Source organism: Taudactylus pleione, unplaced genomic scaffold (assembly GCF_031769625.1).
Source record: "Taudactylus pleione unplaced genomic scaffold, aTauple2 ptg002371l, whole genome shotgun sequence".
NCBI lineage: Eukaryota > Metazoa > Chordata > Amphibia > Anura > Myobatrachidae > Taudactylus > Taudactylus pleione.
Genome location: NW_028286759.1, coordinates 1 through 111,799, shown reverse-complemented (window position 1 = coordinate 111,799; position 111,799 = coordinate 1). Strand labels below are relative to the sequence as shown.

The window sequence follows — 111,799 nt, the reverse complement described above, 5'->3', positions numbered from 1 at the left end:
GTCTCCCGGGATCCCAACTTCGGCATCCTGAGTCTTGTCGGGATTTTGGCGCCGGTGTTGTCTCGGCGTTCGGGATTCTGATACCGGGGTTCCGGTAGACGGCACTGCCACGATTACACTTGGAAGTGCAGCCGCCAACTTGATGTCAGGAACCGTACTCACTTCTGTGGTATCGCGGAGAGTGCTGCTGGCGGGCCCTCGGCTTGATGGTGGTCTCAGGTTGGGAGATCCGGCAGCGTTCACACTGGCTTTGGACACTGAATACGGTCATGGCGGCTCCTATCCAACTAGATGTGTCACTGAGGGGTCCTCCGTGTGCTGGTGGTCTCAGGGGGCTCGGGGTTGGGCATTGCCATGTTGGTCCTGGTCAGGTGTCCACTATGTCTCCAATGGGCATCCAGGTCAGCGGCTACCTGACGTCATCAGCCAATCCCTGCAACAGTCGGTATAAAGCCTTGCTCCTGTCAGCATTCAGTGCGTAAGCTTTGTTACTAATACATGCATCTGGTTCCAGCTCCCATGCTAAGGTTGCACCTGTCATTCTAACGACTCCGGCTCCTGTGTATTCATCCAAGTTTGGGTCACTCCGTCTCCAGTATTATTTTCAATGTCTGGCACCAGTGTGTTCTCCAAGTCTGGTCCTACTGCAGCACCAGTATTATCACTAAGCCTGATCTCCTTCCATCTCTGGTATTTTCTCCAACTCAAGGTCCACCCTGGTCCCTAGTACAGTCCCATCTGTCCTCTACCTGCAAATCTGGCCTCAGTCCAGCCCAGTGTCTATTATTAGTACCATTCTTGGTTCTGACTATTATGGTATAATCTACGTTATATCGCCCTGCTGCTTATATTCCATCTATGAGGAGGACTTATATACGACCCTCTTTACTGCAAACCTTCTGTACCATCATTGAGCAGGTAAATACAAACAAATATAAAACCCAGGCGCTTAGGAGTTGATAGATTCTCTTCAGTCTCAATGTGGCTGTATGAGGTAGTCACCCTCATAATATATATATATATATATATATATATATATAACCACAGTCACAGAGGCTGGAGGTAATAATTGTTGTACTAAAGTCAAGTTTTAAAAAGATGCATAAACATTTATTTATAAATCAATCATATTAACAGTGTCAACAAGTGACCTCAAGTAAAACAATAATAATAACAACCTTAACAATATTAATAATGAACATGTAGCATGAAATGTATAATCCCTGGATATGGCCCAATATTAGATTCTCTCCTTTCTCCAGATATTGAAAGAGTAGTCTTTTAAGATAGTCACTAATTAATAGTGAGGCTAATTAGCCTATACAATTGGATATGTGCAAAGAGTTCTTTTAATAGGTATAATACCTGTAAAACTCCTGTCCCTTATTGCCTGAGTGTATAACAGAGACCACTGGAAATACACACCTTGTGCCTGGATGTTTAAACGCTCAACCCGACCAGCGCGGAGCGTCTGTCATAGGTGGTTGTCCGTTAGTATTCTGGGGTCGCAGATGATGAAGTCCCCGCTCGGTGCCACTCACAGCTCCAGCTGTATTGGTTCTGGGAGAAGGACCTAGGTGTTAGCCTGCGGCCGAATTGAAAGTCCTGTCTTGTGCTCCGTATACCTCCAGGCAGTGCAGCAATGAGGTAGGGTCCGTTTCCCCAGCTGGCTTCCGAGTGAGCCCTTGCTCGTTGGTGGGGATGATGTTTGCTACTCCCTGGGAGATGGTTGAGCCGGGTGCTGCCGGCAGAAATCCACAGGTCTTTAGAGTTGCAGACAGGAGTTGAGTTGAGCCGTATCCACGGGATTTTTAGCATAGAATAACACCTACGCGTTTCAACGTCTCAAGGACATTTTTCAAGGTGGATACAATGTAATCATGTCCAGATACTTAAATAGCATTCTAAATGAGCTACATTCAATCCAGCTGTTAATTAAAATATTTGATTTTGAGTACAACCATTTAAAATACGGATGAGAGATTCAAACAGGAGGGAGTATAGACTGCATAAATCAAGTCTATGCAGAAATTGTACTTAATGTTTAATTTGTAAATTGGAATGTGATAAAACACTATCTCAATAAAAACGTTTTTTAGATGTTTATTTTCAATAGACAGCTCACATTAAAATAATCTTATATGTCACGGTCTGCTTTATGTTTCTTAGTGGACTAGCGTATACTAGTCAAAAGAAGTTAATAAATGAATAAATCAGTCTAGGAGTGTACACACATACATATATATGCATCTTTTTAAAACTTGACTTGAGTACAACAATTATTACCTCCAGCCTCTGCGACTGTGGTTTTTCTATATATATATAACAGAAGACTGCAGCGCCAATTGTGTACAAGTCCCTTTATATAGTGTTTTCTCAAATGTGTGTCTTTTATCTCACACTAAAAAGTTTTTTGAAACTGTTATCGTGCACCCCCAAAAACACATGAGTGTCAGCTCAACCAGCAGAATAATGTAACAGTGGTAATCTGTTACATATACAAACAATCAAAAAATACAAGAGCTGGCATAGAGCACCTCCTGTGCTTATGTAACTTATTATAAAATAAACCTAATACCAAAAACGTTTGTAAAAGTGATTTTGTGCAATTAAAGTGCTAATACAAGGATAGCAGTGTTTAAACTACCATCATCCTCAAATACATATAAACATTAGTATGTGATCTTTAGAATAAAAACAGTCTGTACAACTAAACTGCCAATGCAAAGATCCTTCAAGAATTAGTAAATAAATTAATGGCAATAATATTACAACAGTGCATGAAATAAATTAAGGTGCAAATTAATGAAAGTGCAAAAAATTCATTTTAAAAATGCATAAATTATTTTTAATCAGACACAACAATAATATCCTCCCACATGAAGGATAAAACACATAAAACCATGAACAAAAATATGTATATATATATATATAAAAATAGCTGTGAGTTTATCAGAATAAATAAGGATAAAAAATCGTCGCTTATCTGATAAAAATGGCAAGTTCATAAATGGGAAGAGAATAGGAGCCACCAACGCGTTACGTCCGTATCCTGGACTTCTTCAAGGGATATTCTGGCTCCTGTGGCGTATCCAATATTTATACCCCTTCTAATGAGGACAAACAAGGATTGATAGGTCTCCTTTATGACATCACTTCCGGTTTTCTTATTGATACATGCCCATTAGAACGGAATAATTGCTTATATTTATAATAGACTGTTTCCTTTATTAATGCATTATTGAATTGGAAGTCCGTTTCTTAAGTATAAGTTATTTAGTAGTATATCGCTCCTTTTGACAGCCACTTCCGCCCTTACTTTCCATACACCACAGTATTTCCGCCCTCCTCTAAGTATGTGGTGTGAATAGTTTGTTACGTCACTTCCGCCTCCGCTATCTCCGTCCTCGTTGAGCGCTGTGCAACCTCCTTCGTTCTTCCGGATAGGCTAATAGGTCCACTCGTTCCCCGATTACGTGCATGTCGCGTCCTGCGTCACTACTTCCCCGGACATCTCCAGTTTTAACTTTCACCAACTGGCGGCATCCATCTTGGTACTCCAAGTGGTGTCTCTGCTCACGGCCATCTTGTAGCTCCCGTGAATTCTGTTTTCACTGCCATCTTTGTACTCCCATATATAACGTGATTTCTATAATCCTGGAAGTAGCAATTGGGTTATTTTTTCCTATATAATACAATGGAGACACTGTTAGTATAAATATATATTGCTAACCATATATTGGGCAATATATGAAATAGATTTGTTAAAAGGTCACAGTTTCCCACATCTGCTCCAAATCTGAATCAAATTTCTAAAATCTCTACATATGAATATCACGTGTATTATTGTGTAATAAATAATATAAATAAATGTGGATAATTATAAAATCCTAAATTCACATTATGTGAACTAGTTCAATACATACTGTGAATTTAATGTGAATTTATAATTATTATTGCCATTAATTTATTTACTGATTCTTGAAGGATCTTTGCATTGGCACTTTAGTTGTACAGACTGTTTTTATTCTAAAGATCACATACTAATAAGTTTATATGTATTTGAGGATGATGGTAGTTTAAACACTGCTATCCTTGTATTAGCACTTTAATTGCACAAAATCACTTTTACAAACGTTTTTGGTATTAGGTTTATTTTATAATAAGTTACATAAGCACAGGAGGCGCTCTATGCCAGCTCTTGTATTTTTATATATATATATATATATATATATATATATATATATATATAAAATCAGAAAACCCAGCACTCACCATGTTTAAACACTCACAGTGATGTATAAATAAATAATGGGGATTTGGTTCGTGGATATATATATCTCTGAGCAGATACCTGAGCTGCTACTGAGAAATACAGATTCCCCAGTCCTGACACTGGACAGGTACTAACAGATTTATTGAGCAGTGATACAGCGCACTCGGGGGCAATAATGAAATTGTTATAAATAATAGACTTGAACTACAAGTCCCAGTAATCTTGCACATATGTAAACGGATATTTGGAAACTAAAATGGTCACAAGATATATAAGGCAGACTTATTGGTGGATAGCGGAATGGAGTGAGCCATGGGGAGTAGAGCACAGAGGCAGGATAGGAGGCACAGAATAAATGCACTGATAAGCTGTGTGGGAAAAGAAAGGCTGCGGATGCAGGGCTGTGTAGGAGTAGTGAGGTATGAGGCACACGTACTGATGGACTGCAAGGCTGCACAGGCATAGCAATATTTACACTATGACACTTCTGTACTTTATAGTGGGACAGAGTGTAACTTGCAGGATCAGAGCATCAGGTGCTGGGTATATATATGGGCACCAGTGTGTACAATTTATATGTAATAATTACACTATGACACACCTGTAATGGATAGCAGCACCGTGTACATTATCAGGACAGCGTGTAACTTGCAGGCTCAGAGCAGCAGGTGCTGGGTATATATACGAGCACCAGTGTGTACAATGTATATGTAGCCATAGCTTGTTCTAGAGGTAAGACCTCTGCATTGCTGCAGGTACAGTTCTCCTGGATATTGCTCATCTTACCTACAAGCCTGGAGGCAGCCGTATTATTCTCACATTTCTGCTGTAATTTTATATAAACACCGGTCTGATATATTACAGCACATGTTATAGCTGTATTATCACCACACGTTGCTGTCATATTACAGAGTAAATTCCAGCACAAATGATTATAATAAAGCTGTAATCCCTGCTCTATGTATAACGAAGCATAAAATGTCAGGTGATGAGTTTTATATTGTGCCTTGGAGCATCTTGAGTTTATCCATTTGATGGTGATTTAAGGTCATTTGATAAGTCTTTATTGGAAAATTAAATTTATGTGGCATCAGTCATATATTTATTTTATTCTCAGCAGATGGAGGTAACAGCAGGAATATCTTGAAGGAAAATCTATATTTATCTCCAGATTGTGAAATAGAAGATAATGACATCAAAGAAGATTCTCCAAGAGAAAACCCTGTTACCCCAATTATACATCCAGTACCTCACAGTGCAGATGTATCACCTCCTGCTTATAATGAGGAATGTTCTCCTGGTACCTCTATCGCAGCTCTTAGAGTAGATAAAGTATTTCCCTCTTCTATAGATGACAAATGTTTTACACAGAATACAAAGCCTATTACCAATCAGCCAGCTAAGGCAGGTGATAGGCCATTTCCATGTTCTGAGTGTGAGAAATGTTTTAAATATAAATCACATCTTGTTACACATCAGAGAAGTCACACAGGTGAGAAACTATTTTCATGTTCCGAATGTGGGAAATGTTTTACAAACAAATCACAGCTTATTAGACATCTGAGAAGTCACACAGGTGAGAAACCTTTTCCATGTTCTGAGTGTGGAAAATGTTATACCCGGAAATTACAACTTGGTGTACATCAGAGAAGTCACACAGGTGAGAAACCATTTGCATGCTCTGAGTGTGAGAAATGTTTTATAGGGAAATCACAGCTTGTTATACATCAGAGAAGTCACACAGGTGAGAAACCATTTTCATGTTCCGAATGTGGGAAATGTTTTACAAACAAATCACAGCTTATTAGACATCTGAGAAGTCACACATGTGAGAAGCCATTTCCATGCTTTGAGTGTGGGAAATGTTTTACAAACAAATCACAGCTTATTAGACATCTGAGAAGTCACACAGGTGAGAAACCATTTCCATGTTCTGAGTGTGGGAAATATTTTACATACAAATCAAAACTAATTATACATGAGAGAGTTCACACTGGTGAGAAACCATTTCCATGCACTGAGTGTGGGAAATGTTTTACATATAAAATTGATCTTGTTAGACATCAGAGAAGTCACACAGATGAGAAACCATTTTCGTGTTCTGAGTGTGGGAAATGTTTTATAGGGAAATCACATCTTGTTATACATCAAAGAACTCACACAGGTGAGAAACCATTTCCATGTTCTGAGTGTGGGAAATGTTTTTCACAAAAATCAAATCTTGTTAAACATCAGAGAAGTCACACAGGTGAGAAACCATTTCCATGTTCTGAGTGTGGGAAATGTTTTACACAAAAATCACAACTTGTTAAACATCAGAGAACTCACACAGGTGAGAAACCATTTCCATGTTCTGAGTGTGGAGTAAGTTTTAAACAGAAATCAGATCTTGTTTCACATGAGAGATGTCATACAGGTGAGAAACCATTTCCATGTTCTGAGTGTGGGAAATGTTTCCAACAAAAATCAGATCTTGTTAAACATCAGAGAACTCACACAGGTGAGAAACCATTTCCATGTTCTGAGTGTGGAGTAAGTTTTAAACAGAAATCAGATCTTGTTTCACATGAGAGATGTCATACAGGTGAGAAACCATTTCCATGTTCTGTGTGTGGGAAATGTTTTTCACTAAAATCAAATCTTGTTGCACATCAGAGAAGTCACACAGGTGAGAAACCATATCCATGTTCTGAGTGTGGGAAATGTTTTACACAGAAATCAAATCTTATTACACATCAGAGACATCACACAGGTGAGAAACCATTTCCATGTTCTGAGTGTGGAATAAGTTTTACACAAAAATCAGATCTTGTTGCTCATCAGAGACGTCATACAGGTGAGAAACCATTTCCATGTTCTGAGTGTGGGAAATGTTTTTCACAAAAATCAAATCTTGTTAAACATCAGAGAAGTCACATAGGTAAGAAACCATTTCCATGATCTGAGTGTGGGAAATGTTTTTTGCAAAAATCATATCTTGTTAAACATCACAGACATTACTCAGATTAGTTATTCTCATGATCTGATTGTTAGAAATGACAAAACTAATCTCATTAAACCATTAATTGTATCCTTGAGTTATTTAGTAACTGCAGTCTTTATAGCAATTTGGTATTGGATCACCTTAAAGGTATAAAAGTGTGTAGGAAGTCATGAGGAACAGTGGCTAAGGCGGTAACAATGCTGTCATCTAATAATAGATCATAAGGTCTGAGACCTGACAGACCAGTTCCTGCCACCCACCTCATCCCCTCCATGTAATACCTATTATATGCTGCAGGGAAGCCAGGTGCCCAGAGCAATGGGATGATATAAACAGTTATATCAGATTAATTTGCTAGAGAAAGAAATAAAAGCTGTCACCATCAGGACACAACAGTGAGGAGAGAGGACTGTCCTTTATGTGGGTGTCCCTGGTGCTCCAGGTGGTGTCCCCAGTATATGTATCTTTTATTTTAAATAAACTACTTTTTGTCTACTTCTCTTAACTGAGATTAGAGGATGATGCTGTTAAGATCTATTTATGTAACAAAATTGTGCAGTATGTACTAATACAATATACCTGCTACATTGTAATATGGATTTCCATGTACAAAATGCCAGACGAACATCTACTTTCCACTATTGGGATTTGAGGGAATGTCATATGCTAATTAACTAAGGGAAGTATAAAAGCTTTTATTTTTATTCAGTATACCTGTGTTTGAGTTAATGAATAGACCGATATACCTAACACAAATTATACTGTTTCCAGACAGAATTACTGCCCTCAGAGCCACTCTATAGCCAAGCGTGAACATTGAGATTGAAGCTGGGCATATACTTACAGTCCTTTAGAGGAACACCACAGCTGGACACAGAAATGGCTGGATACAGCTCTCATTAATATTAACCCAGAGGTCTGTATTTAACATACAGGAGTTATTTGATGAGATACCAACCAGATTGATTGTTATAACAAACATTAAACTGGACACATTAGAGCGATCATATGTAATAATAAGATATAATTACCTTGGGAAGTTACAATCCATCTTTATCTAGAAGTGAGATCCAGTGAGCATATTATTCAGTGCCTATATTTTTATATATATGCTTATTGTGATTTAATATATATTTTTTGTTGAGTGTAAAAAGATTTTTTCAATGTTTTTCTTGCGTCTTGATCATTATTGGTTGTGCCATGCCTAGTACTTGTGTAGTTAATAGGTGGAATTAATTAGCGCAAAACCTTGTTTCTTCTTCTGGTTCCATAGGGCTCCACAGGGAGACATTGGGGGGAAGGGAAGTGTAGATGGTGGATGAAGACCGGACACCAGTTAAGCTTTTGGACTCTCAGAATGCTAAAGTCCTTCCCTCCTATACCCTGAGGCAAATCAGTTTGCCAGGTGTCCGGCAGGAGCTGGATCACATCTATAACGGTGGGCTGCATAATGCAACCCAAGCTTTTAATTTTATTTTTTACTTTTTTTCTACAATGAGCAAGCAGCACTAGACGTCTGTGCTGCCGCTCCATCACCCCTCAGCAGCGACTCAGCAGGGCTCCCGGGGACCGTGCTAGCGGACCCTGCGGGTGGACCCCAGGCTGCAGCCAAAACTTCAGGGGACAGAAGCGGTAACCCGCATTTCAGCACTTACCTCCATCTGAGGGGACAGGCCGGAGGCGCTGAGTGTGGACAACAGTGTATCTGGAACTCAACGGCACCACCAGGGTACATATTGGAGTGGGAGTCCAGCATCCCAGTGGTTAATAATCAGCCAGGGGATGTCAGCTCACCCTTCATGTGGCCCCTCAACTTGCCGCCCTGAGCTGTTCATCCTCCTATGCCCCCTCAGATCCCTGGCATCCATTTTCTTCAGGCACAGCCACAGCTGTTTCGAAGAGAAAAATAACTTTTTGGGGCACTCAAATACAAATATTGATAAACTTAAAACGTAGCTTTTATTTTATCTTTATCAATATTTGTCTTTGAGTGTTCCCAAACAGAGTTCTTTTTCTCTTCGAAACCAATTTCCCATGTCTATATATTCAGGGGAGCACCTCCACGCCTGTTATTTGTGATACTCTGACTAGGGTATAATTCTGAAAAATTGTGGATAATTATACACTGTTTTATATCATCTATACTGTTTCTATGATCCTGTGCTCAAAATATATTCCCCGACTTCCCTTTTCTAGTTTGTGACAGCCACAGCTGTCTCTGGGAACGCTGGGCCTGGTCCCCTCATACCTCTCCTAAGAGCCAGGTTATGTAGCACTAAAGCCTACCTGATACTGCGGTCTGAGTAGCTGATTGTAGTGCCCTTTGCAGTTATATTGATTTCTGCATTGTATGTGACTTATGCTAGCGCTGTCTGTGTATTCTCACTGTTCTGTCAGCTTATACCTTTCCCTTTTGTCTCACTATAAACCCTAACATCTGTGTATAGAGGGTCCACTGTACTTCACATCTACTTGTATTTGTGAAGGCTGTCACATACTGGGTTATTGCACTCTGCTCAGGGCCATATTCTGTGCTGTGTTCCCCTGCAGGTGTATCTAAACTAAGGCAGGGACACTGTACTACATATACACTTGTATTTGTGAAAAGCTGTCACATACTTAGTGGTTGCATGCTACTCAGTGCCATATTGTGTGCTATACTATCCTGCAGCTACATCTAGCAAAGGCAAGGGTAGCAAGAAATTTGCTGCACCTACAGTATACTGCTCTCATGCAAATCCTGTACAGCAGGCTTAACTCAGGAGGATTTAATTCAGGATGGGCTATGTGCAACGTGTTATAACATACCAGGCCAATCAGCCCCTGCCCAGGAACCCCCTGGGCTTCCTTCTCACAGGTGTTAGCTACTATAGCAGACCGCCTCAGCCTTGGCAGTAATTCCCCCTATGGGGTTGCCACAACATGTCAGGCGATACAAGTGCCTCCTATGCCTCCTCCATGGGTAGACATACTCTAACTCTACAGAGTCTAGCGGCTACCTCCATGCCCTTTCAAAATATGTTGCAATGTGAGAAGCCCCTACCCATTAAAACTACTAAAGGTGCCTACACTCATAGCGATGTACTCACGATCTGACATTGTGTACAATTTCCCCTGAACTCTTCCCTGGAGCTCCCCGGCAGTTGTGGTCACGATTAGGTAAAAAAAGCTGCCAATTTGACACATGATCTATCATGAATCGTGTCAGAATTCTAAATCGGGAGATCGTGCACGATAAATCATGAGTTTACCAAACAACATACAAGGATCTTCACGATTGGTGGGAAATTATCAGTATAAAGTGTTTGGTCACCCAAGCTGGGGTCAAGGTGATCCAGGAGAGGGCCCAGCAAAGTAGGAGAGCATGCTGGACCAAAGAGTGGCTACTGCAAAGGGATACTCGCTCTCACATGTCCCTGCTGATGGAGATCAAGGAGTACAACCCGGACGACTACCGCAACTACGTGCGCATGGATGACGCTACTTTCCAGGAGTTGCTGAGTATGGTGACCCCCCACATCTGGAGGCAGGACACAAAGTGTCGGAGGGAAATCCCTGCTAAAGAGAGGCTGGTGGCTACCCTGAGGTACCTGGCTACAGGAAGGTCACTGGAAAACCTGAAGTTTGGGAGACTCATCTCACCTCAGTCCTTGGGCATCATCATCCCGGAGACCTGCAAGGCTATCGATAAAGTGCTGCAGTACCAGTAATGCAAGGTACAGAAAAAAAAAACACTAGACATTTGTTTCTTGTGAAAGAAAAAAGTTGTTTTTTTGTTTTTTGAAAACTATATAATTGTAGAGAAGTTATTGGAACAAATGGGGCGCAAATCTAATAATAGCTCCAAAAAATTCTACCTCGTCTTGCCCAAATACAAGAAAATTAGACATATACAGTTTGAAATATAGATAGTGTTCTTAGAGCGCTTATAACATAAATAATATATACTCATAAAAGTCCTTTATAGCTTGTCACTTCTTAGGACGTTTCCTCTTCAGACAATGCGTATACATAAAATAGAAGGGACAAAAAGCACATCTGTGTAGAATTGTTTCCAAAGTTCATATATATTTTCATACACAAAAACTCTTGTGGAAGATGAATTTTTCTCTATGATTTTCTAAGATATAGCGACGTACCACACTCACATATAGTCAATATGGTAGAAATCCTAAAAAGAAATATTTTTCTTAAAACTTCTCACAGTGTAAAACTTCAACATAAGGCCAGAGAAAAAGGTTAGATGTACGCTACCCACTTCAAATACAGTAGAGAAAAATATATAAAGGTATCTTCCAATAAAATTGCACCCAACTCACTTGTAACAAGTGCAAATAAAGCACATCAAGGTTTCTTTCATCCAAAGATCCTCAGTGTGTATCCAATATAAGCCAGCAACTGATTTTCAGAATTTATTATAAATACACAAATAACACACAAGGTCAAAAATAAAAACATAAAATATATGCACACAGTCCAAAGTGAGGGGAGAAATCACATTATCCAGGTACAGCTGTTATCAAGGATATAGTTTCAAAAAGAACTGTCCGGAACAGCCTCCAAAAATATACCCAAGTACCTTACTGGAAGTGCGATATTTCACTGCCCCCAATGTCCTAATGGTGCAGTAGGCCTCTCACAACTAATGCGTTTCGATCTGTAATCTTTCTCAAGGTCCAATGAGAGGTGCACCCTACCTGTCTTTTATACTGGAGCCAATTTACATTACTCTGGTCACATGATCCAACCGGATGTCACATCGATCCCATTATCTGGTGAATTAGAATGTTTTCAAACTAATTAAATATAGTGTATGAAGGGGCGTGGCCTGGAGTAGCTAGGAATAGGCAGCATCTTCTCTGCTCTCCCGCTGAAATCCTGATAAAATATCCTGTATTTGGTTCTCTTCACTCCAGATTGCCTCCTACTGTGGGGTAATCTCTCCTGCCTGCTTTGTGCTTCGTGGGAGACTCTCTGCAAGATATATTATGACATTATCCTCAGTTATCGTTGAAGCCGGGCCTTCCTCTATACCCTGTCCTGGTGATTCTGTTCCGACTCCCACAACTACCTACTGGAGTGGGTTTAGCTTACTGGATTTATACTTACCTCCGGCAGTGTCTCCTGAAGTTCTGCTGCCACATCCTGCTGCTGATTTCTCCGTGGTCGCAAATTGCTAGCTCCGGTGTTTGGGGTGCCTGAGACGAGGTCCGTTGCCATTTTGTTGCTGGGATCCTTCTGGCTGCCTTCTCAGTGTCCTTGTGGTGCTGATGCTTCTTAGTATGCAGACTGGATGATCATCACACTTGTCTCTCTTCACACTGGTAACTTCCTGCCTAACGCCTTCTATCTCCTGATATTTACTTTCCTGGACTTAAACCTGTTGGTTTGGTACATTTTGTGGAAGACTTCCTCACCCATCACCTCAGCTGTGATCAGCTAATTGTTTTCCAAATATTCTGCTATTTGATATCCTGGACTTATCCTTGATTTATGCTCCACACATATATATGTATATATTGGATATATCCGAGCTCGCTCACTTCAAAGATGGACAGTTCTTTGTATCAGATCCTTCGGGCAATTGAAATATCTACTCAGAATATTCTCAGTAAATCAAGTTATAGATGGACACCATGACTTCCTGTTCTGCTCCTTCGCTGATATCTGATGGGGCTGAGATGGCTGTGCCTAAATCTCTTGTTCCTGCTGTTCTCATATCCTCTCCAAAAGAGGATATTCTGGACTTATTTTTTCCACTGGCTGTGGACCTGCCTGTATTTGTCAACTATTTTGAGGCTGGGGGTGTTGGGCTTACAATGGTTTGCCACAAAATTCTGCTTCTATTTATATTAGATGTTTTGAGATTCCAAGATTTTAAACTCAAATATTTTACTTGTTTTTCTATTTGTTTCCGAGTAGGATGGGACAGGTCAATTTTTCTGTTTTTATTTTGGCAAGAGGTTGAGGCCTGGCCAGACTAATTTTATAGTTTATATAATCCTGATTGTTGTACATTTGAATGTGCGGTTTCAAGTAATTTGTATGGAGGGAGCTCAATAATTATTTTCTTTAAAACGGGAGAGCTGAGTTGACCTAGCTTAAGGTCATTAATTTATAGCCCTGGTTATTTACATTGTTTTAATATCCTGTATTAGGGATGGATGGAGGGGGGGTAGTTTCTTAGGTAGCTAGTACAGATTTGGGGGGTGGCATGTTTTGGGGATCCAAGTGTGTCTGGGTTGGGGTTAGGTCATACAGGGTGGGGGATAATTGGGTGGTTTGTTTTGGGTTTATCATTTATTTTGGTAGATGGGGTTTATTTTCTTTTTATATATTTTGTATTATATAGTGTGGTTATTTTCCATGTCCCCCTTTTTTTTACGCTGGTTCAAGTTGCAGGTATCTGGATAGCGCCTTCGGGTACCTGTTCTATTCAATTATTTGTTGGAGATTGCATTTATATCCTGTTTGCTCATATATATTCTTCAACATGTTGTTTTTGATATATGCTATTATCAGTGCTGCATATCTGTATTTTTTCATTTCTCATTGTCTACCACATTTTTTGGGGGTATTTTTGTTATGTTCGTTTCTATTTTCTTAAAATCAATAAAAAAATACTGAATTTAAATATAGTGTATGAAGATCCCCTCTAAAGGAGCTATATGCGCCAACCCTGGGAACAGTGGTTTGGCACACAGCACCAAGGGAGATCCAATGTGATTATCTTGCGCCTCACCAGAAGTGTGTCACATACTGGAACTTCCGAGATCGCGTTCAATTCCAGTGGAACGCAAGCTGGAAGTCTAATTACTGTTGCTGGTATGTCACATACAGGAAGTTCCAAAATGTGTTCCAATCTCCTGGAACGCATATTTAGGATTAAGTGCTGATAGTTCCGCAAATAAGCTATTCGGTCATGATTGGAGGGGTTTTAAATGTATATATTTTGTGTGTTCCAGTTTCACATACCCAAGTATTAATGGTTGAATCCGCAGGTAAACTACTTGGGCATATTTTTTTTTAATGTAGATGTGTATATCAATAAATGCACTATGTACTAATAATTAAAATACATTATAATAAATACAGTATAAAAAAACTGTGTATGTATATATATATATATATATATATTTATAAAAAACATAGTGGTGATTTTCCAAATAGATATCACATCGTCACCTGTCCCTTATAGGATAAAATCAACATACTAAAATTTTAATGTAAAAACCACTTTAGCTCGAAATCGGCATTTAAACCCCCTGGTATTAGCGTGTCAAGGTTAAAGGTCCACCTCATTTCGGCTCTAGCGAGATTACCCTCTAAATCTCTATCCTTCCAATTGGACTTTATATTCTGGATACCTGTTCAAACTGGCATCTGACCCATCATATAACATACAGCAGCCTACCTATAGGGAGTGATAAAATTTGGTGGTAGGTATTATCTTTTTATTATTGTTGCCTGTACTATCACCAAATTTTATCAATCAATTGAACAGGCCAATACACACATGGCACAAGTACAGATTATGGCCCCAGCTTCCATCAATTTGTACTTATGCCATGTGTGTTGTGACTTTGTCCAATCACCGTCATCACCACCATATAGCATACAGCACCTATTGGGAGTGATAAAATTTGATGATAGTACAGGCAACAATAATACAAAAAAAAATACCTAATAGTTATGAATAACGGGGCAAATCATCCTCTGCCTCCAGCAAAGTAGTATAAATAGTCTGGCTTGTGGGTGGGGTACTGGGTGGGGGAGTAACCTCCAACTGGGCTGAGGGGGCCTCACATAGGCAGTTGGGACAGGTGAATACAGAAGTGGGTCTGCAATGTAAGTTGACTCATGTCAATTACTATTTAGTGACCTTATTAATAGCTCATACATGAGCCTATGGAAATTTTCTTTGTTGGGTCATCCATTTTACGCATTCTACTGTTGATATGTGCTGTGAAAGTATCAATATCATCCGGCTGTTTCTGAAGGATGCGTTCTGCTTGCTGCAGAAATATGTCCTCCTGCTCTGTGTACTGATGTTGCTTTTTCCCATGTTTTTTTCATTTTTCGTTGGGAAGGTGCGGAACATGATGGGGGGGTTAGAATGGTTGTTGGCACTGGGGAAGAAGTTTCCACTTCGCTGTCCCCGATCAAACTTAGGTCCGGCGTGGAGGACATATCAGGTTCGTGGGTGGGAGTCTATATAGGAAAACAACTTTTTCTAGTTTCCAAACATCATGGAGGAGTGGAGGAGCATCGCTGAAGATTTTGAACAATGTTGGAATTTCCCTAACTGCAGAGGAGCCATCGATGGAAAACACATACGCATCAACCACCTGCCCACACCGGATCATATTACTACAACTATAAAGGCTTCTTCAGCATCGTTCTCATGGCAGTGGTGAACGCCAACTACGAATTTATGTTTGTAGATGTTGGCAAGAATGGGCGTGCTTCGGATGGTGGGTCCTTCAAACAAACGGCATTCTACCAGAGACTCACCAACAAAACCCTCAACTTGCCATCACTGTACGAGACACAGCGCAGCCTAAATTATGTTTTCATTGCAGACGAGGCTTTTGCTTTACATGAACATGTGATGAAGCCATTTGCACAGAGGGGCCTGACCAGACAGAAGAGGATCTACAACTATCGTCTATCCTGTGCACGACACACTGTGGAAAATGCATTTGGAATACTCAGCAACCGGTTCTACATTTTCCATGCCACCATAAACTTACGTGTGGACAAGATAGACTGGGTCGTGATGGCGTGCTGTGTGCTGCATAACTTTCTGTGAAGAAAGACTACACAATGAGGACCAGTCACAGCTAGACCAGAAGATGTAGGACATCCGGAAGAGATTGCCCAGTTTACATCAGTGATTTCACCTCCAATTCAAACAACATCAACTGCACATGCAAAAAAAGAGAGGGAGGAGTATATGGCCTATTTCAACTGAACAAGTGCGGTGCTATGGCAGGACTGTCTGTGAACTAACTGACTACAGTGGACATTTGGGATTATTTAAAAAAAAAAAAGTTTTGGTGTATGAACAAAATCTCCTTAGATGGTCCACTCACTTCTGCCGCCTCCTCTTCTCCCTCTGGCTCGGCCATCAGGACGACAGATGGGCATTGTGGCTCCTGTTCACTGATGAAGCTTATCAAGTTATAGTACCACAGCATTGGATGATGCACGTCATCGGTGCCTGCTCCGGACCTTTTTGATTCGGCCATTTTTTCTTCTTGATGTACACCGTACACAAGTTTTGGATTTTCAGACGGACTGTTTTGAGGGTAGCATCCGCAATAAACTTTTTGGTGTACTCCAAAAACACCTCCAAAGCTGCCAATTTTTGAGACTTATTATGGTATTGTCTACAGCTTATCCGCCATAGACATTCTTTGGACTGTAGGATTTTGAGGAATCCAGTCACTGACTCTCGCTCATAATCCATAGACATTCCTAGGAAGAAGAAAAATATGGACATATAGATTTTTAGCTATAATTGGAAATTATTTTGTGATTTTTAATGTTAATGTTAAATGTTTTAATATGTTTATTTTTTACAGAATTTTAATATTTGTTATTGTATTGTAATATGTTTTTTTTACAGGAATGTAATGTGCTTTTATTTGTATTGTTATGTTTTGTTTTTTTATTGAAGCACGACACAATGATACAAGTGTAATAGAGACATATCAAAGAGTAAGCATGGGTACAAAATTGGTATTACAAGTGAGTGATGTGCATACGATATCACATAGAGAAAACAAGGATGTATCCATGCGATACAAAGGCAACACATGAAGCACATAGTAACTGTATAGAACATAATAGAGTTAATGACTAGAACCACAGTGTAGACAGTAAAGTACTAAATTGTCGCCTCAACCACTTATCTTAATTTTTCTATCCAAACAAATGTGACTATCTCTGGAGTGGTGTTAGGATCTGCGCTTAGCAGATAATTTTTTAATTGCCATTGAGACACTGCAATTAATCCTGTCTGTGTGCTGATCACATGTGTTCAGTAATTAACTGTCTGCCTGTGTGCAGTATCAGCTGCTCACTAATTTATTTGCCAGTGTGCATAGGCCAGCTGCTCATTGGTCTGTCATTAGGGAGGCTTACAAGGCTTTCTCTGATTGGCCTTTGTATCTGTTATATTCCAGCCAGTCCTGCAATCCTTGCCGGTGATAGAGTATCTTGTGCTTCCGGTTGTTCCAGTCTCCTGATTCTCAGTCGAGTTCCTGTGCCAGTTCACTGTGTTTGTTTGCTGCAGTTTGTACCATCCAGGCAGCGCAGTCTGCATTCCACCTGCTCGTGTCGCTTGTGTCATCTATGCGGCACGGTGTGCTTCCTCCTCCTGAAGCACCAGTCTAGCCCGGCAGCTTGTGTCAACCTGGCGACATAGGCCACAACTTAGCATTCCTAGTGCGCAATCCTGTGCATCGTCTCGTGTCATCCCGGCGGCATCGGTAACAACTTTGTGTTCCCACTGCACAAACCAGCGCACCATCGCCAGTGTCATCCTGGTGGGACTGGTAGCTACTCAGCATTCTATGTGTACAAATCCGTGCACCATCACCAGTGTCATCCCGGCGACATTGGTAGCAGCACTATGTCTAAGACCCATCAGCCCAAAGGCTGCTTCTAACCCTGGGGTCCCAGGTCACAACGTGCCATGGCAAACCAGCCCTCAAGGCTGCTTCACCAGCCCAAAGGCTGCATCTTGATCCAGGCCCTCAGGCCACCAGTCAAGGCAAACCAGCCCTCAAGGCTGCTTTACCAGCCCAAAGGCTGCATCTTGCTCCTGGCCCTCAAGGCTGCTTCAACAGCCCATTGGCTGCATCACACCTTTGGTCCATTGGCCGCCACTACCTACATCTAAATCGGCCCCAAAGGCTGCTCCAACACCCCAAAGGTTAGCTCTCACCTCTAGCCTTTCGGCTACCACCAATTCATGCAAATCAGCCCTCAAGGCTGTTTACACCAGGTCTAACCAAGACTAACCCTCAGTCTTTAACATTATCGCCGGCCATACAAACTAGAGGTTAGTCATGAAACCCGGACTCAATCCAGCACAAATTCTGGCAGCCCAGATTCAAGTCCTAACCCAGGAGGTCCAGGAACTTTCCCTCAACATTGAAGAGAAACGGACAGCACCCATTCGTGCCATGGGTCTTGAGCCCAAACTCAATCTGCCTGACCATTTTTCTGGAACTCACAAGGACTTTGTTAACTTTAGAGAGAGTTGCAAACCTTATTTTAAGCTTAGGCCTCTAACCTCGGGATCTGAAGTCCAACGTGTAGGCATTATCATTTCCCTCCTGCAGGGGGACCCACAGACTTGGGCATTCGGTCTTCCTCCCAGTTCTGTGGTCCTTCAGACCGTAGACTCCTTTTTCGCTGCCCTCAGACTGCTTTACGATGACCCAGACAAAGCAGCTTTGGCAGAGGCTAGCCTCCGGTCTCTGAGACAGGACAGCTGGGCAGTGGAAGATTATTGTCCTGTGTACTGGAAGTGGGCTGTGGATTCTAGGTGGAATGATCCTGCACTGTGGAGTCAGTTCTGATCGGGGTTGTCAGACCAGATCAAGGAGAAAATAATGACATACAGATACAGTACATCCTATAGCAAGCAAATAGCTAACTTACTCCTCCATAAATAGAGAAATGACAGACCAAACCGAGCGTGTCAGCATACAATCCACCCAGCACACACCACAGGACGCCAAACTGTGACGTCTCACCGTATCCCAGTGCATTCCCTTGAGGCACGCACGCCGTTACCTGGCAACACATGACTCCAGGTCGAGAGCCTTCAAGAAATGTATGGTGGTCCATCATTCAACTTTTAGAGCGGCTGTTGCTAACCAGACCAGCGACCAGCCAGTGGCAAAACATTTAGATTTTTCTGCTTTTTTGTCTACTATAGATATTGTTGTGGTATTTATAGTTGTGGGATTTGATTATTTTTTTTTATAATTTTTTTTGTATTTTTTACTCTTTGTCTCTTATTTTGTTTGTTTATTATTATCATCATCTTGGCTTTTATTCTTTGGTTAGATATGTCTAGATTAGGTTGAAATTTCTTGGGTGATTGGCATTGTTTTATTTACTTATGTTTTTTGTATTATAATTTTTTCATTATTATTTTTTAATATTTTTTTTCAATATGTTTCTATTCATTAAGGTTTATCTAATTTGTTTATTCATTTTTCTTTTTGGGTTTCTCCCTTCCCTTTAACTATGGTTTATTATACACTTACGGGGGGGTTGTTTCTTTGTTTGTATGTTTCCGTTTTTCATCTTGGCCTATTTTTTTGTTCCATCTAACTCTTGCTTTTAGTCTGTATTATTTTATTTCTAGCTGGTTGTTTGGGGTTCTTATACTGTAGCTTTCTACACTTGTATATCTCTTACAGCATGATTGGTTCACAGGCTCCCGGCCGCATAATATAGCCCCTCATGGGCATCTAATGATATACACCACAAAACATGTGGTGCATGTGACAACTTGACGTATAGGGATATATTTGCCACTGTGCAGGTGTCGAAAAGAACCCCCCGTGTTCGATACCTGCAAGTTACACAGTTTATGCACCTGTAACAACCCAGTCTCTTTGTGGTAGGTCGCAGTCTGTACTGATCAAAGTTGATGATGTCAGTCCAAACCACCAGGTCCCTAATGTTCCTGCCCCAGCAATAACATGCTATGGGAACTTTGTTCTTAAATGATTTCAAGTCTTTATCTGTAGACACTATAGGCCATATTGCTCTAGTAGCCTTTTGTACAATAGGGCTGCTTGCCCCGATCACTTGATCTTGTTTATTTTTAGATTTAGGTTTAATATCTTTTAAAAAGTGCTTCTCTAGGTAATTGAAGAACCTTATTCTTACGTTGCTGGAGAAGATCTTCCGGATATCCACGTATAGTGAATTTCTGTATCATCTCATTAAGTTGTTTTTCAAGTAGCGATCTGTTATTATTGATCCTGGTCACACGTAACATCTGTGAGCAGGGAAGACCGGACTTCAATGCTTCAGGATGAAAACTAGAGTATCACGATAATGTCCGTGTCCTTCTGGAACACTGTAGTCTGTAATCCGTGCTTACTCATAGTAATCCTCACATCATGATATACAATCTCCTTATAGTTCTGTATGTAAATTTGATGGGTCCCCCTAGTTGGTTAATAGTCTCAATGTGTTGATGTAGTATTTCTGCATTGCCTGTCCACAAAATGAGGTCATCAATATAACAAAAGGATATGCCAATTAATTTCTGTATAATCAAAAAAACTATTTTTTTTCTCCTGTGAAAACAAAAATATTTGCATAGGTTGGTGCGACATTCGAACCCATGGCGCATCCGGCCTCTTGCAAATAAAACTTGCCATCAAATAAAAAATCATTTTGATGCAATAGCAAAGATATTAGTTTTATAATAAAGCTAGGTCCCGGGCCCACATAGGGAGAGTTGTCAATAATAATTTCCTGTACTGCTTTCAACCCCGCTTCATGGGGAATGGAGGTGCACAAGTTGCGTACATCAAGGGTACACAGCAGAGTATTGTTAGGCAGGGTTCCCAGGTGTTGCAATTCAACCAAAAGGGAAGTCGTATCCTTAAGGTAAGTCTTTAGTGACACACGGCTGCAACAAAATATCTAAACATTGTGAAATGGGTTGGAAAATTGAACCATGGGCAGAAACAATCGGCCGACCTGGTGGGCTAGTCGCACTCTTGTGTATCTTTGGGATGGTGTATAATAAAGGAACGTACAAAAAAGCGCTCTGTGGTATTGGAGTCTAATGTCTGAGTGCCAGTTGGGAAGTGTAATGAGACAGTATAACTAACAATTGTGTTAATATGTAATGGGTCTTAAAGACACGCTGGTAGGCGAAAACTTTAGGCTGGGTGTTCAGGACCAAAGTCCTTAAACGGGGATAGTCTGATTATGAAGTGAAGCTTCCTGGTGCCATAATTGTATAGCTATAGTATAATCTTGATACCAAACTGGTGGGCAAAAACTTGGGGCTGGATGTTCAGGGCTAACAAGCCCCAGATGATATATTGCCCAAATAGACAGGATTTTTAGAACTGCTATCAAGAGGTAGACCACAGCTCCCGTGGGCAAAAACTGTAGGCAGGATATTCACATAACATAGTACCTTGTAATGTTTAAACCAGGTAGGCAAAAACTGTGGGCAGGTGGTTCCAACCACAGAGCATTTTCTTTTTTGTACATTTGTTGAAGGAATTTGGGATATTTCCTGAAAGAGCAGCTAGTGGTTCAACATCTTGTCTTCCCCCCCTATGAGCGCCGACTGCTGTTATCTGTTCTTGATTTATAATAAAGGAACAACAGGGTATTCCTGACCAAGTGCCTCCATGATTCGTTTGGTAATGATACCATCTGTGACAGCCTGTTGTAACACATTGTCAATTTCCAGTTTGAACGACATGGTGGGATCTCTCATTAATTTACTGTATGTAACTCCATCATTAGGCCGATTCATGATATCAGACCTATAAATCAGACACAATCTGTATGACAATCGCTCTGCCCTTGTCAGCAGGGTGGATAACTATGTCATCATTTTTACTATATATTTTATATACACACACACAGAGATATATATATATATATATATATATATACACACACACACACACACACACACACACACATAAATAAAGAGGTAAAAAAAATCACATTCTCAGGTCTGGACTATTTTGTGAACCCGGGGTGGATGCAGGAGTACATACAGGAACGGGTTTGCAGTACTGAAATGCAGCAGGTTTATTCGGATTATTAATATTCATGAAATGGTAGTAAACAAGTAACTGGCAGTAAATAAACAAGTCCGAGTGATGTGAGGCAGAAAACATGTCCTGGCAGAAGAGCAAAGTCCAAATAGTGAGGCTGAGAATCAATGACAGGGAGAGAAGCAGAGAGTCCAATGGAGGAGTAACTGAGGAACAGAAGTCTGTATACCGGAGTGGGCTCTGAGTCCGGAGAGCTGACAAAGTCACAACAGTGAGGTAAGTATCGGGGTATGGCAGGGTAGATGCGGGTATTCGGGAACAGCCTGAGGTGGAGACAGATCAGGAAACGAGTCACAGCTGGAACTGCAATAACAGGAGCTAAGGAGCACAGAGAACTCTCACACAGCTATGCCGTGTATACGTTGCACTGGCAACTAGAGGGTGTGCTGACAACCCTTAAGTACCATGGGAAGGTGCATGATTGGTTGCTGAGAGTTCACACCAGATGCTCTGACCTAATTGGCCCATTTATGTCACATGTCCAAAACCAAGATGGCGGCACCCAGCAGTGCCCATCCATGCACACCTCACGCCAACCTCCAGACACCAGCATCCCCACCGGTAGGACCGCGCCAAAGCACCCGTACAGGCAGAGACCGCGACTCACCAGATAAAAAACAGCTCTGACCGTGACACACATAAGTGAAGTCATACAGGAGCAGGTGAGGGGGTTCTTCTATCTGAAAGACCACAGAAATATCAGGTGATAGCGTTCAGTTCGATTGATTAAATCATTTGGGTGGAGGGAATTCAGTTAGAACATCCAGATTTCCTCCTGAAGGTACAGATGAAATCTGTCACCACCCCTGAGAGTCTTCATATTGAACCTATACAATTTTATTGCATCTTTATCAAGCCCTATATGAATTATTTATTGTTGTTTAGATTTCCCAAGCGCTGCACATCCCTCCTCTTTTTATATCAATGACACACATCCCAATTATCTGCGGAAAAAAAAATGAAGATGTTAAAATACTGACCGAAGTGTTGCCATAATCTTGTTTTGTTACAGCTCATAGAAATGCTTTTCTCCTGTGCGACAGCTGATGTCTACCAAGGTGCGATTTCCGTGTAAAACATTTCCCACACTCAGAGCATGGAAATGGCCTCTCACCTGTGTGAATTTTCTCATGTCTAATGAGATCTGATTTCTGTGTAAAACATTTCCCACACTCAGAACATGGAAATGGTTTCTCACCTGTGTGATATCTCTGATGTCTAACACAATGTGATTTCTCCTTAAAGCATTTCCCACACTCAGAACATGAAAATGGTTTCTCCCCTGTGTGACTTCTCTGATGTGTAACAAGATGTGATTTGTGTGTAAAACATTTCCCACACTCTGAACAAGGAAATATTTTATCAGGTGTATGAGCTGCACTATGTGTAACAAAAGCGGAGGTATCAGAAGAACATTGGTTACAATTAGAGAGATAACATGATATAGCTGCACTGTGAGGTACTGGATGTATATTTAGCATAACAGGATTATCTCCTGGAAATTTCTGTGTGATGTCATCTTCTATTTTAATATCTGTAGACAAGATGAGATCTCCCTCCAAGTCATTCCTGCTTGTGCGTCCATCTGCTGGAAATACAATAACTGTATTATTACTCACAGTTCTTTATATAGCACAGAGACACTGAGAAGCACTTTATATAGCACAGACACACTGAGTGGCACTTTATATAGCACAGACACACTGAGCGGCACTTTATATAGCACAGACACACTGAGTGGCACTTTATATAGCACAGACACACTGAGAGGCACTTTATATAGCACAGACACACTGAGAGGCACTTTATATAGCACAGACACACCGAGAAGCACTTTATATAGCGCAGACACACCGAGAGGCACTTTATATAGCGCAGACACACCGAGCGGCACTTTATATAGCACAGACACACCGAGCAGCACTTTATATAGCACAGATATACCGAGCGGCACTTTATACAGCACAGACATACCGAGCGGCACTTTATACAGCACAGACATACCGAGCGGCACTTTATACAGCACAGACATACAGTTCACAGTTCTTTATATAGCACAGAGACACTGAGAAGCACTTTATATAGCACAGACACACTGAGTGGCACTTTATATAGCACAGACACACTGAGCGGCACTTTATATAGCACAGACACACTGAGTGGCACTTTATATAGCACAGACACACTGAGAGGCACTTTATATAGCACAGACACACTGAGAGGCACTTTATATAGCACAGACACACCGAGAAGCACTTTATATAGCGCAGACACACCGAGAGGCACTTTATATAGCGCAGACACACCGAGCGGCACTTTATATAGCACAGACACACCGAGCAGCACTTTATACAGCACAGATATACCGAGCGGCACTTTATACAGCACAGACATACCGAGCGGCACTTTATACAGCACAGACATACCGAGCGGCACTTTATACAGCACAGACATACCGAGCGCCACTTTATACAGCACAGACATACCGAGCGCCACTTTATACAGCACAGACATACCGAGCGCCACTTTATACAGCACAGACATACCAAGCGCCACTTTATATAGCACAGACATACCGAGCGCCACTTTATACAGCACAGACATACCAAGCGCCACTTTATATAGCACAGACATACCGAGCGGCACTTTATATAGCACATGTAATGTTCTGGTTTAGTTGTGGACCCGGGGTGGTGACAGGAGCAAACACAGAAGCAGATTAAATAAAAAGGTAGAATTTTTAATGAGTGGCTTAGAAGATATGGGAATGGCAAAAGCAAAAGTCCAGGTTTAGCACTAAAGTGCACTTGATTACTGTAGTGAGGGTAATGGTAGAATGTCCAGATAGTGGCAGATAAGAACAGTCCAGGTATGTAGGTTAGTGAACTGAAATAAACACAGGCAGAGGTGATGGGTCCAGCTGGGAGTGAAATAGAGGCAGGGTGTAGGGTGTCAGTAGGCTCAGGCACTCAGGCAGGGGAAAAGGCAGTGGAGGATGCAGGGTAGTCCAGTGGGTTATTTGGAGCGGACAAGTAGGCTGGCAGATAGCGTATACACAGGAACAAGAGATGAGCACAGAGAACTCCCTCTCAGCTAGGCTGAGATACACGTTGCACTGGCAATGAAGGAAGGCTCTGGACCTTCCTAAATACCCCGTGCCGTGCTATGACTGGCTGGAGGGAAAACATGAGTCACCAGGATTGGGCAGTTGAATCACATGGTCAGAAGGCAAGATGGCGGCGCCCATGCCAAACGGCACAGAAACACCGCCAGGCCTCACCACGTGACAATGTGCCCGCACAGAACCACGCGCAGCCAAAGCCTCTCGCCAAACACCAGCGCCACCACCAGACACCCCCCGCCATAGTGACCTCACAGGTAATACCCACCGACCACCATGCCGAGACCCTCCTGGCCGTGACAGCACAGACATACTGAGCAACACTTTATATAGCACAGACACACTGAGAAGCATATTATTTAGCAGACACTGAGTAGCACTTTATATAGCACAGACACACTGAGCAGCACTTTATATAGCAGACATACCGAGAAGCACGTTGTATAGCACAGACATACCGAGAAGCACGTTATATAGCACAGACATACCGAGAAGCACGTTGTATAGCACAGACATACCGAGAAGCACGTTATATAGCACAGACATACCGAGAAGCACGTTGTATAGCACAGACACACCGAGAAGCACGTTGTATAGCACAGACACACCGAGAAGCACGTTATACAGCACAGACACACCGAGAAGCACTTTATATAGCACAAACAACCGAGAAGCACGTTATATAGCACAGACACACCGAGCAGCACTTTATATAGCACAGACACACTGAGAAGCACTTTATATAGCACAGACACACTGAGAAGCACTTTATATAGCACAGACATACTGAGAAACACTTTATATAGCACAGACACACTGAGAAGCACGTTATATAGAACAGACACACCGAGCAGCACTTTATATAGCACAGACACACTGAGAAGCACTTTATATAGCACAGACATACTGAGAAGCACTTTATATAGCACAGACATACCGAGAAGCACTTTATATAGCACAGACATACCGAGAAGCACTTTATATAGCACAGACACACTGAGCAGCACTTTACGGAGAATATTTAGCCATTCACATCAGTCCATGCCCCAGTGGAACTTACAATCTATATTCCCTACCACATGGAGACACATATACACACACACACACTAGGGTTAATTTTTGTGTCAGAAGCCAACCTACCACTATGGCCCGTATTCAATTAGTTTCGCATTCGCAATACTTTTTCCGCATGCAATACTTTTCGCCGACTACGCGTGTTTTGGCTGTGGAAACTTTTCGTGCGCGCCTCCACTATTCGCCTTATTCAATTCCAAAGGACGAGAAAAAACGAGACCTGTCGAAACTTAAACATGCGAAAAGTACTGTAAAAAAATGGAGAAATGAGCCTGACACCCCCCAAAAGATGCACTAACATTGGGGATCACTATAGATGTCCCCGATTAGCCCTAATGGAGTAATTTGGGGCACTTAACTTGTGACAATTGCTTCCAATTAGCGCCTGAGCACAAGTGATGAAGTATAACATTTAACTTTTATTTTTTGAGAAGATAAGTAGTCCTGTCAAATTTGGGGTACATGAAAATGGGTACTAGCATGGTTTAAAGTCGCTAAAGTGAAGTTTTCAAAAACAAAAAAGCGCACCCTCAACAAGCACCTGCAATCAAAAGCTCACCTCACCTACACTTGCAGACCCCCAAAAAACTATTTTGCTAGTTTTGAAGTTTGTACCTCGACTTTGTACTTTTTCACACCCATTTTCAAAGTCATTTTTTGGGGTGTCTCACTTTTTTTTTTACGCAGTTATCCTTTTTGGGGCTGACCCCAAGGGCCCAGAGTGGTTTCCCCACCTTTGCACCCCAAAATAAAAATTCTGCACTTTTTTCCGCCTGCTATTCATAGGCTAATCTTTTTCGCCTATTACATTACGTATTCGGGAATGCAAAAACAAGTTTCAATTGAATACGGCGGAAAGTTTTCGCCTGGCGAAATGACGTCATCCGCTATACTTTTCCGCAGTTTCAGACTTTTCGCACCTAATTGAATACGGGCCTATGGTTTTTAAAGGGTTGGAGGAAACACATACAAACTCCACAGAGATGGCACCTTGGGTTAGAATTAAACTCATGACTTCAGTGTGGAGAGATAGCAATGCTAACCACTACACCACTATGTTACTATTATGAAGAAGTATATTTGTTTAATTTGCAGGTACAAACTACAACCACATTATTACATTTACAAATATACAGACTACAGCCGTGGCCAAATGTTATGAGAATGACACAAGTTTTGGTTTTCACAAAGTTTGGTGCTTCAGTGTTTTTAGCCCTTTCTGTGAGATGTTACTATGGTATACTGTCAGATGTTACTATAGTATACTGTCATGTTACTATGTTCTACTGTCAGATGTTACTATGGTCTACTGTCAGATGTTACTATGGTCTACTGTCAGATGTTACTATGGTATACTGTCAGATGTTACTATGGTATACTGTCATGTTACTATGGTATACTGTCATGTTACTATGTTCTACTGTCAGATGTTACTATGGTATACTGTCATGTTACTATAGTATACTGTCAGATGTTACTATGGTCTACTGTCAGATGTTACTATGGTCTACTGTCAGATGTTACTATGGTCTACTGTCAGATGTTACTATGGTATACTGTCAGATGTTACTATGGTCTACTGTCAGATGTTACTATGGTATACTGTCATGTTACTATGGTCTACTGTCAGATGTTACTATGGTATACCGGTATACTGTCAGATGTTACTATGGTATACTGTCAGATGTTACTATGGTCTACTGAAGTAAAATTACAAGCATTTCATAAGTGTCAAAGGCTTTTATTGACAATTACATTAAGTTTATGCAAAGAGTCAATATTTGCAGTGTTGATCCTTCTTTTTCAAGACCTCTGCAATTCGCCCTGGCATGCTGTCACTCAACTTCTAGGCCACATACTGACTGATGGCTGCCCATTCTTGCCTAATCAATGCTTGGAGTTTGTCAGAATTTGTGGGTTTTTGTTTGTCCACCCGCCTCTTGAGGACTGACCACAAGTTCTCAATGGGATTAATGTTTGAAGAGTTTCCTGGCCAAGTACCCAAAATTTTGATGTTTTATTCCCTGAACCACTTAGTTATCACTTTTGCCTTATAGCAAGGTGCTCCATTGTTCTGGAAAAGGCATTGTTCGTCAATAAACTGTTCATGGATGGTTGGGAGAAGTTGCTCTTGGAGGATGTTTTGGTACCATTCTTTACTCATGGCTGTGTTCATAGGCAAAAATGTGAGTGAGCCCACTCCCTTGGCTGAGAAGCAATCCCACACATGAATGGTCTCAGGATGCTTTACTGTTAGCACGACACTGGACTGAAGCAGTATGATTTACTGCCGGACCCATGCCCAGCGGTTGGAATCCTGACAGCGGCATCCCAGCAGAGGAGGAAATCCTGATCGTCAAAGGTAAATATATACTAACCTATTTCTACCCCCTAACCCTCCCTTAGGGGTGCTTAACCCTAACCTTCCCCCCAGTGCGTAAACCTAACCCCCCCCCCTTCCCCACCGCCTGAACCCAAGTCCCCCGGGGAGTTGCCTAACCCTAAGTCCCCCCGGGGGTGCCTAATGCTAACCCCCCCTTCCCCTAGCCTAAACCTAACCTCCCGGGAGGGGGGTGCCTAACCCTAAGTCCCCCCTGGGAACCCTAAACCTAGCCCTCCCCCAATGCGGCTATCCACGCTCGGCGTCCGGCGTCCCTTCATTCGGGATGACGGGCGTCGAGCTCCCGGCGTATGTCTAATGACAGGCGTCGGCATATCGACGCCTGTCTTTAGATCCTTGCCATGATATGATATGATAGTCGGGAAGCCGGTTGTCGGGATTAGGTCCGCCGGCTTCCCGACTGCATACCCACAGGACTGATGGTAGGGCTCACCTTTCCTTCTCCTGACAAGCATTTTTCCAGATGCCTCAAACAATCTGAAAGGGGATTCATCAAAGAAAATAACTTTACCCCAGTCCTCAGCAGTCCAATCCCTTACTTTTTGCAGAATATTAGTCTGTCCCTGATGTTTTTCCTGGAGAGAAGTGGCTTCTTTGCTGCCCTTCTTGACACCAGGCCATCCTCCAAAAGTCTTCATCCTGTGTCATGCCAACAGCAAAGCATCCTGAGACTATTCATGTGTGGGTTTGCTTCTCAGTCAAGGGAGTGGGATCACTCACAATGCTTGTCATTTTACTTCAGTATACCTGTTAGGCTCTGCAGTTTCCAGCCTGAGGCACGGCATTAATTACTGCCTGTCTGTGTGTGCAGCATCAAGTGCACATTGATTGATTCTTCTGTCTGAACACAGCCCAGGTGCTCAATAATCTGTCATTATGGATACCTGCTCTGGTTGGGCCCTGTTTCTGTAAATTCCAGCCAGACCTTCACTCAATGCCGGTGATAGAGTTTTTCGTACTTCTGGTTCCCAGTCTCCTGCGTGTCAGTCGAGCTCCTGAGTCAGTCTACCTGTATTTCATGTGTGCCGTTTATTCCATCCAGGCGGCACACTTACATCTCGTCCACGCGTGCTGCTTGTACCATCTGGGCAGGACGGAGCGCTTCCTACCCCAGAAGCATCTGTCACCATTCGGTGCCAGTACCATCCCGGCGGCACCGGTAGCTACTCTGCGTTCCAGGTGCGCAATCTAGCACACAGTCGCCAGTGTCATCCCGGCGGCACTGGTAGCAGCTTTGCGTTCTTGTTGCATACCTCACCTGAGTCTAATCAGCCCAAAGGCTGCAACGGTCCTGGGCCCCAGGTCACAATCAGCCCTCAAGGTTACTCCCACAGCCCAAAGGCTGCTAAACACCATTATTATAACACCTATAAAGGCCACAACCAGGCCTCTAGGCTGCTCCAACAGCCCAAAGGCTGCATCTCACCTCCGCGCCTCTGGCCACAATGAGCCAAAGCTCGCCAGCCCCAAGGCTGCCTCCCAAAGCCCAAAAAACCTGTACCACCTCCGTAAGCCTCGTGGCCACAATTAGTCCGTGCAAAATCCACCCTCAAGACTGGCACTATTTCTGACCAGACTACAATCAGTTTCTAACAATACCATAATAACATCTGACAATAAGGGCCAAAAACATTGAAGCAGCAAACTTTGCCAAAACCAATACTGGTGTCATTCTCAACTTTTGGCCATGGCTGTACAAATAAGACTCTAAATGAACAGATAAAATATTTGCTTATAAAGTCACAATCACATTAACAGCATATTTCAAACATGAAGATGGCACATATCTCACCCAAATACAGACTTTGCTGGGTAACGTTCCCTAGCCATCATCACAGAGCAGGAAGCCTCATTAGCCAGTGACAGTGGTTCACCACAATATCCATCTAGACCGCCCTCACACATAAACATGGGAAACTTGTAGACTACCAACAACTGCTGATTCCACGCTACACAAAGTTCTCCAGGTGGATATATATGTAGCAAAAGCAGCTCTATATGGTCCTCTGGTCATCCTCAGGGAGAGTAGCCCCACCAAAGTCATGCTACTAAATTAGGGTAATGAGTCACTGTATAATAAGAGATATGGTAAGAACTTACCCTTGTTATCTCTATTTCTACGAAGTCCATAGGGTTCCACAGGATACCTTGGGGTATAGGCGATGACGTCAGACATCGGGCACCACAGAGTTAATTTTCAGCCTCCCATGGTGCACTGGGGTCCCTCTCCTATACCCCACCCCCTAGCCAGGGCAAGCCAGGTTATGTGACAAAAGCCATAGGCCGGAGAAGGAGGAGAAGAAAGTCTGGAACAATCAAGAATTACATTCTCACCAAAAGGAGACGGAAAAACCGGTGACCAGAGCAAAGCCCATCTGCAGTACAGGTGCGACAGGGCGGGAGTCCTGTGGAAGCCTATGGACTTCGTAGAAATAGAGATAACAAGGGTAAGTTCTTACCATCTCTCTTATTTTCTACTGGAGGGTCCATAGGGTTTCCACAGGATACCTTGGGGATATCCCAAAGCAGTGTCCTTTAAGGGCGGGGATGCTCCTGTGCTGGAAGGAGAATCCGCCGTCCGAAGGGAGCATCCTGAGAGGCAAAGGTATAAAAAGCATAATACCTCACAAAAGGTATGGACAGAAGACCACGTGGCTGCCTTGCAAAGCTGAACAGCATAGTCACCATGGTGAGTTGCCCATGAAGGACCCACAGACAGAGTAGAATGAGCTCTAACAGAGGATGGTACAGAAAAGCCTTCATGAATGTATGCCTCTGAAATCGCCATGCGAATCCATCCTGCCAAAGATTGCTTAGTGGCAGGCCAACCCTTCTTATGGAAACTATAGAGGAGAAACAGAGAGTCTGATTTCCTAAATGAACTGGTACGGTCAACATAAATCCGTAAAGCCTGTATCACATCCAAGGAGGACTCACCAGCAGAGAGGTCTGGGGAATTAAAGGCCGGTACTATGATTTCCTCATTGATGTGGAAACTAGATACCACCTTAGGTAGGAACCCAGGGCGAGTGCGAAGCACTGCCCTGTCCCTATGGAAAATCAGAAAGGGAGGGCGACATGAGAGAGCCCCCAAATCTGACACCCTTCTGGCCGAAGCAATGGCCAGAAGAAACACAGTTTTAGCTGTAAGCCATTTTAAATCCACTGAGCCCAGTGGTTCAAATGGCGGTCCTTGAAGAGCCCTCAGGACAACAGTCAGAGTCCAAGGAGCCACAGGTGGAACAAAGGGAGGGTGTATGCAAAGTACACCTTGCATAAAGGTGCGGACATAAGGAAGTGTAGCAACCCTACGCTGAAACCACACTGAGAGGGCAGAAACCTGCACCTTCAGGGAAGCAAGGCGAAGACCGTGATCTAAGCCCGCCTGTAGGAAAGCCAAAACCCTGGATATCCTAAAAACCTGAGGATCATAGCCTCTAGGGCGACACCATTCAAAGAAAGTATGCCACACTCGGTGGTAAATTCTTGCAGAAGCCGGCTTCCGAGCTCTGAGCATGGTGTTAACTACAGAGCTGGAAAAACCCTGGACCTCAAGAGGGCAGTCTCAACAGCCACGCCGTCAAAGACAGACGACCCAGGTCCGGGTGATGGCAAGGACCTTGGGATAACAGGTCCGGACGTAGAGGCAACAGCATCGGAGCGTCTATGGATAGACTCCGGAAGTCTGAGTACCAGTGCCGTCTGGGACACGCTGGAGCTATCAGCAGGAGCGTGCCGCCTTCTTGCTTGAATTTGTGAATCACGTGAGGAAGAAGGGAGAATGGAGGTATGCAAACTGTAAGGTCCACCGGTCTGGCAGAGTGTCTACCACCAGAAGTGCCTCTGTGTCTCTTGTTCTTGACCCGTACACAGGAAACTAGTTGTGTCGGAAGACCATGAGGTCTATCTCTGGAAGGCCCCACTTGTTCACCAGTAGCTGAAACACCTCCTGGTGGAGAGACCACTCTCCTGGATGCATGTCTTGACAGCTGGGAAAGTCTGCTTCCCAGTTGAAAGACTCCTTTTATGAGCACTGCCAAGATGGCAGGGAGATTGCATTCCGCCCATGCTAGCATGCGGGACACCTCTGTCAGGGCCGCCTGACTGCAGATTCCTCCTTGGCGATTTATGCAAGCCACTGTGGTGGCGTTGTCTGACTGCACCTGCACGGGTTTTCCGTGGATGACATGTCTTGCTTATTGGAGAGCCTTGAATACTGCCCTTAGTTCCAAGATGTTTATTAGAAGTGCAGATTCTGTTGGCGTCCACCTTCCCTGAAAGTAGTGTGGACCCGTCACTGCTCTCCAGTCTCAGAGACTGGCGTCCGTCATCAGAAGGACCCAGTCCGCAATCCAAAAGGGACGGCCCCTGTTCAGGTGAGCAGTCTGCAGCCACCAGGCTAGGGACAGACGTTCCTCCGGGGAAAGCACAATTGTCTGTGTCTTTATCCGATTGGGCAACCCATTCCATCTGGAGAGGATCAACCTCTGCAGAGGTCTGGAGTGGAACTGGGCATATTCCACCATGTCGAACATCGACACCATGGAGCCCAGTAACCTCATTGCTGAGTGCACAGACTGCGGAGGCAACTGCGTATCCTTGCCTGTAATGCAGATATCTAGTCTTCTGTCACAAAGATCCTCTGGTATTGGGAGTCCAACAGGGCTCCGAGATGGAGCATCCTCTGTGAGGGAACCAAGGAGGACTTCTTCCCGTTTATCAGCCAGCCATGATTCTGCCGCACAGATATTGTCAGTTGCAGATGGTGCTGAAGGATTTCTGGAGACCCTGCTAACAACAGGAGGTCATGCAGATAGGGCAACAGGCGGACCCCCTGCATCCGCAGGTGGGCTGCCATGACCGCCATGACTTTGGTAAATACTCGAGGCGCAGTGGCCAGACCAAAGGGCAGTGCTTGAAACTGAAAATGGCGGTTTAGCACCGCAAACCTGAGGAATTGCTGGTGCGCCAAAACAATAGGGACATGCAGGTAGGCATCCTGAATGTCCATGGACACCATGAAATCCCCAGGTTCCATTGCCAATATAATGGAACAGAGGGTCTGCATCCAGAACAGAGGAACCCTCAAAGACTTGTTTAGGGACTTGAGGCTGAGGATGGGCCGGTAAGACCCATTGGGTTTCTGTACCAGAAAGAGATTCGAGTAATATCCCGTTCCCTGCTGGGATAACAGAACAGGCACTATAACTCCAGCCTGCAGCATAGAGTGCAGCATTTTCTGGGGTTCCAGGGCCTTGACCTGATCTGATGGAAGGCCTGTAGTGAAACAACCTTTGCCGAAAAGGAAAGGGCGTACCCCCGAGAGACCACTTCTCTGACCCAAGTGTCCACGGTAGTCAGATACCAGCACTGGGCGAACTGAAGATGCCGGCCTCCCACTTTGGGGTCCCCCAAGGGGAGGCCCGTCCAACCAGGCTGAAGGCTTATCGTCAAACTTGGGAGTAGGATGTCTTGTACTCCAAGCCTGCTTCTTTGGCTTGGCAGATTTCCTGGTTGCTGACTGCCTAAAAATGGACTGCACTTTGGACTTACCCTGGGCCCTATAGGGCCGAAAGGACGAAGCACCAGACACTGATGGGACCGTAGCCGATGGCAGACACGCAGACTTAGCTGCTGCCAGAGTAGCCACAATTTTGTCCAGATCAGGGTAAAAGGACCTGTCCATTAAAGGGCAAGCATTCCAAACCCTTTTTGGAATTTGCATCTGCTTTCCAAAAGCACAACCATAGGGTGCTGCAAGCTGCCATGGCTGCCGAGACTCTGGAAGCGAGGAGACCTATGTCCAGGGCTGCCGCATTAATATACATGGCTGAGTCTCTGAGATTGCCCACCAACTCTGCTTGTTCAGTCGACGAGTCAGAGTCCAGAGACAATTCCAAGCTATCAGCCCAGCGCTCCATGGCTCTGGCTACCAAGCACATGGCCATAGCCGGTCTGGACGCCCCTCCAGCAAGGGAATAAATGGATTTTAGGCATATTTCAACCATACAATCCGTGGCATCCTTTAAGGAGGACACGGAGGGCATGGGTAATGTAGCACTCCTCACTAGGCGTGTCACATGAGAATCCACCTGTGGAGGAGTTTCCCACTTGGAAAAAATAATTATCCTCAAAGAAGTATGCAACCGCCAAACGTTTCTGAGGCTGGAATCTGCTACCCGGATTTCTCCACGCCTCCTCTAAATGATCCACCAACTGACCAGATCGAGGAATACAGTGGCATAACCTTTAATACCCTTAAAGAAGGCATATTTAGTTTTGGCCATGGGGGGATCGTCATCTTCAACAACCAAGACCACACGGACTGCCCGTATAATGCCTGGTATATATATTTTAGGCAGACTTAGACCGCCTACTTAGTACGAAGGGGCTCCTGGTCTGAAAGGTCAAAAATGTAAAAGTCATCAGATGTCATGTCATCCTCATCATGCAGAACATTCTGAGACACTACAGGCCGCTTAGCAGGCCACAATGATGACTCCCCCTGTAACACGTCCGTTAGGTGCTGCACCCTATTGGACAGTGAACTCACCCACGCAGGCTCCTGCGAGGCTTGGGGGGGCGAGCTGTATGGGTGAGGACACTACCGACTGCTGTGATAACCCCATTTGGGGCAACGCAGGGGGTGTGGCCAGCTGACCCACAAGGGTTGTAAGTGCCTTAGCAAAACAAGCCCAGGGTGGTTCCTGCACAGGCGCAGTGACAGTAATCGGGCGTGATATCAGAAAACATGCCCTGCATAAACCCTAAGTGGTTACAGCACCCTCCACTATTTTTACATTACATGTGGTACACTTTAGCAGTAGGGAAAAATCACGTTCACTCTCAGACATGATGAGTGCAACGGAGGGTATGTGACCCCCCACAAATAAATGCTTTTATAGTGAGACAATAACTACCCTGCAGCACCGGACCGCAAGGGCTTGTAGCAGAGAAAGGACAGGGATAGTAAAATGGCTGACAGAGTGAAAGTACAGGCAGACAGCGCTAGCAGTAAGTCACATACAATGCAGAAATAACTCCCTGCACTACTAACACTGTAATCAACTACACAGACACAGAGCCTGGTAGGAAACAGTGCTGCATACTCTGACCTTAGCTCGAAAGAGAGGTATGCGGGGGCACCCGGACCACACAGCCACCAGCTTCAGCGTCCAGCAGCGCTTGCACATCTGAATAAAATGGCCGCCGAGGTGCAGAGAGGAGGCGATCCCGGGGAGGAACGCTGAACACTGCCTGCCAAACCGCTGTGGAGAGGCACTGTGCAGTGGGGGAGCCGTCGGCTGTCAGACAGGGAAGGCGCACTCCCCTGGCATACTATTAACCCCTGGAGTGTATCCTCAACGCCGCAGCCCGCTGTCCCTGGTGGTCTAGTGGAAGCGCAGGATCAGTACCTGGCTCCACGTGCATGCCTGTCCCCAGGAAGCCCCCTGCCTGGAGACAAGACTGTGTTATTGGCAGGAACCCTCCGTGGGACCCCGCCGCTTACCTGCCCCCCTTGAATCCGGCCACAGTCCAGGTTATCCGGGGTCACCGCTAGCTGTGACCTCAGATACCTACCAGCATCCCCGGATCAGTACCGGCGTTCTGGACCGGCGGGGTGTAGGAGCGACAGCATGGACATCAGTACTGACTGTCCATGCTCTACAGCTCATCTTGTACAGCCACAGCTGCCTTGAAGAAATTTTCAGGGGCCATTACAGCCCCCCTCTGTTATGGTGATCCGACTTCTGGCCGGGCACCTACAAAACTGGCTTGCCCTGGCTAGGAGGCGGGGTATAGGAGAGGGACCCCAGTGCATCCTGGGAGGCTGAAAATTAACTCTGTGGTCACCTATACCCCAAGGTATCCTGTGGATACCCTATGGACCCTGAAGTAGAAATAACCGCAGAGAGGGAAGGAGAGTGATAGGACAGAGCAACACAGAATTATGGCGGTACAGAGCGGGGGAGGCAGCAGGACAGAGTAGGGGAATGGTGCAGGGCACAGAGCGGAGGAGGCAGCAGCATAGGGTAGGGGAATGGTGCAGGGCACAGAGCAGGGGAGGCAGCAGGACAGGGTAGGGGAATGGTGCAGGGCACAGAGCGGAGGAGGCAGCAGCACAGGATAGGGGAATGGTGCAGGGCACAGAGCAGGGGAGGCAGCAGGACAGGGTAGGGGAATGGTGCAGGGCACAGAGCGGGGGAGGCAGCAGGACAGGGTAGGGGAATGGCGCAGGGTACAGATGTGCAAAAGCAGAATGAGGAAGTAGGGAGAAGGACAGAGCAGGATACAGAGACAGGTCAGCAGATAAAACGCAAAAGTACAGATCATCCAAGCACAGAGACTGGAGGAAGCCATTGTGATATGACGGGAGTGTGATTATAGCTCTGTGTGTGTGTAAGAAGGTCGAGTTTGTGTGACATTTGCATTGTCTAATATAGAGTATATTTGGGCAAGTAACACACAGTGACATGATGTGAGGAGGAGAGCAGGAGTATAATAGGGGCTGATGGCTCCTGATGTATGACATACACCAGAGAGTGTGAGGAGGAGACTGGTCAGATCTCTGGGCTGGTAACACACAGTGACATGATGTGAGGAGAGCAGGAGTATAATAGGGGCTGATGGATCCTGACTCCCCCACTTGTTAGATAAATTTCTCTCATTAGTCTGTACGGACAGAGGAGGATGTATAATAAGAACGTGTTGTAGTGACTGAACAAGGAGAATATATGACTCTTTTCTGTAATGTGTTTATTACTCACCTGTGCTGATATCTGTAGGGATTTCCTCCTCCTTACACTGCTGATCACCCCTCATATACGTCTCTTCTTCTCCCTCTATATAGTCTGCCTTTATATCAGTCACATACGTCTCTTCTTCTCCCTCTATATCGTCTGCCTTTATATCAGTCACATACGTCTCTTCTTCTCCCTCTATATCTTCTGCCTTCATATCAGTCACATATGTCTCTTTTTCTTCTATATAATTTATCTTAATATTAGTCAGATCTTCACCCTAATTAAATAATAAAAATTGCATAATGTCTGATGTTACTACTTGAAATTACACAGTATAATATCAGTGTATAAGACACTCACATCTTCTCTATAGATCACACAGAGAAAGTCACTTTGGTATATTGGTGTTGGGCATGGGTACCCGGCGGTCGGGATGCCACCACTGGTCAGAATACAGACAGCGGCATCTTGACAGTGAGAATCCCGAATCCCTTAAAGTAAGTATCCCAATCCTCCCTACTCGGTGCCTAAATCTAACTTCCCCCTCCCGCATCCTAAACCAGACCCTCCTCCCTTAGTGCCTAACCCTCCCCTAACTGCCGATACTTACCTTCGGGATGCCGGTGGTCGGGATACTGTTGTCGGGATTTCGATGCCGATATTTAGACAGTCGGCATCCCGCACACCAGGATGCTGACTACATCCCATTGTTTAGATCATAAATCCCATCTACCTGATTTTTCTGTGGGGTCCTGTGATTCTCCTCTGTACAATCCTGGGAATAATGAGGACGGGGACATCTCTCTGGGGTATTTCTGTTACTGGGTCCATCTGTAGGAGACACACAGTGACTGAGTACATTGTATATATGTGATTATCAGGTGATGTGTATATATAGGGGGCTCCCATACCTGCTCTCCCCTGTATAATAAATGACAGTCTTTTCTTACCCAGTGATGTGAGGGGCCGGTGATTCTCCATCATTACGTCCTTGCACAAAGCCCTGTGTTCCTCTATATACTCCCCCTCCTGCATGGAGACATAGACAGTGACATCCTGACACCTTATAGGAACCTGACACACACAATGATAGTCATCACCCAGACACATCCCCTGGTGTTACTGTATAATGTCCCATTCCCAGCAGTCACCTCTCCAATCATCACCCAGATACATCCCCTGATGTTACTGTATAATGTCCCATTCCCAGCAGTCACCTCTCCAGTCATCACCCAGACACATCCTCTGGTGTTACTGTATAATGTCCCATTCCCAGCAGTCACCTCTCCAGTCCTCACCCAGACACATCCCCTGGTGTTACTGTATAATGTCCCATTCCCAGCAGTCACCTCTCCAGTCATCACCCAGACACATCCCCTGGTGTTACTGTATACTGTCCCATTCCCAGCAGTCACCTCTCCAGTCCTCACCCAGACACATCCCCTGGTGTTACTGTATAATGCCCCATTCCCAGCAGTCACCTCTCCAATCATCACCCAGATACATCCCCTGATGTTACTGTATAATGTCCCATTCCCAGCAGTCACCTCTCCAGTCATCACCCAGACACATCCCCTGGTGTTACTGTATAATGTCCCATTCCCAGCAGTCACCTCTCCAGTCATCACCCAGACACATCCTCTGGTGTTACTGTATAATGTCCCATTCCCAGCAGTCACCTCTCCAGTCATCACCCAGACACACCCCCTGGTGTTACTGTATAATGTCCCATTCCCAGCAGTCACCTCTCCAGTCATCACCCAGACACATCCCCTGGTGTTACTGTATAATGTCCCATTCCCAGCAGTCACCTCTCCAGTCATCACCCAGACACATCCTCTGGTGTTACTGTATAATGTCCCATTCCCAGCAGTCACCTCTCCAGTCCTCACCCAGACACATCCCCTGGTGTTACTGTATAATGTCCCATTCCCAGCAGTCACCTCTCCAGTCCTCACCCAGACACATCCCCTGGTGTTACTGTATAATGTCCCATTCCCAGCAGTCACCTCTCCAGTCCTCACCCAGACACATCCCCTGGTGTTACTGTATAATGTCCCATTCCCAGCAGTCACCTCTCCAGTCATCACCCAGACACATCCCCTGGTGTTACTGTATAATGTCCCATTCCCAGCAGTCGCCTCTCCAGTCAGAAGCTGAATTTTCTTGTTGGTGAGTTCCAGGATCTTCTGGTCATTGTGTCTCTCATGTATCAGTGAGTGAGGTGGAGGCACCGTGATGGGGCTCTGGGTCCTGCTCAGTCCTCCTGACACATGGGGATGACTGCTGGGTGTCTCACAGTCACCGGATGTCTTCTTCACTACTGTGTAACCCTGTGTTTTAAGGGAGACATCAATGAGAAAAATCTTTTAATTTGGATTTGTAAGTTTAAGGGGTTAATTATGCAAAAATCTATTAACAGAACCAGTAGTCCATATGTAACAGGAAAGTGGAGTGTATCAAGTGCTTATCACTACTGCAGGACCAGGCTTCTACAGTTAGTTTATTGTTCTGTGTCCTCTGTATGTGGGCAGCCTGAGAATATAAATAGCATAGTGCAAACAGCAATATCACTCTATGGTATTGGCTGGGAAACCACAGAGCACTCAGTAAAGCTACAGGAGTAATAATAATAATAATAATTAGATGTATTATTTATTTGAATAAATTATATATGTGATGTCACTGTGACACTCCCAGATCCTCTCACCTCCCCAGTCATGTCCCTGTATTATTACTATAGATATAAGTGATGTCACTGTGACACTACCAGATCCCCTCACCTCCCCAGTCATGTCTCTGTATTATTACTATAGATATAAGTGATGTCACTGTGACACTCCCAGATCCTCTCACCTCCCCAGTCATGTCCCTGTATTATTACTATAGATATAAGTGATGTCACTGTGACACTACCAGATCCCCTCACCTCCCCAGTCATGTTTCTGTATTATTACTATAGATATAAGTGATGTCACTGTGACACTCCCAGATCCCCTCACCTCCCCAGTCATGTCCCTGTATTATTACTATAGGTATAAGTGATGTCACTGTGACACTCCCAGATCCCCTCACCTCCCCAGTCATGTCCCTGTATTATTACTATAGATATAAGTGATGTCACTGTGACACTACCAGATCCCCTCACCTCCCCAGTCATGTTTCTGTATTATTACTATAGATATAAGTGATGTCACTGTGACACTCCCAGATCCCCTCACCTCCCCAGTCATGTCCCTGTGTTATTACTATAGATATAAGTGATGTCACTGTGACACTCCCAGATCCCTTCACCTCCCCAGTCATGTCCCTGTATTATTACTATAGATATAAGTGATGTCACTGTGACACTCCCAGATCCTCTCACCTCCCCAGTCATGTCCCTGTATTATTACTATAGATATAAGTGATGTCACTGTGACACTCCCAGATCCCCTCACCTCCCCAGTCATGTCCCTGTATTATTACTATAGAGAATGATGTCACTGTGACACTCCCAGATCCCCTCACCTCCCCAGTCATGTCCCTGTGTTATTACTATAGATATAAGTGATGTCACTGTGACACTCCCAGATCCCTTCACCTCCCCAGTCATGTCCCTGTATTATTACTATAGATATAAGTGATGTCACTGTGACACTCCCAGATCCCCTCACCTCCCCAGTCATGTCCCTGTATTATTACTATAGGTATAAGTGATGTCACTGTGACACTCCCAGATCCCCTCACCTCCCCAGTCATGTCCCTGTATTATTACTATAGAGAATTATGTCACTGTGACACTCCCAGATCCCCCTCACCTCCCCAGTCATGTCCCTGTATTATTACTATAGGTATAAGTGATGTCACTGTGACACTCCCAGATCCCCTCACCTCCCCAGTCATGTCCCTGTATTATTACTATAGAGAATGATGTCACTGTGACACTCCCAGATCCCCCTCACCTCCCCAGTCATGTCCCTGTGTTATTACTATAGATATAAGTGATGTCACTGTGACACTCCCAGATCCCTTCACCTCCCCAGTCATGTCCCTGTATTATTACTATAGATATAAGTGATGTCACTGTGACACTCCCAGATCCTCTCACCTCCCCAGTCATGTCCCTGTATTATTACTATAGATATAAGTGATGTCACTGTGACACTCCCAGATCCCCTCACCTCCCCAGTCATGTCCCTGTATTATTACTATAGAGAATGATGTCACTGTGACACTCCCAGATCCCCTCACCTCCCCAGTCATGTCCCTGTGTTATTACTATAGATATAAGTGATGTCACTGTGACACCCCCAGATCCCCTCACCTCCCCAGTCATGTCCCTGTATTATTACTATAGATATAAGTGATGTCACTGTGACACTCCCAGATCCTCTCACCTCCCCAGTCAGCAGGTAGATGATCTCCAGGGTGAGATTTAGTATCCTCTCAGTTATGTGACTTTTGTCCATGTCCAACCTCAGTGATCAGCAACACGTCTCACCGTCACGTAACTTCTAGTAAAGATTCTCTAGTTCCTCACGTTTCTAAAAGTAAATATAATTATAATAAATATCAGAGTACATGTAACATATTCATTCAGGAAACACTGAGTAACTATTAAGCCCTCCTCTTTCCTGAGCCATATCACTCACTGATCACTATACACAGGTCACACTAATATCACACACCTGATACACACTGATCATTACACACAGGTCACACTAATATCACACACCTGATACACACTGATCACTATACACAGGACACACACCTCGAACACAATTATCATTATATACAGGTCACACAAATATCAGACACCTGATACACACTGATCACTATACACAGGTCACACACTGATCACTATACACAGGTCACCCTGATATCACACACCTGATACACACTAATCATCACTATACACAGGTCACACACCTGATAACCAGTAATTACTACACATAGTATAATATACACAAGTACACAACACCATATGACAAGATATTTCCCCAGGCCAGACCCCTCACAGCCCACCCACCTTTTCCTCCTCATTCCACCCTCAGGTCATTCTCCCCAGTAACCTAGGCTAAAGTCTCTGCCCCCATCATCTTACCCTACTTCTCTGCTCCCCCTCCCCATTATACACCCTCCGATAGCGCACCACATCTCCCAGCCCAGCCTCTCTCCCCCACTACTGCCCTATTCCTCTGTCTCCTAATATCTGGGCGACTTGTGTACAATCACCCATATTATTTTCTCTGCTCCCACATCTGCAATAATTACTGAGTGTCAGCAGTGTTGTACAGTCTGTGACTCCGCAGCTGTAGTGGGACCATAAGTCCCAGCATGCCATGTCATGCTGGAATACACAGTAAGGATGTACGTTACATGTGTGACAATCCTGCCGGCCATGTTTATGTAGCACAGGGGAGAGGCTGAAGAATTTATTGAAGGATAATCAGTTACTCACTGAGGATCTAGAACAGTGTTTCCTATCTCCAGTCACCAGGGATTCCTAACAGGGCATGTTTTCCATATCTCCATACTGGAGCCTTCATTACTGACTGACAATCTAAATGATCCACAGGTTAGCGATAATTATCTAACAGGTGATTCTGAGGAGACCTGGAAAACATGCACTGTCATGGATCCCTGAGGATTGCAGCTGGGAAACACTGGCACCCTACACACATGACAGTGAGAAAAAGTGCTGGGAGCAGAGGGAGCTCCATACAGGTTGGTGATAATTAGAGGAATGAAAAGAAAGCTAAGAAATCCTCAGACAGGTGAGGAGTCAGCAGGGCCTATTACAGAGGACGTCTGTGCATCTTATACATCACCCGGTGTACACTATGGTGTCTCTCTGTGTATTCTGTCACTTCCACACTAATAACCACCTACTGACGGTACTAACCGCCAGCTACAGCTGATACATCCTGTATGGGGGGGTCTGAGTGCACCGGTCACCTCCCTTTCTCTATAGTCTGCTACCCACCGAGCAGTGACTGCTCCAGCTGTATTATAGTAACACCAGGGTCTGCTCCACCTGTATTATATGTAACACCAGGGTCTGCTCCACCTGTATTATATGTAACACCAGGGTCTGCTCCACCTGTATTATATGTAACACCAGGGTCTGCTCCACCTGTATTATATGTAACACTAATAACCACCTACTGAGGGTACTGACCGCCAGCTACAGCTGATACGTTCTGTATGGGGGGGTCTGAGTGCTCCGGACACCTCCCTTTCTCTATAGTCTGTTACCCACCGAGCAGTGACTACTCCAGCTGTATTATATGTAACACCAGGGTCTACTCCAGCTGTACTATATGCAGGGTTGCATAAAAATGGGATTTTAAAAAATAAAATAAAAAAATAAATAAAAAAATCGGATTTATTTGATTTAAATAAGATTTTTGGGATTTAAATAGGATTTCTTTAAGTAAACTGTTTAATTTTAGATGTTTACACCTTGTTTTAGTAATACATGAACAATTTTTGAAGTGAGAAAAGTAACAAATTGAACACAGTAATAGAATAAATACACACTAAACAGTTGCATCAAGAAGTACAATTAGGCTGAATTTCATGGAATCAGTTGTGTGAGTCTGAGTAAAACATAAACATGTCTTTGTCCACGTCCTCACGTTTGTCCTCAACAGAAAAGGCTCTTACCATGGAACCAGATTAGCTGCTTTTTCATTTCCCAATCTGTTGCGCGTTTGGAATTGTACAAAACCGTACGTTGAAAAAATCCTTTCAATTCCTGCACTTGATGAAACTGAGGTGACCATCTGCTTCATAGGATTTACTACAGAAGTGTCTAACTGAGGTGACCATCTGCTTCATAGGATTTACTACAGAAGTGTCTAACTGAGGTGACCATCTGCTTCATAGGATTTACTACAGAAGTGTCTAACTGAGGTGACATCTGCTTCATAGGATTTACTACAGAAGTGTCTAACTGAGGTGACCATCTGCTTCATAGGATTTACTACAGAAGTGTCTAACTGAGGTGACCATCTGCTTCATAGGATTTACTACAGAAGTGTCTAACTGAGGTGACCATCTGCTTCATAGGATTTACTACAGAAGTGTCTAACTGAGGTGACCATCTGCTTCATAGGATTTACTACAGAAGTGTCTAACTGCGGTGACCATCTGCTTCATAGGATTTACTACAGAAGTGTCTAACTGCGGTGACCATCTGCTTCATAGGATTTACTACAGAAGTGTCTAACTGAGGTGACCATCTGCTTCATAGGATTTACTACAGAAGTGTCTAACTGAGGTGACCATCTGCTTCATAGGATTTACTACAGAAGTGTCTAACTGAGGTGACCATCTGCTTCATAGGATTTACTACAGAAGTGTCTAACTGAGGTGACCATCTGCTTCATAGGATTTACTACAGAAGTGTCTAACTGAGGTGACCATCTGCTTCATAGGATTTACTACAGAAGTGTCTAACTGCGGTGACCATCTGCTTCATAGGATTTACTACAGAAGTGTCTAACTGAGGTGACCATCTGCTTCATAGGATTTACTACAGAAGTGTCTAACTGAGGTGACCATCTGCTTCATAGGATTTACTACAGAAGTGTCTAACTGAGGTGACCATCTGCTTCATAGGATTTACTACAGAAGTGTCTAACTGAGGTGACCATCTGCTTCATAGGATTTACTACAGAAGTGTCTAACTGAGGTGACCATCTGCTTCATAGGATTTACTACAGAAGTGTCTAACTGAGGTGACCTTCTGCTTCATAGGATTTACTACAGAAGTGTCTAACTGAGGTGACCTTCTGCTTCATAGGATTTACTACAGAAGTGTCTAACTAAGGTGACCATCTGCTTCATAGGATTTACTACAGAAGTGTCTAACTGAGGTGACATCTGCTTCATAGGATTTACTACAGAAGTGTCTAACTGCGGTGACCATCTGCTTCAGAGGATTTACTACAGAAGTGTCTAACTAAGGTGACCATCTGCTTCAGAGGATTTACTACAGAAGTGTCTAACTGAGGTGACATCTGCTTCAGAGGATTTACTACAGAAGTGTCTAACTGAGGTGACCATCTGCTTCAGAGGATTTAGTACAGAAGTGTCTAACTGACGTGGAGCTGCGTAGGACATCCACCAGGCTAGAGGAGATACTTGGTGTCCACTTCAAACATGTATGGTGCAAATGGTTTCATGGATGCACGAAAGTTGATGATGACCGGCATAATCTGATGATTAATGGCATGAGCAAACTCTATAGCAGTCTCAAATTCAGCAGAACTAAGCTTTGTTTCCCCTGTACCGAGGATCAGATAGATGGGATTATTCTATGTATGTTACATGTGACTGCATCATGTCAGATATATTATTCCATGTGTGTTACATGTGAATGCACCATGTCAGATAAATGTGATTACTCTATGTATGTTACATGTGAATGCATCATGTCAGATATATTATTCCATATGTGTTACATGTGAATGCACCATGTCAGATAGATGGGATTATTCTATGTATGTTACATGTGAATGCACCATGTCAGATATATGGGATTATTCTATGTATGTTACATGTGAATGCATCATGTCAGATATATTATTCCATATGTGTTACATGTGAATGCACCATGTCAGATAGATGGGATTATTCTATGTATGTTACATGTGAATGCACCATGTCAGATATATGGGATTATTCTGGGTGTAGCAGGTATTACCGCCAGCCGCATGGGGGGGGTGCCTAACCCTAACTCACCCCGGGAGCCCTAAAACCTAACCACACACACTGAAACCCTCCCCCGCGGCTGTCCGCGCCCGGTGTACCTTCGTTCGGTATGCCGGACGTCGGTCTTCCGGCATCTGGTTAATGACAGGCGTCTAGTTTTCGAAGCCTGTCATTAGTATAACGCCGGGATTAGAGAGTCTGGAAGCCGTGGGTCGGCATTTAGACCGTCGGCTTCCAGACTACATCCCAATTATTCTATGTATGTTACATAAGAGTGCACCATGTCAGATATATGTGATTATTCTATGTATGTTACATAAGAGTGCACCATGTCAGATATATGTGATTATTCTATGTATGTTACATAAGAGTGCACCATGTCAGATATATGGAATTATCCTATGTATGTTACATGTGACTGCACCACGTCAGATATATGGTATAATTCTATGTATGTTACATGTGAATGCACCATGTCAGATATATGGGATTATCCTATGTATGTTACATGTGACTGCACCACGTCAGATATATGGTATAATTCTATGTATGTTACACGTGAATGCACCATGTCAGATATATGGGATTATTCTATGTATGTTACACGTGAATGGACCATGTCAGATATATGGGATTATTCTATGTATGTTACACGTGAATGCACCATGTCAGATATATGGGATTATCCTATGTATGTTACATGTGACTGCACCACGTCAGATATATGGTATAATTCTATGTATGTTACACGTGAATGCACCATGTCAGATATATGGTATAATTCTATGTATGTTACACGTGAATGCACCATGTCAGATATATGGGATTATCCTATGTATGTTACATGTGACTGCACCATGTCAGATATATGGGATTATTCTATGTATGTTACACGTGAATGGACCATGTCAGATATATGGGATTATTCTATGTATGTTACACGTGAATGGACCATGTCAGATATATGGGATTATTCTATGGGCGGAATTCAATAGTTTACGCGGTCCGGATCTCCCGTCTAAAGTGACAGGAGATCGCGGGCTGCTATTCAATTGTTGCCATTTTTCGCGCTAATCGCGCCCAAAGTCGTCGAGTTTAGCCGCGTAAAGCAGCTACCCCCGACCAAATTGCTGGGCGTGACCGCGAAAAGTGATGTTTGGACGCCCAAACAGGTCACTTTTCGCACAGTTCAGCTCTCACCCCCCTGGGGCTGCGAGCTGAAATGGAGCGCTGACAGTTGATCGCGCCCGACAGGAGCAGCAATTAAAGAGCTCCGCCGGGCGCGATGGGGGCTGGAAACAAATGAATTCTGCCCTATGTATGTTACATGTGACACCATGTCAGATATATGGGATTATTCTAAGTATGTTACATGTGACACCATGTCAGATATATGGGATTATTCTAAGGGTATGCAATCGGGAAGCCGGCAGCCTTAATACTGGCAGCCGGCTTCCCGAATGTCATATCCTGGCGAGGGTGAAATGCCGGGCGTTTAGATGTAGACGCCCGGCATTTCCCCGTTGCCGGGGGACCGGCGCCCGGCATCCCGATCGTAGTGATGCCGGGCGCCGCGAGCGGACAGCCGCGGGGGGGGGGCGGGGGGGGGTTAGTGTAAGGTTTAGGCCACCCAGGGGGGACTTAGGGTTAGGCACCCCCCAGGGAGGGTTAGGCTAGGGGGAGGGAGGGTTAGGCACCCCCCCGGGGGACTTAGGTTTAGGCAGCGGGGAAGGGGGTGGCTAGGGTTAGGCACTTAGAGGGGAGGTTAGGGTTAGGCACCCCTAAGGAGGGTTAGGGTTAGGGGGGTTAGGTTAGAGAATACTTATCTATCCACGATCGAGATTTCCAGCGCTGTCGGGCTGCCGCTGCCGGGAATCGAACTTTCATACCGATTCCATTCTAAGAGGGGTATTCAATATGAAACATAAACTTCGCTGTCGAAGTTTACGTTTCATATCGGAGATTTTACCTGGGATAAAGTATCGGGCGCGCGCCCGCTTATCCCCGTATTCAATATGAAACTAACGAAAACGGGAGCCTCCGAAGTGGGATTTGCGTAAAGTTACAAATTTTTCTTTAAAAAAATTGTAGGATCCCCCTAAAGTTGTAAAAACACTATGGATCCCCCCGTTTTAGCCTGCAAATATAAGTCGGGGATTTAAACAGCTGTGGCAGGTGCTTTTTTCCCGACATTCAAGAAGTGATGCAGAAGAGCACTTAGGTTATTTTTTTCGTTTTTTTAAGTTGTTCCATCAAATTTGGGGTACATGAAAATGGGTACTAGCATATTTTGATGTCACTAAAGTAAGTTTTTAAAACTTCTGCATTTGTGCACCTGCCGCTATAAATCTATTCTAGAATACACCTGCCGCTAATAATCTATTCTAGAATACACCTGCCGCTAATAATCTATTCTAGAATACACCTGCCGCTAATAATCTATTCTAGAATACACCTGCCGCTAATAATCTATTCTAGAATACACCTGCCGCTAATAATCTATTCTAGAATACACCTGCCGCTAATAATCTATTCTAGAATACACCTGCCGCTAATAATCTATTCTAGAATACACCTGCCGCTAATAATCTATTCTAGAATACACCTGCCGCTATAAATCTATTCTAGAATACACCTGCCGCTATAAATCTATTCTAGAATACACCTGCCGCTAATAATCTATTCTAGAATACACCTGCCGCTAATAATCTATTCTAGAATACACCTGCCGCTAATAATCTATTCTAGAATACACCTGCCGCTAATAATCTATTCTAGAATACACCTGCCGCTAATAATCTATTCTAGAATACACCTGCCGCTAATAATCTATTCTAGAATACACCTGCCGCTAATAATCTATTCTAGAATACACCTGCCGCTATAAATCTATTCTAGAATACACCTGCCGCTAATAATCTATTCTAGAATACACCTGCCGCTAATAATCTATTCTAGAATACACCTGCCGCTAATAATCTATTCTAGAATACACCTGCCGCTAATAATCTATTCTAGAAAACACCTGCCGCTAATAATCTATTCTAGAATACACCTGTCGCTATAAATCTATTCTAGAATACACCTGCCGCTAATAATCTATTCTAGAATACACCTGCCGCTAATAATCTATTCTAGAATACACCTGCCGCTATAAATCTATTCTAGAATACACCTGCCGCTATAAATCTATTCTAGAATACACCTGCAGCTAATAATCTATTCTAGAATACACCTGCCGCTAACAATCTATTCTAGAATACACCTGCCGCTAACAATCTATTCTAGAATACACCTGCCGCTAACAATCTATTCTAGAATACACCTGCCGCTAACAATCTATTCTAGAATACACCTGCCGCTAATAATCTATTCTAGAATACACCTGCCGCTAATAATCTATTCTAGAATACACCTGCCGCTAATAATCTATTCTAGAATACACCTACCGCTAATAATCTATTCTAGAATACACCTGCCGCTAATAATCTATTCTAGAATACACCTGCCGCTAATAATCTATTCTAGAATACACCTGCCGCTAATAATCTATTCTAGAATACACCTGCCGCTAATAATCTATTCTAGAATACACCTGCCGCTAATAATCTATTCTAGAATACACCTGCCGCTAATAATCTATTCTAGAATACACCTGCCGCTAATAATCTATTCTAGAATACACCTGCCGCTAATAATCTATTCTAGAATACACCTGCCGCTAATAATCTATTCTAGAATACACCTGCCGCTATAAATCTATTCTAGAATACACCTGCCGCTAATAATCTATTCTAGAATACACCTGCCGCTAATAATCTATTCTAGAATACACCTGCCGCTAATAATCTATTCTAGAATACACCTGCCGCTAATAATCTATTCTAGAATACACCTGCCGCTAATAATCTATTCTAGAATACACCTGCCGCTAATAATCTATTCTAGAATACACCTGCCGCTAATAATCTATTCTAGAATACACCTGCCGCTAATAATCTATTCTAGAATACACCTGCCACTAATAATCTATTCTAGAATACACCTGCCACTAATAATCTATTCTAGAAAACATCTGCCGCATCCTTACAGAATAGCCCTGAACCTATTTCCCTATTGTTAAACAATTTTTTTCCCATTTTTTTTTTCCACCCCAATTTTTAACTCAATTTTTTGGGGTGTCCCTATTTTTTTTTTTAAAACTTTTTTTTGACACAGTTATTTTTTAAATGTCATTCCCAGGGGTGCAGGCTATTTTTTTTAAGCCTGCACCCCTAAACCCCAATTCTGCACTTTTTTTCTACACCTATTCAATGGTGAAAAGTTATCCCCGTTTTTTATCAAAGACTTTTCGAACCTGCGAAAAGTCTTTGAAATTGAATACGGTGTAAAACTAAAACCTGCGATAATGACGTCATAGGTGCGATATTAAGGCAAAAACTGAGTTATCGCACCCATATTGAATTCCCCTATAAGTATGTTACATGTGAATGCACCAGGTCATATATGAGCACTTAGATAGGTCAGACAATAACATATTATCAGGTGATGGCCGACGCTGTATTATAAAGAGGAAATCTTCCTCCTCACACTTATTGTGAAATATATATATATGAGAAGGTAGCACTCATTGATAATAGGCAAGGGGGTGCACGGTCCTTAACAAAACATAAACCACTAACACTTCCTGAAGCAGCAAAGTGTAAAAACCAGCACTCACGTTTGGTAGGTAGAAATGTTCCTTTATTCACATAGTGATAAGCAGCAGCCCGACGTCCTTTACCGCTGTAACTGCCCCTGAGGAAAACGGACATTACAGGTGTAAATGTAAGTATATATATTCCCCATACCTCTGAGCACTGGGCCATGATGTATGTGTCTGACCATAAATGATACAGATAATCACTATATACGTCTCCCATCACACATAGCGTTCCCACTAGGCTGTTTTAGCGGGGCGCGGCGCCCTGCCTTCCTTCTGGAGGGCAAAAAGCACCCTGCCCTCCAGGAGGAGGGCAAAAAGCGCCCTGCCCTCACAGCCTGCGGGAGCCATTCTCACCCGCGGGACGCAGTGTCCCGCGGGTGGAGAAATATGCGGTGACCCGGTCACCGCCAGGGAATAGACGCTGGGCGCATGCGCCCGGCATCTATTCTCCCTGTCTGCAGGGCTTGGGGGCTGCCCGGCGTGTCCGTAAGTGCCGGGCACGCCCTCAAGAGTGACGAAAAGGGGACGCGTCTTATAGACACGCCCCCTTCTCGGTCGTGCGCGCGCGTGCATGCCCTCTCTAGCTCCGGCGCCCTGCCTCCCGCCGGAGCTAGAAGGAACACTACACACAGCTGGTCAGTGCTGAGGGGTTATTGGCCCTGGTTAGACCAGGCTTTATATATTAACTTTCTGTTACATTCTGTGTATTTGCTGAATTAGGCCCGGATTCAGAGCCGGACGCTCTGACAGAGCGCTCGCTCTGAATCAAGGCCGGGCTATTTTTGTTTTAGAACGGCCTCCTGGCCGCTCACATAGCTGTGGGTGACCACCCACAGCTATAGCGAGCGGCCAGGAAGATGGTCGCGATGGTCAAGACCATCGGGCTTGCGACAAGACCCCTGTGGTAGGGTCTCGTTGCCGCAAGCCCCAGAGAGATTTTGGCTCTAACAGAGCCGAAATCTCTCCCACAGACATCACTCATGATGTTAGTGGGGCCGCCCCCAAACGGAGGCGTTCACATAGGAACGCCTCCGTTTGGGCAGCCACTCCCCCGGCACGCCCCCTTTGGTAGCGATTGCCCGTCGCTATCCGGATGGTGCGCTCTGGGCCACCATCGACCTGGTTGCGAGCGCTTGCGACCGGGTCTGAATCAGGCCTTTATTGCACTATACAGTTAACACCTCGGTCATTTCTTACTGACACTATTACAGGTTACGCTTTATTAGTAGGGTGAGTGCCCCCAAATATAGAGAACTTCCTATTTCTTTTGATATCACCTGTATAATGATAATGCAGCACCAAAGTCTACTCCAGCTGAATATTAGTAACAAAAAGTTCTACTCCACCTGTATTATACCAACACTGCTGTCTGCTCCACTTGTATAATAATGCAACACCAGAGTCTGCTCTACCTAAATTATAGCAACACTTGGGTCTGCTCCATCTGTATAAAGAAAATGCAGCACCAGAGGCTGTTCCAGCTGTACTTTTATAACAAAAGGATCTGCTCCACCTGTATTATACCAACACTGGCGTCTGCTCTACCTGTATAATGATAATGCTACCCCAGAAGGATCTACTCCACCTGTATCATATAAACACTGAGGTCTGCTCCACCTGTATGATAATAATAAGGCACCAGATTCTGCTTCTCAAGTATGATAATAAAAAATACCATTACCTGCTGCCAGACACAACAATGGCCGATTTCTGCCTCTTCCCGCTGAGACCCGGAAACTGCAGATACACAAGAAGTAACGCCCCTATAGATAGCCACGCCCCTCCCCTCCTCCGTGTAACTATGGCTCCTGTCTGCCCCGCCCCTAATATCATAGTGACCGCCCTCCTCTCATTCCCCTCAGTGCGGTGATTGGCAGCAGCCAGTAGCCAATCAGACGGCACAAAGTAGGAAGGACGTCCTATAACTAGCAGCCACCTGCACCTGCCGCTCACATCTTCATCACTAGAGTAACAGCTGTACAGTGTAATGGTGTCCTCATGTACGGTGACCGGCGGCCATGTTCTTATAGTCTCCCAATCACAGAGCAGGGGGGGGCGGGGCCACAGGGGCTTTAGCTACCATTTTGTCATAGATATTCCTGATACAGCCGGAGCCAGGTAACGTGTCCTGTATATATTATATTATTATTATATAGGGGAGAGGGGACCGTACAGTGATATATGAGGGGGAATAACACAGCTCCCAGCACACACTGATATGTGATATTATTATTATATAGGGGAGAGGGGACTGTACAGTGATATATGAGGGGGAATAACACAGCTCCCAGCACACACTGATATGTGGTATTATTATATAGGGGAGAGTGGACTGTACAGTGATATATGAGGGGGAATAACACAGCTCCCAGCACACACTGATATGTGGTATTATTATTATTATATAGGGGAGAGGGGACTGTACAGTGATATATGAGGGGGAATAACACAGCTCCCAGCACACACTGATATGTGGCATTATTATTATATAGGGGGGAGGGGACCGTACAGTGATATATGAGGGGGAATAACACAGCTCCCAGCACACACTGATATGTGGTATTATTATTATATAGGGGGGAGGGGACTGTACAGTGATATATGAGGGGGAATAACACAGCTCCCAGCACACACTGATATGTGGCATTATTATTATATAGGGGGGAGGGGACCGTACAGTGATATATGAGGGGGAATAACACAGCTCCCAGCACACACTGATATGTGGTATTATTATTATATAGGGGAGAGGGGACCGTACAGTGATATATGAGGAGGAATAATATAGCTCCCAGCACACACTGATATGTGGTATTATTATTATATAGGGGAGAGGGGACTGTACAGTGATATATGAGAGGTAATAACACAGCTCCCAGCACACACTGATATGTGTTATTATAATTTTCTACTTCAGGGTCCATAGGGTATCCACAGGATACCTTGGGGTATAGGTGTGACGTCAGTCGCAGGGCACCAAAGAGTTAAGCTTTCAGCCTCCCAGGATGCACTAGGTCCCCCTCCTATACCCCGCCCCCGGGCCAAGGCACCTCAGTTTAGTTTGGTGCCCGGCCGGCGTCGGGTGCACCTGTCGGAGTGGGGGCTAGAAGAGCCCCTGAAGCTTTCTTCAGTGCAGCTGTGGCTGCACATCTGGATGTACAGCATGGACAGTCAGTCCTGACGTCCATGCTGTCTTCCCTACACCCCCGCCGCTACCAGAACGCCGGTACCGATCCGGGGATGCTGGTGAGCATCTGGGGTCACAGCTAGCGGTGACCCCAGATGTTCCGGACCATGGCCGGATCCAAGGGGGACAAAGATAAGCAGCGGGGTCCCGCGGTGGGTCCCCGCTGGTCACATGGTCCTAAGTCCCCAGGCAGGGGGCTCTCAGGGGACTGGCTGCAGCGTGGAGCCAGGTACTGAACCTGCGCTTTCCACTACCCCCTGGGACAGCGGACCGCAGCAGAGCGGTAGCGCTGCGGCGTCCCAGGGGTTAAATGCATGCCAGGGGAGCGCGCCTTCCCTGTCTCACAGCCGGCGCCTCCCCCGCTGCACACAGCCCTCTCTGCACTGTGCTGACTGGTCCTGTGTCAGCGCTCCTCCCCCAGGCCAGCTTCTCTCTGCTCCTCGGCGGCCATCTTCTCTGCAACGCATGGTGAACGCTGCTGGAAGCCTGGAAGGAAGCATCGTGGTCTGGGTCCCCCAGCATACCTCTCCTCCGCTGTGGCTCAGGTCTGTGTATGCAGCGCTGTGTCCTACCAGGCCCTGTGTCTGTGTAGTTGAGTGATCAGCGCTGTTAGTGCAGGAATTGTTATTTCTCTGCATTGTATGTGACTGTGCTAGCGCTGCTGCCTGTAACTTTATCTTCTCAAAACTGTCAGCTTTATTACTGCCCCTGTTCTTTCTGCTAAAGCCCTTGCAGTGCGGTGCTGCAGGATGGTCTCTCGCCTATTTAATACTTAATTGGTGAGAGAGGTCACATACGTGGTGCCATCATGTCTGAAAGTGATTTTCCCCTCCGGCTACAGTGTACAACGTGCAAAGTACCGTTAGCGGAGGGGGAGGGTAGCGCGGAGGGCCTTTGCCGACAGTGTTTGTCCATGGCGCGGCCTATTACGGTTACAGCACTGGTACAGGAGCCGCCCTGGGCTTGTTTCGCTCAGGCGTTAACAGCTTTAGTGGGCCAGTTAGCTCCGCAGCCCGCGTTTACTCCGATGGGTTTGTCCCAGCAGTCTGTGGTGTCGTCACCCATGCAGGGGTTCCCACGACAATTGGTGGTACCCCACAGTCTCCCTATTTCCCCGCTCCCGGGTTCTCAGGAGCCAGCGTGGGTTAACTCCCTGACGAGTGCTGTACAGCACTTGTCGGATGTGTTGCAAGGGGAGTCTGTGATGCGGCCTCATAAAAGGCCGGTGGCGTCTCTGTCCGCTCCTTATGAGGATGACGAAGGGACGTCTGATGATGGGGAGATTCTGGATCCTTACGATCAGGAAACTCTCCATACTAAGGACGCTGATGCTAAGTCCAAAGTATATATTCCTGGACTTATTCGGGCGGTCCGCACAGCCTTGGTGATTGAGGACGAAGTTCCCCCAGCGGCTCAATCTAAGTATGCCTTTTCAAAGATGTGAAGGGCGATGCCACAGTCTTTCCTCTTTCGGGTCAGTTGGTGGACCATTTAGAGGAGGCGTGGAAACAACCTGGCAAAAGATACCAGCCGCAGAGATGCCTGGCGGTGGCTTATCCGATAATTATTTTGCTAAGTGGGAATCCCCTCCACAGGTGGATTCTCACGTGACCCGTCTTGTCCGTAGTGCCACATTGCCGATGCCATCCATGTCCTCCCTTAAGGATGCTACGGACCGCAAGGTAGAAATCTGCCTGAAGTCCGCTTATTCCCTTGCAGGGGGGGCAGCACGGCCGGCTATGGCCATTTGCTGGGTTGCCAGAGCGATGGAGCGCTGGGCGGATTCATTAGAGGCTTCTTTTGAATCCGACTGTCCGGCCGAACAGGCGGAGTTGATTGGCAATCTCCGTGATTCGGCCACCTACATCAACGAGGCGGCTCTAGACATTAGTACTCTGGTGTCTAGAATTTCTTCAGCAGCGGTAGCTGCTCGTCGCACCTTGTGGCTGCGATCCTGGAAGGCGGACGCAGATTCCAAGAAAGGTCTGGAAGCGTTGCCGTTTACCGGAGAAGTTCTCTTCGGTCCGGATCTGGATAAGATTGTGGCCACGCTGGCGGCAGCCAAATCTGCTTGTCTCCCGTCGGCCGCTGCTCCTTCTGGTTCTGGACCATCGTCCTTTCGGTCATCTAGGGCCCAGGGCAGGCCCAAACCACAGTCGTTTCCTCGACAGGCTGGCCCTAAGAAATCGGTCAAGCCCCGGAAACAGGCATGGAGTACCAGACGTCCGGCCCCCAAGCCAGATGACAAGCCTGCGGCCTGACGGTCCGGGCCTCCCTTTGGGGGATCCCAGGGTGGGAGGCCGCCTGCTGCAGTTCTCCCGGTGTTGGTCGTTCACTACGACAGACACTTGGGTTCTGGAGGTGGTCTCCCACGGGTACGCCCTCTCCTTCCGGCACAGACCCCCGGCTCGATTCTTCACCACGGGTCTACCATCAGACCGGAACAAGGCTACGGAGCTGCGGAAGGTATTGCACACTATGCTCCAGGCTGGAGTTATAGTGCCTGTTCCATTCTCCCAGAGGGGCCAGGGTTTCTATTCAAATCTATTTTTGGTACAGAAACCCAATGGGTCATATCGTCCGATTCTCAACCTCAAAGCACTCAACAAGTCTTTGCGGGTCCCGAAGTTTCGGATGGAGACCCTATGGTCCATCATTCTGGCGCTGGAACATGGGGACTACATGGTGTCATTGGACATACAGGACGCTTACCTGCATGTCCCTATTCTTTTGCGCCATCAAGAGTTCCTTCGGTTTGCAATCCGCAGCGACCACTTCCAGTTTCGGGCGTTACCTTTTGGCCTGGCGACAGCACCACGTGTTTTCACCAAGGTGATGGCGGTCATGGCGGCTTCTCTGCGGCTGCAAGGAGTCCGCATGTTGCCGTACTTGGACGACCTGTTATTGGTGGCAGGATCTCCAGAGCTCCTGTTACACCACTTGGACCTGACCATTGCACTGCTGCAACGGCACGGCTGGCTAATCAACTGGCAGAAGTCCACTCTAATCCCGTCTCGGAGGATTCTGCATCTTGGAGCCTTATTGGACTCGGGACAGCAAAGGATCTTCGTGACGGAGGACAAGATCTCTGCTTTACAGTCAAGGGTGCGCAGTTGTCTGCACAGCCGCCGGGTGTCCTTACACTCGGCGATGAGGTTACTGGGCTCCATGGTGTCGGTGTTCGACATGGTGGAATACGCCCAGTTTCACTCCAGACCTCTGCAGCACCTGATCCTGTCCAAGTGGAACGGGCTGCCTCAGTCTCTGAAGTTCCAGATGATTGTGCTCACCCCGGAGGTTCGCCTGTCCCTTGCATGGTGGTTAAAGACGACCCACCTCAACAAGGGACGTCCGTTCTGGGTTCCAAATTGGGTCCTGTTGACAACGGACGCCAGTCTTCGGGGCTGGGGAGCAGTTTCGGGTCCACACTTGTTCCAGGGCAGGTGGACGCCGACAGAAGCGGAGCTTCCAATAAATATCTTGGAACTCCGTGCGGTCTTCAATGCTCTCCTGCAGGCACAGCGGTTTCTCCAGGGTCACCCGGTGCAGGTCCAGTCGGACAACGCTACCACCGTGGCCTACATAAACAGGCAAGGAGGAACTCGCAGTCGGGCGGCTCTCGTAGAGGTCTCTCGGATCCTGGTTTGGGCGGAGCGCAATCTTCCGGCCATATCAGCGGTCTTCATCCCGGGAGTGCTAAATTGGGAGGCGGACTTTCTAAGTCGCCAGGACGTTCATCCAGGGGAATGGTCCCTGCACCCGGACGTTTTTCAACTACTGGTGGACAGGTGGGGTCTTCCAGAAATCGACCTCATGGCGTCTCGGCACAACAACAAGTTGCCGGTGTACGGGTCTCGCACAAGAGACGAAGGGGCGTCTCTGGTGGATGCTCTGTCCGTCCGGTGGACGTTTCGGTTCGCATACCTGTTCCCTCCGGTCTCCCTTCTTCCACGGGTAATCCGGAAATTCAAACAGGAAGGAGGGACGCTCCTGTTGATAGCTCCCGCGTGGCCCAGACGGCACTGGTTCTCAGACCTTCAGGGTCTGTCCGTGGACAGTCCTCTGCGGTTGCTGCTACGACCGGACCTTCTGTCTCAGGGTCCTTGCCTTCACCCGGACCTGACTCGGCTGTCTTTGACGGCGTGGCTGTTGAGATGGCCATGCTGAGGTCCCGGGGGTTTTCCAGCTCTGTGGTGCGTACCATGTTACGAGCTCGGAAACCGTCTTCCGTGAGGATATACCATCGCGTGTGGCATACGTTCTTCCAGTGGTGTCGACCAAGAGGTTATGCACCGCGGGAGTTTCGTCTGTCTCGGATTCTCGCCTTCCTGCAAGCGGGACTAGATCATGGGCTTCGCCTTGCTTCTTTGAAGGTACAGGTTTCGGCCCTATCTGTCTGGTTTCACCGTAGGATTGCTACAATCCCGGATGTGCGCACCTTTATGCAAGGTGTTCTCCGTATTCAGCCGCCCTTTGTTCCACCTGTGGCGCCTTGGGATTTGGCTGTGGTCCTGAGGGCTCTCCAAGGACCGCCGTTTGAACCACTGGGCTCAGTGGATATTAAATGGCTAACAGCTAAGACTGTTTTCCTTCTGGCCATTGCTTCGGCCAGACGTGTTTCTGAGTTAGGGGCTCTTTCTTGTAGACCCCCTTTCTTGGTTTTTCATGGGAACAGGGCAGTGCTCCGCACTCGGCCCGAGTTTCTTTCCAAAGTTGTTTCCCAGTTTCATGTTAACGAAGAAATAGTTGTTCCGGCCTTTAACTCACCGGGTCTTTCCGTGGGTGAGGCCTCTTTGGATGTTGTGCGGGCCTTAAGGACTTATGTTGACCGCACTTCTTCGTTTAGGAAGTCGGACGCTTTGTTTGTCCTCTATGGCTTCCGTAAAAAGGGTTGGCCTGCTTCAAAGCAAACTTTGGCAGCCTGGATCCGTATGGCTATTTCTGAAGCTTATCTTCATGAAGGCCTACCGGTCCCTCCTTCTCTGAAGGCTCATTCCACTAGGTCTGTGGGTCCTTCGTGGGCAGCTCGACGTGGTGCCTCGGCAGTTCAGATCTGCAAGGCTGCTTTGTGGTCTTCTGTCCATACCTTCGTGAGGTATTACAGGTTTGACACCTTCGCCTCTCAGGATGCTTCCTTCGGGCGGCGGATTCTCCTTTCTGCACAGGAGCGTCCCCACCCTTAAAGGATACTGCTTTGGGACATCCCCAAGGTATCCTGTGGATACCCTATGGATCCTGAAGTAGAAAATATGAGATATGGTAAGAACTTACCCTTGTTATCTCTATTTCTACGAAGTCCATAGGGTTCCACAGGACTCCCGCCCTGTCGCACCTGTGCTGCAGATGGGCTTTGCTCTGGTCACCGGTTTTCCGTCTCCCTCTGGTGAGAATGTGATTCTTGTATGTGTCCAGATCTTTGTTCTCTCTCTTCCTTCTCCTCCTCCGGCCTATGGCTTGGTAACTAACTGAGGTGCCTTGGCCCGGGGGCGGGGTATAGGAGGGGGACCTGGTGCATCCTGGGAGGCTGAAAGCTTAACTCTTTGGTGCCCTGCGACTGACGTCACACCTATACCCCAAGGTATCCTGTGGAACCCTATGGACTTCGTAGAAATAGAGATAACAAGGGTAAGTTCTTACCATATCATATTATTATTATATAGGGGAGAGGGGACCGTACAGTGATATATGAGAAGTAATAACACAGCTCCCAGCACACACTGATATGTGGTATTATTTAGGGGAGAGGGGACCATACAGTGATATTTGAGGGGGAATAACACAGCTCCTGGCACACACTATGTGGTATTATTATTATATAGGAGAGAGGGGACTGTACAGTGATACATGAGGGGGAAAAACACAGCTCCCAGCACACGCTATGTGGTATTATTATTATATAGGAGAGAGGGGACTGTACAGTGATATATGAGGGGGAATAACACAGCTCCCAGCACACACTGGGCCTGATTCAGAGCCGGACGCTCTGACCAGAGCGCTCGCTCTGAATCAGTGCCCTCCTACCTAAAAATGGAGCGGCCTCTCGGACGCTCGCATAGCTGTGGGTTACCACCCACAGCTATATCGAGCGTCCATGATGATGGTCGCGATCGTCAAGACCATCGCGACCATCGGGCTTGCGACGAGACCCTGTGGTAGGGTCTCGCTGCCGGAAGCCCTGGAGTGATTTTGGCTCTATCAGAGCCAAAATCACTCCCACTGACATCACTAGTGATGTCAGTGGGGCCGGACCCAGACGGTAGGCGTTCCCATGGGAACGCCTCCGTCTGGCAGCCACGCCCCCGTCACGCCCACCAAAGGGGGCGTGCTGTCACTCACCATCGACAGCACGCCCCCTTTGGTGTGAGACCCCGAGCGACGGATTCCCCGTCGCTCGTCGGGTCTCGCGCATGCGCACGACGGAGCTCCCTCCGTCGTGCGCATGCCCACTACGGCACCATCGACCCGTTTGCGAGCGGAAAGCGCTCGCGAGCGGGTTAGAATCAGGCCCACTATGTGGTATTATTAGTATATATGGGGGAGGGGACTGTATAGTGATATATGAGGGGGAATAACACAGCTCCCAGCACACACTGATATGTGGTATTATTATTATATAGGGGAGAGGGGACCATACAGTGATATATGAGGGGGAATAACAGCTTCCAGCACTCACTGATATGTGGTATTATTAGTGTTCATTCTAGGTCCGGCAAGAGGTATGTCACTCAAGCGCTCGCCTGCAAAGGGGGCATGATGCGCCCCCTGTTCATCACTCTTGGGGACTTGCCCAGCTAGGCTCTCCCTTCTCTGTGAATATTCACCAGCGGTGAGCGCTGCACCGCAATTTTTCCCTCCCGAGGGTCACTGCAGTCTGCAGTTGGGGACACCACCCAGCATGTTGTTTTAGCGGTTTGCCAACAGGGCACCGCCAAAGGGGCAGGGTGCATTCTGCCCTTTGAAATTGGCCCACTAAAACAGCCTAGTCAGAACGCTATATTATTAATATTTAGAGGATAAGGGACTGCAGTGATATATAATGGGGATTAAATCAGCTGTTACGACAGACTGATATGTTGTAATAATATAAAGAGCTGTGGGAACTGTTTAGTGATACTTCAGCATGGAAAAATAGATCTCACCACACACTTATATGTGGTAGAATTATTATATAAGGGAGAAAGGACATGACAGAACAGTTTTTTAACTGAAGCGCGAAAAATGCAACCTTGCTGTGTCAAACGGCAGAAAGTAATGGCATCTTACTGTACAGAGGGAGTGGCCTGTGGTGTCCTACACTATATAGGTGGAGCTGCCGGTGGTGTCCTACTATACAGGGGGAGTGGCCTGTGGTGTCCTATACAGTGGTAGCAGCCTGCATTGTCCTATTGCACAGGGGGATCGGCATGTTTTGTCCAACACTATGCAGGGGGAGCGGCCTGTGATGTCCTACTATACTGGAAGAGCGGCCTATTGTGTCCTACTGTGGTGCCTTATACAGGGGGAGCAGTCTGTAGTGTCCTACTATATAGGGGGAGCATCCAGTGGTATCCTACTATACAGGGGAAGCGGCCTGTTGCACTCTACTATACAGGGGAAGCAACATGTATTGTCCTACCATACAGGGGGAGCAACCTGTGGTGCCTTCATATAGAGGGGGATTAGCTTGTTGCACTCTACTATACAGGGGGGGTGGCCTGTGGTGTCCTACTTTACAGGGAAGTGGCCTGTGTTGCCCTACTATACTGGTCGAGTGGCCTGTGGTGTCCTACTATACACTGGGAGCCTACGGTGTCCTACTTTACAGGTGGAGTGGACTGCGGTGTCAGTGTGTCCTGCTATACAGGAGGAGCAGCCTTCGGTGTCCTATTATACAGGGAGAGCGGCCTGTGGTGTCCTTATATACCAGGGGAGTGACCTGTAGTATCCTACTATACAGGGGGAGCAGCCTGTGGTGTCCTACTATACATGAGAAGCCGCCTGTGTTGCCCTACTATACTGAACGAGTGGCCTGTGGTGTCCTACTATACAGTGGGAGCAGCCTGCGGTATCCTACTATACAGGGAGAGCAGCCTGTGGTGCTTATTATGGCCTGTTTCGCTTTACTATTCAGGGGGAACATCCTATGTTGTTCTATACAGGAGGAGTGGCCTGAGGTGCCTTATACAGGGGGAGCAGCCTGTGGTGTCCTATTATACAAGGGAGTGGCCTGTTGAGCTCTAATAAACAGTGGTAGTGGCCTATGATGTCCTACTATACAGTAAGAGCAGCCTGTTTCTACCCTTATGTAAAGGGAGCAGCCTGCAGTGTCCTATATACAGGGAGAACAGGCTGCAGTGTTCTACACTATACAGGGGGTGTGGCCTGTAGTGTCCTACTATACAAGGTTATCGGCGTGTGGTGTCCTCGTTTATAGGGTTTTCTGTCTATTGCATCCTACTATATAGGGGGTGCAGCCCCTTGTATCCTACTATACAGGGGGAGCATCATGTGGTGTCCTACTATACAGGGAGAGCATCCTGTTGTGTCCTGTTATTTTTATTATACATGGGGAGCAGCCTGTTGTGTCCTGTTACTAATATTATACAGGGGTAGCAGCCTCTTGTGTCCTGTTATATCAGCAGCTGTAGAGTAATAATAACAGTAATGAGTGGTGTGGGAATAACACATAATGGGTATAACATGTATGTACTGTATATACCAGATGATACATAACAGGAGCTGGGGAAGGATGTGTGAGAAGGATACAGACAGGCCATGTAACAAAGGGCTGCACTCCCTGACCTGAGACTGTCTGTCAGGGCCTCTTGTTACCCTGAGCAATAGAGACTCTCAGAGACAGCCAGTGGCTGTGACAGTCCCCAGATCCTCAGAGTGTCACTGATTATCTCCCAGGACATGTCTCACCCCACCCTACGCTGCACACACTCGGCCGGCAGGCTGGTCACACATGTAACATACATCTGAGGTGCGGTCATTTGTCATTTCATCATTTGTGCAGAGTGACTGATGGGATTCTGTATTGCTTAACCCTTTGTTTGTCCCCTGGGCTGCCTGCTGTCCTATCCCTGTGTTATTAACCTCTTCTGTTCCCCTCCCCTGTGTTACTGCTACCTCTGTAGAGCTGTTACACCCCCTGTTGTGTGCTCTGTATTCCTACGTTACTTCCCCTCTCCCCATATCTGCACACCTTCTGCTCTCCTGTGTACTCTCCCCTCACACCCCTGTTATCTGTATGACCTCAGTATAGTCTCAGATTCTCTCAGTTTCTGGAATAAATGTAAAACAAAAGTGAAAAGTCCCCAAATCCCTAATTCATGTGTCTGTAAAAGATTCACGTGGAGCAAATTGCACCAAATCTGTGTCTGGGAGGAATAAGACCCCCGGCCAGGAGAGGAGCATTGGTGTAACCTTATACAGTACAGCGTTGTGTGACGGCCTCTGAGGACCCTTATGGGGCTGGGTCACAGGAACCTCTGACGGACTCTAACCAGGGCTCTATGGCTGGGGGGAAAGGGGAGACTTACTGGTCACTCAGTGTAACATGTCTGACAGTTTTACATGTGTTCTCTGTGATATTTATTCTATTTATTCCTAGATAGTCCTGCTGTGAGGAACCAGAGTCTTTATTACACATCACACATTCTATATTCTCACTGATTAATTGAGGATAGACAAGGACATGAGTCACAGGACTGAGAGGATCTTACATCTCACCCTGGAGATCATCTACCTGCTGACTGGGGAGGTGAGAGGGCCTGGGGGTGTCACAGTGACATCACTTATATCTATAGTAATAATACAGGGACATGACTGGGGAGGTGAGAGGGCCTGGGGGTGTCACAGTGACATCACTTATATCTATAGTAATAATACAGGGACATCACTAGGTAGGTGAGGGGATCTGGGAGTGTCACAGTGACATCACTTATGTCTATAATAATAATACAGGGACATGACTGGGGAGGTGAGGGGATCTGATAGTGTCACAGTGACATCACTTACATCTATAGTAATAATACAGGGACACGACTAGGGAGGTGAGGGGATCTGGGAGTGTCACAGTGACATCACATATATATAGTAATAATACAGGGATATGACTGGTGCGGTGAGAGTGTATGTAGTGATGTTTGGTGTCTTCCCCAATTCACAGGATTACACAGTAGTGAAGAAGACATCCGGTGAGTGTGAGACACCCAGCAGCCATCCTCGTGTGTCGGGAGGACTGAGCAGGACCCAGAGCCTCATCACGGTGACTCCACCTCAGTCACTGATATATGAGATCTACAATGAACAGAAGATCATGGATCTCACCAACAAGATCATTCAGCTGCTGACTGGAGAGGTGACTGCTGGGAATGGGACATTATACAGTAACACCAGGGGATGTGTCTGGGTGATGACTGGTTGAGTTGACTTCTGGGAATGGGACATTATACAGTAACACCAGGGGATGTGTCTGGGTGATGACTGGAGAGGTGACTGCTGGGAATGGGACATTATACAGTAACATCAGGGGATGTGTCTGGGTGATGACTGTATCATTGTTTGTGTCATGTTCCTACAAGTTGTCAGGATGTCACTGACTATGTCTCAATGCAGGAGGAGGAATATATAGAGGAACATGGGTCTGTTCAAGGACGTAATGAAAGAGAATCACAGGCCCCTCACATCACTGGGTAAGAGGAGACTGTAATTTATTGTACAGGGGAGAGCAGGTATGGGGGCCCCCTCTATACACTCATCACCTGATAATCACATATATACAATGTACGCAGTCACTGTGTGTCTCCTACAGATGGACCCAGTAACAGAAATACCCCAGAGATATGTCCCCGTCCTCTTTATTCACAGGATTATACAGAGGAGAATCACAGGACCCCACAGGAGCATCAGGTAGATGGGATTTAGGGTCTCACCAATATACCAAAGTCAATGTCACTATATGATCTGTTGCTGTTTGTCTCTCATACATTGATATTCTACATTTTATTCTCAATTAAATCAAACATTAAAAAAACATTTTGGTTAGGGTACAGCTCAGACTAATGAGCTAGAAGATACAGAGGGAGAAGAAGAGATGTATGTGACTGATATGAAGGCAGAAGATACAGAGGGAGAAGAAGAGACGTATGTGACTGATATCAAGATAGAAGATACAGAGGGGGAAGAAGAGACGTATGTGACTGATATGAAGGCTGAAGATACAGAGGGAGAAGAAGAGACGTATGTGACTGATTTGAAGGCAGAAGATATAGAGGGAGAAGAAGAGACGTATGTGACTGATATGAAGGTAGAAGATATAGAGGGAGAAGAAGAGATGTATGTGAGTGGTGATCAGCAGTGTAAGGAGGAGGAAATCCCTACAGATATCAGCACAGGTGAGTACCACTTTTTATAGAAAAAACTGACATATTCTCCATGCTCAGTCACTGCAGCAATCTATTATTCTATGTATCCTATTATTCTAAACCCTCCTCTGTCATTACAAACTAATGGGGTAAATGTCTGCCCAGTTGGGGAGTCGGGAGCCATCAGCCCCTATTAATACTCCTTATCTTCCCCTCACATCATGTCACTGTGTGTTACCAGCCGAGAAAACTGACCAGTCTCCTCCCCACACTCTCTGGTGTATCTCATATATCAGGAGCCATTAGCCCCTATTATACTCCTGCTCTCCTCCTCACATCATGTCACTGTGTGCTACCAGCCCAGGTATCTGACCAGTCTCCTCCCCACACCGTCTGGTGTATCTCGCATACTGAAATGAAGATCACTGCAGGATGCAGCTAGTATGTTCTGTGTGTGATATAATGTATAGACCATTGCTGCACTCTGTTACACATACTGAGATTGAGATCCGGAGAGTGTGAGGACATAGCAGTATGCAGCTAGTATGACCTGTGTGTGATATAATGTATAGACCATGCCTGCACTCTGTTACACATACTGAGATTGAGATCCGGAGAGTGTGAGGACATAGCAGTATGCAGCTAGTATGACCTGTGTGTGATATAATGTATAGACCATGCCTGCACTCTGTTACACATACTGAGATTGAGATCCGGAGAGTGTGAGGACATAGCAGTATGCAGCTAGTATGACCTGTGTGTGAGATAATGTATAGACCATGCCTGCACTCTGTTACACATACTGAGATGGAGATATGGAGAGTGTGAGGACACAGCAGGGTGCAGCTAGTATTACCTGTGTGATATAATGTATAGACCATGCCTGCACTCTGTTACACATACTGAGATGGAGATATGGAGAGTGTGAGGACACAGCAGGGTGCAGCTAGTATGACCTCTGTGTGATATAATGTATAGACCATGCCTGCACTCTTACACATACTGAGATGGAGATACGGAGAGTGTGAGGACACAGCAGGATACAGCTAGTATGACCTGTGTGTGATATAATGTATAGACCATGCCTGCACTCTGTTACACATACTGAGATGGAGATCCGGAGAGTGTGAGGACACAGCAGGATGCAGCTAGTTTGACCTGTGTGTGAGATAATGTATAGACCATGCCTGCACTCTGTTACACATACTGAGATGGAGATCCAGAGAGTGTGAGGACACAGCAGGATGCAGCTAGTATGACCTCTGTGTGATATAATGTATAGAACATGCCTGCACTCTGTTACACATACTGAGATGGAGATATGGAGAGTGTGAGGACACAGCAGGATACAGCTAGTATGACCTCTGTGTGATATAATGTATAGACCATGCCTGCACTCTTACACATACTGAGATGGAGATCCGGAGAGTGTGAGGACACATCAGGGTGCAGCTAGTATGACCTGTGTGTGAGATAATGTATAGACCACTCTGCTCTCTGTTAGTAGTAATGGTTGTGTAACAACCATTACAGTGTAGTTTTATAGGTAAGGTGTCTGAATTCAGTGCAGCAAATCAGAGGTTTAAGCCCAGATGTTACACCCATCGTACACAGCATGTCATAAAAGAGTGAATCATGGGGAAATGTATGAAGCCCTAGAGAGAGATACAGTGGAGAAATTGCCCACAGCAGCCAATCAGCTTCTAGCTATCATTTAAAGTACAGTCAGTAAAATGACAGAAGCTGGTTGGTTGCTAAGGGCAACTACTCCACAAACCTTCTGTAAGGTTTGGTACAACCCCCCCCCCTTTGTCTTTTTTAGTGATTACTCCCTGACCAGTGTTACTGCTACAACTTAAACCTCCTCAAGAAAAAAAACCTCACCAAATACATGATGAAGTCATTGGCCGCCATTCACTATAGCGCAATCTTTCTGAGGGTGCAAGGAGAAATTCGATGAAAGCTTCGGCTGCACTGCTGTTTGACAGCTTAACACAGCACTAACAGCCTCACAGCCACACTTTAGTCGGAGAATGCCAGTTCTCACTGCTAAATACCCAGGTTAAATCGTGAGAACTGGCATTCTCTGACTTAACACCGCGCTGAATTGAATTGCTCCGGCAGCTCCCACAATCTCGGCCACTGACTGTTTGGAGACGTTGGGATACAACTGGGGACGTCTTATTATAGTTACACAGTATGGTATAGTTCTGCAGGGGCGCTAATTCCCATATAATTATTCTGTTTCCGGCAGATGGACACAGCAGCAGGAATAACTCGGGGAGACGTCTCATATTATCTCCAGATTGTGACCTAGATCATGATAACTTCTCACAGGACTCTCCAGGAGAAAACCCCATTATCCCCAGTGTACATCCAGCATCTCACAGTGTAGATATATCATCTGATCCCTCTAACCATGAGGAATATTCCCCTGGTTATCCCAGTAGTGTTGCACACAGCTCAGATCACACAGGTGATAAACTATTGTCATGTTCTGAATGTGGGAAAGTATTTACCAAACAGATCAGTCTTTCTATACATCAGAAGAGAGTTCACACAGCTGAAAGGCCTTTTCTATGTTCTGAATGTGGAAAATGTTTTACTCTGAAAAGTGATGTTACTAGACATACAAAGATTCACACAGGTGAGAGACCATATTCATGTTCTGAGTGTGGGAAATGTTTTCTACAGCAGGGAGCACTTGCTGTACATGAGAGAAGTCACACAGGTGAGAGGCCATTTCCATGTTCTGAGTGTGGGAAATGTTTTACACGGAAATCAGATCTTGTTACACACCAGAGAACTCACACAGGTGACAAACCATTTTCATGTTCTGAATGTGGTAAATGTTTTACACACAAATCAGCACTTGTTATACATCAGAGATGTCACACAGGTGAGAAACCATTTTCATGTTCTGAATGTGGGAAATGTTTTACACAGAAATCGTCTCTTGTTATACATCAGAGATGTCACACAGGTGAGAAACCATTTTCATGTTCTGAATGTGGGAAATGGTTTACACACAAATCAGCTCTTGTTAAACATCAGAGAATTCACACAGGTGAGAAACAATTTCCATGTTCTGAGTGTGGGAAATGTTTTGCACAGAAATCAGATCTAGTTGCACATCAGAGAAGTCAAACAGGTGAGAAACCATTTCCATGTTCTGAGTGTGGGAAATGTTTTACACACAAAACACATCTTGTTAAACATCAGAGAGTTCACACAGGTGAGAAACCATTTTCATGTTCCGATTGCGGAAAATGTTTTACACAGAAATCAGATCTAGTTAAACATCAGAGAACTCACACAGGTGAGAGGCCATTTTCATGTCCTGTGTGTGGGAAAAGGTTTACACAGAAATCAGCTCTTGTTACACATCAGAGAAGTCACACAGGTGAGAAACCATTTCCATGCTCAGAGTGTGGGAAATGTTTTACAAAGAAATCACATCTTGTTACACATCAGAGAAGTCACACAGGTGAGAAACCATTTTCATGTTCCGATTGTGGGAAATCTTTTACATGTCATTCAATACTTGCTTCTCATAAGAGATCTCATACCGCTGAAAAACCATTTCCATGTCCTCAGTGTAGGAAATGTTTTACACAGAAAGCAGATCTTGTTAGACATCAGAGAATTCACACAGGTGAGAAACCATTTCCATGCTCTGAGTGTGGGAAATATTTTACGCAGAAATCAGATCTTGTTACACATCAGAGAATTCACACAGGTGAGAAACCATTTCCATGCTCTGAATGTGGGAAATGTTTTACGGTTAAATCATATCTTGTTACACATCAGCGAAGTCACACAGGTGAGAAACCATTTTCATGTTCTGAGTGTGGGAAATGTTTTACACACAAATCAGTTCTTGTTAGACATCAGAGAATTCACACAGGTGAGAAACCATTTTCATGTTCTGAGTGTGGGGAATGTTTTACAAAGCAATCAGCTCTTTTAAGTCATCAGAAACGTCACACAGCAGAAAAACAATGTGTATGAGCGTCTAGAAATATATATAAACTTCGGCGATATTTGCAGTACTGTAATATCATTGGGAATTATCAGAACAAGCATAAATACAATGTTAGCCTAGATTGCTGTCCCTGCTTGATGAAGGGTAAATGACATTTGCATTATCACACTATGGGCCTGATTCAGCAGCCTAAGCAAATGCAGCTGCAGCCTCTTACAGATCGCAGGTACTAATATATGCTAATGCCGAGGCACAGCCGCCATAACCACGCCCACTGCTGCCTTCTCATTATCCTCCAATGTCGCCCTCCTGTGTAATCATCACTACCATCTTCGTACATCAAGCAGTTACGCAGCATTTACATCAGGTCTGACCAGCCGCAAACACTGCAGATCTCCTGACACGTAAAGAGGTCTCATGCTGCAGCTGTTATCGCTATGGCTAATTTATACACGCCCATGACATGGCGATCACACGGACACACACACCTGCATGATGGTGATCACACGGACAGACACGCCTGCAGTTTTCTGTCCACCCCCTGTTACCTCCCCCAAACGCTGTCACCCTGCCACTCACTATGTGATGTATTCCTCTGTACGTCCGTAATCGCAATGTGATCGCTGTGTGTGCGCAGTGTGACTTATACACAGGTGTGATGGCAAACATTCGCTCTATCTGCGTAACTATCATCATTGTGTCCTCTGCTGAATAAGCCCCTATATACTAATATATTACACTTTATTATATATCCACACGGATGTCACCAACATAGGGCTCCAACATGTTCCTCATGTAATGGCTGTCAGTTTACTTATTCTATCAGATCAGAGGTTCCCAAACTCTGATATTACAGGCTGGGTATTAAGGACATCCATGCTTGAGCACAAGTTACTTAATTAGTGCCTCAGTCAGTTTGATTTAACCATTTGGACTCAGGCATGGATATCCTTAAACCCGGGCCTGTAAAGGGGGAGTTTGGGAAGCTCTGTATTAGAATATTATTGTGCTCTTGGCCTATTTGTAAAGTAACACGATCGCATGATGTAATATAGGGACATACCTAATCTGTCACAATGACAATGTGCTGGGGATGTAATATGGAAAGTGGGAAACTATGACATCATGTGATGACTGGGCTGTAAGTGATGGTGTGAGATGGGGCGATATAATGACATCTGTAACCTCTGATGTTATCTCACTGAATCCAGTGTTCTCTGGTTGGGTTTCCTGGTAAATGAATCTCTAATCTCCTTACAGCAGTCTGATGTCTGGTTCCTTCTAATTACATCCTCTGTAACCTACTATTTACACTATTCCAAAAGATAAGGACATTAATATCATGATCACTTATGTAATTTATACATTATTAGATAATGTAATTATTGTTGGGACACAGGAAGCTGCTGGTCCTGGTATTTTGATATATATATTGTGTTTTGATGGCAGTTTTGCAGCGGTTTTGGCCTCAGTAAATCTGCAGATAGCAAAACTGCCGCCAAACCACAGTCAAAACACATTATAGAATAGAATAGAACAGGGCTGTCATTTAGAAACTGCTGCAAAACCAAACCCCTGGGGTTTAGAATAGAATAGAAACCGCCACCAAATCCCCGGGGTTTAGAATAGAATAGAAACCGCCACCAAACCCTCGGGGTTTAGAATAGAATAGAAACCGCCACCAAACCCCCGGGGTTTAGAATAGAATAGAAACCGCCACCAAACCCTCGGGGTTTAGAATAGAATAGAAACCGCCGTCAAGCCTCCACTTAGTAAATTTTGCCCAAAGAGTTTGGTAACGAGTGAGAAAACCAAACGCCACATGGACCTGTCTGACGTCCATGTGGGGTAACACAGCTGCGTGTGGCGCTTGTTTGTTAGTATTTACCACACTTTTTGACCTGAAAGTTTTAGTACATTGAGTAAAGCTGGAATAGTTGCCCTCTCGGTGGTGCACATGTTCTGTGATCGCCTAGGTGTAAGATCTAGTGATTTGGTGTAAGACGTGATTTTGTGGAAACATTGATGTTACCAGAGATGTCACAAGGAAGTATAGAGGTTTCTGCATGAGGGTGAGTTGTGTCTCACGGACTGGTCACACTAGGCCACAGCTGGCAGGAGAAAATAACAGAGATAGGGACAGGGCAGTCAGCTATAGACCAGGGTACAAGCCGAGGTCAGGGCCACAGAAGAACAAACGTCAGACATAAGCCGGGTCGGTATTTGTCAGTCAGACAATTACTCATTCAGAACTGGATATAAACTGACGTAAAGCTGTATTACTCTGTCACTTTAGGTACCGGTGATTATAGGTATATATTGGGGTTGCACCAGCTCTTTGTATTCCTAGTTTCTTGTTATGCAGTTATTTATTGTTCTGTGTTTTAGCTTTTTCCTAACTTTGCTTTTAGTATCTTTATACTGTGACTGTCTTAGTAAAATATTTAAACAGAGCGCTGTCGACACAATCTAGATAGATTATATATAATAAATATTCCTAGCGCTGTAAGGCCAAGAGGAACTTACTGTGAGGGTTCAATAATAAATTGACGAGAAAAAACACACAGGTCTTGCGCTGCTAGGAATAGTATCAAAATTTTAATAAAATATCAAAATATTAAATAATAATAAATACATATATATGGCACATAAATATAGGAACTAAAAATAAAGGAAGAAAATATAATACAGCATCATAAAATAGATTGAAATGAATATCTAAACCAGAAATCCAAGATTCTCAATTGTAGCAATCAAACAATGTATCTCTTCATATGAAAAGAAACGTAGTATCTTATGTTCGAATCAGTCATGTATCCCCTGTGAGAGAAAACAAATAGATCTATTTGTGGTTTGAATTAATTCCTTGAATAAGGCAGGGGGCTCACTTAGCGTACTGATAAGTCCCGTTGGTAACAGCTGATGTAAACACTCCCAGTTATAACATATTCTGGGATCCTGATATCTGCCGTAATAAAACTGGGCTGGATGTAATCAAAAGACAATCGTCACACTATAACTAGCGTGTGTTCACACTGAGGGCCTGATTCAAGGGCTCATCTGTACCTGCTGCTCTTTCTTGGGCTGAGCACCCGGCTGATCCGGACAGCCACCGCTCACTCGGACACTGCCGCTAGTGGAGCTCTGGTCCCCGCATTGTTCCGAGGACGCTCGGACGGACCAGGTACTTATTACTGCTTATCCACTTGGAAATACAGTGTGAACACACGCTAGTTATAGTGTGACGATTGTCTTTTGATTACATCCAGCCCAGTTTTATTACGGCAGATATCAGGATCCCAGAATATGTTATAACTGGGAGTGTTTACATCAGCTGTTACCAACGGGACTTATCAGTACGCTAAGTGAGCCCCCTGCCTTATTCAAGGAATTAATTCAAACCACAAATAGATCTATTTGTTTTCTCTCACAGGGGATACATGACTGATTCGAACATAAGATACTACGTTTCTTTTCATATGAAGAGATACATTGTTTGATTGCTACAATTGAGAATTTGGATTTCTGGTTTAGATATTCATTTCAATCTATGTTATGATGCTGTATTATATTTTTTTCCTTTATTTTTAGTTCCTATATTTATGTGCCATATATATGTATTTATTATTATTTAATATTTTGATATTTTATTAAACTTTTGATACTATTCCTAGCAGCGCAAGACCTGTGTGTGTTTTTTCTTGTGACTGATTTAGTGTCCATTTCTCATACCCAAACAAGAAAGGTTTTGTCTTACACGTGTGCCCCTCTCTCCTGTCTCCTGTCACTGTGACACCGCTCTGGTGTTGGGGATTTGCTCTGTGATGGGCACCTGCATGGATACACTGACCTGTCCTGTTATTACCTCCTATCATGGTATATATCAGTATATTGTTAGTACATATGTATTAGATAATATGTCATCTCTATTGTATGTGTGCCATGGAGGGAATGACAGCACTGTGCGAGTATCATATCCTGCAGCTTATAATACATGAGTAATACAGAAATTACACATTGTACACAAGCCATGAATAATAACAGGAATTGCTCTGTATGAGTAACTGGACATTACAGGACTATTATGTGCAGGATGTTACTCTCATCATTAATGTAAGGACCATATTATACCAAAGAGAGAAAGCCAGGACAGCTATTCCTCATGGATGGCTCCTAATACGTACAGACCCCACCTGATGGAAAATGCCAGGATGCTGCACATCTCTGAGCGTTGGATGTATGATCTGTTATCTATATACAGGTGCACAGCACAGCGTCACTACAGTATGCCGGGAGCCTCACATCATTACTCTGTTCTGTTACCTAGCTGTATCCATGTCAGTCTTGTCTGATCATAGTTGTAATGGAGTTACATTAACTGAAATACTCTGTGCTGCAGCTACAATTTTCTTTAGTTACAGATTTCCAGCACCACCCACATTATCTGCTGCTTGTGTGTCTGCCCCCAGGTTTGCAGGATACAGCAGCTGCTCTGTTTATAATCTGCTTTTCTTGCACTATTCTAGCAGCAAAACATTCACACAATATTATAGTAATCTGTAGTATTAAATATTCAATAAATAACATTCCAAGTGTTACTACAGAAGGAAACTATATTCTTGTAATTTTGCAATAAAATGACTCTGATGTAGAAAATTCTGCCTCACTGCTGTGTTTAGTGATAACTTGTGTATAAAGGAAAAGGCGGGGTGTGGGGGAATGAGGGAGAGGGTGATACATAATAATTTAATGGTAATGTTCAATAAACAAGAAATGTAATGTGTGGGGAAAAAAACTACAAATGTACAGTAAGTAAAGCCCATAATTTGGTGTAATGGGTACAAGGACCTGTGTATAATGTGGTGTAATGGGTACGAGGACCTGTGTATAATGTGGTGTAATGGGTACAAGGACCTGTGTATAATGTGGTGTAATGGGTACGAGGACCTGTGTATAATGTGGTGTAATGGGTACGAGGACCTGTGTATAATGTGGTGTAATGGGTACGAGGACCTGTGTATAATGTGGTGTAATGGGTATGAGTACCTGTGTACAATGTGGTGTGTAATGGGTACGAGGACCTGTGTATAATGTGGTGTAATGGGTACGAGGACCTGTGTGTAATGTGGTGTAATGGGTACGAGGACCTGTGTATGATGTGGTGTAATGGGTACCAGGACCTGTGTATATTGTGGTAGCATTTTCCTACCGGAATCATGCGAGCAGTTCAGGCTAAAAGACAACCAAGTGACGTGGTCGATGACGCTGCTTTGTTAATTATGCACACCCTTAAAACGCCCGTTTTGACCTTTTGGCACGCCTGCGTTCTGATCTCCACTCCCCGTTTTCAAGCACCTTCCCCTGTTACCACCCACAGACACCTCATCCTGTCACTCAAATTAGCAGGCATTCGCTATTTTGCGAGCACACGATTTCCGACCGCACTGACTGTTTGGCGTATGCGCAGATGTGCGAACATCACTCGGAGCGAATGAGCGGCCGCTTACGAGCGGCTCTGAATCAGGCCCTGTGTGTAATGTGGTGTAATGGGTACAAGGACCTGTGTGTAATGTGGTGTAATGGGTACGAGGACCTGTGTGTAATGTGGTGTAATGGGTACGAGGACCTGTGTATAATGTGGTGTAATGGGTACGAGGACCTGTGTATAATGTGGTGTAATGGGTACGAGGACCTGTGTATAATGTGGTGTAATGGGTACGAGGACCTGTGTATAATGTGGTGTAATGGGTACGAGGACCTGTGTGTAATGTGGTGTAATGGGTACGAGGACCTGCGTGTAATGTGGTGTAATGGGTACGAGGACCTGCGTATAAGTTGGTGTAATGGGTACGAGGACCTGCATTTAAGTTGGTGTAATGGTTACAGGGACCTGCGTATAATGTGGTGTAATGGGTACGAGGACCTGTGTATGAGTTGGTGTAATGGGTACGAGGACCTGTGTATAATGTGGGGTAATGGGTACGAGGACCTGTGTATAATGTGGGGTAATGGGTACAAGGACCTGTGTATAATGTGGTGTAATGGGTACAAGGACCCGTGTGTATAATGTGGTGTAATGGGTACAAGGACCCTTGTGTATAATGTGGTGTAATGGGTACAAGGACCTGTGTATGAGCCTGTCTGGGTCACAGCGTCTCCCTATGTCAGTAATATGTATCTGCTCTGTCAGTCATACTGATATAATAGGACAATACCACCTTATACATGGACACATGTAGCTGCCCCTCTGCACATTCCCCACCTTTAGTCACAGGACTGGAGGAAGTTACATTATTGCTGGAACCATCTATGGTAAATCACATTCTCTCACATGACAACGTTAATAACTAGTGTTACAGATGTTTGTATTATAGTAGGGATTGGACATAAGGAGAACATAGTGTCAGTGTAATTAGCATTCATTACACAACATTGTTTAGGCCTAAGCACTGATCCCGGAACATCGATGGTTTCCGATGTTTCCACACAAGACTCCTCGTCGTCTCCTCAGGGCTGGCTGAGCTGACTCCTCCTGTTACTAATAGTGGTGGACTGGCTGCTGCTGTGCTTCATGCTCTGCAGTGATCACACATTGCTCCGCGACCATGTGACTGCCCTGACAGACTGTGAGCTTAACCAATCAGCCGGGCACTCAGTCATTGGCAGGCAGTGATACGCTGAGTGCCACCCTCACGTCATAGACACAGTGACAGGCTCAGAGTGACTGCCCGCCACCCAAGACACCTGCTCCTGTGCTGCATGCCTGACTGATAATGCTCTGCATTAGGCAGGGAGAGGCAACGGGAGCGAGTTACACTGAGCCAACATTGGAACATCACTATTGTGAGGAAACATTGGAACCTCACCATCTTTGGATAAACCGGTATGCAATCGGGAAGCCGACTGCCTAAATACCGGCAGCCGGCTTCCCAACTGTCATATCCCGGCAAGGGTGAAATGCCGGGCATCTAGATGTAGACGCCCAGCATTTCCCCGACGCCGGGAGACCGGCGCCCAGCATCCCCACCGTAGTGATGCTGGGCGCCGCAAGCGGACAGCCGCTGGAGGGGAGGGTTAGGTTTAGGGCCATGTGGTTAACTACAGATTCAGCACTCTCTTCCCTGGCCCTTCCCCATGAGGTCTTGGCCTTTTTTCAGGTGCACTATCTAATGTCTCTATTTATAAAATAGTGGAGGGAGGGCACCAATGCTCTCTCTGGCAAAGGGTACCAAAAAGTTTTGTTACGGCTCTGGTGTATTCCAATGAGCACACAATTCTGTGAATTAGCAGCTCCACCATTTTGTGACTGACAGCATTCACACTCTGTAAGAGTGCTGAATCTGCAGTTAACCACAGGGTGTGATGGCATACCATATCTGTATTACGCAAGGAACACGTCCACTATTGCGTCAGCCTTAATGATCGTAATTTCATTGCTTTTTAAAGTTTGAGTGGCAGAAATTCAATAGGTTTTGTGAAATTTCAGATCATGTCTAAGAAGCCCTAATGAGACATGTGAAACCGTAAGGTTTTTTTGTCTATGGAATTTAATTGCTTTTTTAAAATGTATTAACCATCAGGGTTTGGAGGAGCATACAGGGCCACCTGCGTGGGAGAAGGGCAACAAAATGGTACATTAGCACAGGAGGAGGAAGGCCGGCACACAAGAGGTGTTTCGAGGATGCACAGGGTGAGACAGCTGCGGAAGCGGGCTGCAGGAGTGCGGGGCAGTGGCATGCAGACCAGTGGCAGCAATGCACAGGGGCATCAGCGGTGCTCACTGGCGCTGGACATACATCTGAGAAAGTAAGACAGATGCATGGATGAATCAGTGAGATCCATCTGTGCATCTGTGTTAAAATGTAAATTTGTGTAAAGTCAAAAAAGGGACATCCCCCCAAACACAAACAGCCCCTGGCTTTTCACCGCCGGTCCTGGTTGTGAAAATATGGAGTACAAATGACGTAGGGGTCCTCAGTATTAAGCACAACCAGCACCAGGCTTTTCTGAACCAGTCCTGGTTGCCAAAATATGGGGGACAAATGACGTTTGGGTCCCCCGTATTCAGCACAACCAGCACTGGGCTCTGAGCCGGTTCTGGAAATACAGGAAAAAAAAAGTATGGTTCCTCTGTATTTACCAGAACCAGCACCGGACTGTTTCTAGTGGGGGGCTGATGCCACAGCCAGGGAAGCCCTTACACCAGGCCCCCCAGCCGAAGCATTAACCCTGACTGCTAGTCAGCCCAGGCTGGGGATCCCTGGGGACCCCCAATAAAGTGGTCCCCCTCTCTAGGGCACCCCAGGCCCGGGCTGATAGCCCGGGGCTATCCCCGGCACCCCTGGGGAGGTGGGTGCCAGGTTGATAGTGTAATGTGGTGTAAAAAAATAGAACTATAATATTGTCTTTTGCAGTAGAACTACAGGTCCCAGCAAGCCTCCCCTGCATGCTGGTACTTGGAGAACCACAAGTACCAGCAAGCAGGGCATTAATGGCCCTCTGGTACCTATAGTACCCCTGTAAAAGAAATATATAAAAAACAAAAAACAAACCTATTTAACATTTTATTGTTCTGCTCCTTCACCTGGGGGGCAGCAGCCTTTAAGCTCTTTTACATGGCTGCTGCCTGCCCCAGGACTTCCACGGCATTTTCACCTGGAGAGTGGCGGCCTTTAAGCTCTTTTGCACCGCCCATCTAGGACTTCCCCGGCGTCTTCTGTCTTCGGCAGCACTTCATTGCTGTCACTTGGCTGACATACTGGCCAGATGGCGCCTCATGCTGGTTTTATATAAGGCAACTGAGGGGGTGGGGCGATGATGTCGCAAGCCATGATTGGCTTGCGGCGGCCATCTTTGAATTTCAAAAATGGTGCTGAGGTGCCATTTTTTAAATGGGCACCCTCGGTTCTCACCATTGAAGTCAATGGTGAGAACATCTCATTGGCTAAGAGGCGGAAGGCTCACCTCTCTCAGCCAATAAGGGCTCTGCACTGGGATTTCTGTACTGAAATCCCATGGCGGAGCTGTCATTAGCATGGGTCCAGGTATTTTTGTTTTTTTTGCCGCATTTTTTCCCCCTGTATTTCCAGAACCAGGACTGGCTTAGAGGCCAGTGCTGGTTGTGCTGAATATGGGGGACCCCTACATCATTGGTCCCCCGTATTTTGGCAACCAGGACTGGTTCTGAAAACCCAGGGGCTAGTTGTGCTTAATACAGGGGACCCTTACGTCATATGTCCCCTGTATTTAGCAGTACCAGTACTGGGTCTCCAAAGCCCAGTGCTGGTTAGATTTTTTTGGGGGCAGCACAAATTAATTTTTTTTTAACACAGGTTTTTTTTTTTTCAAACACAGAAGCACAGTTGGGTCTCACTAATCCGTCCCTGCTTCTGTTTGTTTATTTAAACACAGATGCAGGTATCACAGATTTTTCATATCTGAGCCTGCATCTGTCTCCTGCTACCTTCCCTGGGTCCTGCCACCTGCACCACCGCTGCCTGCACTGCGGCTGCTGCCGGAACTGCCGCCGCTAATGCCGTCTACTGCAGTACTGGCTGCAGCTAAAGCCGCTACCAACCTCCCCCGGGTCCCGGGCCACAGCTAATGACAGCATTCTTCTCCAGAGCCCACCATCGCTACCACCCGCTAGAGGCAGCCATCTTGGTACACCCAAGTAAAGCCACAGTGAGTACACCTGCTGAAGGCTCCTACTGAGGCTGCGCAAGGACTTGAAACTTCCTATCTCTATAATGGCGGATTTGTGAGGTAATAGTTTAAAAACTGTAACTTTCTCAATCACCTGAGCCCCAAAAGGCCCTATTCTGGAACAATAGCTACCTAATAAAACAATCCCTAAATTTGCCCCTACCCTGAGTTATGCCTTCCCAACCATCCCCCGTAGAAAATAGCACAAAAGTGGTCCTGACTGAGAGTGGCAGAAAAAAATGACAGTTGGAGCTTTCGATTACTCCCAAATCCTAATTTTTATGTTTTTGTTATGAAATTTGGCATGCAACACCGAGCGACAGTTCTACCCATCCGTGCCAAATTTCAGCTCAGTACCTCCAATAGCTTATGAGGTGTAACCCCTTAAACACCCTGCCCCCTTCAGAATTATCTATGGAGATTTCCATTTTTTTCGATTCAGCCTTAATATAAGGAATAAACATGGTGCAAAAAGACCTATAAGTGCTCCCCACTAAACATGTAGAAATGGGACACCAATGTGTTTTCCACAAAGATACAATCAATAGTCACCAAATCAAATTGGACTTGATAGTTCCAAATGTCTGGATACCACTGATATAGCACTAGAAAGAGGTACCGCTGGATCTTCCTTCTTGCAACACCATAAACATGGAGAAATATAAGGAGAGAGTAGAATAATAGTGCAGTATGCCCTGAAAACGATGGTTTTAATAACAGATGTACACTTACAGGAAATATATGAATAAAAAGCATGTAACAAATCCAATGAGTGACTGCGCCCAGCGTCCACGTCAGTGTGTAGATATCAATCCCAGATGTAGCCAGGGAATAGTAAATTTGTCACTCCGGATGTGGCGATCCACTGTGATGAAATACACAGACCGGTGACAGGTGCCGCAGTAAGTCCATGAGGTGAGCCTCGGGGATACAACTTATTACTCAATACTTTATTAAAGAAACGATCATAATTTGTAGGGGCATAAATATCACATAAAGTGTAAAGAACACCAGAAAGCGTAATCTGAGGAATAACAAATCGGGCATTTAGGTCAGATATCTGCTTTTCAACTACAAATGGGAGCCCTTTCCGTATAAGAATAGCAACTCCACGCACTTTAGAGGTATACGATGAAAAAGCTACAACCCATTGTCGCAACACAGATAATTTCACATGTTCCGAATCTGTCAGGTGTGTTTCCTGTAAATAAGATATATCAGCTTTTTTCAAATTGAGATATGAAGTTATTTTGTGACATTTCACAGGGGAATTGGGGCCTGATTCAGACCCGCTTGCGAGCGCATAGCATAGCGCTCGCAAGCAGGTCGATGGTGGCCCAGTGCACACGTGCGGTGCGCAAGCCCCGTAGCGAGTGAGAACTTCACTCGCTCCGGGGCTTGCAACAAAATGGGGCAGCTGTCGATGTTGATCGACAGCTCGCCCCATTTTGTGGGCGGGTAGGGGCACACCCCTAACCGTGGGTAGGGAGGAAGGGACTCGCCCCATTTTGTAGGCGGGTAGTGGACTTCCTGCTCTATTACAGCAGGAAGTCCACTCGGCATTGAGAGTGCTGAGACCCTACCTTAGGGTCTCCTCGCAATGCCGATGGTCGTGATAATCGCAACCATCTCCAGCCCACTCTAACAAGCTGTGGGTGGGCACCCACAGCTTAGCGAGTGGGCAGGAGAAAAAAATAAATAAAAATCCCGCCCTGATTCAGAGCGAGCGCTCGCAAACAGCGAGCGCCTCTGAATCAGGCTCTTAATGCCTTGGACATTCCAAGAACACACTCTAATATTATTCAATATTTAGGGAGTTTAGAGAAAATAGCGCAGACATCCCACCCAAAAAAGCACACCATCACATTGCTATAGAACAAAAAACATCGATTTTATTAGTTGTAACATCTCCCAATCTCGGAAAAAAGATGAAAACAGAAGAAAAAAAAGGAAAAGAAGGAACCAGAGAAAAAAAAAGGAAAAATGTAAATAAAACAGAAATAATCCACGGTATGAATACAGTTAGAGACATACAAGAACAAGGAAGAGCCGCGCCCCCCCGTAATAATGTTGATAAAAATATATAGAGCAGTGGTGTCAAACTCGGGCCCTTCAGCTGCAATGGAACTACACATCCCAGCATGCACTGTCAGAGTTTTGCTATTAGGACTTGCTAAAATTGTGGCAGGGCATGCTGGGATATGTAGTCCCACAGCAGCTGGAGGGCCCGAGTTTGACACCACTGATATAGAGTATCAGAAAGAAATATATACATAGGCATATCAATATCAGATGTTCAAATAATAATATGCCGGAATATTTCTAACATGAAAAGCACAAAAGTCTAAAAAGAAAAATCGGTTAGAATTAAACCAATTTTAAATATGCTGCAAAGTTCCAACAATGATATCCCAGGGCAGCGACATAAAAGTGCAATAATATAGAAACACCATCATCGGAAAACACACAACAGAATCAAAGTATTAATTGTATTAGAGCAAAGCAGTATCTGAGAGTCCAGTACAAGAATCTGACAATAAGCAGAAAATGATATTTAGCAGGTATATAAAGGAAATCTATCAGTCAGGATTAGCCATGCGCTCTTCCTCCTTTTCCATGTATGCTCGGGCATCGGCGGGCACAGTAAAGTCTTTAAAATCTTTACCTTGGAAGATTCTGAGCTTAGCGAGATAAAGAAGAGCGAATTTCCTCTGTGTCTGGACAAGCTTTGAGCAGATAGGGTTCATCTCCTTGCAGGCCCTAGTGACTTCGGCCGATTAGTCTAGAAAAATGAGCAGGCGATGGTTATTCCACATGATCCTGTCCATCTTACGAGCAGCAGACCATAAAGTCATTTTATGAGCAGAGGGCCTGATTCAGAGCTGAACGCTCTGACCAGAGTGCTCGCTCTGAATCAGGGCCCTCCTCCATGAAAATGGAGCGGCCTCCTGGCCGCTCTCATAGCTGTGGGTGACCACCCACAGCATATGCGAGCGGCCAAAAAGATGGTCGCGATGGTCTTGACCATCGCGACCATCGGACTTGCGACAGAGATCCTGCGGTAGGGTCTCCCTGCCACAAGCCCTGGAGTGATTTTGGCTCTATCAGAGCCAAAATCACTCCCACTGACATCACTAGTGATGTCAGTGGGGCCGGCTTCAGACGGTAGGCGTTCCCATGGGAACGCCTCCATCTGGCAGGCACGCCCCCGGCACGCCCGCCAAAGGGGGCGTGCTGACAATCAACATCGACAGCAGGCCCCCTTTGGTGCGAGAACCGGAGCGATGGAAAGCCCGTCGCTCGTCGGGTCTCGCGCATGCGCACGACGGAGCTCCCTCCGTCGTGCGCATGCGCAGTGGGGAACATTGACCCGCTTGCGAGCGTCCTGACGCTCGTGAGCGGGTCTGAATGACCCCCAGAGTTCAAGCAACAAAGTATCACTGTGCGTGGGTGTGAGGAATCGGAGAAAGATCCTAAACTGTGCGCCCTTTCAACAGTAAAGTCAGGTATAACATCAGCAACTCCCAAAATCTGTGGTAGATCAGAGGGTAGGAATTTGATGAGGTCAGGGCCCCTCAGACTTTCTGGAAGGCCTACCTCACGCAAATTATTCTGGCGGGAATGATTTTCCAAGTCATCTACTTTGCCGATCAGCTGGTAGCTGAATTTTTGCAGGGACGCTGCCTGTTGTTTCAATTCAAAGATATCTTGTTCATGCTCACTAATCTTCTGTTCGTTAGATACCGGTGGAATCAAGTTGGGATTTTACCTCTTTCAGAGCTGCCGCAGACGTAGCAGACTGCTGTTGCATAATTGGGGCCATTGTATCCTTAATTGCTCTCACCATATCTTCATAGACTAATGGAAATGCAGGGGAGCATCTGCTTGGGGCAGGGTGGAGTGTGGTAAGTTGGTGGTACTCATAGAGGACGTCTGAGAAGGCTGAGAGGACATCTTGACTAGCGATGAACGCTCTGCAGGGATAGCAATATCTCCACGTTTACCCAATTTGTTTCTGAGGGTTTTTCATGGGGTAGGGGCGATTAGGAATTTCTCCATGTCCCGTATTGATAATTAGGAATGTACTATATAAATTATGAGCACCACTAGTAGCAGATGAGGTGTAATAAAGCAAAACAATAGTAGTTCCGATAAATAGGCAAGATATAGATTGGGATGGATACCCTTGTGCACAGAGTATGTGCTTGTGTAACTAAGGTAAGTGCTTCTGCCATGAGTGGGGATACCCATCCCCACTGGGTAAACTAGAAAATTGGGTTGTGTAGCGCTCAGACATATTGCTAAGTGGTATTGTATCAAATGATTGGGTGATGTGGAAAAGAATGGGCCCAAAATGTTGCAACATAAAGTTTACTGGTCTCAATAGACGGCAGCATTAAACAGAATATTGGTTATGTACAGAGAGATGTAGCAATCATAGATGTGGGTTGGTTGGTATGAACAAATATTGTAATGTGCACAATGATACAAGTGGGGCTATCTCGGACATGCAGGATGCAGCAAATCAAAAACAAATGCAAAACAAAACAAGTCAATGTGTCAATGTCCAGTATGCACTCATACTCCCTGAGGAAGGAAACATAAGTTAGGAACCAGAACCAGGCTGCAGGGCCAGTCTTGGTTTTAATTATAGGGGGAAAAAACTGCATAGGGGGTCCCCCTATAATTAAAACCAGCACCGGACCCTTTCTAGTGGGGGCTAATGCCACAGCCAGGGGAACCCTTTCACCGGGCCCCCCAGCCGCAGCATCAGTCCTGACCGCTAGTCAGCCCAGACCAGGGATCCCTGGGGAGTTGGGGACCCCCCCAATAATTTGTGAGACGTTATAAAGGTTATAGGAGGAGGTCATATCTGGCTAGCCGATCCGAAATAGGTCACATCATATAAACTGTAGAATGATTGATTATAATCGCAGCTAGCTACATATTGTGAGGCAATCGTGACATACAGTCAGATGCATAAATATTGGGACATTGACAGAATTGTCATATTTTGGCCTCTATTCACCACCACAATGGCTTTGAAACGAAACAAACAAGATGTGCTTTAACTGCAGACTTTCAGATTTAATTTGAGGGTAATTACATCCAAATCAGGTGAACGGTGTAGGAATTACAACGGCCTCTATATGTGCCTCCCACTTTTTAAGGGGCCAAAAGTAATGGGACTATCAACTCAAAAGCTATTTCATGGACAGGTGTGGGCTATTCCATCGTTATTTCATTATCAATTAAGCAGGTAAAAGGTCTGGAGTTGATTCTAGGTGTGGCATTTGCATTTGGAATCAGTTGCTGTCGACTCTCAATATGAGATCCAAAGAGCTGTCACTATGAGTGAAGCAAGCCATCATTAGGCTGAAAAATCAAAACAAACCCATCAGAGAGATAGCAAAAACATTAGGTGTAGCCAAATCAACTGTTTGGAACATTCTTAAAAAGAAAGAACGCACTGGAGAGCTCAGCAACACCAAAAGACATGGAAGACCACGGATAACAACTGTGGTGGATGACAGAAGAATTATTTCCCTGGTGAAGAAAAGCCCCTTCACAACAGTTGGCCAAATCAAGAACACTCTCCAGGAGGTAGGTGTATATGTGTCAAAGTCAACAATCAAGAGAAGACTTCACAAGAGTGAATATAGAGGGTTCACCACAAGATGCAAACCATTGGTGAGCCACAAAAACAGGAAGACCAGATTAGAGTTTGCCAAACAACATCTAAAAAAGCCATTACAGTTCTGGAACAACATCCTATGGACAGATGAGACAAAGATCAACTTGCGCCAGAGTGATGGGAAGAGAAGAGTATGGAGAAGGAAAGGAACTGCTCATGATCCAAAACATACCACCTCATCAGTGAAGCATGGTGGTGGTAGTGTCATGGCATGGGCATGTATGGCTGCCAATGGAACTGGTTCCCTTGTATTTATTGATGATGTGACTGCCGACAAAAGCAGCAGAATGAATTCTGAAGTGTTTAGGGCAATACTATATGCTCATATTCAGTCAAATGAATCAGAACTCATTGGACGGCGGTTCACAGTGCAGATGGACAATGACCCGAAGCATACTGCAAAAACAACCAAAGAGCTTTTTAAGGCTAAAAAGTGGAATGTTATGCAATGGCCAAGTCAATCCCCTGACCTGAATCTGATTGAGCATGCATTTCACTTGATGAAGACAAAACTGAAGGGAAAATGCCCCAAGAACAAGCAGGAACTGTAGACATTTGCAGTAGAGGCCTGGAAGAGCATCACCAGGGATGAAACCCAGCGTCTGGTGATGTCTATGCGTTCCAAACTTCTGGCTGTATTTGCCTGCAAAGGATTTGCAACAAAGTATTAAAAAGTGAAAGTTAGATTTAGGATTGTTTAGTTTGTCCCATTACTTTTGGCCCCTTAAAAAGTGGGAGGCACATATAGAAACCGTTGTAATTCCTACACTGTTCACCTGATTTGGATGTAATTACCCTCAAATTAAATCTGAAAGTCTGCAGGTAAAGCACATCTTGTTTGTTTCGTTTCAAAGCCATTGTGGTGGTGAATAGAGGCCAAAATATGAGAATTCTGTCGATGTCCCAATATTTATGTACCTGACTGTATATCATTCCTCTGCAGAGTTAGGAAAGAACTGAATAATCACATAAGTTTCAGCAATATCTGTAAGTGAAGTTACCTATAACATACCGCAAGAATCAGGACATAGGAACCTTAACATTTACATAAAGGAGACTATTAACAGTTTGCATATGACTAAGTTCAAACTTTAGTAACTACAATTAAAACCCGGGCACCTTTTACCATACTGCACAATCCAAAAATAACTACATGCAGTAGTCTAGAATAATTGTCTGTGCACAACTAGGGGCGTTGGGTTCAGGTGTTACTTTAGTACCTAATGTGTTGTAGGAAAAGTTGTGATGTGAAGATGCACTAACAATTTCCTCCACAGTCCGAGGCAAGTGCAAAGGTGATCTATTGTTCCAGATTAATAACATTACCCGGGACCTGCGTGTACTATTACTGTGTGAACCTTTATTGTAATGCTTTTACATAGATGTATTGTACTGGTTTTAATAGCTGTACTGCTATTACATGGTAGTAATTGACTCCTTAGGGAGATTGTACTGAATAAAATCACTTTTGGTTGTTCAAATACAAGACAGTATACTTGTTTGCCTGCATCTTACTAAAACCAAGCCGAAATTCTGGTGGCTGTTGACTACGGTAAGAACACTCTGCACCACACCACAGGTTGGGTAAAGGGTGTTAAATTATCAGCTGCAGCACATTATCCCCTTCGGCACTGTGGAGGATCATTTTTACATCCAGAGTGTCAAGGACGTCAGGGTGCTGCTCTCACCTCCTGTCCTCTAGGAGCCAGCTGCCGGACTGCCAGTCTATGACCTCTGCTGTGATACAGGTGCAGATGACCATCCCCAGCTCTCCTCCCCTGCTCTCACCTCCCGTCCTCTAGGAGCCAGCTACTGGGCTGCCAGTCTGTGCCCTCCGCTGTGATACAAGTGCAGATGACCATCCCCAGCTCTCCTCCCCTGCTCTCACCTCCTGTCCTCTAGGAGCCAGCTGCTGGGCTGCCAGTCTATGACCTCCACTGTGATACAAGTGCAGACGACCATCCCCAGCTCTCCTCCCGTTATCACCTCCTGTCCTCTAGGAGCCAGCTGTGGGGCTGCCAGTCTATGACCTCTCCTGTGATACAGGTGCAGATGACCATCCCCAGCTCTCCTCCCCTGCTCTCACCTCCTGTCCTCTAGGAGCCAGCTGCTGGGCTGCCAGTCTATGACCTCCGCTGTGATACAAGTGCAGACGACCATCCCCAGCTCTCCTCCCGTTATCACCTCCTGTCCTCTAGGAGCCAGCTGTGGGGCTGCCAGTCTATGACCTCTCCTGTGATACAGGTGCAGATGACCATCCCCAGCTCTCCTCCCCTGCTCTCACCTCCCATCCTCTAGGAGCCAGCTGCTGGGCTACCAGTCTATGATCTCTGCTGTGATACAGGTGCAGATGACCATCCCCAGCTCTCCTCCCCTGCTCTCACCTCCCATCCTCTAGGAGCCAGCTGCCGGGCTGCCAGTCTATGACCTCTGCTGTAATACAGGTGCAGATGACCATCCCCAGCTCTTCTCCTGCTCTCACCTCCCATCCTCTAGGAGCCAGCTGCTGGGCTGCCAGTCTATGACCTCTGCTGTGATACAGGTGCAGATGACCATCCCCAGCTCTCACCTCCCGTCCTCTAGGAGCCAGCTGCTGGGCTGCCAGTCTATGACCTCTGCTGTGATACAGGTGCAGATGAGCATCCCCAGCTCTTCTCCCCTACTCTCACCTCCTGTCCTCTAGGAGCCAGCTGCAGGGCTGCCAGTCTATGACCTCTGCTGTGATACAGGTGCAGATGACAATCCCCAGCTCTTCTCCTGCTCTCACCTCCTGTCCTCTAGGAGCCAGCTGCTGGGCTGCCAGTCTATGACCTCTGCTGTGATACAGGTGCAGATGAACATCCCCAGCTCTCCTCCCCTACTCTCACCTCCTGTCCTCTAGGAGCCAGCTGCAGGGCTGCCAGTCTATGACCTCTGCTGTGATACAAGAGCAGATGACCATTCCCAGCTCTTCTCCTGCTCTCACCTCCCGTCCTCTAGGAGCCAGCTGCTGGGCTGCCAGTCTATGACCTCTGCTGTGATACAGGTGCAGATGACCATCCCCAGCTCTCCTCCCCTGCTCTCACCTCCTGTCCCCTAGGAGCCAGCTGCTGGGCTGCCAGTCTATGACCTCTGCTGTGATACAAGTGCAGATGACCATTCCCAGCTCTCCTCCCCTGCTCTCACCTCCCGTCCTCTAGGAGCCAGCTGCTGGGCTGCCAGTCTATGACCTCTGCTGTGATACAGGTGCAGATGACCATCCCCAGCTCTTCTCCTGCTCTCACCTCCTGTCCTCTAGGAGCCAGCTGCTGGGCTGCCAGTCTATGACCTCAGCTGTAATACAGGTGCAGATGACCATCCCCAGCTCTTCTCCTGCTCTCACCTCCCATCCTCTAGGAGCCAGCTGCTGGGCTGCCAGTCTATGACCTCTGCTGTGATACAAGTGCAGATGACCATCCCCAGCTCTCCTCCCCTGCTCTCACCTCCCGTCCTCTAGGAGCCAGCTCCTGGGCTGCCAGTCTATGACCTCTGCTGTGATACAGGTGCAGATGACCATCCCCAGCTCTCCTCCCCTGCTCTCACCTCCCATCCTCTAGGAGCCAGCTGCCGGGCTGCCAGTCTATGACATCTGCTGTGATACAGGTGCAGATGACCATCCCCAGCTCTCACCTCCCGTCCTCTAGGAGCCAGCTGCTGGGCTGCCAGTCTATGACCTCTGCTGTGATACAGGTGCAGATGACCATCCCCAGCTCTCCTCCCCTGCTCTCACCTCCTGTCCTCTAGGAGCCAGCTGCTGGGCTGCCAGTCTATGACCTCTGCTGTGTAACAGGTGCAGATGACCATCCCCAGCTCTCCTCCCCTGCTCACCTCCCGTCCTCTAGGAGCCAGCTGCTGGGCTGCCAGTCTATGACCTCTGCTGTGATACAGGTGCAGATGACCATTCCCAGCTCTTCTCCTGCTCTCACCTCCCGTCCTCTAGGAGCCAGCTGCTGGGCTGCCAGTCTATGACCTCTGCTGTGATACAGGTGCAGATGACCATCCCCAGCTCTCCTCCCCTGCCCTCACCTCCCATCCTCTAGGAGTCAGCTGCTGCACTGCCAGTCTATGACCTGTGCTGTGATACAGATGCAGATGACCATTCCCAGCTCTCCTCCCCTGCTCTCACCTCCCATCCTCTAGGAGCCAGCTGCTGGGCTAACAGTCTATGACCTCCGCTGTGATACAGGTGCAGATGACCATCCCCAGCTCTCCTCCCCTGCTCTCACCTCCTGTCCTCTAGGAGCCAGCTGCTGGGCTGACAGTCTATGACCTCTGCTGTGATAAAGGTGCAGATGACCATCCCCAGCTCTCCTCCCCTACTCTCACCTCCTGTCCTCTAGGAGCCAGCTGCAGGGCTGCCAGTCTATGACCTCTGCTGTGATATAGGTGCAGATGACCATCCCCAGCTCTTCTCCTGCTCTCACCTCCTGTCCTCTAGGAGCCAGCTGCTGGGCTGCCAGTCTATGACCTCTGCTGTGATACAGGTGCAGATGAACATCCCCAGCTCTCCTCCCCTGCTCTCACCTCCTGTCCTCTAGGAGCCAGCTGCTGGGCTGCCATCTATGACCTCTGCTGTGATACAAGTGCAGATGACCATTCCCAGCTCTTCTCCTGCTCTCACCTCCCATCCTCTAGGAGCCAGCTGCTGGGCTGCCAGTCTATGACCTCTGCTGTGATACAGGTGCAGATGACCATCCCCAGCTCTTCTCCTGCTCTCACCTCCCATCCTCTAGGAGCCAGCTGCTGGGCTGCCAGTCTATGACCTCCGCTGTGATACAGTTGCAGATGACCATCCCCAGCTCTCCTCCCCTGCTCTCATCTCCTGTCCTCTAGGAGCCAGCTGCAGGGCTGCCAGTCTATGACCTCTGCTGTGATACAGGTGCAGATGACCATCCCCAGCTCTCCTCCCCTACTCTCACCTCCTGTCCTCTAGGAGCCAGCTGCTGGGCTGCCAGTCTATGACCTCTACTGCGATACAAGTGCAGATGACCATCCCCAGCTCTCCTCCCCTGCTCTCACCTCCCGTCCTCTAGGAGCCAGCTGCCGGGCTGCCAGTCTATGACCTCTGCTGTGATACAGGTGCAGATGACCATCCCCAGCTCTCTTCCCCTACTCTCACCTCCTGTCCTCTAGGAGCCAGCTGCAGGGCTGCCAGTCTATGACCTCTACTGCGATACAAGTGCAGATGACCATCCCCTACTCTCACCTCCCATTCTCTAGGAGCCAGCTGCCGGGCTGCCAGTCTATGACCTCTGCTGTGATACAAGTGCAGACGACCATCCCCAGCTCTCCTCCCCTACTCTCACCTCCCATCCTCTAGGAGCCAGCTGCTGGGCTGCCAGTCTATGACCTCCGCTGTGATACAAGTGCAGATGACCATCCCCAGCTCTCCTCCCCTACTCTCACCTCCCATCCTCTAGGAGCCAGCTGCTGGGCTGCCAGTCTGTGACCTCTGCTGTGATACAAGTGCAGATGACCATTCCCAGCTCTCCTCCCCTGCTCTCACCTCCAGTCCTCTAGGAGCCAGCTGCTGGGCTGCCAGTCTATGACCTCTGCTGTAATACAGGTGCAGATGACCATCCCCAGCTCTCCCCCCTGCTCTCACCTCCCGTCCTCTAGGAGCCAGCTGTGGAGCTGCCAGTCTATGACCTCTGCTGTGATACAAGTGCAGATGACCATTCCCAGCTCTCCTCCCCTGCTCTCACCTCCCGTCCTCTAGAAACCAGCTGCTGGGCTGCCAGTCTATGACCTCTGCTGTGATACAAGTGCAGATGACCATTCCCAGCTCTCCTCCCCTGCTCTCACCTCCCGTCCTCTAGGAGCCAGCTCCTGGGCTGCCAGTCTATGACCTCTGCTGTGATACAGGGGCAGATGACCATCCCCAGCTCTCCTCCCCTGCTCTCACCTCCCGTCCTCTAGGAGCCAGCTGCTGGGCTGCCAGTCTATGACCTCTGCTGTGATACAGGTGCAGATGACCATCCCCAGCTCTCCTCCCCTGCTCTCACCTCCTGTCCTCTAGGAGCCAGCTGCTGGGCTGCCAGTCTATGACCTCTGCTGTGATACAAGTGCAGATGACCATTCTCAGCTCTTCTCCTGCTCTCACCTCCCGTCCTCTAGGAGCCAGCTGCTGGGCTGCCAGTCTATGACCTCTGCTGTGATACAGGTGCAGATGACCATCCCCAGCTCTCACCTCTCATCCTCTAGGAGCCAGCTGCTGGGCTGCCAGTCTATGACCTCTGCTGTGATACAGGTGCAGATGACCATTCCCAGCTCTCCTCCCCTGCTCTCACCTCCCATCCTCTAGGAGCCAGCTGCTGGGCTGCCAGTCTATGACCTTCGCTGTGATACAGTTGCAGATTACCATCCCCAGCTCTCCTCCCCTGCTCTCACCTCCTGTCCTCTAGGAGCCAGCTGCAGGGCTGCTAGTCTATGACCTCTGCTGTGATACAGGTGCAGATGACCATCCCCTACTCTCTCCTCCCATTCTCTAGGAGCCAGCTGCCGGGCTGCCAGTCTATGACCTCTGCTGTGATACAAGTGCAGACGACCATCCCCAGCTCTCCTCCCCTACTCTCACCTCCCATCCTCTAGGAGCCAGCTGCTGGGCTGCCAGTCTATGACCTCTACTGCGATACAAGTGCAGATGACCATCCCCAGCTCTCCTCCCCTGCTCTCACCTCCCGTCCTCTAGGAGCCAGCTGCCGGGCTGCCAGTCTATGACCTCTGCTGTGATACAGGTGCAGATGACCATCCCCAGCTCTCTTCCACTACTCTCACCTCCTGTCCTCTAGGAGCCAGCTGCTGGGCTGCCAGTCTATGACCTCTACTGCGATACAAGTGCAGATGACCATCCCCTACTCTCACCTCCCATTCTCTAGGAGCCAGCTGCCGGGCTGCCAGTCTATGACCTCTGCTGTGATACAAGTGCAGATGACCATTCCCAGCTCTCCTCCCCTGCTCTCACCTCCAGTCCTCTAGGAGCCAGCTGCTGGGCTGCCAGTCTATGACCTCTGCTGTAATACAGGTGCAGATGACCATCCCCAGCTCTCCCCCCTGCTCTCACCTCCCGTCCTCTAGGAGCCAGCTGTGGAGCTGCCAGTCTATGACCTCTGCTGTGATACAAGTGCAGATGACCATTCCCAGCTCTCCTCCCCTGCTCTCACCTCCCGTCCTCTAGAAACCAGCTGCTGGGCTGCCAGTCTATGACCTCTGCTGTGATACAAGTGCAGATGACCATTCCCAGCTCTCCTCCCCTGCTCTCACCTCCCGTCCTCTAGGAGCCAGCTCCTGGGCTGCCAGTCTATGACCTCTGCTGTGATACAGGGGCAGATGACCATCCCCAGCTCTCCTCCCCTGCTCTCACCTCCCGTCCTCTAGGAGCCAGCTGCTGGGCTGCCAGTCTATGACCTCTGCTGTGATACAGGTGCAGATGACCATCCCCAGCTCTCCTCCCCTGCTCTCACCTCCTGTCCTCTAGGAGCCAGCTGCTGGGCTGCCAGTCTATGACCTCTGCTGTGATACAAGTGCAGATGACCATTCCCAGCTCTTCTCCTGCTCTCACCTCCCGTCCTCTAGGAGCCAGCTGCTGGGCTGCCAGTCTATGACCTCTGCTGTGATACAGGTGCAGATGACCATCCCCAGCTCTCACCTCTCATCCTCTAGGAGCCAGCTGCTGGGCTGCCAGTCTATGACCTCTGCTGTGATACAGGTGCAGATGACCATTCCCAGCTCTCCTCCCCTGCTCTCACCTCCTGTCCTCTAGGAGCCAGCTGCAGGGCTGCCAGTCTATGAACTCTGCTGTGATACAGGTGCAGATGACCATCCCCAGCTCTCCTCCCCTACTCTCACCTCCCGTCCTCTGGGAGCCAGCTGCTGGCCTGCCAGTCTATGACCTCTGCTGTGATAAAGGTGCAGATGACCATTCCCAGCTCTCCTCCCCTACTCTCACCTCCCGTCCTCTGGGAGCCAGCTGCCGGGCTGCCAGTCTATGACCTCTGCTGTGATACAGGTGCAGATAACCATCCCCAGCTCTCCTCCCCTACTCTCACCTCCTGTCCTCTAGGAGCCAGCTGCTGGGCTGCCAGTCTATGACCTCTACTGCGATACAAGTGCAGATGACCATCCCCTACTCTCACCTCCCATTCTCTAGGAGCCAGCTGCCGGGCTGCCAGTCTATGACCTCTGCTGTGATACAAGTGCAGACGACCATCCCCAGCTCTCCTCCCCTACTCTCACCTCCCATCCTCTAGGAGCCAGCTGCTGGGCTGCCAGTCTATGACCTCCGCTGTGATACAAGTGCAGATGACCATCCCCAGCTCTCCTCCCCTACTCTCACCTCCCATCCTCTAGGAGCCAGCTGCTGGGCTGCCAGTCTGTGACCTCTGCTGTGATACAAGTGCAGATGACCATTCCCAGCTCTCTTCCCCTGCTCTCACCTCCCGTCCACTAGGAGCCAGCTGCTGGGCTGCCAGTCTATGACCTCTGCTGTAATACAGGTGCAGATGATCATCCCCAGCTCTCCTCCCCTGCTCTCACCTCCCGTCCTCTAGGAGCCAGCTGTGCAGCTGCCAGTCTATGACCTCTGCTGTGATACAAGTGCAGATGACCATTCCCAGCTCTCCTCCCCTGCTCTCACCTCCCGTCCTCTAGGAACCAGCTGCTGGGCTGCCAGTCTATGACCTCTGCTGTGATACAAGTGCAGATGACCATTCCCAGGTCTCTTCCCCTGCTCTCACCTCCCGTCCTCTAGGAGCCAGCTGCTGGGCTGCCTGTCTATGATCTCTGCTGTGATACAGGTGCAGATGACCATTCCCAGCTCTCCTCCCCTGCTCTCACCTCCCATCCTCTAGGAGCCAGCTGCTGGGCTGCCAGTCTATGACCTCTGCTGTGATACAGGTGCAGATGACCATTCCCAGCTCTCCTCCCCTGCTCTCACCTCCTGTCCTCTAGGAGCCAGCTGCTGGGCTGCCAGTCTATGACCTCTGCTGTGATACAGGTGCAGATAACCATTCCCAGCTCTCCTCCCCTGCTCTCACCTCCCATCCTCTAGGAGCCAGCTGTGGAGCTGCCAGTCTATGACCTCTGCTGTGATACAGGTGCAGATAACCATTCCCAGCTCTCCTCCCCTGCTCTCACCTCCCATCCTCTAGGAGCCAGCTGCTGGGCTGCCAGTCTATGACCTCTGCTGTTATACAGGTGCAGATAACCATTCCGAGCTCTCCTCCCCTGCTCTCACCTCCCGTCCTCTAGGAGCCAGCTGTGGAGCTGCCAGTCTATGACCTCTGCTGTAATACAGGTGCAGATGACCATCCCCAGCTCTCCTCCCCTGCTCTCACCTCCTGTCCTCTAGGAGCCAGCTGCTGGGCTGCCAGTCTATGACCTCTGCTGTGATACAAGTGCATATGACCATCCCCGGCCCTCCTCCCCTGCTCTCACGTCCCATCCTCTAGGAGCCAGCTGCTGGGCTGCCTGTCTATGATCTCTGCTGTGATACAGGTGCAGATGACCATTCCCAGCTCTCCTCCCCTGCTCTCACCTCCCATCCTCTAGGAGCCAGCTGTGGAGCTGCCAGTCTATGACCTCTGCTGTGATACAGGTGCAGATAACCATTCCCAGCTCTCCTCCCCTGCTCTCACCTCCCATCCTCTAGGAGCCAGCTGTGGAGCTGCCAGTCTATGACCTCTGCTGTAATACAGGTGCAGATGACCATCCCCAGCTCTCCTCCCCTGCTCTCACCTCCTGTCCTCTAGGAGCCAGCTGCTGGGCTGCCAGTCTATGACCTCTGCTGTGATACAAGTGCATATGACCATCCCCGGCCCTCCTCCCCTGCTCTCACGTCCCATCCTCTAGGAGCCAGCTGCTGGGCTGCCTGTCTATGATCTCTGCTGTGATACAGGTGCAGATGACCATTCCCAGCTCTCCTCCCCTGCTCTCACCTCCCGTCCTCTAGGGGCCAGCTGCTGGGCTGCCAGTCTATGACCTCTGCTGTGATACAAGTGCAGATGACCATTCCCAGCTCTCTTCCCCTGCTCTCACCTCCCGTCCACTAGGAGCCAGCTGCTGGGCTGCCAGTCTATGACCTCTGCTGTAATACAGGTGCAGATGACCATTCCCAGCTCTCCTCCCCTGCTCTCACCTCCTGTCCTCTAGGAGCCAGCTGCTGGGCTGCCAGTCTATGACCTCTGCTGTAATACAGGTGCAGATGATCATCCCCAGCTCTCCTCCCCTGCTCTCACCTCCCGTCCTCTAGGAGCCAGCTGCTGGGCTGCCTGCCTATGATCTCTGCTGTGATACAGGTGCAGATGACCATTCCCAGCTCTCCTCCCCTGCTCTCACCTCCCATCCTCTAGGAGCCAGCTGCCGGGCTGCCAGTCTATGACCTCTGCTGTGATACAGGTGCAGATGACCATCCCCAGCTCTCCTCCCGTTATCACCTCCTGTCCTCTAGGAGCCAGCTGTGGGGCTGCCTGCCTATGATCTCTGCTGTGATACAGGTGCAGATGACCATTCCCAGCTCTCCTCCCCTGCTCTCACCTCCCGTCCTCTAGGAGCCAGCTGCCGGTCTACGACCTCTGCTGTGATACAGGTGCAGATGACCATCCCCAGCTCTCCTCCCCTGCTCTCACCTCCCGTCTGGGAGCCAGCTGCTGGGCATTCTGAGTCTGTGGCTTTTTTATGCAATTGTGTTACTGTATATGAATATATGTATACCTATTGATATGTGTGTATATGAGTCTCTGTATGTACCAACAATATGTATGTGTATCTTGTTTTTGTTTCTAGACATTTGTGTACTAGTGTGATGAATTGGGGGTGTTCCGCATGGAAACGCTCCTTCCCCGATCGGTTGCAGGGGGGGGGGGGCACAGCTAGGCCCAGCTAGGAACTTTTGCCCTGGGCTTCACAATGTCTACAACCCACATCTTTGATTGCTACATCTCTCTGTACAAGCACCAATATTCTGTGTACTGCTGCTGTCTACTGTGACCAGTAAACTATTATCTTGCAACATTTTGGGTCCATTCTTCTTTTACACATCACCCTATCATTTATAACAATACCACTTAGTAATAGGTCTGAGCGCTACACAAACCAGTTCTCTAAGAAATAGATCAGAAAAGTTTCTTCTGACTACAGGTCCTTGTATCCATTACACCACATTACACGCGGGTCCTCGTACCCGTTACCACATTACACGCGGGTCCTCGTACCCATTACACCACATTACACACAGGTCCTCGTACCCATTACACCACATTATACACAGGTCCTCGTACCCAAATTACACCACATTATACACAGGTCCTCATACCCATTACCCCAAATTAGGGGCTTTACTTACAATTGTAGTTTATTTTCCCATGGATAATATTTTATTACTGAACATTACTATCAAAATATACAAAATATAGTATTATTATATTATATATCACCCTCTCCCTCATTCCCCCCACACCTCGCCTTTTCCTTTATACACAAGTTATCACTAACAGCAGTGAGGCAGAATCTTCTACATCAGTCATTTTATTGCAAGATTAGAAGAATATAGTTTCCTTCTGTAGTAACACTTGGAATGTTATTTATTGAATATTTAATACTACAGATTACTATAATATTGTGTGAATGTTTTGCTGTTAGAATAGTGCAAGAAAAGCAGATTATAAAATGAGCAGCTGCTGTATCCTGCAAACCTGGGGGCAGACACACAAGCAGCAGATAAGATGGGTGGTGCTGAAAATCTGTAACTAAAAAGAGAATGGTAACAGCAGCACAGAGTATTTCAGCTCATACCACTATGATTAGACATGGATGCAGCTAGGTAACAGAACAGAGTAATTCAGCTCATATAACTCCATTACAACTATGATCAGACAAGACTGACATGGATACAGCTAGGTAGTACACAGTAATGATGTGAGGCTCCCGGCATACTGTAGTGACGCTGTGCTGTGCACCTGTATATAGATAACAGATCATACATCCAACGCTCAGAGATGTGCAGCATCCTGGCATTTTCCATCAGGTGGGGTCTGTACGTATTAGGAGCCATCCATGAGGAATAGCTGTCCTGGCTTTCTCTCTTTGGTATAATATGGTCCTTACATTAATGATGAGAGTAACATCCTGCACATAATAGTCCTGTAACGTCCAGTTACTCATACAGAGCAATTCCTGTTATTATTCATGGCTTGTGTACAATATGTCATTTCTGTATTACTCATGTATTATAAGCTGCAGGATATGATACTCGCACAGTGCTGTCATTCCCTCCATGGCACACATACAATAGAGATGACATTATCTAATACATATGTACTAACAAAATGCTGATATATACCATGATAGGAGGTAATAACAGGACAGGTCAGTGTATCCATGCAGGTGCCCATCAAAGAGCAAATCCCCAACACTAGAGCGGTGTCACAGTGACAGGAGACAGGAGAGAGGGGCACACGTGTAAGACAAAACCTTTCTTGTTTGGGTATGAGAAATGGACACTAAGACAGTCACAGTATAAAGATACTAAATTAGGATAAAGCTAACACACAAAACAATAAAAAACTGCATAACAAGAACCTAGGAATACAGAGAGCTGGTACAACCCCAATATATACCTATAATCACCCCAATATATACCTATAATCACCCCAATATATACCTATAATCACCCCAATATATACCTATAATCACCCCAATATATACCTATAATCACCCCAATATATACCTATAATCACCCCAATATATACCTATAATCACCGGTACCTAAAGTGACAGAGTAATACGGCCTTATGTCAGTTTATATCCAGTTCTGAATGAGTCATAGTAAATGTCTGACTGACCAATAGTGACCGGGCTTATGTCTGACTGACCAATAGTGACCCGGCTTATGCCTGACTGACCAATAGTGACCGGGCTTATGTCTGACTGACCAATAGTGACCGGGCTTATGTCTGACTGACCAATAGTGACCGGGCTTATGTCTGACTGACCAATAGTGACCCGGCTTATGCCTGACTGACCAATAGTGACCGGGCTTATGTCTGACTGACCAATAGTGACCGGGCTTATGTCTGACTGACCAATAGTGACCGGGCTTATGTCTGACTGACCAATAGTGACCGGGCTTATGTCTGACTGACCAATAGTGACCCGGCTTATGCCTGACTGACCAATAGTGACCGGGCTTATGTCTGACTGACCAATAGTGACCGGGCTTATGTCTGACTGACCAATAGTGACCGGGCTTATGCCTGACTGACCAATAGTGACCGGGCTTATGTCTGACTGACCAATAGTGACCGGGCTTATGTCTGACGTTTGTTCTTCTGTGGCCCTGACCTCGGCTTGTACTAGTCACTCACTTATCCTGTAATTATATACGTGATGGGGATAATCACCGTTATATTGTATTGTATTGCTTGGTACCTATTATTCCTTCACACGGATCCTGGTGTCATACAGGAGGGACACTAATGCCCCTTTATTTATTTACTGCAAAGAAAAAGAGGTTTTCTACTGTAGTGCACTTACCCCCTAGTTACATACATATAGTATCTGTCCAATGTATTCATGTGTTCAACTAAAACATAACTTTTATTTATATCATCACTTAAAATAAGTTTCTAAATAGCAGCAAAATAGTAAAATGATAGTTGTGTATATACATAGAAATAGTGTATAAAATCTGCCACTTGGGAGGAGAGCCCTCATGTTCCTTGTTATTAGTAATTCCTATAAGAGATTTACTGACAATCAACTGATTTATTATGAGGTGTTATTTATTCTCTTACTCTAGTTGATAAGGGGCTATGTATTACTCCTTATATAATTATTTCATATCCGTGCCTAATATTTTATATACTTATAATATACCCTCAATAAAGAGCATAAGTATCTAAATTGATTATTCTACCCTTTAAAGAGACCTAAAATAATATCTTTATCAGTGACTTTCAGTGTTATTCATTTGCATGGAGATCTCTCTGGCTCTCTGTATTGGGCTCAGTGTTATACATTTGCATGGAGATATCTCTGGCTCTCTGTATTGGGCTCAGTGTTATACATTTGCATGGAGATATATCTGGCTCTCTGTATTGGGCTCAGTGTTATACATTTGCATGGAGATATCTCTGGCTCTCTGTATTGAGCTCAGTGTTATACATTTGCATGGAGATATCTCTGGCTCTCTGTATTGGGCTCAGTGTTATACATTTGCATGGAGATATATCTGGCTCTCTGTATTGGGCTCAGTGTTATACATTTGCATGGAGATATCTCTGGCTCTCTGTATTGGGCTCAGTGTTATACATTTGCATGGAGATATCTCTGGCTCTCTGTATTGGGCTCAGTGTTATACATTTGCATGGAGATATATCTGGCTCTCTGTATTGGGCTCAGTGTTATACATTTGCATGGAGATATCTCTGGCTCTCTGTATTGAGCTCAGTGTTATACATTTGCATGGAGATATCTCTGGCTCTCTGTATTGGGCTCAGTGTTATACATTTGCATGGAGATATCTCTGGCTCTCTGTATTGGGCTCAGTGTTATACATTTGCATGGAGATATCTCTGGCTCTCTGTATTGGGCTCAGTGTTATACATTTGCATGGAGATATATCTGGCTCTCTGTATTGGGCTCAGTGTTATACATCTGCATGGAGATATATCTGGCTCTCTGTATTGGGCTCAGTGTTATACATTTGCATGGAGATATCTCTGGCTCTCTGTATTGGGCTGTGTTATACATTTGCATGGAGATATATCTGGCTCTCTGTATTGGGCTCAGTGTTATACATTTGCATGGAGATATCTCTGGCTCTCTGTATTGGGCTCAGTGTTATACATTTGCATGGAGATATCTCTGGCTCTCTGTATTGGGCTCAGTGTTATACATTTGCATGGAGATATCTCTGGCTCTCTGTATTGGGCTCAGTGTTATACATTTGCATGGAGATATCTCTGGCTCTCTGTATTGGGCTCAGTGTTATACATTTGCATGGAGATATATCTGGCTCTCTGTATTGGGCTCAGTGTTATACATTTGCATGGAGATATATCTGGCTCTCTGTATTGGGCTCAGTGTTATACATTTGCATGGAGATATCTCTGGCTCTCTGTATTGGGCTCAGTGTTATACATTTGCATGGAGATATATCTGGCTCTCTGTATTGAGCTCAGTGTTATACATTTGCATGGAGATATATTTGGCTCTCTGTATTGAGCTCAGTGTTATACATTTGCATGGAGATATATCTGGCTCTCTGTATTGAGCTCAGTGTTATACATTTGCATGGAGATATATCTGGCTCTCTGTATTGAGCTCAGTGTTATAAATTTGCATGGAGATATATCTGGCTCTCTGTATTGGGCTCAGTGTTATACATTTGCATGGAGATATATCTGGCTCTCTGTATTGGGCTCAGTGTTATACATTTGCATGGAGATATCTGTGGCTCTCTGTATTGGGCTCAGTGTTATACATTTGCATGGAGATTTATCTGGCTCTCTGTATTGGGCTCAGTGTTATACATTTGCATGGAGATATATCTGGCTCTCTGTATTGGGCTCAGTGTTATACATTTGCATGGAGATATCTCTGGCTCTCTGTATTGGGCTCAGTGTTATACATTTGCATGGAGATATATCTGGCTCTCTGTATTGGGCTCAGTGTTATACATTTGCATGGAGATATCTCTGGCTCTCTGTATTGTGCTCAGTGTTATACATTTGCATGGAGATATCTCTGGCTCTCTGTATTGGGCTCAGTGTGTATAGTTGTTACTAGGTATCTTATTTACTCGACAGACTGTGTCTATTTGTTTTGATACAATGTATCTAGTTTCTCCCTGACGCGGTAGAGAATAGCTTCTCTCTGAGCTGCTACTGAAATTCCACTTATCTCAGTGATATTGCATCTCATTTATACGTGATGCATTTTATTAAACATCTTATGTGTTGTTATATTTCCCATGTATATATAGTTGCTGCAAAGTATAGCTGTCCCCATGTCTATATTATATTCTCCTGCCAGCAGTGGCCTAGTGTGACCAGCCCATGAGACACAGCTCACCCTCCATGCAGAAACCTCTATACTTCCTTGTGACATCTCTGGTAATATCAGTGTTTCCACTAAATTCCGTCTTACAGCAAATCACTAGATCTTACACCTAGGCCATCACAAAACATGTGCACCACCGAGAGGACAACTGGGCACTATTCCAGCTTTACTAACAATGTACAAAAACGTTCAGATCAAAGAATGTGGTAAATACTAACAAACAAGCTCCACACACAGCTGTGTTACCCCACATGGATGTCAGACAGGTCCGTGGGGCGTTTGGTTTTCTTACTTGTTACCAAACTCTATCTCATATATTTGTAGATGTATAACTCACTACCAAATAATCTCCATCTCCTGACCCTGCACATTACTGGTGGTGTCACCACTATGGGAGGTGACAGTGCAGGACATACTAAGGACAATCTGTAAATGGTAATGATGACAGATTAGTTATGTCCCTATATTACATCATGTGGTCTTGTTATTACATAATATAGGCTAATAGCACAATAATAATCTAATCCAGAGCTTCCAAACTCCCCCATACAGTCAAGGGTGTAAGGATATCCATGATTGTGTCCAAATGGTTAATTCAAACTGACTGAGGCACTAAATAAGCCAACTGCGCTCAAGCATGGATATCCTTAAAACCCGTCCTGTAATAAGAGGAGTTTGGGAACCTCTGATCTGATAGAATAAGGAAACTGAAAGCCATTACATGAGGAACCTGTTGGAGCTCTATGTTGGTAACATCCGTGTGGATATATAATAAAGTGTAATATATTAGTATATAGGAGCTGAGTCACCCGTGGACACATGATGACGATAGTTACACAGATAGAGCGAATATTTGCCATCATGCCTACATGTAAGTCACACTGCGCACACACAGCGATCACATTGCAAATACGGACGCACAGAGGGAACAGGGGGGTGGACAGAAAGCTGCAGGCGTGTCTGTCCATGTGATCACCATGTCATGGGCATGTATAAATTAGCCATAACGATGGCAGCTGTAGCATGAGACCTCTCTGCGTGTCAGGAGAGCTGCAGTGTTTGCGGCTGGTCAGACCTGATATAAATGCTGCGTGACTACTTGATATGTGCCGATGGTACCGATGATTACATGGAAGTGTGACATTGTACAATGAGAAGGCAGCAGTGGGCGTGGTTATGGCGGCTGTGCCTCGGCATTAGCATATATTAGCACCTGCGATCTGTAAGAGACTGCAGCTACATTTGCTTCTGCTGCTGAATCAGGCCCATAATGTGATAATGTAAATGTAATTTACCCTTCATCAAGCAGGGACAACAATCTAGTCTAATATTGTATTTATGCTTGTTCTGATTTTACAGTACTGCAAATATCGCTGCAATTTCTATTTCATTGTAAAACATTTCCCACACTCAGGACATGGAAATGGTTTCTCACTTGTGTGACTTCTCTGATATGTAACAAAATGTGATTTCTCTATAAAACATTTCCCACACTCAGAACATGCATATGGTCTCTCACCTGTGTGAATCTTTGTTTGTCTAGTAAGAGCACCTCTCATTATAAAACATTTCCATCACTCACAACACGGAAACGGCCTTCCAGCTGCGTGAACTCTCTTCTGATGCATAGAAAGACTCTTCTGCTTAGTAAAACATTTCCCACACTGAGAACATGAAAATTGCTGATCACCTGTGTGACTTCTCTGATGTGTAACAAGATCTGATTTCTGTGTAAAACAGTTCCCACAGTCAGGACATGGAAATGGCTTCTCACCGGTGTGTATCATCTTATGTCTAACAAGATGTGATTTCTTGGTAAAACATTTCTCACATTCAGAGCATGGAAGTAGTTTCTCTCCTGTGTGACTTCTCTGATGTATAACAAGATCTGATTTCTGTGTAAAACATTTCCCACACTCAGCACATGGAAATGGTTTCTCACCTGTGTGACTTCTCTGATGTGCAAAAAGATCTGATTTCTGTGTAAAACTTTTCCCACACTCAGGACATGGAAATGGTTTCTCACCTATGTGATATCTCTGATGTATAACAAGATGTGATTTCTGTATAAAACATTTTCCACACTCAGAACATGGAAATGGCCTCTCACCTGTGTGACTTCTCTGATGTCTAACTAGAGCTGATTTACGAGCAAAACATTTCTCACACTCAGAGCATGGAAATGGCCTCTCACCTGTGTGAGTTCTCCGATGTGTAACAAGATGTGATTTCTGTATAAAACATTTTCCACACTCAGAACATGGAATTGGTTTCTCACCTGTGTGACGTCTCTGATGTTTAACAAGATCTGATTTCTGTGTAAAACATTTACCACACTCAGGACATGGGAATGGTTTCGCACCTGTGTGACGTCTCTGATGTTTAACAAGATTTGATTTATCTATAAAACATTTCCCACACTCAGAACATGAATATGGTCTCTCACTTTTGTGAATCTTTGTATGTCTAGTAAGATCTCCTCTCATTATAAAACATTTCCCGCACTCGGAACACAGAAAAGGCCTTTCAGTTGCGTGTACTCTCTTCTGATGTTTAGAAAGACTGATCTGCTTTGTAAAACCTTTCCCACATTCAGAACATGAAAATTGTTTAACACTTGTGTGATCTGAACTATTTGTAACGCAACTAGGATTATCTTCATGGTTAGAAGGATCAGATGATATATCTGCACTATGAGATGTTGGATGTATACTAGGAGTAAAGGGGCTTTCTCTTGGAGAGTCCTGTGAGAAGTTATTATTGTCTAGGTCACAATCTGGAGATAATATGAGACGTCTCTCCGAGTTATTCCTGCGGTTGTGTCCATCTGCTGGGAACAGAATAATTATATGGGAATTAGCACCCCTGCAGAACTATACTATACTGTGTAACTATAATAAGACGCGGCCAGTTGTACCCCTACATCCCCATACTGTGTAACTCTAATAAAATATGCCCGGCTGTACCCCAACATCTCCATACATTCAGTGACTTCATCAAGTATTTGATGATGATTGTCAAGAGGCGGTTTAGGTGTAGGAGTAACACTGGCTGGGGAGTAGTCCGTAAAAAAGACAAATCTCCATCTCGGCATATGTAACAGAGTGCAGGCATGGTCTATATTTTATATCACACACAGCACATACTAGCTGCACCCTGCTGTGTCCTCACACTCTCCATATCTCCATCTCAGTATGTGTAACAGAGTGCAGGCATGGTCTATACATTATATCACACACAGGACATACTAGCTGCACCCTGCTGTGTCCTCACACTCTCCATATCTCCATCTCAGTATGTGTAACAGAGTGCAGGCATGGTCTATACATTATATCACACACAGGTCATACTAGCTGTATCCTGCTGTATCCTCACACTCTCCATATCTCCATCTCAGTATGTGTAACAGAGTGCAGGCATGGTCTATACATTATATCACACACAGGACATACTAGCTGCACCCTGCTGTGTCCTCACACTCTCCGTATCTCCATCTCAGTATGTGTAACAGAGTGCAGGCATGGTCTATACATTACATCACACACACAGGTCATACTAGCTGCATCCTGCTGTGTCCTCCCACTCTCCGCATCTCCATCTCACTATGCGTAACAGAGTGCAGGCATGGTCTATACATTATATCACACACAGGACATACTAGCTGCATCCTGCTGTGTCCTCACACTCTCCTGATCTCCAACTCAGTATGTGTAACAGAGTGCAGGCATGGTCTATACATTATATCACACACAGGTCATACTAGCTGCATCCTGCTGTGTCCTCTCACTCTCCATATCTTCATCTCAGTATGTGTAACAGAGTGCAGGCATGGTCTATACATTATACCACACACAGGACATACTAGCTGCATCCTGCTGTGTCCTCACACTCTCCGTATCTCCATCTAAGTATGTGTAACAGAGGGCAGGCATGGTCTATACAATATATCATACACAGGACATACTAGCTGTATCCTGCTGTGTCCTCACACTCTCCATATCTCCATCTCAGTAAGTGTAACAGAGTGCAGGCATGGTCTATACATTATATCACACACAGGACATACTAGCTGCATCCTGCTGTGTCCTCACACTCTCTGGATCTCCATCTCAGTATGTGTAACAGAGTTCAGGCATGGTCTATACATTATATCACACACAGGTCATAATAGCTGCATTCTACTGTGATCTCCATCTTAGTATGTGCGATACACCAGAGAGTGTGGGGAGGACACTGGTCAGATCTCTGGGCTGGTAACACACAGTGACATGATGTGAGGGGGAGAGCAGTAGTATCATAGGGGCAGATGGCTCCCAACTCCCCCACTGGGCAGATACATTTACTTCATTAGATTGTACTGACAGAGAGGGTGTAAGATAAGAAACTGAACAAGGAGAATGTGACTATTCTGTAATAAGTGTTTATTACTCACCTGTGCTGATATCTTTAGGGATTTCCGCCGTCTTAAACTGCTGATTGCCCCACAAAAACGTCTCTGCTTCTCCCTCTATATCTTCTGCTTGATTATCAGTCACATACGTCTCTTTTTCTCCCTCTGTATCTTCTGCCTTCATATCAGTTACATACGTCTCTTCTTCTCCGTCTATATCTTCTGCCTTCATATCAGTGACATACGTCTCTTCTTCTCCCTCTATATCTTCTGCCTTCATATCAGTCACATATGTCTCTTCTTCTCCCACTATATCTTCTGCCTTCATATCAGTCACATACGTCTTTTCTTCTTCCTCTTTATCTTCTGCCTCTATATCAGTCACATACATATCTTCTTCTTCCTCTATATCTTCTGCCTTCAAATCAGTCACATACGTCTTTACTTCTCCCTCTATGTCTTCTGCCTTATTATCAGTCACATATGTCTCTTCTTCTCTCTCTATATCTTCTGCCTTCATATCAGTCACATATGTCTCTTCTTCTCTCTCTATATCTTCAACCTTATAAGCCTGAGCTGCACCCTAAACAAAAATTGATTTGTTTTTTAATGTTTGATTTCATTAATTGAGATTAGACAGTATAATATCCGTGTATAAGACACACACAGCTTCTCTACACATAATAAAGTGACAGTCACTGTGGTATATTGGTGAGACCCTAAATCCCATCTACCTGATGCTCCTGTGGGGTCCTGTGATTCTCCTCTGTACAATCCTGTGAATAAAGAGGACGGGGACATCTCTCTGGGGTATTTCTGTTACTTAGTCCATCTGTAGGAGACACACAGTGACTGATTACATTGTATATATGTGAATATCAGGTGATGTGTGTATATAGGGAGCCCCCATACCTGCTCTCCCCTGTACAATAAATGACAGTCTCCTCTTACCCAGTGATGCGAGGGGCCGGTGATTCTCCATCTTCACGTCCTAATACAGACCATTGTGTTCCACTAGATACACCCCCTCCTGCATGGAGACATAGACAGTGACATCCTGACACCTTATAGGAACCTGACACACACAATGATACAGTCATCACCCAGACACATCCCCTGGTGTTACTGTATAATGTCTCATTCCCAGCAGTCACCTCTCCAGTCATCACCCAGACACGTCCCCTGGTGTTACTGTATAATGTCCTGTTCCCAGCGGTCACCTCTCCAGTCATCACCCAGACACTTCCCCTGGTGTTACTGTGTAATGTCCCATTCCCAGCAGTCACCTCTCTAGTCAGCAGCTGAATGATGTTGTTGGTGAGTTCCAGGATCTTCTGGTCATTGTGTCTCTCATGTATCAGTGAGTGAAGTGGAGGCACCGTGATGGGACTCTGAGTCCTGCTCAGTCCTCCTGACACATGGGGTTGGCTGCTGGGTGTCTCATGCTTATCGGATGTCTTCTTTAGTACTGTATAACCCTTTGTATTGGGGGAAACATGGAAAGGTCACTTAAACTCTATTTAAATGAGACTGTTTATTCAGGTGTTCATTTTACATAATATACAAAAAAAACTCTATTTTACAAATACTTATCTTGTAACAATCTCCTAAATACAGGAAAATGAAGAGTATATAGTATATCCTGCAGCTCCGACATCTTTGGGTCAGTGACAACAACATACAGTGAACAATGTACTAAGTCCAAACTCTAGTAAGGACTGTGGGACTAATACTATATCTGAGACCGGCTCCCTGCTGCTCAGTTATTACTATAGATATAAGTGATGTCACTGTGACACTCCCAGATCCCCCTCACCTCCCCAGTCATGTCCCTATATTATTACTATAGATATAAGTGATGTCACTGTGACACTCCCAGATCCTCTCACCTCCCCAGTCATGTCCCTATATTATTACTATAGATATAAGTGATGTCACTGTGACACTCCCAGATCCCCTCACCTCCCCAGTCATGTCCCTATATTATTACTATAGATATAAGTGATGTCACTGTGACACTCCCAGATCCTCTCACCTCCCCAGTCATGTCCCTATATTATTACTATAGATATAAGTGATGTCACTGTGACATTCCCAGATCCCCTCACCTCCCCAGTCATGTCCCTGTATTATTACTATAGATATAAGTGATGTCACTGTGACACTCCCAGATCCCCTCACCTCCCCAGTCATGTCCCTGTATTATTACTATAGATATAAGTGATGTCACTGTGACATTCCCAGATCCCCTCACCTCCCCAGTCATGTCCCTGTATTATTACTATAGATATAAGTGATGTCACTGTGACACTCCCAGATCCCCTCACCTCCCCAGTCATGTCCCTGTATTATTACTATAGATATAGGTGATGTCACTGTGACACTCCCAGATCCTCTCACCTCCCCAGTCATGTCCCTGTATTATTACTATAGATATAAGTGATGTCACTGTGACACTCCCAGATCCCCTCACCTCCCCAGTCATGTCCCTGTATTATTACTATAGATATAAGTGATGTCACTGTGACATTCCCAGATCCCCTCACCTCCCCAGTCATGTCCCTGTATTATTACTATAGATATAAGTGATGTCACTGTGACACTCCCAGATCCCCTCACCTCCCCAGTCATGTCCCTGTATTATTACTATAGATATAGGTGATGTCACTGTGACACTCCCAGATCCTCTCACCTCCCCAGTCATGTCCCTGTATTATTACTATAGATATAAGTGATGTCACTGTGACACTCCCAGATCCCCTCACCTCCCCAGTCATGTCCCTGTATTATTACTATAGATATAAGTGATGTCACTGTGACACTCCCAGATCCCCTCACCTCCCCAGTCATGTCCCTGTATTATTACTATAGATATAAGTGATGTCACTGTGACACTCCCAGATCCCCTCACCTCCCCAGTCATGTCCCTGTATTATTACTATAGATATAGGTGATGTCACTGTGACACTCCCAGATCCTCTCACCTCCCCAGTCATGTCCCTGTATTATTACTATAGATATAAGTGATGTCACTGTGACACTCCCAGATCCCCTCACCTCCCCAGTCATGTCCCTGTATTATTACTATAGATATAAGTGATGTCACTGTGACACTCCCAGACCCTCTCACCTCCCCAGTCAGCAGGTAGATGATCTCCAGGGTGAGATTTAGTATCCTCTCAGTAATGTGACTTTTGTCCACGTAAATCCTGTGATCAGATATTTATACAGGACAGGTCTCACCCTTACGTGACTTCTAGTAAAGATTCTAGTGTTCCTCATGTGTCTAAAAGTAAATATAATAAATATCAGAGTACATGTAACATATTAATTCAGGAAACACTGATTAACTAATAAGCCCTCCTCTTTCCAGAGCCATATCGCACACTGGCCCTGATTCAGAGCCGGACGCTCTGAAAGAGCGCTCGCTCTGAATCAGGGCATTTTTTATTTTTTTGTGCGGCCTCCTGGCCGCTTTCATAGCTGTGGGTGACCACCCACAGATATAGCGAGTGGCCAGGTTGCGATGGTCAAGACCATCGGGCTTGCGACGAGACCCTTGTGGTAGGGTCTCGTGGCCGCAATCCCCAGAGAGATTTTGGCTCTAACAGAGACGGAATCTCTCCACTGACATCACTCGTGATGTCAGTGGGGCCACCCCCAAACGACAGGCGTTCTCATGGGAACGCCTCCATTTGGGCAGCCACCCCCCTGGCCCGCCCACCAAAGGGGGCGAGCTGTCACTCAACATCGACAGCTCGCCCCCTTTTTTTGCGAGACCCGGAGCGACGGAGTGCCCGGGTCTCGCGCATGCTCACGACAGAGCCAGTTCCATCGTGCGTATGCGCTCTGGGCCACCTTCGACCCGGTTGCAAGCGCTCAGCGCTAGCGACCGGGTCTGAATCAGGCCCTCTGATCACTATACACAGGTCAAACTGATATCACACATCTGATATACACAGGTCACACTGATATTACACATCTGATACACACTGATCACACTGATATCACACACCTGATACACACTGATCGCTATACACAGGTCACACTGATATCACACACCTGGTACACAATGATCACTATACACAGGTCACACTGATATCACACACCTGATACACACTGATCTCTATACACAGGTCACACTGATATCACACACCTGATACACACTGATCACTATACACAGGTCACACTGATATTGCACACCTGATACACACTGATCACTATACACAGGTCACACTGATATCACACACCTGATACATACTGATCACTATACACAGGTCACACACCTGATACACACTGATCACTATACACAGGTCACACTGATATCACACACCTGATACACACTGATCACACTGATATCACACACCTGATACACACTGATCGCTATACACAGGTCACACTGATATCACACACCTGATACACACTGATCACTATACACAGGTCACACTGATATCACACACCTGATACACACTGATCACTATACACAGGTAACACTGATATCGCACACCTGATACACACTGATCACTTTACACAGGTCACACTGATATCACACTCCTGATACACACTGATCACTATACACAGGTCACACACCTGATAACCAGTGATTACTACACAGAGTATAATATACACAAATACACAACACCATATGACAACATGTTTCCCCAGGCCAGATCCCTCACAGACCACCCATCTTTTCCTCCTCATTCCACCCTCAGGTCATTCTCCCCAGTAACCTAGGCTAAAGTCTCTGCCCCCATCATCTTCCCCTACTTCTCTGCTCCCCCTCCCCATTATACACCCTCCGATAGCACACGACATCTCCCAGCCCAGCCTCTCTTTCCCCCACTACTGCCCTATTCCTCTGTCTCCTAACATCTGGGCGACTTGTGTACAATCACCCATCTTATTTTCTCTGCTCCCACATCTGTAATAATTACTGAGTGTCAGCGGTGTTATACAGTATGTGGATCCGCAGCTGTAGTGGGACCATAAGTCCCAGCATGCCTGGTCATGCTGGATTACACAGTTAGCCTACCAGGATGTACGTTACATGTGTGACAATCCTGCCAGCCATGTGTATGTAGCATAGGGAAGAGGCTGAAGCATTTATTGGAAGATAATCCCTTTCGCACTGAAGATCTAGAACAGTGTTTCTCATCTCCAGTCACCAGGGATTCCTAACAGGGCATGTTTTCTATATCTCCTTACTAGTGGTTCATTACTGACTGACACAATCTAAATGATCCAGAGGTGGTGATAATTATCTCACTGGTGATTTTGTGAGGAGACCTGGAAAACATGCCCTGTTATTGTTCCCTGAGGACGGCACTGGGAAACACTGGTCCCTACACACAGGGTAGTGTAATAGAGAAAGTGCTGGGAGCAGAGGGAGCTCCATGCCGGTTGGTGATAATTAGAGGAATAAAAAGAAAGCTAAGAAAGTCTCAGACAGGTGAGGAGTCAGCAGGGCCTATTACAGAGGACGTCTGTGCATCTTATACATCACCCGGTGTACACTATGGTGTCTCTCTGTGTATTCTGTCACTTCCACACTAATAACCACCTACTGAGGGTACTGACCACCAGCTACAGCTGATACATTCTGTATGGGGGGTCTGAGTGCATCGGTCACCTCCCTATCTCTATAGTCTGTTACCCACCGAGCAGTGACTGCTCCATCTGTATTATATGTAACACCAGGGTCTGCTCCACCTGTATTATATGTAACACTAATAACCACCTACTGAGGGTACTGACCACCAGCTACAGCTGATACGTTCTGTATGGGGGGTCTGAGTGCATCGGGCACCTCCCTATCTCTATAGTCTGTTACCCACCGAGCAGTGACTGCTCCATCTGTATTATATGTAACACCAGGGTCTGCTCCACCTGTATTATATGTAACACCAGGGTCTGCTCCACCTGTATTATATGTAACATTGGTGTTTGATCTACCTGCTTGATAGTAAGGCAGCACCAGAAACTGCTACAGCTACAGAAATCTGATTCACCAGTATTATAATAACAGACCACTAAAACCTGTTCCACCAGTATTATATATTACACCATAGCCTGCTCTACCTGTATGATGATAATGCAGCACCACAACCTACTCCCCCTATATAAAAAATAGTAAACCCCCTTACCTACTGCCAGACACAGCAATGGCCGCTCTCTGCCTTTTCCTTATGGGAGGAGCTAGATCCCCATCAGTTTGAAACGCCCCTTCCATCTCATCTCCCTGTAGCTATGGCTATACCATACTGACCGCCCTCTCATTCCCCTCAGTGCGGTGATTGGCAGCAGCGAGTAGCCAATCAAGCGGCACAAAGTAGGAGGGACGTCCTGTAACCAGAAGCCACCTGTACCAGCCGCTCACAGCTTCATCACTAGAGTAATAGCAATATAGTCTAATGGTGTCCTCATGTACGGTGACTGGCGGCCATATTCTTATAGTCTCCCAGTCACAGAACAGAGGGGGCGGGGCCACAGTATTCTTATAGTCTCCCAGTCACAGAACAGAGGGGGCGGGGCCACAGGGGCTTTAGCT

General features: G+C 45.9%; 3 protein-coding genes and 1 pseudogene across 12 annotated transcripts; 2 read left to right on the top strand and 2 right to left on the bottom strand.

Annotated features, from left to right (window-relative positions):
- Window positions 1-5,563: 5,563 nt before the first annotated feature.
- On the top strand, window positions 5,564-71,964 carry LOC148431366 (uncharacterized; annotated as a pseudogene).
- On the bottom strand, window positions 22,071-52,613 carry LOC148431368 (uncharacterized). Of its 6 annotated transcripts, XR_015877189.1 has the most exons (9): window positions 52,541-52,613; window positions 50,875-50,951; window positions 41,831-41,977; window positions 39,527-39,784; window positions 38,402-38,480; window positions 38,185-38,282; window positions 37,476-37,728; window positions 22,719-23,699; window positions 22,354-22,374 (listed from the first exon to the last, which is right to left on the bottom strand). XR_015877189.1 is itself a non-coding variant. In XM_088466055.1 (8 exons), the coding sequence occupies exons 3-8, from the start codon at window positions 41,900-41,902 to the stop codon at window positions 23,125-23,127; spliced, it is 1,335 nt and encodes a 444-aa protein (XP_088322181.1). In that variant the 5' UTR covers window positions 41,903-41,977; window positions 50,875-50,951; window positions 52,541-52,613; the 3' UTR covers window positions 22,071-23,124. The 6 variants fall into 6 exon arrangements, 5 of the variants coding, with proteins under 5 accessions (XP_088322181.1, XP_088322182.1, XP_088322185.1 ...); XM_088466055.1 differs by having other exon boundaries at window positions 22,071-23,699; XM_088466056.1 differs by having other exon boundaries at window positions 22,071-23,696.
- LOC148431367 (oocyte zinc finger protein XlCOF29-like) lies at window positions 52,912-64,937 on the top strand. Its single transcript, XM_088466061.1, has 5 exons — window positions 52,912-52,977; window positions 63,642-63,791; window positions 64,200-64,391; window positions 64,649-64,725; window positions 64,845-64,937. The coding sequence occupies exons 2-5, from the start codon at window positions 63,726-63,728 to the stop codon at window positions 64,855-64,857; spliced, it is 348 nt and encodes a 115-aa protein (XP_088322187.1). The 5' UTR covers window positions 52,912-52,977; window positions 63,642-63,725; the 3' UTR covers window positions 64,858-64,937.
- Window positions 71,965-100,542: 28,578 nt separating the features above from the next.
- On the bottom strand, window positions 100,543-111,481 carry LOC148431365 (uncharacterized). 5 transcript variants are annotated; one of them, XM_088466051.1, is made up of 7 exons: window positions 111,396-111,453; window positions 108,380-108,535; window positions 106,536-106,727; window positions 106,201-106,279; window positions 105,984-106,081; window positions 105,292-105,832; window positions 100,543-103,689 (listed from the first exon to the last, which is right to left on the bottom strand). In XM_088466051.1, the coding sequence occupies exons 4-7, from the start codon at window positions 106,229-106,231 to the stop codon at window positions 102,434-102,436; spliced, it is 1,926 nt and encodes a 641-aa protein (XP_088322177.1). In that variant the 5' UTR covers window positions 106,232-106,279; window positions 106,536-106,727; window positions 108,380-108,535; window positions 111,396-111,453; the 3' UTR covers window positions 100,543-102,433. The 5 variants fall into 5 exon arrangements, with proteins under 5 accessions (XP_088322177.1, XP_088322176.1, XP_088322180.1 ...); XM_088466050.1 differs by lacking the exon at window positions 108,380-108,535 and having other exon boundaries at window positions 111,396-111,480; XM_088466054.1 differs by lacking the exon at window positions 108,380-108,535 and having other exon boundaries at window positions 100,543-103,686; window positions 111,396-111,480.
- Between the last annotated feature and the right edge of the window lie 318 nt (window positions 111,482-111,799).

Coding starts and splice junctions, on each gene's coding strand:
- LOC148431368 (XM_088466055.1), bottom strand. CDS start 41,902: ATGGACAAAAGTCACATAACTGAGAGGATACTAAATCTCACCCTGGAG. Junction 39,785..41,830: donor TCTACCTGCTGACTGGGGAG/GTGAGAGGATCT, acceptor CTTAAAACACAG/GGTTACACAGTAGTGAAGAA. Junction 38,283..38,401: donor CCGGCCCCTCACATCACTGG/GTAAGAAAAGAC, acceptor TGTCTCCTACAG/ATGGACCCAGTAACAGAAAT.
- LOC148431367 (XM_088466061.1), top strand. CDS start 63,726: ATGAGTCACAGGACTGAGAGGATCTTACATCTCACCCTGGAGATCATC. Junction 63,792..64,199: donor TCTACCTGCTGACTGGGGAG/GTGAGAGGGCCT, acceptor CCCAATTCACAG/GATTACACAGTAGTGAAGAA. Junction 64,392..64,648: donor TTCAGCTGCTGACTGGAGAG/GTGACTGCTGGG, acceptor GTCTCAATGCAG/GAGGAGGAATATATAGAGGA.
- LOC148431365 (XM_088466053.1), bottom strand. CDS start 106,231: ATGGAGAATCACCGGCCCCTCGCATCACTGG. Junction 105,833..105,983: donor GGACCCCACAGGAGCATCAG/GTAGATGGGATT, acceptor ATTTTTGTTTAG/GGTGCAGCTCAGGCTTATAA. Junction 103,690..105,291: donor CCCTAAAGATATCAGCACAG/GTGAGTAATAAA, acceptor TTCTGTTCCCAG/CAGATGGACACAACCGCAGG.